The 131,769-nt window shown below is 40.6% G+C and overlaps 1 protein-coding gene across 1 annotated transcript; it reads right to left on the bottom strand.

Annotated features, from left to right (window-relative positions):
• Positions 1-12,797: 12,797 nt before the first annotated feature.
• Positions 12,798-123,384, bottom strand: lnx2.L (ligand of numb-protein X 2 L homeolog). Its single transcript, XM_018247711.2, has 10 exons — positions 123,222-123,384; positions 55,229-55,680; positions 47,109-47,350; positions 29,711-29,910; positions 28,093-28,461; positions 26,856-26,993; positions 23,613-23,790; positions 22,168-22,396; positions 19,020-19,178; positions 12,798-13,974 (listed from the first exon to the last, which is right to left on the bottom strand). Exons 2-10 carry the CDS (start codon positions 55,627-55,629, stop codon positions 13,839-13,841), a joined length of 2,052 nt encoding a protein of 683 aa, XP_018103200.1. The 5' UTR covers positions 55,630-55,680; positions 123,222-123,384; the 3' UTR covers positions 12,798-13,838.
• Positions 123,385-131,769: the final 8,385 nt, after the last annotated feature.

The following is a 131,769-nucleotide window of genomic DNA, read 5'->3' as shown; positions in this document are numbered from 1 at the left end:
AGTGGTTTTTAAACTGTTTTGTTTCAAGTGCCTGTTTTATTTCCAACATTTGGGCAGGAAGTCTTTTACCCAATAACAAAGTTCCAAGTAGTGATGCACCGAATCCAGGATTCGGTTCGGGTTCCGGCCAGGATTCTGCCTTTTTCAGCAGGATTTGATTCGGCCAAATCCTTCTGCCCGGCCGAACCGAATCCTAATTTGCATATGCAAATTAGGGGCAGGGAGGGAAATTGCGTAACTTTTCGTCACAAAACATGGAAGTTAAAAATGTTTTTCCCTTCCCACCCCTAATTTGCATATGCAAATTAGGATTTGGTTCGGTATTCGGCCAAATATTTTCGCGAAGGATTCAGGGGTTCGGCCTTGGAACATTCCTAGTCCAAGAACATCTAAAACAGCAATTAAAAGTTTACCCCAAATCTGACCTTCAAACTGGGCTTCCAGGACTATCTAATAGAGCCAATAGGCAATCTCCCCAAAGCTCTCCCAAACAGGCTTCTGTTTTGTCCCCAGAGTCCCTGCTCTGACCAGTGATAGTGTGGGTCGGACCCCGTGCAAAGAACCCTTTGAATCTTTTTTTACACTGCTGCCATCCCATGCAAAACAGCTTCAGACAAAGCACCCCATAAAGGAGAAGGAAATGCTGACTTTAATTGGGGGTGCCAAATGTTAGGCACCCCCCCAAGTGATCGCATTTACTTACCTGAAACCCTGGGCCAGTGCTCCTATCAGCAGAAAACTGCACCAGTCTGGGGGTTATACCATTGAGCACCAGGGGGTGATCCTCTTCCTGCTTCTTCTTTCTTTAAATTTCCCGGGCAGTAGAATGAAATAGGCGACTTCTTCATTAAAGTTCGGCTTTTCACATTACTGCTCATGGGCAGTAGTTTGAAGAAAGAAGAAGCCGGAAGAGGATCACTCCATGATGCTCACTGGAAGAACCCCAGGCCGGTGCAGTTTTCTCCTAATAGGAGCACCGGCCCTGGGTATCACAAAAGTAGATACAATCACTTGGGGGTGACTAACTTTTTGCACCCCCAAGTAAAGTCAGTCTTTCCTTCTCCTATAAGGCAGTGACCTTGGCAACAAAATCTTTGATTAATCCATGTCTTTTGCCCACCAGTGACCACAGGGGTTCTCGACTCCGACAAGATACTCTGCACTCTACACGGGTGGATTAATGCACAGGCTCCCCTAGGCTACAGTCTAGGGGCTCAGTGTGATAAGGGGCCCATCTAGCTTTTTTCAATTATTATTTCTAGTTTCTTTCTTTTAATATTTATTTTTATTTGTTCTGCTGGGACCAGTTGAACGCACCTGTTGGGAGAAGAACGCAGGCTGGGTGCATGTGCTTATATGTGTGCAGATCCAGTGACATCACTGGCGTGCGCTGAACTCGACCCGAAGTAGAGAGTTGGGTGCCTGGATCTGCATGCGGCCGGACCCAGCAGTAGCCCAAAAGGAGGCCCTGTGTCAATGTAGCCTAGGGGCCCCACATGTCATTAATACACCACTGATATTACCAGGCCCGGATTTGTGGAGAGGCCACCCAGGCCTAGGGCAGCATAAATTATGGGCTTCAGAAATACTGAGGATGCGAAGAAGATACAATAGTTTTTAAAATTTCCTGTGCACCAATCCCCATTGTTGTGGTCTCAATGATGAAAATGTGTGGGAATATAGAGGATGGGATGGGGGGCAGCGGGCCTAGGGGTACCTGCTATGTATATCCAGCCCAGGATACTACACACTTTTGGCTTAAAGCTAGGGTTGCCACCTGGCCGGTAAAAATGATGGCTGATCCCAATGTTATTAATAGGGAAAAAAGTCAAATATATAGGAAGGCCGGTATTTTTTTCCAGAAAAGGTGGCAACCCTACTTATAGCAGCTTTAGGAAAAGGTGATGTCACATTATTACTCAAACATATTTTTTTCCTCCAACTTTTGTACTACCAGCTGCAGAACGCTTGATAAAACCTTCATTATCTTAAATCTTTGAATCTCCACAGTCCCCAGTTGAGATGAGGTCCAGACCCAATCCTGCCATCATAGGCCCACACATTTGTGACCTTCGGCCTGAGCCAAGTCACCAGTCACCAAGCCCAACATCACTCCTGAGACAGATATGGGGGAAGTCCTGTGGGATCTGACAAAGATATTTACCAGGGGAAGCTAAGCTGCCAAGGCTGGGGCCGGTATTACAAATCTACTGCAAAGTTGGCTGCTGGTTGGGTCAGATGCAGGCTAAGAAGGATGCAAAGTGTCAGCATCTGGGTTAGGTTTGCCACCTTTTATGCAACTAAATTCCAGACTGTTTTGATAGGGGCTGAGCTATGACATATAGGGGCGGTACACTGGGCTAAATCAAGCAGAAGTTAGGTGAGTAGGGTGCTGGAAGAGAGGGGCAGGAGAGAACAGGGCTAGAACTATGGATTTGGGAAGGAACGTTGGGTAATTACAAATTTGATGGAATTTATTGCAGATTTATTTGTAAAAAGCCTTGATCTCAGTTTGTATTTTACTGACTACACCAATGAAATACCTGCAAGTGCATGCAATGGCAGAGGGTAGAGTGAGGTGTGAGAGACAGAGATGGGGTCTATGAGACTAGGGGCACCCCCACAATCCAATCCAGGGTCCTGCTTGAGCCTATCTATTGCTGTCCTACCACTCCAAAGCCAGATAACTAATTTTACATTCAATTTTGAAATCTGACATGGGGCTAGACATTTTGTCAATTTCCCAGCTGCCCCTGGTCATGTGACTTGTGCCTGCACTTTAGGAGAGAAATGCTTTCTGGCAGGCTGCTGTTTTTCCTTCTCAATGTAACTGAATGTGTCTCAGTGAGACATGGGTTTTTACTATTGAGTGTTGTTCTTAGATCTACCAGGCAGCTGTTATCTTGTGTTAGGGAGCTGTTATCTGGTTACCTTCCCATTGTTCTTTTGTTTGGCTGCTGGGGGCAAAAAGGGAGGGGGGTGATATCACTCCAACTTGCAGTACAGCAGTAAAGAGTGATTGAAGTTTATCAGAGCACAAGTCACATGACATGGGGCAGCTGGGAAATTGACAATATGTCTAGCCCCATGTCAGATTTCAAAATTGAATATAAAAAAATCTGTTTGCTCTTTTGAGAAATGGATTTCAGTGCAGAATTCTGCTCGGGTAGCACTATTAACTGTTTTCCAATGACAGTATCCCTTTAACAACTATGAGCTGGAGGCAGGAGAACTATGAGTCTGTGCAAGTATGCCACAAGGAGCAGATTCATATATGAGCCATCCAGCTGCAGCTCAAGTACAATGTCCAACAACACTGTAGTCCGACCTGTGAATGTCCAATAACACAGTAGTCCGACCCATGCCCTTATAACAGAATTAGAGGAACAGAACACCTTTGTTAAGGATCAGGGAATTCTTCCAGTGTATCAACACCCTGTTGGCAAGTAATGCTAAGTTGCACATAATGTATGTGTTGGCTGCATTCCCGGCTTGTGCTTCTGATATTTACCTTCTGCTTCTGTCTTCAGCTGGGACACTGAGTCTCCTACACTTCCTGGACTAATGGCTTAATCATGGTTTCTGAGAAACATAATTAAACTGACTTTTGACAAGATTGTTTTACACCATGTAATGTTGCTAATAACCAACCAAGGCTTATGAGCAAAGTGATCAGGGGTGTAGCTGTTGTGGTTAAGCCTTTCCTTATTGGGTATAATGAGTTTTTGGGTTATGCAGAAGTCTTGTCTTAGCTGGCAATGGCTTGTGGGACTTGACTGGTTACGTGTGGGCTAATGTTCCTCTGGTAATTGCTGCTGTAGCAGTTTGTAGAGGGGGACTCTGAAGGCCAGGTAGGGTGAGCTTTGGAGAGAATGGCCATTTGCTCTCTTAAGCTGGCCATAGACACAAAGATCTGATCATACGAATCGAGGATTCGTACGATTTTCGAACCGTGTGTGGAGAGTCCCGACATTTTTCGTCCGGTGGAGATCGGTTGTTTGGTCGATCGGACAGGTTAGAAAATTTCTGTCGGCTGCCGATAATATCTCTGCGTGTATTGCCGATCGTACGATTTTCAGTGGGAGACTGTCACTAGCTTTGGTTGGACATAAATATCGTACGATTGCTGTCAGGGGCAGAACATTGCTGATCTGTTCTTTTACTAATCTGACTGGTAAGACTTTGATCTGAATGGTTAGTGGCGGGTAGGGAGATGGGAAAGTCCGATCGTACGATGATTCGTACGATCGGATCTTTGCATCTATGGCCAGCTTTAGATAAACCTGAAAGCCCAGCTTGAAGCTCAGTTAGGGTAAGATTAAGGGGGAATATGTATTTGTGTCCTAGATAATCTGGAGACTATGGGGCAAATTTACCAAAGGGCAAAATGGCCATCGCTAGCAAAAATTCGCCAGAAATTCAATCCACAGGGACATCGCTAAGGACAATTCGCTAGTAAAAGAATACATCCCTAATGACGTTTTGTGCCCCATCGCCACTGCAAATTTTCCATTCTGTTACCCCTTTCATCATTTTCCTTTTCCAGCTTAGACCTGGCAAGCTGATAGGATGAAGCTACACCCTCCTCAGTCTTATGTCAGTGACATCATATTCTGTATGCTGGAAAGTTATAACATATACTTTAAAGTGGGATTATGTTTAAAAGTTGTAACTGTTAAATCTTTTTGTTTTAATATTTTTTTAACCATGACACATTTGTTTCAGGGTGGGCTCATGTCTAGGGCATTAGAGGATCTCTTTTGTCTTTATTTTGCTTACTTGGACATTTGTTATAATAAATGGCCACTTTAAGCATTTGCCCCAACATCTCTGAGACATATCTATGACCTATATGTACCCTCCCTATTCAAAATGACCTAAGCGTAAGAGAACTAACGAAGTTTCACTAGGCAGAAACTAACGATAGCGGAAGTTCGCTATGAAATGCTGGTGCTGGCAAACTAATGCTAGCGAAACTTCAACAGCGATCAACTGCCGAGATATAACTTTGCATTTTGATGAATTCGTGTATGCGCTGCGAATTAACGTCTGACAAAGTGGCACCACAAATTCGCCCTTTCGTGAATTTGCCCCTATGAGTGAATGACTGATACACCAATATCTTCCTATATCTGAAGACTGAAGAGGGTAATATATGAGTTAGTCCTTAAGTTGGCCTTGATATTTTTGGATATTTTCGTGGCCAGTGTTAGAATTACTTACATACACTTAAAGGGCATGTAAAGTCTAAAATAGAATAAGGCTAGAAATGCTGTATTTTGTATACTAAATATAAACATGAACTTGCTGCACCACAAGCCTAATCAAACAAATAATTTATGCTTTCAAAGTTGGCCACAGGGGGTCACCATCTTGTAACTTTATTAAACATCTTTGCAAGACTAAGACTGTGCACATGCTCAGTGTGGTCTGGGCTGCTTAGGGATCGTCATAAACAAAGCTGCTTGAGTTCTGCATGGCTGGGAAGTAAGGCGGGGGCTCCCCCTGCTGTTCATAAGTATGATTGTTTCCCTGCTCAGCAGTTAGGGACCATCTGACAATTCTTATCCACAGCAGTAAATGAAGGGAGAATTTCACTGCATACAGTCAGGTTTCTTATAAAAACGGTACATATTTTTTAAATAATATATTAGTATTATATATTTATTAGTATTATATATATAATATAGTAGTATATTGGAGATAGCTTTCTTTTTCATTAAAATGGGATTTTATTTTTTTTGCCTTTACATGCCCTTTAATTAGAACTTTGGCCAAAAGAAGGTATAAAAAGAATCAGAAGAAGGTAAATCATTCAAAAAACTATAGAAAATAAATAATGCAGACCAATTGAAAAGTTGCTTAGAATTGGCCATTCTACAACTTAACATAAAGGTGAATCACCCCTTTAATATCTAAAGATGGCCATACATGGGCAGATTTAAGCTGATGATTCAAGTTCTTTAGACTGAGGGGCAGATTTACTAACCGGAGAAAAGTAGCCAGCACCACTTCGCACCCATCGCAACACTTTGCCAGGCAGAAATTCGCTCAGACAACGCTAATTCACTAAAATGCAGAGTTTTGTCATGGGCACCGAACACTGGCGACTTTTCTCTAGCGTTCATTCGGCAATGCGAGCAATTCAAATCGAAGATGCGCTAGCGTTCATTTCTGTCTAGTGCAAATTCGCTAGAGGTCTTGCGCTCAGGTTAATTTGCATAAGACGGGAAATTTAAAGTTGGATGAACGTCTTTATGTTCTATGTTGCAGCAAATACATTACATTTCCACTGTTAATTACACAAGTCCAGGGAACCTTTATAAAGACAATAGAGTTATTATAATGCCCTACACATGAGTCCACTGTATAATTAATGTTCCGTATGTTAGAAAATGTACGGGGGAAACCGGTTACCCAAAAAATTTTTTTTTTAGGACTTTTGCTGGCTATCACTCAAGGAAAAGACGACAGCATTTTTTGAACTCACAAAATATCATGTAAGTGACAGAAGATTGAGGAAGATCTACGTACTCCAGTGCACTTCGTCTGGTCTGAGCTGGGGAAGGCAAGTCTGGTGAAAGAGGAAACGTTCAGTAAAATCCGCATCTTAGTGAATGTGCAGAGTAACGTCCATTTGCCAGAGGGAAAAGTCTCCTGGCAATAGAGTGCGAATGGCTGCTAGCGCCAGTTTCTTTTGCTAAGAATTGGCGCCTGCTCCCGTTAGTAAATCGCAATGTCCATGCGGGTGGCAACGCTGGCTAAAAGTCCCTAGTGTTAGCCACTTCGCCCGTTAGTAAATCTACCCCTGAGTCGGCAACTAATCTGCCTGTGTAGGGGCCTACTGATGGCCAAAAATCAGCAGATGTGGATCGGGCAGGTTTGATTTTCAGGTTGGATCAAGGACCTCATTGGCTCGTTGATGCCCGAAAGCCCCTATTCCGATTGTTGCATGATTGGATTATCCCACTATTGCCCAGCTTGGAGGGTATAGCGAGGGGAAAGATCTGCTCGTTTTGTAACCTTGCCAAATATGCAGATCTCGTAATGCATGGTCACTTTTAAGTAGGGATGCACCGAATGCAGGATTCGGCCTTTTTGAGCAGGATTGGGCTGGCCGAACCGAATCCGAATTTGCATATGTATATTAGGGGCGAGTAGGGAAATCACGTGACTTCTCGTCACAAAAGAAGATTTTTTTCCACTTTTTCCCTTTTCTGCCCCTAATTTGCATATGCAAATTAGGATTCGGCTTCGGTTCGGTATTCGGCCAAATCTTTCACTAAGGATTCGGCCGAATCCAAAATAGTGGATTCGGTGCATCCCTACTTTTAAGAGGCCAAATCCTCAGCGGTATTTGAAAACAGAGACCCTGGTATGTAGAAAAGGGAAAGCTTGGTTGTCTCATAAACATAAATGTATCACAGTTGACTTTTAAACTGCACAAGTCTTGGCTTTTGAAACACATTGTTCTCAGTGGTAAAGAAATGTAAGCTCCGTGTACCCCCTGACACAGGGAAGGAAGATTAGAACGCCTGCCAAGAATGGGGAGTTTAAACTCATTAAGGTTATAGGGCAGGTACAATTACAGCCTTCATTACTGGAGCAAGAGAATGCTACTGTCACTGTATTTTATAGAAGGAGCTGCGCTAATATTCCAGTGCTATTACCCAGGAAAAGAAACCAATTTAATATCTCGATAAAAGCTGGCAGCATAGAACACTATCAATGTGAAATTGCTTCTGAGAGAGTATGTTTCAGCTAATAATGTCATTATTTTTCTATTGCACCAACATTCAAACAACCATTCACTGCGTAAGTACAGAGACTACTAAATTATGGGTAATGAGGCTGCTGGAGTCGTCAGAAACAACCAGAAAGCTACGCAGTCGTCTGGAGATCTTATCCTTGTACTGAGAGAACTTAAATAGCAACTTGTCTGGGGATGATGGGAATTGTAGTCAAAACAGGATATGGTAGAGGGCAGCATAGGATCATTTAAAGGGCATGTAAAGGCAAAATAATAAAATCCCATTTTTACTTTCTTTAATGAAAAAGAAACCTACAATATACTTTAATTAAAAAATTTGTACCGTTTTTATAAGAAACCTGACTGTATGCAGTGAAATTCTCCCTTCATTTACTGCTGTGGATAGGAATTGTCAGACGGTCCCTAACTGCTGAGCAGGGAAACAATCATACTTATGAACAGCAGGGGGAGCCCCCGCCTTACTTCCCAGCAAAAGTTACAAGATGGTGACCCTCTGTAGCCAACTTTGAAAGCATAAATTATTTGTTTGATTAGGCTTGTGGTGCAGTAAGTTCATGTTTACCGTATGTTTAGTATACGAAATACAGAATTTCTAGCCTTATTCTATTTTAGACTTTAAATGCCCTTTAAAAGACAAGGAAAGTTAAACTAAAGAAGTAGCTAGAAATGTTGTACATTATGTTTTGTGCTTCTGTACCAGCCCAAGGCAACCACAGCCCTTTAGCAGTAAAGATCTGTGTCTCCAAAGATGCCCCAGTAGCTCCCCATCTTCTTTTCTGCTGATTCACTGCACATGCTCTGTGCTGATGTCACTTAGGGACCCACTCACAATATACAGTACACATAGAATATAAATGTCACAATATAAGGCTGATTAGTAATTAATACAGATAATTACTAAATAGCAGCACAGAAACCAGTGCAATTAGCATCAGAATTTAATAATCAGCCCTGTAGCATCAGCTTATATTACAGGCCAACCTCATTTTCTGCTGGATAATTAGTGACGAGCCCTAAGCTTAGCTTCTCAACAGCTGCTCAGAGCCCACTGAGCATGTGAGTGTCACAGACACTTTCCAAGATGGTGACCCCCTGTGACAAGTTTGAAGTCCTGGATCATTGCTGCTATTGACAAGCTGACACTTTAGGCTGGTGCAATAATATGGTATTTTTAGCCCAATTCATTTTTAGGGTTAAGTTCTCATTTAAAGGTCCAACTTGTTGCCAGGGCACTCCTTGAAGGTTCAATTTTAAGTCAGCTCCCCTGTTAGAGCTTGGAATCAGTACAGAAATAGAGGTTTATCAGTCATTAAGTAAAGAATATCCAGGGCAGCAAATACATATTCACCCCAAATCTCACTGTAACTGACCTTCAAGTTGGGCTTTCACGTGCATAACGGCCATTCTCTCCAGTTCTAACCCTAACTGGCCTTCAAGCTTATCAACCCTGTTACTGCCCAAGCACCCCTCCCCCCCAGGAGACCAGCCTGTTTGGGAACCACTGGCTTAGAGAGTCATTCATACAGTGGAAAGAGTCAGGAATTCAGTGGGCAGAACATGTACATAATACTATACTTGGCCAACCTGCAGCTGCACATAGAGCTCCATACTATGGTCTCACTCTTCAAAATATTAGGGATGCACTGAATCCAGGATTCGGTTCGGGATTCAGACTTTTCCCGAATTTGCATATGTATGAAGTAATAAAAGTTTTCCCCTTCTCACCCCTAATTTGCATATGCAAATTAGGATTTGGTTTTGTATTCGGGCAAATCTTTCGCAACGGATTCAGGGGTTCAGCCGAATCCAAAATAGTGGATTCAGTGCATCCCAAAAAATATGCCCTGTTATTTCACTTTTTTCAGTTCAGTTGTTTTCAGGTTGTTCCCAGATTGTTCCAACTGACAGCTGCAGACCTGTAGGTTAAACCCCCTTGATGAATATACATAGTTTAACTATTAACTCTTTGTACTTCTCTCCTTCCCCACTGGGATTCCCCGTACTGTAAATCTGACCCTGTTCTTTTATCAGGTCCGAATTAGAGGTTAACGGAAAAAAAAGCTAGATTTTTCTAATAACCACTTTATTTAAAACACAATCTTCCATTTGTCATCACAATAAATATCCATGCTTAAAGGACCAGTAACATCAAATTTTTAAAAAAAAATACATTGAAAAAAAAAACCACCAAGAAAAATTAAACTTTAAAATCGCAAAGTCTTTATTAAGAAATAACTTACCGAAACTCCTCAGAAAAGGCGACAGGGCGACAATCCATCGTGCGGCACTCGATTTCTCCTCCCTGGCTATCTCCTATAAGGAAGGCAGGGAGGAGAAATTGAGTGCCGCACGATGGATCGTGATCCCTTTTCTGAAGAGGAGCGCAAGCGGAGTTTCGTTAAGTTATTTCTTAATAAAGACTTCGCGATTTTAACATTTAAAGTGGACCTGTCACCCAGACACAAAAATCTGTATAATAAAAGTCCTTTTCAAATTAAACATGAAATCCAATTTCTATTTTTTATTAAAGCATTCATCGCTGTTGTAAACTCATTTAAACATCTCAGCTGTCAATCAAATATTGTCTGCCCCTCCTCTATGCCTTAGGTATAGAGGCGGGGCAAACAATTACTTTAACTTTCCATTCAGCACTTCCTACATTTCACTGCTCTCCCCACATTCCCCCATTCTCTTCACCGTTTAATTGAGTAGCCAGTACATGGGGATGGACATCAGGTCCCCCATTCTGGTGCACAAACAAGATTCTGAGTTGATGCAAGGCTTGTCTTAATAACAGTGTCCACAAAATGGCTCCTGCCTGCTTGTTATAATTATGAATTTCCAGACTGAGAGAAACAAGATTCAAATAATTTATATAGTGTAATTAAAGCTCATTTTGCTTGACTAATGTGATAAAATATAATTTTTAATATTTTTTTTGGGGGGCGACGGGTCCCCTTTAATTTGTCTTGGTGTTTTTTTAATGTATACTAACAAATTTTTATTAAAAAAAAATTTGGTGTTACTTGTCCTTTAAATAAACGACCCACAAGTATTCGGAGAATAAATATGACATTTCTTTTTTTTCTTTAATACTCAAAATAAAAGTTCAGTTCTCATACGTATTGCAAAGCCGGTCTGGAGTTGATTGTTGGACATTCAGGTTAAGAGAAGAAACGCGTCGGGCATGAGGCCCCTTTCATTTCATGCACATGGCGAGCATCATGAGCGTCGCATCGGAGAAGGAAATGACTTCACGAATCACCCAGCCAAGCACTTCCACCACCTGCTCAGTAAGAAAGGTCACAAGCACGTAGCACAATTTCATAGAAATATCGCCTTAAAAATATCAAAAGTTTTTCATACAAACAAAACATTCATCAGGAAGATAAACCCCCGCAAAAGCGCAGGTGGCACATTCCTCATCTTGGTACAATCCGCACGGAGTAGGAAATTATTTTCTGACCAACCAAGAAAAAAAAAGAAGCAATTATTGCACAGTACAAAACCCATTTGTTAAGAGTTGGCTTTGGACCCAGGTATAATGCTGAGATTGCTGAGCTACACAAGCAGATGGTTTGATGTTATTTCTAAGGACATCTGTTACTGGCAAAGTTCCTGCGAGGTAAACCAATAACCGTCCAGTAGCAGCACAATATTCAGACGCACGGAGCCAAGAAGAGGTTCAGATTTACAATGTAGAAAGCTGAAAAAAACAAAAAAAAAGTCTTCATACTAGTTCTGAAAAAAAAGAAATTCAGGGGCCAGCGGACAACCTTCAGCATTGGCACATTATACAGAAATATGGCTTTAAAGACTATGAACGGCAGGACTAATTGCTAAAGGAGCAATTTACGAACAATGTTTTGCAGTGGAGATAAAACAAGAGACAAAACGATCATTAGGTTCAAAGCTCAAAAATGTTCATTAGCCCTAAAGTTGTCTAGGAGTATGAAGAAAGGGTAACTAGGTCCAAAGTTAACAAAGAATATGAAATTGGTGACTAAGCCCAGCATTAAGTACTGGTATTCCAGGTATCTAAGAAAAAGGGTGGCTAGGTCCAAATTTGTGATGTTCAGGCCAGGAAACATTCAACCTGCACCCGACTCTAACCCGTAAAATCTTAACCCACATCCAACCCAACGCAAAACGTTGCCATTGTAGAACCCAATCAATACCAACATCTTCTCCCTCTATTCACTACTTCTGTGCGTGCATCTGGGTCCAAGGCAGGGAATCGTTGGGAGCAGTGGAAGAGTGTATGTCCCCAGTCTGACCCACACCCAACCCTAGTGTAACTAGCAATGGTTGGTCACATTTCAACCTGAATCTGCCCAATCGGTGGTCAACCCACGGGTCAACCCATAAATCACTAATCCAGATTAGAGCAAGATAAATTATGACTAGGCCCAAAGTAACATGAAGCCTAAATGGTAATTAGGCCTAATATAATCAAGGAGAAGGAAAAGGATGGCTAGGTCTTAAGTTAACAAATAGCCAGCAAAATGGTAACTAGTTGAACTAGTCCAAAGTAAGCAAAGTGGTGACTAGACCCAGAGTTACCAAAGAGCAAGCAAAAAAGGGTCAATGGGACCAAAGTTAAAGGGGACTATAGTGAAAATGAAAATTTAATATAAACTTCATCACACTGACTTAATACAACCAATTTAAAATTCTGCATAGTTTTTGAAATAATCAAGTTTATAGTCACTATCCCTCTCTCAATTGGGTCAGATAATCATTGACAGTTAGATCCATTATATCTTATAGGGGGGCTCCCTTTCCTAGCAGATGTATTAGCACTCACTCAAATAACTGATTCCAGTACAAACAAAATCTAACAAAATAACTGCCTTTGCACAAATTCTGCATGTAGAGAGACATGATGTCTGGTGATTTTAATAGAGTGAGCTGTAATACATCTTCTAATCAAAAGGAGCCCCCTATAAGATATATTGGATCATTCATCTGACACCCAACTCCTGAATGAAGACAGAATGAAGAGAAACAGATGCTGAGAGAGGAATAGTGAATATAAACTTGGTTATTTCAGAAACAGTACAGAATATTTAATTGATTATATTCAGAAAACTCCTTATTTCAGTGTGCTGAAGCTTATATTACATTTTCATTATATCAAGGAAAACGGTAACTAGTTAAACTTGTCCAAAGTAAACAAAGTGGCAACTAGACCCAGAGTTAACAAAGAGTAAGAAAAAAAAGGGTCAATAGGACCAAAGTTAAGAACGAATATGAAAATGGTGACCAGCCCCAAATTTAACAAAGTGCATGTAAAAATAGTGTTTAGGCTTAAAGGTATCTAGAAAAAAGGGATGGCCACGTCTAGATTTAACAAAGACCAAGCAAAATTATGACTAGGCCCAAAGTTAACAAGGAACCAGCAAATCAGGCCTAATGTAGTTTAGCCTGCCAGCAAAGTGGTGATGAGACCCAAAGCTAATAAAGAATGGAAATGATGACTATGCCCAAAAGTAACGAAAATCAAGCAAAGTGGTGACTAGGCCTAAAGTGAATGGAGCAATGAAATGTTGACTAGACCCAACGTTAAGAAAGAGCGAGCAAGTATGGTCACTGGGATCCGGCTTAACAAAAAGCAATAAAATGGAGGTTAGGCTTAAATATTAGAGCTAAGAAATGGTGACTATGCCCAGAATTACCAAAGAGCAATCAAAATAGTGACCAGACCCACAGTTAAAAAAAGAGCAAGAAAAATGGTGATTCCGCCCAAAGTTGTCAAAGAACAAGCGAAATGGTGACTGAGTCCAAAGTTGAGGTGAGTACGCCCCAAGTTAACAGAAATCAGGCTGAAGTCGTTACTAAGATGAAGAAACAGCTTCATGGGCTTGAGGCATTGCAGCAGGCCCTCCGGCTTGAGACGTTTCACGTAGCTCATTCATAGGGAAAATCTGTTTTACCAGCTCAGAATAAGTCAATCAATCAAGGACAAACGATCAAGTAATCATTCAAACGATTGTGGAGGAGATTTGGCCCAGCTTTTAACCAGCTATCACATGAGCATGAGACTTGGCTCATAAAATCTGAAGGTTCAAACGAGACTTCCAGGCCAAGAGATAACGCTGAGAGTCACTTTGCTCCGCTGCTCCTTCAACATCGGCACCAGGGCGGAATGGCTCATTCCAACAGTTGAGAGCCCATTTACGGCAACGATCATATCCCCACACCTGTAAAGGAAATCAAATGCAGCATTAAGAGATGTCACAATGGGTGGCTTGGAAATCATCTATTATAACTGCCCCATTTTAAAGGGGAACTATCACAAAAATGAAATTTAATATAAGCTTCAACAAACTGGAATAAGAAACTTGCGCCTGGGGGCCTGGGTCAGAGGGGGGTTGCAGTTGGGGCTGGGGCCAGGGACGTGTGTTGGCCCCTGAGGTGGCAGCCCTGGTGGGTCTCAGACCCCCCAGTCTGACACTGATCGAGGGCAACTGGATGAATTCAAGTGGCTTTTTCACGCAAACACCTCTTTTTACACATATACATGAAGTTCACATCTATTTAAAGGTGTGTCATTTTATAGAGTCATATAAAATGTTTGGAAACCCCTCTCTGCATAATAATTTACTCCACTTTCAACAAAAAAAGATAATCGTGGTATGTCGTTCATTTCCCAGGAACATCTGAGTACTGGGGTGTTTTCTGAACAAAGATTTTTAGTGAAGCAGTATTCAGTTGTATGAAATTAAATCAAATGTGAAAAACTGGCTGTGCAAAAATTTGGGTACCCGTGAATGCATGTAACTACTCAATGCTGATTACTGGCAACACCAATTTGGTTGGATTAGCTCGTTAAGCCTTGAACTTCATAGGCAGGTGTGTTCAAGGTGGCCAATTGTAAGTTGTGCTTCTGTTTGACTCTCCTCTGAAGAGTGACAGCATGGGATCCTCAAAGCAACTCTCAAAAGATCTGAAAACAAAGATTCTGTAAAAGCCAGGTCTGGCAGGCCAAGAAAAATACAGGAGCGGCATATGCGGAGGATTGTGAGAATGGTTAGACAAAAATCAATATAGAGAGCAGTAGGAGCCAGATTCAATTGAGAACGAGTTGGGGTACTCCCGCAGGTTTGAAAAAAGCATACAGCAAAAAAGGAATTGAAAATATCCGGAACACCCCGCGAGTGGGAGATCTCTATAGGATCTATACCTTGAACAGCAAGTCCCCGAATGGGTTAAATGAAGGTTTTACTTTCGCCCCCTTTCTCTAATAGTCAGGGCCCCCCCCCCTTTTTTCTGGTCTTCAGCTCTGTTTGTCTATATATATAGTATTTTGGCCATTATCTTTATATTTAAAATATGAGTGACCCCCATCCAGATTTTGGTAGGTGGTGTGGCACTCGTCCAAGTAACTTACCTAATAATTGCTATTGATTTTGTTGTAACTTAGTGAATCTACAATATATCCAGGCTAGGGTTAAATGCCTATATAATTATTAGAAATACCTAGAGCTTTAATGCTCATTGGCTCTCTGTTCAAACACGCCAGTGCAGTTTAAACATCACAACTTCCTGGCGTTTATTCATTTGGGGGCCTGTATAAGTTGTCTTTTCGCGCAGGCGTAAAAACGCCAACGCTCATTAAACTAATATAAGCGATTTCGCCCAGGTGCAAAAACGCCCAGGCGTGAGTACTTGCCAATACATACATCTACTTCCGGAATTGGTTACACACATTATTTGGCGACCGGAAGTGACGTAATTCATGTGCGCCACCAGAAGGGACGCCAATGAAAGGCTATTTAATGCCTGAAGTAACGCAGCATCACCACTTATGCCCCTGAGGAAGCCATCGTTTTGGCGAAACGCGTAGGGCAGGTGGCATAGGTGGATGGTGGGGGACTAGCTCCCATTTGCTGCTCACGTAGACAGGTAGAAACTTGTGTTTTGTGGGGCATTACTTGGAAGGGAGGGCTCTGGGGTCCATCTCTAACCTTAACTATGTGTGGTCAGGTGGTGACCCTCTAACTGCATAGACCAACTGTTTTTAAAAACTACCATTGGTCCACCTATGCTTTGGCATTTTATTCTATGTTTTTTAGGGACACTGGTCCCACACATCCTCCTGATATAGGGAGGAGTGAGTTTGTTGGTGTGCTGTGTGGGCACTTGCCCAGTGTGTTTTTTGATTCTAGTCTTTTTAATGGTTCTATTAAAAGTTATTTTTTAATATTGATTTGCAACTGACTCTTAGTGTGTACTGGTGAGTTGGAACCTGAACTGGTTTGCTGGTGGGAGGGGGATTGCTGTCCGACCACTGTGGAACTGCAACTCCCCACATCACAATAGTTACAGACAACCCAAAGATCACCTCCAAAGACCAGCAAGAACATCTTGCTGCAGATGGAGTATCTCTACATTGTTCTACAATTCAGCGCAATTTGCACAAAGAACATCTGTATGGCAGGGTGATGAGAAAGAAGCCCTTTCTGCCACAAGCAGAGTCTCTTGTTGTATGTAAAAGCTCATTTAGACAAGACACAGTCATTTTGGAACAAAGTGCTTTGGACTGATGAGACAAAAATGTAGTTATTTGGTCATAATAAAAAGCTCTTTGCATGGCGGAAGAAGAACACGGCATTCCAAGAAAAACACCTGCTACCTACTGTCAAATTTGGTGGAGGTCCCATCATGCTGTGGGGCTGTGTGACTAGTTCAGGGAATGGGGCCCTTGTTAAAGTCGAGGGTCGGATGAATTCAACCCAATATCAACAAATTGTTCAGGATAATGTTCACACATCAGTCACAAAGTTGAAGTTACGCAGGAGTTGGATATTCCAACAAGACAATGACCCTAAACACACTTGGAAATCTACAAAGACATTTATGCAGAGGGAGAAGTACAATATTCGGGAATGGCCGTCACAGTCCCATGACTTGAATATCATGGAAAATCTATGGGATGATTTGAAGCAGACTGTCCATGCTCAGCAGCCATCACATTTAACTGAACTGGAGAGATTTTGTGTAGACGAATGGTCAAAAATACCGCCATCCAGAATCCAGAGATTCATCAAAGGCTATAGAGGCGTCTAGAGGCCGTTACATTTGCAAAAGGCTCAACTAAGTATTGATGTAATATCTCTGTTCGGGTGCCCTAATTGATGCACCTGTATCATTTTGTTATGATGCATATTACATATTTTCTGTTAATCCAATAAACTTTATGTCACTGCTGAAATACTACAGTTTCCATAAGGCATGTTATATATTAAAAGGAAGTTGCTACTTTGAAAGCTCTGCCAATGATAAAAAAAACTCCAAAAAATGAAGAGGGGTTCCCAAACTTTTTCATATGACTATATATTGTGTATTTCAATGCTGCTTGTCACACACCTTTATAAATATTCCCCTGTGTGATGTCCCACCAACACTGCAGTGCACAATATGTCACCTACTAATCATTATTTCTGTCCTTGAAGAGCCAATCACATGGAACAAAGAGAAAGATGCCAGTGTGTCTATTAATAAACCAGGCCCAGCAGCTGAACATCACAGGGAATATATCAAATTGGACTTGGCCCTGCGTTACCCTCAATTGTCCCTCTGATGATTAGGACTCAGGGCAAAGGCCATTTCTGCCGTTCCCTAAAAGCAGCCCTGGTTGGCAGTTTTCTCTTACATATGTTAATATTCCAATGCTTTCAATGGGGACCAGGCCCGGACTGGCAATCTGTGGGTTCTGGCAAATGCCAGAGGGGCTGCTATAAGGTCCCATAGAAAGTCAGTATTTAGTGGGCTGGTGGGGGCTGTTTGGGCCTCTATGTGGGCTGAATGGGCCTCTATGTACCTGAAATGCCAGGGCCTATTTTAATTCTCAGTCCGGGCCTGATGGGGACATTGATCTAATGTAATAACACAATAATATACAGGTATGGGATCCGTTAACCTGGAAACCCTTCATCCAGACAGCTCCTAATTACAGGAAGGCCATCTCCCATAGACTCAATTTAAAGGAAATAATTAAATTTTTTAGACATAATTCCCTTTTTCTCTGTATTAACAGAACAGTGTTTTGTACTTGATCCCAACTAAAATATAACTAATCCTTATTGTAGGCAAAACCAGCCACTTGGGTTTATTTAATGTTTACATGATTTTTTTTGGCAGACTTAGGGGCCCGCTTACTTAGCTAGAGTGAAGGAATAGAAGAAAAAATACTTTGGATTTCGAATGGTCGAATATGGCTACTTCGACCATCGAATTGGCTACTTCGACCTTCGACTACTACTACGACTTCGAATCGAACGATTCGAAGTAAAAATCGTTCTACCATTCGATAGTCGAAGTACTGTCTCTTTAAAAAATTCTTTGACCCCCTAGTTCGCCACCTAAAACCTACCGAGGCCAATGTTAGCCTATGGGGAAGGTCCCCATAGGCTTCCTAACAATTTTCTGATCGAAGGAATATCCTTCGATCGACCGATAGCGCTTAATCCTTCGACTTCGATGTCGAAGGATTTCAATGCGGCAGTCGAATATCAAGGGTTAATTAGCCCTCGATATTCGACCCTAGGTAAATCTGCCCCTTAGGGCACACGCTCAGATTTTTGGAGATTTGTCGCTGGGCGGCTAATCTCCACTAATCTTCTTCGGGGCAACAAATCTCCCCGAACTGCCTCCCACTGGCTAGAATGTAAATTGCCCGCGGGATGGCACTCGGAGCGCTTCGTTTTCCCAAGTTGCCCGAAGTTTCCTCGTGAGGCAAAATGAAGCGCTCCGAGTGCCATCCCGCCGGGCGATTTTCATTCTAGCCGATGGGAAGGCAGTTCAAGGAGATTAGTCGCCCCGAAGAAGAGAAGATTTGTCTCCGGGCGAATAATCTCCCCGAATCTGAGGTATGAAGATCCAAATCATGAAAAGACCCCTTATCTGGAATACCCCATGTTTTGAGCATTCTGTATAACAGCTCCCATACCTCTAATGATTAATCACATGACAGAAATGGCATCATTGAGCAAGGATGATAAGTGATGTCATTAATAAGCACAGTTTATAAGGATATCATTGATATTCCCAGCTCTTGTGTATTACATATAGTGAATAAAGTATCCCCCATTGTAAAATATAAATTAAAAGGTCATAAAACTCCAAGGTGACTTCTATTATCCTCTTATTTGATAACAGGGGGGCGAGTCATGTGACAGGTATGACATCACTGAGCACCATTTATAATGATATATATATATAAAAACATTGCCGCCCGACATACTTGAGTCGACCATCATAGTAAGCCGGAGTCCCGAGCACAATAGTCTTGATGAAGAAAGGTTGGTTTGTGTGATTCTCCTCATAACCCCCCACAATACTGAAGCCCCAGCTCCCCAGGTTGCTCCTCCGCAGAACAACATCATGGCAGCTATGAAGGCAACTGCAAAGAAACAGAGACCATTACATTTTATATATGACAGCAGTGATGTTTAATGAATAACACAAGTGGAGTAAGAAGGAGCGGAACAGAAGCATAATGTGTCTTTTTGCTACTCCCACTCTGTCCCCCCCGTGTGTCATACTTGATATATGTTTTTTATGGATTTCATGCAATAAAGATTTAATACATTAACTGACAGTTCAGATGCCCCCTGGCACAAAATCCCTTATCCAGAAACCTATTATCCAGAAAGCTCTAAATTACAGGAAGACAACCTTCCGACGGAGTCCATTTTATCTAAATAATGACATTTTTTTTAATGATTTCCATTTTCTCTGTACAGGTATGGGATCCATTATCCATAAAATCCGTTGTCCTGAAAGTTCTGAATTACGGATGTCTCCCATAGACTCCATTTTAATCAAATAATTCAAATTTGTAAAAATGATTTCCTTTTCCTCTGTAATAATTTAGCAGTACCTTGGATTTATTTATTGATTATATTATTTTTTAGCAGACTAATGGGGTTATTTTTCCAAGGTGTTTTTCACAAATAATTCAAGTTTTTCAAGGTTAGTTTCAGTAAAAACTTGAATTTTTGGGGATAAAAAAAACTTGAATGTTTCGAGATTTATTATCCTCTGAAGCTGCAAAAAGATGGAATCTGAAAATACACCATCGTAAACCTGTAGAAGTTAATGGCAGATCTCCCTTGAACCATTTAAACATGTTTTTAGCTTTCATGATTTTCGGTGGTTTACGCTCAAAAACTTGATCAATTAGAGCTATTCGAGCTTTATTTCGCCAATAACTTGATCAATACGAGTTTTTCCGACTGATTGCATTCACTGAGTTTTTTGCATCTGGGTTTTTTCATAAATTAGAAAACACTCGAGTGGTGAGTTTATTCGAGGTAGAAAAAACCTCACAAACTCGACCTTTGCTAAATAACCCCCTTAAATTATGGAAATCCAAATTACAGAAAGATCCCTTACCCGGAAAACCCCGGATCCCAAGCATTCTGGATAACAGGTCCTGCAATAATAAACTGATCCCTGTTCTATTTGGAAGTTATCGTGGTCTGAAATGAGTTTAGCCCAAAAATCCAATCATCAAAACCCCAAAAAATTGTAGGATTTGGGGAAAAAAGGCTGAAAAAATCGTACAATGCGTTTTTTTCTACACTTTTTTTTGGGTTTTCCCCAAACTGATTAATTTGAGCTTTTTAAATAATAAATAAGGACAAATCAGGTATGGGAGTAAAATCCTGTTTTTTTAATTAAAATAATGAGATAAAATTGGTATTTTGGTAAATAACCCCCTTAAAGTATGGAGACCCCTTAAAGTATGGATAGGGAAAGATCCCTTATCCAGAAACCCCCAGGTACCAAGAATTCTGGAAAATAGATCCTATATCTGTACATTAAATCTAAAAGAAGGTAAATAACCAGTATAAGGTAGAAAAATACCTTTTACTTTGTTGTGATTTTGACCCTTGAATCTGCTTTTAACCCTTTACAGGCCACAGAATGCAGAATCTATGGTGCCAATACAAAAATTCAATTGCACTAACACCCGTCCCACGTTTCTTTTTAATCTATGCTGTGCTGTTTATTTAATGGCAACACGTGAGGCAGCAAGATTAGGGGGCAGATGTATGAAGGGTCAAATATCGAGGGTTAATTAACCCTCGATATTCGACTAGGAACTAAAATCGTTCCACTTCGAATATCGAAGTCGAACGATTTAGCGCAAATCCTGCGATCGAACGATTAAATCCTTCGAATCGAACGATTCGAAGGATTTTAATACAACGATCGAAGGAATATCCTTCGATCAAAAAATCTCAGGCAAGCCTATGGGGACCTTCCCCATAGGCTAACATTGACTTCGGTAGCTTTTAGCTGCCGAAGTAGGGGGTAGAAGTTTTTCTTAAAGAGACAGTACTTCGACTATCGAATGGTCGAATAGTCGAACGATTTTTAGTTCGAATCGTTCAATTCGAAGTCGAAGTAGTAGTCGAAGGTCGAAGTAGCCCATTCGATGGTCGAAGTAGCCCAAAAAACACTTCGAAATTCAAAGTTTTTTTACTTCGAATCCTTCACTCGAGCTTAGTAAATGTGCCCCTAGATGTACCCTGTCATTGAAAGGGTTAAAGAGCAAGACATATTTTGGACATTATTTGCATTACAGTGATTGCGAGGCGGATGCAGCTTCCATGCACCAAATGAGGTCGAGGGCTGAGGGAACTCTTCACGCAAGAGCGAGGGAGTATGAAGAAAGATAATTGAGGTTCTGGGAGAAATACACCGCTTATGTTGCCTTTAAAAAAAGATGCCTTGTGCCAGAGTCCATGCAAGGACAATGAACAGTTACACAGAAACTGAAATTTACGGATGTTCATTTCAAGGATAAATATTTGAAAGGGGAACTACAGGTATGGGATCCATTATCCGGAAACCCGTTATCCAGAAAGCTCCGAATTACGGAAAGGCCGTCTCCCATAGACTCTATTTTATCCAAATAATCCAAATTTTTATAAATGATTTCCTTTTTCTGTGTAATAATAAAACAGTAGCTTGTACTTGATCCCAACTAAAATATGATTAATCCTTATTGGGGGCAAAACCAGCCTATTGGGTTTATTTAGTGTTTACATGATTTTCTAGTAGACTTAAGGTATAAAGATCCAAATTACAGAAAGATCCGTTATTCGGAAAACCCCAGGTCCAGAGCATTCTGGATAAAAGGTCCCACACCTGTATTAGTCTTTTTTCATACTCCCAGTTGCAATGGCAGTTAACTCAGGAGGTTTTAGCATTTGTTCTGTGGCATCTCCCCATTGGACTGCGGTGCTTCTGTGGCAAACAGGCATTTATGGCTTCTTAAAAGGGGACTGTAACACTACAGGAGGGCTTTGGGTAAATGGTTGCAGAATACAGTGGTGCTTTAGAAATAAAGAGTCATAAATAAACGTATCCAAACAAACCTGGGAAGGCCCAGCCACATGACCCATGATGGAGACCAACTGGCATCGTATTCATTTTCACTGACTGTGCTCATTTCCTCTTTGCCTTGCGTCTGCTCCTCCACCACCTCCACCTCGATTGCTTTCAGAGAGACCACCGAGGAGGTAGCGCTGGCTTTCAGCATGGCCACTGCTTCGCTGTGACTGAGATTGGTCAGATCAATGCCATTGATACTCAGCAGCACATCCCCTTAATAGGAAAGCGGGAGTCAATATTAAAGATAAAAATGCAATAATGCCACACATATGTATAATGTATTCTTTTATTTTATAAATATACTATATTTATTTAAAATATAGCAACATAAATTAATATGTATAGATGCACAGCATGATTTTGTATAAGGGACCTATATTGTTGCCTTAAAGGAGAACTAAGCCCTAAAAATGCCATATTTTATATACTGAACATATTGCACCAGCCTAAAGTTTCAGCTTGTCAATAGCAGCAATGATCCAGGACTTCAAACTTGTCACAGGGGGTCACCATCTTGGAAAGTGTCTGTGACACTCACATGCTCAGTGGGCTCTGAGCAGCTGTTGAGAAGCTAAGCTTAGGGCTCGTCACTAATTATCCAGCAGAAAATGAGGTTGGTCTGTAATATAAGATGATGCTACAGGGCTGATTATTCAATTCTGATGCTAATTGCACTGGTTTCTGTGCTGCCATGTAGTAATTATCTGTATTAATTACTAATCAGCCTTATATTGTGACATTTCTATTCTATGTGTACTGTATATTGTGAGTGGCTCCCTAAGCTCAGTAAGTGACAGCAGCACAGAGCATGTGCAGTGAATCAGCAGAAAAGAAGATGGGGAGCTACTGGGGCATCTTTGGAGACACAGATCTTTACTGCTAAAGGGCTGTGGTTGCCTTGGGCAAGTACAGAAGCACAAAACATAATGTACAACATTTCTAGCTACTTCTTTAGTTAGACTTTAATTCTCCTTTAAAGGGATAGTACAGTGGTACAACAACACTGCTGCAGGGGGTCAAGTAAGTACTAGTGAGCCTCCAATTCTCCCATATGAGCAGGGACGGGGGAGCAGTGGTAATCACAAATGATGTAGTGCCCCTAAACATTTTTTTTTGCTGGTGATCCTGGCGAGCTCATGTTACGTACTTATCCCCATATGTAATAAAAAGCATTACGTTTGCCCATTAGCAGTAATACATAGCAACCAATTAAATGTTTGCTTTTAAACAGGTGACTGGTAAATTCTACCTGCTGATTGGTTGCTGCCCCTGGGCAAACTTAGTACTTTTTATTACATAACCCCCTAAGGGTTTTAAAATCTTTGTTGGAGTTTTAGCACCAATATACTGTGCCGCCAAGCTCTGCCCTGGTCTTGTGGGAGAGTCTCCATTTATTTATCTATAACGGCCAGTGGTGGAGCGCACACACCTCTCTTGATTCTGCTGTCCCTTGCGAGACAGCCGTGAGGTTGGACGCTGGTCACAAAGATTGGCAGCTCTCCGCTTTTACTGCCTCTTCCCCCTGCCACCGTCATGCCCAGTGATTCCTGGGGCTCTTTCTTCACTGTAATCTGCTTTTCTTGGCATTTAACACACTGGGCCAGATCCTTAGGAAAGGAAAAGGGTTTGTGATTAGAATGTTGTTGTCTTATACAGGTCCTGCTGCTGTTTTATTCTATTTGTAGGAATGTTACTGAGCAGTAATACCATTAGGAGCTGACACTTAAAGGGGTGCTTCACCTTGTGATTAACTTTTAGTATGATGTAGAGAATAATAGTCTGAGACAATTTGCAATTCTATAACATACTAAAAGTTAACTTCAAGGGGAACCACCCCTTTAAAATAATCAACAAGAAAAATGAAACTCTAAAGACATGAGGAGACCTCGATCTCCCCTACAAATATAAAGATCTGCCATATATTATAAAGCCAAGTGCAGCAACATTATTGTGAGTACAAGTATGGGACCTGTTATACAGAATGCTCGGGACCAGGGGCTTACCGGATAACGGATCTTTCTGTAATACGTACATACCTTAAGTCTACTAGAAAATCATGTAAACATTAAATAAACCCAATAGGCTGGTTTTGCCTCCAATAAGGATTAATTATATCTTAGTTGGGATCAAGTCAAGCTACTGTTTTATTATTACAGAGAAAATTGTATTATTTGTATTATTGTATTATTTGGAGTCTATGGGAGACAGCCTTTCCGTAATTCAGAGCTTTCTGGATAACAGGTTTCCAGATAACGGATCCCATACCAATGAGTATACATTGGGATGCATGTATAAAATAAAGATGCACCAAAACCCCAAATCCTTCATGAAAGATTCGGCAGAATACAGAAATCCTAATTTGCATATGCAAAATAGGGTCAGGAAGGGAAAAAGTGGAAAAAACATTTTTTTATATCCTTGTTTTGTGACAAAAAGTAAGGTGATTTCCCTCTCAGCCCCTAATTTGCATATGCAAATTCGGACTCGGTTCGGCCAGGCACGAGTATTTGGCTGAATCCTGCTGAAAAAGGCAGAATCCCGAACTGAAACCTGGATTTGGTGCATCCCCAGTATAAAATGACATGATTTCAGTTCCATACAGGAGTTTAGAAGCATGAGGGGGGGGGGAGGGTGCCTATTCTGTACACAGGGAAGAGATCTGGAGGGTGAATATGCACCAACAGGACCCCCATTAGAAATCACAGGGCCCCGTACAACAACATTTTTTGGGCCCCCACCCCAGGTCCCGGCCACTCTACATCACAGTTAAAAGACCACACAGACATCAGCTCTAAAAAAAAGGTAACCCCCCCACACACACAAGTTATAAAAAGCTATTGGTGACCCCCCCTATAAGTTAAAAAAAAACATTGGCACCAGGGCCCCCCTTACAAGTAAAAAAATTGTGGCACCAAAGAATATTTTTTTAAAAAAACATTGGTGCCAGGGCCCCCCTTACAAGTTAAAAAAAATTGGGGCCCCAAACAATAATTTTTAGAAAAAAACATTGGTGGCAGGGGCCTATAGAGTATTAACATAATACATTGGTGGCCAGGGGATTAAAAAAAACACACACATTGGTGTTCAGAGGAATTGAACTCATGGTTTCAGAACTTTTCAGGACAACTTCGCCTCCTTTTGTGACTTTGGGTCTTTTCGCCGCTTCAGGACTTCAATTTCTGCTGATTTTGTGACTTTGGATCTTTTCGCCACTTTGGGACTATTGGGGCTATCGGCTATTTTTCGTGGCTTTGAGTCTTTTCTCCGCTTCAGGACTTCGGCTGTTTTGTGGCTTCAGGTCTTTTCGCTGCTTCGGAACTTTGGCTGTTCGGCTTTTCGGTACTTCCGCATTCGAGACTTCTGCATTTCGGCACTTCCGCATTCAGGACTTCGAAGGAGGCAGCAAGGCTTCGGACTTCGTCGCTGTAAAGGGGGGCCCAACTCTTTCAAAAGTTCAGCACTGCTGGGCCCCCCTTCAGGCCCGAGCCAGGTACACTCGTACCCCCCCCCCTGATGGTGGCCCCGTGCACCAATAATGCACAGGGATGGTTTATAAGGTATGTAAATGCACTAAGCAGTGATTCAATATTTTCACAGTTTTACCATAAGTCGAGCTTCGGTCCTATATATAATATAAAGGCCTGACCACTGCTGGGAGCACAATCACTACACACTGCATGTGTTACTATGGGCCACATTTATTGAGGGTCGAATTGAAAATTAAATTCGAAATTTGAATTTTCAAATTTTTTTATGGTCAACACTGTCAAATTCGACTAGGGAGTTATTCAAATTTAATTCAAGTTTTTTAAAAAAAAATGTAAATTTGATTTTCGAGATCTATCATACTCTGGCCCTTTAAGAATTCGAATTTGACTATTCGCCACCTAAAACCTGCCAAATTGCTGTCTGGGCCAATGGGAGATATCCAGGGATCAATTTGGAGTTGTTTGCAGCCTTCCAGAAATTCGAGTTTTATTCAGAGAAAAAACTCGAATCAAGTTATTTACATTCTAAACGAATTTGATTCAAAATCGATTTTTCAGATCGATTTAATTCAGCCGAGTTTTAAAAATTCTTTTTTTTTTAAATAAATTTAGAATTTATAGAAGTTTTTAAAAACTCGCATGAATTCGAAAATCGACCTTTGATAAATGTGCCTCCCAGTAGAGTCCTGCAGCGGGTTGGGCGCGGGTTACCCGCATAAACCTGCGGTACCCTGCCTGTTGTGGGTAGAAGTTCCGGGTGCAAGTATAGCCGTCGGTCGGCGGTTCTGCGTGTTAGGCCACGGGTCTTCTCAATAGCGATTTTTACTCGGGTAGCGGGTCCAAGGGGGTAAAAATGCGGGTTGTGGGTACGGGTTCCAAAAAATGGACCCACGCAGGATTCTACCTCCCAGTGCCAACTGAAATATAACTACAGAAAGGCCTCAGAGACACCCCAGATTTCTTTGGAAAGCCCCCCCTAAATCCATCCTAACCAGACTTATAAATCCACAAATGCAGATATAAAATACTGGGGCTGTTATGAAGCCCACACCAGAGCAGCTGTACAAGAAAGCAAATGCCCTGTAGATAGGAATAGATTGATGCTGTAAGAATGATGGGAGTTTTAAAGTCACAGTCCCCAGGGACAGATATTTATCAGAATGATGCAGTGGTGTATCCGTTACCTTATGTGCGCTGGGCCTGTGGTGATAAACTTGCGGCGTGTGATTGTGGGGCTGGCTGTTCCCCAGATCTCTTGTTATATTCCCAGGCTGGTGCTTCACGGGTCGAGATACAGTTAAGTTTACACGTTCCCCGCTGCCCTATACACGACACAGAAACCAAGATAAACAAACCGAGTTATAAACAGAAACACCTTTTTCTCGCTATTTCTTCCCCTATTATTCAATATATTATAGTTGATATAATAGTGCAATTTTCTTGTTGCCCATAGCAACCAATCAAATGGTTGCTTTTGTTTTCTAACTCGTAGGTGACTGTTGAAATCAGTGGCGCAGTTTTTATTACTCCTCTTTCTATTCAGACCCTCTCCTATTCAGATTCCAGTCTCTTATTCAAATCAATGCATGGTTGCTAGGGTAATTTAGAACTTAGCAACCAAAGTTCTGAAATGGCAAACCGGAGAGCTGCTGAATAAAGCTAAATAACTCAAAAACCACAAATAATAAAAAATGAAAACCAACTGCAAATTGTCTCCGAATATCACTCTCTGCATCAGACTCAAAGTTAACTTAAAGGAGAACAACCCCTTTAAGCCAAATAAATGATCTTGTCTGTGATCAGGAAGATTATATTCATATAATACACAAAAGCCATGAATATCTTGGAAAATATATAGTGAATAAAGTACCCCCTTTTGTAAAATATAAAAGGTCATGGAACTCCGAGGTAACTTCTAATATCCTCATATTTTACAACTGGGGGTATTTTATTTATTATAATACACAAATTTCAATGAGTCATTTTACAGAAATGACATCAGAACTCACCGTTTATAAGGATATCATTTACAAGATATTCATGGCTTTTGTGTATTATATCTTTATAAATGGTGACTAGTGATGTCATCAGTTATAAACAGTAAGTCATTTTTGCCACATGACTCACTAAAACGTGTGTATTATAATAAATAAAGTACCTCTTGTTGGAAAATATGAGGATATTAGAAGTCACCTCGGAGTTCCATGACCTGTATAAAAGCAAGTGGCCGAAGGTCATGGACTCATGGACTCCTCTGTGATTTATATTTTACAATAGGGGGTACTTTATTCACTATATCCTGCATTTGGCCATTTATAGGTAAGGGGTACCTGTATCTAGGGTTGATGGGAAAAATATCTGCTTGGCATGAATTCATCTTCAGATAATTTCAATTAATCATTAATCCCATATAGGGAATACCTGGATAATCTGAGCAGCCAATTCCGGAGTTCCATGCTTTAAATCAAGGCCGTTTATGGCGAGTACTCTGTCGTTGCTATGCAGCCTCCCGTCCTGCGCCGCCAGCCCACCTTCCAACAGATCCAGGATAAAAACGCCTGACTCATCAGTTCTGCGCACCAGCTTAATGCCCAGCTGTTCATTGGAACCGCGTTTGTTGAGGGTGATATGAAAACTGTCATCTCTCTGCGAGCCGCCGTCCCCGTGCCCTTGTGCTCGACTCCCAAAACGTCTCTCCCGCAGCACCGTGAGATGCAGCACAGAGCAAGGCTGAGACAGGACCCATCGGGCATAGTTATGCGACACATTGCTGATATCAAAGTTATTTACCTGGGGAGTAAAAGCAGATGGATGTAATACTTCCATTCAAATGTCTTCATATTGAATTAAAAGGATCCGGTCATCAGAAAACATGTTTTTTTCAAAACGCATCAGTTAATAGTGCTACTCCAGGGAATTCTGCACTGAAATCCATTTCTCAAAAGAGCAAACAGATTTTTTTATATTCAATTTTGAAATCTGACATGGGGCTAGACATTTTGTCAATTACCCAGCTGCCCCTGGTCATGTGACTTGTGCCTGCACTTTAGGAGAGCAATGCTTTCTGGCAGGCTGCTGTTTTTCCTTCTCAATGTAACTGAATGTGTCTCAGTGGGACATGGGTTTTTTACTATTGAGTGTTGTTCTTAGATCTACCAGGCAGCTGTTATCTTGTGTTAGGGAGCTGCTATCTGGTTACCTTCCCATTGTTCTTTTGTTTGGCTGCTGGGGGGGAAAAGGGAGGGGGTGATATCACTCCAACTTGCAGTACAGCAGTAAAGAGTGATTGAAGTTTATCAGAGCACAAGTCACATGACTTGGGGCAGCTGGGAAATTGACAATATGTCTAGCCCCATGTCAGATTTCAAAATTAAATATAAAAAAATCGGTTTGCTCTTTTAAGAAATGGATTTCAGTGCAGAATTGTGCTGGAGCAGCACTATTAACTGATTCATTTTGAAAAAATGTTTTTTTCCCATGACAGTATCCCTTTAACATTACTGAATAATATTTAAAGGGGTTGTTCACTTTGAGTTTTAGTATGATGTAGAGAGTTATTTTCTAAAACGATTTGCAATTGGGTTTTCATTTTTTATTAATTGTGGTTTTTGAGCTATTTAGCAGCTCTCCAGTTTGCCATTTTAGAACTCTGGTTGTTAGGATCCAAATGACTCTAGCAACCATGCACTGATTTAAATAGGAGACTGGAATATGAATAGCAGAGCAATAATAATAAATGTGTAGTCTTACAGAGCATTTGTTTTTTAGATGGGATCAGTGACCCCAACTGAAAGCTGGAAAGAGTCAGAAGAAGTAGAAAATAATTCAAAAACTATAAAAAAAAAAATGAAGAGCAATTGAAAAGTTGCTTAGAATAAGCCATTCTATAACATACTTAAATTTAACTTAAAGGTGAGCCACCCCTGAATTAATATTTAAAATGAGACCTGCAGTAAACAATGGAGCCTTATATGAAGCTGAAACTGCCAGACAAGTTAGGGAAACCTTTACAGATGGAATATAAAAGAAAGAATCTTACTTGAAGTATCTGGTCGCCGGCAAGAAGCCTCCCGTCCCTGGCAATGACGCCGTCCCGATAAATTTCCTGGATCACAATGTTTATCAGAGGAGTCTCGTTCCCACCCACTATGCTGATTCCCAGCTCAATGTAAGGATTGGAGCGATGGATTTCAATAGTGGTGATTTCCCCTTCGGGCAAGCTGGGAGGCGGATGTGTAGCTGTCAGGCAAATCAGAGAGGGATATCAAGGCCGTGTTTATGGGTCAAAACATTCAGTTGATTCAAGGAGGGGATCAATATTGTTCTACACAGTGAGACAAACATGATTTATTATTTATCAAAGGCAATTCTTAAATAATACATGTAGCCAGTCCGACAATTGTCTAGTTCAAGCCCTTCACTTTGTCTGAATTGCTCCAGATAGAAATCGTTACTTAGGAAAGGAGTGTGAGTATTGAGAAGCCCCCGCCAGGGCCCCAGTCTCTCTTAGGGCCCTGCAAATTAAAGTTGCAACAGCGGAGGTAAAGACGTTGATAGAGTGTGTAATAGAGTGTGTAATGGGGTGGAACTGTATCACAAGCTCTTTATTTACATAAGGGCTATTGTTCTGATACAACTCCCAGCATCCCCTACAGCTTGGGGCTCTGACTGGTTGCTATGGGTTACTAGACCTGCAACTTTAATTATATGACTTTATTATTATTACATTACATTATTGGATCCGTCATGATTGCTGCAAAGGCAGACGTTACACTGGGCTTCATGGACTGCATATTGTGCTGTTTCTGCCAATGTATTACCTAAATCATTTATAAAACACAAAATATAAAAAAACGAAGACCAACTGCAAACTGTCTCAGAATGTTACTGCCATGTTAAAAGTTAATTCATAGCTCAGCTACTCTTCCTACTGTAAGCAAAGCTGCAAGCAACTGTTGAAGTAAAGAGGTTGCTGTGATTGGCTAAAAGAGTAGAGGACCACATTTCATTTATAGTCATATTTTACTCCATGGGTGCTGCTTTCTTCTGCTTATTGCAATAACTATTGGGTGCCTGTGTAGCAGACCATAAGACTTCCCAGGCAATTTTCCTGTGTGCCACTAGCCTGACAAACCACTGACTCCTGGACTTTATCAATTGAAAAAAGTCACAATAAAACTAATTCTAAAATGCAAACAGACCCACGTCTGTTTGACATTTCAGTCATTAATAATTTCCTTGTCCTTTAAAGGGGTTGTTCAACTTCCAACACTTTTTTCAGTTCAGTTGGTTTCAGATATAAAGACTTTTTCTATTTGTGACTGTTTTTCTAAAGCAGCTCTGGGAGGGGGGGTCGCTGACCCTGTAAAAGTACTGTTCTAACTTGATCCATTTCTTATCTTTGTCCTTGCTGAGCTGAATCCCTGGGTTTCATTACAGGCAGCTGTTATAGTTGATACAATAGTTGCTAATACTCCAGAGATGCTGCTGAGAAATGTATCAACTAAATGTTGCAAAATTGTAACAGTTAAGAGTCTGCACCTGAATTACTGAGCTGCCAGACTCAAACACCAGAGACACGAACATTCAAAAAGGGTAAAGAATAAAAAATGGAAAGCAATTGAAAAAAATCTTTATTTCTGGAGAACAATCTGAAAACAACTCAACTAAAAAAGTCTTTGGGAGATGAACGACCCCTTTAAAAGAGAACTAAATCCTAAAAAATGAATATAGCTAAAATGCCATATTTTATATACAGAATTTATTGCACCAGCCTAAAGTTTCAGCTTGTCAATAGCAGCAATGATCCAGGACTTCAAACTTGTCACAGGGGGTCACCATCTTGGAAAGTGTCTGTGACACTCACATGCTCAGTGGGCTCTGAGCAGCTGTTGAGAAGCTAAGCTTAGGGGTCGTCACTAATTATCCAGCAGAAAATGAGGTTGGCCTGTAATATAAGCTGATGCAACAGGGCTGATTTTTAAATTCTGATGCTAATTGCACTGGTTTCTGTGCTGTCATGTAGTAATTATCTGTATTAATTATTAATCAGCCTTATATTGTGACATTTCTATTCTATGTGTTCTGTATATTGTGAGTGGGTCCCTAAGCTCAGTATGGGACAGCAGCACAGAGCATGTGCTGTAATTTAGCAGAAAAGAATACGGGGAGCTACTGGGGCATCTTTGGAGACACAGATCTTTACTGCTAAAGGGCTGTGGATGCCTTGGGCTGGTACAGAAGCACAAAACATCATGTAAAACATTTCTAGCTTCTTTAGTTAAGCTTTAGTTCTCCTTTAAGGAAAAAAAAAGTGTATTACTTAAGAGTATTAATGAGACTCATCTGTTCTGCAGTGTGCCCAGGTAGGTGTGTTTGTGCAGTGAGTGGGCAGTGATGACTCTGTACTGATCTCTTAATGGGGGGGCCGTGTCCGGTGCCAGACCTGCTATTTACTCTGCTGAGCTAATATGAGACTACTGTGTTGTACTGCTGTCATACACTGCAACGCTCCTCTCTTTCCTGCTGGAGAAGAAACTGCTACGGCACATTCTGCTGAGCCCTTATCATGTATATTTAACATGTACGGATAAAATAAAGAGATTCCCTAAGGCAGACACGGATAAAGGGAAGATGTGCATGCACCCCCTGTTTCCTCTCTTTATGCCTGCATCTCGCCCCGGGATATGCTACCAGCCAAACAATATATTTCCTTTGCTTGAGAATGGAGGCAATGATACAAAGAATGGACATTTCTTGGAAAGTATTCTCATTTGTGTGTTGCATTATGGGCAAGGAGCAAGCTAAATGCCTTGGGGTGACATAAATACAATAAAATATATCTTGTGAGAAATGGACGTGCCAGCAATATATATGACTATTTACTATCCCACCACCAAAGAGCGTGAGCTTGCTGCGGCAATCTTTATTTACTGCCTGCACACCACATAGACTTTCCCCTGTTCTGCGCTGTCCCTGCAAAATCCTAGACGGAGGGAGGTCGATATATATTTGAGGCAGCCTGGAAGGCAGAACGAATAATAAAGATAAGCAGTCAAAAAAAAAATAAGATTTACAAGACCCTGACAACCAGATTGTATGTTCAAAAGTAGGCTGGAAAAAGGCAGATTAGGAAGGATAACAATTCCAACACCATACCAAACAAAGATTAAAGACCAACTGAAAAGCTGCTTAGGATAGGTTCATCTGTGGCATACTAAAAGTTGATTTGACAATGAGGTTTCCCTTTAATGCTTGTCACACAAGGTCACCCATTCCGGTTAGAAGAAAAGAGGATCGGCCTAAATATTCGGAAGGGGTTTGTTACAGTGAGAGCTGTGAAGATGTGGAATTCTCTCCCTGAATCAGTGGTACAGGCTGATACATTAGATAGCTTTAAGAAGGGGTTGGATGGTGTTTAGCAAGTGAGGGAATACAGGGTTATGGGAAATAGCTCATAGTACAAGTTGATCCAGGGACTGGTCCGATTGCCATTTTGGAGTCAGGAAGGAAATTTTCCCCCTCTGAGGCAAATTGGAGAGGCTTCAGATGTTTTTTTTTGCCTTCCTCTGCATCAACTGGCAGATAGGTAGTTAAAAAAAAAACTAAAAGGTTGAACTTGATGGACATGTGTCTTTTTTCAACCTTACTTACTATGTTACTATGTATGTTACTCCCTATTAAAGGAAAACTATAACCCCGAACAATGTAGGTCTCTATAAAAAGATATGGCATAAAACAGCTCATTTGTAAAACCCTGCTTCATGTAAATTAAACATTTTCCTAATAATATACTTTTTTATTAGTATGTGCCATCAGGTTATCCAAAATGAAAAATTGACATTTTTAAAAAGTAAGGACCGCCCCCTGGGATCATAGGATTCACAGTGCACACAAACAAACCATACATGTTAGGTCACAGACAGACCTGGGGCATTTTTAGTAACATTGGAGATAAATATCTGGAGAGATTTCTGGAGATGTCGCCCGTGGCAACCAATCAGCAATTAGATTTAAACAGCCACCTATAAGTTAAGGTGGCCATACACTATAAGATCCGCTCGTTTGGCAAGATCGCAAATGAGTGGATCTTAACCCGATATGCCCATTAACGGCTGGGGGTAAAGTTTTCCTTTAAACAAATGGGACAATGCCAAAGTGAGCGCCCACAATAGGCAGAGCTTCGACCCTTGACCCCTATGGGAAATTGTCAGCGGGAAACGTCTTACTGCTCTCTTCCTTGTTAGATCTCACAGGCTGCACTTGAGAGTGACTCTTGAGTGAAAAGACTTTAATCGCATTTTGTGGAGCACATGTAAGAGCTTTATCAGCATCCTGGTGGAACAAGCCAACATCAATTATCTCCATCGATCCCATTTGGCACAGCACAATGCAAACCTTACAAGCACGCTGCTCTTAAAAGATATATCATGTTAATGATCCCCGGCCTCTATAGGGGCAGTTGTACTTGAGCAGGAGGCTGTTATATATGAGAGAGGCTGCGGCAGGGCAAGGTATGGGGAAAAGCCACAACGTATCCAAGTCCCAGAGCAGAAAAACTGTCAGTTTGGAATGTATTTGTGTTTAAGTTATAGTTGATCAGCTGGAGACAGCAGCAATTGCATTTGCTGTACATTGGCCACATACCGTAATGCCCCCAGACCCACCTCCATAGAAGTCCTATTAGACCCCCATCAGCTCCAATGAAACCAGAGCAAACCAGAGAAAGCAGGAGACTGGGTAGAGAGTCATTTGATCATCACTGCTCTACAGTTTCTCCCCAAGAATAGAAAACCTGACCCACCAATTACCCAAGTCATCAGCCTGTTTGACTGTTTTTAAAGGAACAGTAACACTGAAAGTGTTTTAAAGTAATGAAAATATAATAAACTGTTGCCCTGCACTGGTAAATCTGGTGTGTTTGCTTCAGAAACTCTACAACAGTTTATATAAACAGGCTGCTGTGTAACCATGGGGGCAGCCATTGAAAGCTGAAAAAGGAGAAAAGGCACAATATACACAGCTGATAATAGATACACTCTGTAGTATACAATGGGATTCTTCAGAACTTATCTGTTATCTACTGTGTATCCTGCGCTTAAATGGCTGCCCCCATGGCTACACAGCAGCTTGTTTATATAAACTATAGTAGTACTTATCTATTATCTACTGTGTATCCTGTGCTAGAATGGCTGCCCCCATGGCTACACAGCAGCTTGTTTATATAAACTATAGTAGTACTTATCTGTTATCTACTGTGTATCCTGTGCTTAAATGGCTGCCCCCATGGCTACACAGCAGCTTGTTTATATGAACTATAGTAGAGTTTCTGAAGCAAACACACCAGTTTTATCAGTGCAGGACAAAAGTACATTATATTGTCATGACGAAAATGTTAAAACGAAATAAGCCTTATCAGAAAGGTCCACCTGAATATACCAATAAACCCTCAAATTAATGCTGCTCTGAGTCCTCTGTCAGCTGCTATCCTAAACAAACATTCTACAGAATAAATATAGCATTCTAGCTTGCACTATTGCAGCTAATCAATTGGCAATAAAATGTAGGGATGCACCGAATCCACTATTTTGGATTCGGCCGAACCCCCGGATCCTTCGCGAAAGATTCGGCCAAATACCGAACCAAATCCTCATTTGCATATGCAAATTAGTGATGGGAAGGGGAAAATTATTTTCCTTCCTTGTTTTGTGACAAAAAGTCACGTGATTTCCCCCCGGCCTTCATTTGCATATGTAAATTAGGATTCGGATCGGCCCGGGAGAAGGATTTGGCCGAATCCTGGATTCTGTGCATCCCTTTCCCACAGACCCCAATGACGGACATTAAGGTCCGAGGGTCTAACAATCAGATCAGCCCAATATCGCCCTCCTCCCGAAAGCACTGCTTGTTGGGTGACCTTGTCGATCAATCAAATCTTTATAAGCATGACAACATAATTATTATTTGGACTTTGAAAATAAAAACACGATGGCAGGGCTGTACTCCGGGAAAAAACCCAGGGGGTATATTTATCAAAGAGTGAAGTTAGAGATCACCACAGTCTTCTAGAGTGAAATTCCACCATCCTCCATTCATTTACTGTATATGGGCTTTTTAAAGGCATATCTATCAATGGATGAACTTTCACTTTCACCTATTGATAAATACTCTTTTAAAAAGCCCATAGAAATGAATGGAGAGTGGCGGAATTTCACTCTAGAGGACTGTGGTGATCTCTAACTACACTCTTTGATAAATATACCCCCCCGTGCCCTGCTGGCCAGACCTGCATATAGAGATATTGAGGTGGAGCAAGGACCACTGGGGGTAGTAGAGGGGGTTGCAGTGAGGCAGGGGGTTGTGAGTGGGCCCCTGATGCAGCACCCCCCAGTCTGACACTGCATGATGGCTGATTTACTTATCACACCGCAGGGGCAAAGCTATAGAGAGTTACCCTGGCACTACCGCCTGGTTCAGAAGTGGCAGTTGCTCTAGGGTTCCTACAATGGGCTCTGCCAATAGGCACAAGTGGGCTCAATTTGGAAAAGGAGGCAGGCAGCACAATATGGAAGTTCAAGGAGCACATGGTGACCCCTACACTATTATTTCATACAACAAGATGTTGCGTGTAGTTACTGCCAGAGATGCAAAGCCTTGGGAACTGTAGGATTTTATTTAAAGGAGAACTAAAGCTTAACTAAAGAAGTAGCTAGAAATGTTGTACATTATGTTTTGTGCTTCTGTACCAGCCCAAGGCAACCACAGCCCTTTAGCAGTAAAGATCTGTGTCTCCAAAGATGCCCCAGTAGCTCCCCATCTTCTTTTCTGCTGATTTACTGCACATGCTCTGTGCTGCTGTCCCTTACTGCGCTTAGGGACTCACTCACAATATACAGTATACATAGAATATAAATGTCATAATATAAGGCTGATTAGTAATTAATACAGATAATTACTACACGGCAGCACAGAAACCAGTGCAATTAGCATCAGAATTTAATAATCAGCCCTGTAGCATCAGCTTATTTTATAGACAAACCTCATTTTCTGATTGATAATTTACAACGACCCCTAAGCTTAGCTTCTCAACAGCTGCTCAGAGCCCACTGAGCATGTGAGTGTCACAAACACTTTCTAAGATGGTGACCCCCTGTGACAAGTTTAAAGTTTAAAGACACTTTAGGCTGATGCAATAAGGGCATTATAACAAATATGGCATTTGTAGCCACATTAATTTTTAGGGTTTAGTTCTCCTTTAAAGGTATAAATATTCTCCCTCCTTTGTATTTCGTCAACCGACAACTATCACTGTTTCCACTTCTCTTATAGATTCATTCTACTTTTTGCAGAGTCAAATCATAACACAGCGCTGGCAGTTTTCTAATTCACATAATCCATCTGTCAATTGATCACCGGAGCTGGAGGATCTCACCGCATTTGTACATTCCCAGACACAACTTTGCTGTTAATGAGGCGCATATACAATAATATGTCAATAATACATCTCTATATAGCCCAGGCTCTGAGTCCTTTGGGGCACATAAACCTGTTCAGAGTATATGAAGTGATGCCTCCTCGTGACATGGGGAATAAACAGGCAAATTCTACTCGGCAGATTATTATGCTGACTGCATCGGAGGTTGTGATCTCTGCAAACACAATGTCAGAGCGCTCACAGGCAGTGCCATGTTTCTGGGGGGCAGTAATCATTACTAATAACACTGTGAAGCATCATTAAATATTACAAGCTGAGTCGGTGCAGGAGTTGGAGGAACCTCGGGCAGACTGCAGCTGATTACTCCAGATTGGCAAATGCAGAACTACAAGAGCTTAAGGTGGCCATACACGGGCAGATAAAGCTGCCGATATCAGTCGTTTGAACCAAACTGACAGCTTATCTGCCCGTGTATGGAGGCTTCTGATGGGTCTTCCCGATCGATATCTGGCCACGATATTGATCGGGAAGGTTGGATTTTTAACCGACCGACCCGTCGGAAGCCCCTTGGCGCATCGTAATTCGATCGTTCATCCCTACGGCCGAACGTTTGAATTACCCCCGATATAGCCATGCCGTTAGTGGCATATCGGGGAAAGATCTGCTCGTTTGGCGATGACGCCAAACGAGCGAATCTTTGAGTCTATGGCCAGCTTTACCCTGAACTACACCACCCCCACAACAGCCCAAGGGAGGGTGGGTCAACAACAGTCCCATGTATACAAATTGTAAATGAATATATAATAATATACAAAACACGGGGTTACTTTATGCCATCTCTGGCCAGGTGCCTCTTTTTTTGGGGGGGGGGCTGCAAATTCTGGGGGGAAAAAACGCATAAGGCTTTTTTTATAAGTCTATTTTTATGTGGTTTGTAGATCAGACTATTCAGTCCCTCCCCTATTCATATTCCAGTCTCTTCTTCAAATCAAAGAATCTCAGAATATCACTCTCTACATCATACTAAAAGTTAATTTAAAGGTGAACAACCCCTTTAAAAAGCCAATACACTCCATATTTTCATGCAGAATTGTGTTTAGTAAAGGGGACATAGGTATATAGTATCTTATTGTAGAGGCTGTGAGAAAACCTAGGGTGTTTTCCCTACTATGTAGACTTACATTTATGGTAATGTTTGGCCAATCGTACTCTCAGTTATGTCATACAACACCCCCTAACTGCCTGGCCAATGACCCCTTCTGGACTGGGGGCTAAGGACAAAGATAAGGAAGGTTCAAGATATCCAGTCTTCATCCCTCTTCAAGGTTGTAACTTGCAAAGTCTGAGTTCACTAATATTTATGAAACAACACAAAATAGACACATGGCACTGTTTTTTGCAGATTGCCTGCGTAAAACTGGTGTTTCCTATAGAAACTCTACTATAGTTTATATAAACAAACTGCTGTGTAGCCATGGGGGCAGCCATTGAAAGCTGAAAAAGGAGAAAAGGCTCAGGATACACAGCAGATAACATACAAGCTCTCTAGTATACAATGGGATTCTACAGACCCTATCTGTTATCTAATGTGTATCCTGTGCTTGAATGGCTGCCCCATGGCTACACAGCAGCTTGTTTATATAAACTATAGTAGTACTTATCTGTTATCTACTGTGTATCCTGTGCTTGAATGGCTGCCCCCATGGCTACACAGCAGCTTGTTTATATGAACTATAGTGGATTTTTAGAAACAAACACACCAGTTTTAACAGTGCAGCACAACAGTACATTATATTTTCATTACTTTAATACACTTTCATTTTTTGGTGTTAATGTTCCTTTAAATCATGTGTAATTTATTTAAGCAGGCACAATCCAATATGCAGAGCATGCACAGTACAATGTGAGACACATGAAATATCTATCAGAGAGAAGTGGAGTCTAGCGAGGAGCGTTACAGATGTGCCGCGTTTATAAAGGCCGTCACACCACAGGTGCCAGATTCTATTAAGGATGAAAATACGCCGAGCTGAGGAGAGTGCTCTGACTTTGTTCCGACCTTACCTCCTGCAGGAATGTGCCATTTTCCAGTGAAAAGGAATGTAACAGCAGTGCCTAGAGGCTAAACCTTTGGTTTTAAAGCTTGTGAAGAAATACAGGTACTAAATGAAACCCACCACCCTAAGGTTTAAAAAGAATTATTTTATAATAACAGAACTAGTGGAATTTGAATTTACAATGTCTGCCATTATCTGTGTCTTTGGGCACAGCACAAAAATGTTACCAAAAAACTCTCCATCAGAATAAGGTGCAGACCCCATCTCCAATATCATCTCCTCAAAGAACATGTCTGCTGACCTCTGCACTTCATGGGCAGCCAATGACTCTCTTGGAAACTATAGAAATCCAGTTGATCTCCTCTGATCACTTTTACTAGTCAAGGTAAACAAATGCTCTTTTTCAGGCCCATAAATTATACCTTCAACCCCATATGCAGCCCGATCTGGCCAATCCTGTTTTCCTTCTAGGTCTATATGATAAGGCCGGTGTTGGACTGGGATGCCAGGGACCCTCCAGAAAACCTTAGACCATAGACCCACTCTCCAAACTATTTTTTCTCTTCTCCTCACTCAACCTCTTTGTTCTCCTAATCTCAGTTAATTCCATTCTAAAATCTATTTTTTCATCTACAGTAGTGATGTGCCGGCTGGGCCAACAATCGGGGGTTGGACAGATTCGTCCCAACATCCACACAACTTGTGCTGACCATGGGCGGGCTGAACTATTCCTTGCACCCATCCCATCTGTGACCCAACTGTGCCCCTCTTTGCTTCAAGCCTTTGCCTTTTAAAGGAGAATTAGATCCTAAAAATGGATGTGGCTAAAAATGCCATATTTTATATACTGAACATATACATATTTTTATATCAGCAATGATCCAGGACTTCAAACTTGTCACAGGGGGTCACCATCTTGGAAAGTGTCTGTGACACTCACATGCTCAGTGGGCTCTGAGCAGCTGTTGAGAAGCTAAGCTTAGGGCTCGTCACTAATTATCCAGCAGAAAATGAGGTTTGTCTGTAATTTAAGATGATGCTACAGGGCTGATTATTAAATTCTGATGCTAATTGCACTGGATTCTGTGCTGCAATGTAGTAATTATCTGTATTAACTATTAATCAGCCTTAGGGCAGAGATAAACGCTGCTATTTTGGGAGATTAGTCACCCAGCGACAAATCGCTTCTTCTTCAGGTGACTAATCTCCCCGCACCAAATTCCTGGACAGCGCACTCTTCGGAACACATCAAGGAATCCCTTGCTCATCAAATCATTGGTAAAAAAGCTTCATTTTATTTAAATATTAAACATATTAACAAACTGTTAAACCTTGCGCCATGAGGTCTGACGCGTTTCGTGTCACTGCACTTCATCAAAGACCTCACTTCCTACTGGCAAATCCCTCTTTTAAACCCACTTAACCCCTCCCATTCATTTTCAGGGTTAACCCTTTAGTAACATAGTGTTAAAAATACAATTCAGGAATACTCTTAAACTAATCTCCCCGAACTGTCTTCCCGCCGGGTAGAATGTAAATCACCGGTAGGATGGCATTTGGAATGCTTCTTTTTCCGAAGATGCCTCACGAGGAAACTTGGGGCAACATCGGAAAGCAGAAGCGATCTGAGTGCCATTCCGCTGGCAACTTACATTCTAGCCGGCGGGAAGGAAGTTCGGAGAGATTAGTCTCCAGAAGAAGAAGCGATTTGACGCTGGGCGACTAATCTCTTAAAATAGTAGCTTGTGTCTCTGCTCTTATTTTGTGACATTTATATTCTATATGTGTATGTATATGTGAACTGTATATTGTGAGTGGGTCCCTAAGCTCAGTAAGTGACTGCAGCACAGAGCATGTGCAGTGAATCAGCAGAAAAGAAGATGGGGAGCTACTGGGGCATCTTTGGAGATACAGATCTTTACTGCTAAAGGGCTGTGATTGCCCCCCTCTAGTTACGGCACTGGTAAAATGGATGTGGTATTTAGGGGGTGTGGCCATAAAATGGGTGTGGGCGAGGGATCTTTTTGTCCCTCTTTCTATTTCAAACATTGGGAAGTATGTGAGCCGTTGCTGGAAAGATGGTTTGAAAAGAGCAAACTATAGCAGCTGTGGTTTAATAGGGTCATGGACCTCCTTGGTGACTTCTAATATCCTTATATTTCTCAATAGGGGGTACATTATTCACTATATAATTTGCAATAGGGGATTAATTATTTACTATGTATTTTACAATAGGCAGTAAATGATTCACTATATAATGTACCCCGTGTTGCAAAGTATGAGGATATTAGAAGTCATCAAGGAGTTCTACCACCCTATAAAAACACAGAAGGCCATGTGAATTTATACAGGTCATGGAACACCGAGATGACTAAAAAACTTCAATTACAGGAAAAGGTAAAATAATCTGGAGGAAGTAAATTAACATAAGAAAATGTCTGTTCCTTTGTTAAATACAAACGCACTCACATCCGCATCTTAATATCCCAACTAAAAAAAGACAGAAAGAAATAATAGCGTGGATCTGAAACTGAGACTCGTACAACATTCTGATTTGACGGCAAGGGAAGAATGATTACAATAGCAGTTGCTACGGCTTTCTCTTATTTTGAAGATATAAACCTAGTACACAAAGGGATTTCTGGAAGAAAAAAAAAAAACCCACGGTACTAAAATGAACTATAAAAAGAATGGGAAGAGGAAGAAGCACTTTCCGCTGGTTACTGAGAGGTTCCCTTTTATTAAGGTTCCAGTAAGAGGAGACTTTAATTGTTTATGCGGCATCATTAAACCTGAGAGCTACTCGGGCGCATTTTGTGAAAAGAAACCACAGGGTAAAACCATTAATGTATTCTTGGAACGGGATTGTTCTGAAGATCGAGCAGCCACGTAGTACAGCTTGGGAGAAGGGAGCCAGATGCATTCTGGGAGCACTGGTTTGAACCTGTGGCTACAACAGCCATGAACAATGGATGAGTAACACCAACCACACCCAAGACCAGCTTAGCTATCCCCACCGTCATAAAATAGCCATTTTCTACAGAAGTCAGGGGTCACTAAGCCCATGCCCTTAGGGTACAAAACGCGTAGGGCCTATGGAGATGTGCAATTTTTCATTCCTACTTATAAACATAGTTATTTACTATATTTATCCAAACCAATAACAATATCTGCATATGGGAGGAGTAACATAGTAGTTATGCCAGATTGTAGCCCAAGAAGCTTAGGTTCACTTCCCTCAACATGTCTGTGTCATTAAGTGGTACAAGCAAAGCTTACTACTCCATGTCTAGTAGCCCATAACAAACCATCACCAGGTCCCGTTTACTAGTCTACTGCAACTAGAATAATGAAAGAAATGCACTTGTTGGTCTGAAACCCATGAGACCTATGGGTTTACCTACAGCTAAAATGGATTTGGGCTGACCCATTGCCCGCAGAGTTGCCTTTCCTTGACCTCTAGGTGCTGTTCAAACCCCACTACTGATGGGGTGGCACCTGTTTATACACAGGTATGGGACCTGTAATCCAGAATGCTTGGGACCTGGGGTTTTTTGGATAATTGATCTTTCTGTAATTTGGATCTTCATACTTTTAGTCTACTCGAAAATAATTTAAACATTATAAAAAACCAATAGGCTGGTGTTGCCTCCAATAAGGATTAATTATATCTTATTTTGGATCAAGTACAAGGTAATGTTTTATTATCACAGAGAACAAGGAAATAATTTTTAAATATTTGGATTATTTGGATAAAATTGAGTCTATTGGAGATAGATTTTCCGTAATTCTGAGCTTTCTGGATAACAGGTTTCCAGATAACGGATCCCATACCTGTACTGGGAGCAGGACTAGGTCTATAAACCCTGCCATGGGACGGATCCAAGGGACATAATTAGGGATGCACTGAATCCAGGATTCGGTTCGGGATTCAGCCTTTTTCATCCTTCTGCCCAGGCAAAGCTAATCCTAATTTGCATATGCAAATTAGGGGCAGGGAGGGAAATCATGTGACTTTTTGTCAAAAAACAAGGAAGTAAAAAATGTTTTTCCCTTCCCACTCCTAATTTGCATATGCGAATTAGGATTCAGATTTGGTTTTCGGCCAAATCTTTTGCGAAGGATTCGGGGGTTCGGACAAATCCAAAATTCGGTGCATCCCTAGACAGAATATGCTCCTGGCCCAGTATGCCTAGAGATATACAGGTCAAATATTTTTCTACCCTAATCTAACTAGGGTTTCTGCCTTTTGGGAATTTCTATACTGGCTGGGGCTGGGGGCAGCAGGTCTATAAGGAGGTAGATAGTGACATCAATGGGCGTGATGTCAAAATGGCGGGGCTGTGACATCTAGAGCTGTGGAAACGGGAGTAATTTTGGAGTAAGAGTCGCCAACAATGTACCGACAATAACTTTAAATACAAGCACTAAAAATAATCAAATCAGATTTAAGACCCTCTATGAAGGAGGACCTGGCAGTAGCAATTCTGTTTCTAAGAAGAATACTTTAGTTAATTTTGGAATGTATGTTGCAACTATTCTACAGCTATATGGCAAGTTCAATTAATATATAAGGTCTTTTAGGTTTTCCAATTGTTTTTGGGTCATGTAGTTTAAAGGGATACTGTCATGGGAAAAATGTTTTTTTTTTTTCAAAATGAATCAGTTAATAGTGCTGCTCCAGCAGAACTCTGCACTGAAATCCATTTCTCAAAAGAGCAAAAAGATTTTTTTATATTCAATTTTGAAATCTGACATGGGGCTAGACATTTTGTCAATTTCCCAGCTGCCCCAAGTCATGTTACTTGTGCTCTGATAAACTTCATAAACTGCTGTACTGCAAGTTGGAGTGATATCACCCCCCCCCCTTTCCCCCCCCCCAGCAGCCAAACAAAAGAACAATGGGAAGGTAACCAGATAGCAGCTCCCTAACACAAGATAACAGCTGCCTGGTAGATCTAAGAACAACACTCAATAGTAAAAATCCATGTCCCACTGAGACACATTCAGTTACATTGAGAAGGAAAAACAGCAGCCTGCCAGAAAGCATTTCTCTCCTAAAGTGCAGGCACAAGTCACATGACTGGGGACAGCTGGGAAATTGACAAAATGTCTAGCCCCATGTCGGATTTCAAAATTAAATATTAACAATTCTGTTTGCTCTTTTGAGAAATGGATTTCAGTGCAGAATTCTGCTGGAGTAGCTCTATTAACTGATGTGTTTGGAAAAAAACATGTTTTCCCATGACAGGATACCTTTAACCTTGACTTTGGTTCAGAATTACCAAAGGATGTGGTTTATGTTTTTGAACTTTGGCAGTGATAAAATTCTTTGTATGTTGTGTACTTAACATGGAAAATACAAGGAGTTGGATGTACCATAAAATGAGGAGTCAGAGTATTTACAGTATGTACCGACTTCACATCCCTGGTAACAATGAGTGGGTGGGATCAGGGCTGGGGATTTGGTGAATACAGTATATGTACTAGGAAGCGATTTACCAGCAAATACATTTCTGGAAAATTTGTAATACTGGCCTTGGCTTTTGCTGGTATTTTACCAACTAGGATGGTGAAATACTGGGCAGGTGGCACTCAGGCCAGGTTCTGTCTCTTTGATTATCCCTTTCTGTGCCAGAAATGTAGAATCATGAGTAAAAAAAAAAAAAGCAGGGCTCTCAGTAAACAAAATTAAACAAAAAAGATGTATTTACATAATACCCAACGCATTTCAAACCCCCAACATAATGGAGGTCTTTGTAAAGGAAACATTAAAATGCAGACCCCAACATAAATATTTTTCCTTAATTTATTGAGGCGTGCACCACCAATTAATACACTATAACAATGTAGAATCAACATCACTGGAATGATTCCTTATAACACAGATTCTACATTTGCAGCTCCCACAAAAATGAATGTGAATGGTCCACGGACATTGGCAGGGAAAGGGCTGCTCTCCCGGTAAAGGCACCGATATTAAAGGGCAGTGCTGATTAAATGTAGTTTGAAAGCAGCAATATAAAATATGTCATATAATAGGCTTAGATAGAGGTTCAATGACAATGAGAGATCACAAGGAAAACTATTGTACAGTGGATGTTTGATCTCTTGTCAGGTCCAAAATAACGTTTTCCCGCAGGCAGCCGCTGCACAAGTCTGTATTCTAGAAGCACACTCACTAAAAGGCACTGCATGGAGCATTGTCCTGCTGGCAAAGTGTGTTTTTAATCTATGTGGGTTTCCTTGGAAGGAGAGAGGTGATCAACATACACCCTGTCCCCCTCTATTTCAGTTACTGGTAAATAAAGGAATGGAGACATTTATTGTTGTACATATCATTTGGTGGTATGGTATTCCTTTAAGCCTCCAGATGTTGTTGAATTACAAATCCCTGCATCCCATTGGCAACAGTATGCCAATAGTTTGGGATTGCTGGGAATAGTAGCTTGATATCATCTGTAAGGTCCAGCGCTGTTTAGCCACCCCCCACCCCTGCTACCCACCTGCCTGCTTGCGTCCCCTGCTTCCTATCCATTCTCAGGCAGCTGGCGAGGGGGGATTTATATACAACTTTAGAGGAAGCAGACCTCCCCCCCCCCCGACTGTGGGTTCTGCTTCCTCCCTAGTTACACCACTGGAAGACTAGGGATAGGTGTAGCAGATCTGAGCAGAGAATCCACTCCTTCACTGTTCCATGTACCTGCACCCAGATACATTTTCTCTACTTGGTTGCAGGCAGATTTTTGGCGCAAAATCTCATATTTTGGTGGCGAAATCCACCACATCTGCCTGCACCCGAACTGAGGCAAAGTTCTGTGGTGCAGGCACATGGAACAGTGGAGAAGCAGCGGAGGAGCGGCCTGCCCCCGGATACTTTTATGTGCCTGCACCCAGATACTTCCATGTGCCTGCACCCAGATACTTCCATGTGCCTGCACCCAGATACTTCCATGTGCCTGCACCCAGATACTTCCATGTGCCTGCACCCAGATACTTCCATGTGCCTGCACCCGAATACTTCCATGTGCCTGCACCCGGATACTTCCATGTGCCTGCACCCAGATACTTCCATGTGCCTGCACCCAGATACTTCCATGTGCCTGCACCCAGATACTTCCATGTGCCTGCACCCAGATATTCCCCTGTGCCTGCACCCAGATATTCCCCTGTGCCTGCACCCGAATACTTCCATGTGCCTGCACCCGGATACTTCCATGTGCCTGCACCCGGATACTTCCATGTGCCTGCACCCTGATACTTCCATGTGCCTGCACCCAGATACTTCCATGTGCCTGCACCCAGATACTTCCCTGTGCCTGCACCCGAATACTTCCATGTGCCTGCACCCGGATACTTCCATGTGCCTGCACCCGGATACTCTGTTTGGGTGTAGGCAGATGGGGCCCGATTTTATCACGAATCGCAAGATTTTGGACCAAAATCCACCACATCTGCCTGCACCCAAGTAGAGGTAACGTATCTGGGTGCAGGTACATAGAACATCGGAGTGGAGTCTGCTCAGATTCGGTGGATGCGGTGGATTTCGGTACAAAACGTGAGTTTTGGTGAGATTTTTCTGCCTGCAACCAATTAAAGGCAATGTATCCAGGTGCAGGTACATGGAATAGCTGAGGAGTGGATTCTCGGCTCAGATCTGTTACATCTGTTCCTAGCCTTGAGGTGGGCGATATTGGGCTGATCCGATTGTGGGCCCTAGGGCCCAATGATCCGATCACAACGAGAAGAATACCGGCAGTCGGTCGGGCTGCATTAATGAACCAATGTGGTCCTCGAATCAACGGGATCTTTAAACCTGCCTGATAGGCATCTGTCCAACTTTCAGCAGGGAAGTTCGTCATAGTGCCCCATACACTACCCAATAGGCTGCAGACTTAATCTGTCACATGAAAAGGGGGACAAACCCAAATGCAAAAAGAACATACCGTCAGCTGCTGTGCTCTCCTCAAAGGCTGGGTTATCAAAGCCGTGCTCCTCCATCCACCCGGGCATCACAGATGGTGTCACGTTCCTCTCCGTTAGCGCCGATCCACTCGTAGTTTTGTCCGATTCTGGCGATCCATGATGATCGATCAGTACCGATCCGTTTTCGCCTTCGATTTCGATCTGCAGTTTGCTGGCCCTGTGCTGGTTTAGTAGCTCCCTCCGGTGAGAGGCCCCTGGACACCTTAAAAGAACAGATCCATAGATTTATCATCTCATGGTGGCGTTTTGTGTCAAACTGTGCAATGCCGCAGATTAATTACTAACCGACACATAAACAAATACAATCCACTCTAAAGCAAAGAAATTGTAATCACTTTCTGTTCTCTATACAAATAACCAATTTATATTCGGCTGTTCAATTATACACAGTGAATTAATAGGCTGGGGTCATACAGTGATTACTAATCAGAGCAAGAAGATGTCCTGCGTGATTAGCCAATTCAGTGCTAGCGTTCCCCATCCTGCATTTAACTGTCAGATTGAGACTGACAGGAGTAAGGAGATCCTTATGTACTGCTCATCATTGGGTCGGGATTTATATTATGGTATAATGGAAAGGTTTCTCCTGTGGAAAGTGAGATACCAATGTCTTGTGTCTATTAAAGGGGTAGGTCACCTTTAATATAACTTTTAGTATGTTATAGAATGGCCTATTCTTAGTAACTTTTCAATTGGTCTTCATTTTTTTTTTTTATAGTTTCTAAATAAGTTGCCTTCCTTTTTTCCGTTCTTAAAGGGGCAGTATACACCCAAAAAACACCTTTGCTAAAAAATGGGAAAAATAAATTAAATTCTGCTTATCGTATTAATTTAAAAGAATCCATATTTTCCTTTTTTTTGCCATTCTAAGACTAATGCCAGACGTTAGGCATGGGCACAGGCACAAGGAAAGGATTTCAGCAGCAAAATGTATACTTGCGCATTTCTGCTCCATCCAGACAGATGCAATGGGTCCAGGCACAGGGAAAGGCTGGTGCCAGTGTAGGAGCTAATTCTCGACTTGCATTTATCTGCTGATGAGAATCAGCTACATCTCGCATTAGCCTTAAGTACTCATTTGAAACCATTTGAAACAAGGCAATATGTTCAGACCTCACCATCTATTTTTAAACAAGCAAAAGTCTTCCTTATCTAAGCAGCAGCCTTTGAGCGCCTCATTATCAGGGGCTTTTCGATGGACTGGTAATTTATTTTATCAGATCCTCTGATGTTCTGTGGGATCAGGAGGTGACAGGAAATACTAAAGTAAAACTGGCTTCATAATCATTATTCAGGGACGGATTTACATATTGGGTGCCCCTTGGCCTGCTGCCATTCATCACCCCCGTCCCCTCCCCTTTATTTGTGCAGATATGCCAATGGATCCATTCCCTAAACACAAGTATATGCTGAAATGGGAAGAGAATCTTTCTCACGAAATATCATTAGAAACTTGGGAAGATATATGGGAGAACGCTAGGAGAAATGTCTCATGTATTAGGCAGCAGGAAACGATGTATAAAACAATGTTTTTCTGGTACCATACTCCAAGCAAATTGCATAGCTGGTTCCCTGCAGTCTCTCAACAATGCTGGAGAGCTTGTGGGATGGTTGGAACAATGCCTCATATAATGTGGCACTGCCCTGTGTTAGCCCCATTTTGGAGATCTGTAGAAAATCTTCTGGGTAAAATATTCTACTCAGAAATCATATTAGACCCCCTTACTACGTTAGTTGGAAGACCATTGGAATACATCGAAGTCAAAGTTTTTTTACATCGAATCTGGCCATTTGCGGTCGAAGTAAAATCGTTTCGAAGGATTTCATCCATTGATTGAACGATTTTTCTTCGACTTCAAAAAACTTGCTCTAGAAGGCCCCTATAGGCTAACATAGCACTTCGGCGGGTTTAATTTGGCGAAGTATTGAAGTCGAAGTTTTTTAAAGAGACAGTACTTCGATTATCGAATTGTCAAAGTATTCTATACTTCGAATCAAATTTGAAGTCGTAGTAGCCTATTCGATGGTCGAAGTATCCAAAAAATTACTTTGAATTTCGAATTTTTTTACTTCGAAAATTCACTTCGACCCTTGATAAATCTGCCCCTAAGTGTCAAGAGATAATCCATAATACCCGGGAAACCCAGTTAATGATTTTGAATGTTTGGTTTGACAAATTGTGTTATCAATTTTGTGAAACATGCGATATATGCCTTCATATGCTCCAATTGAATTGGACCTGTGTTAATCATTGGCTCTAAATGCATATCATGTAATTTACGTTCTTTTTCTTTTCTGTTATAAAGATGTGAAAAACTCAATAAAAAATTAAGTTACAAAAAAAAAAACCCTTCCCAGCTCATGGCCACATACTTGTTTAAATCCGGCAATAGAGGTGAGGGGTAAGGCACATGTGCAGTACTGCAGGCCCTGTCTGTAGTATGAGGGGGCAGAGCTGAAGTGCCTGTCTGGTTGCTAAAGTAAATTAGACCCTAGCAACTAGATAGTTGCTGACATAGGCACCACTATCCCTTGTTTCCAATAACAAATCCACCCCCCAACTCCAGCCCACATATAAACATATACTTTAATACCTGTTTAATACCTGTTCTACAAAATGCATTAGATAACGCAAACTTTAGTGAAAGCTGCAGCCCTCCAGCACTAAACTCCCAATATTTACCAAATAGCCTTTATAAAAGGGGTTGTTCACCTTTAAATTCACTTTTAGTATGATGTAGTGATACATAATTTTTTTATAATTTGTGGGAGTTATTTAGCTTTTTTATTCAGTTAGTTTTTAGTATCTCTCCATCTTACAATTTCAGCATTCTGGTTGCAAGGGCCCACATTACCCTAGCAACCATAAATTAGAGACTGGAATATGAATAGTAAAGGGCCTGAATAAAAAGTAATAATAACAAGCATTTGTTTTTGGGTGGGGTCATTTCAAAATTGGAAAGAGTCAGAAGAAAAAGGCAAATAATTAAAAAAACTATAAAACATAATAAATGAAGGGCAACTTAAAAGTTGCTTAGAATTAGCCATTCTATAATATACTAATAGCTAACTTAAAGGTGAACTTCTCCTTCAAAGGGGTTGTTCAACTTCCAACACTTTATTCAATTCAGTTGTTCTGAAAGTTCATGAGAAATAAAGACTTTTTACAGTTACTTTCCTTTTTGTGAGCAGTTTTCTATTTTTGACGTTAAAGTTAAATTTTTTACCTTTCTGTGTATTTTTGAAGCAGCTCTGGGAGGTGTTGGGGGGGGCAGGTCGCCGACTCTGTAAACCAGGGGTCCCCAACCACCGGGCCGCGGCCCGTGGACACTCCCGCACTGGGCCGCCTAAACCTAACCCAGTGCTCAAAAACGAAAAAACGCCAAAATTAGACGCGTCCAAATTTGCTGCCGGAGACAGGAACAACACACAGAGGTGGAATTTTAGAGTTTTTTTATACCTCGATTGAACTCACAACTCAAATGGTTTCTTATTTAAGAAAACTCAAATGGATAAAACTTGAATCAGGGAGTTCGGTTAACGACCCAAAAACTCGAATCGCTCAAATTGATCTAGTTTTCGGGGGAAAACTCTCTGAAAAAGACTTGAACATCATGAAGGCTATTAACATCTTCAAATGGTTCAAAGGACCTCTGCTATTGACTCCTACATGACCTCGACAGGTTTTAGTTTTAGGTTTAGGAGTATTTTCAGATTCAAGCTATTTCCAGGGTCGGGTATAATAAATCTCGAAAAACATTGAGTTTTTTTTTACCCGAAATATGTATTTTTGACCAAAAAAATGAGCTTGAAAACTTGAATTTTCATGGAAAACACAATTTGATCCTTAATAAATCTTCCCCTAAACAATTCTGGAAAAACGGTAAATCAATGTAAAAAAAAAAAAGTCTTTCTGGTGAACAATCTGAAAACAACTCAACTGAAAAAAGTGTTTGGAAGTTGAACAAGCCCTTTAGGGTCAGTCCACACAAGCAGATTTGGGGAGATTAGTCGCCCCAGTGACAAACCGCCTCTCCTTCGGGGCGACAATCTCCCCGAACTGCCTTCCCCCTCTGCCCTCCACCGGCTAAAATTAAACTTCGGAAAACGAAGCACCGCGTGTGCATTGCCGCAAGGCGATTTTCATTTTAGCCGGCAGAGGGCAGGCAGTTCGGGGAGATTGTCACCCCGAAGAAGAGCCGATTTGTCGATGGGGCAACTAATCTCTCCGAATCTGCTCGTGTGGCCTGACCCTTAATGGAGGATGCTGGTAATTCTCCAACGGCCAGACTACACATGTGCTTGGGGTTTAAGGACATGCTTTAATTTAGGGTCAGATTATCTCACCACCTATTTTCCCCCCTATTATTCCTCCTGTGCCTCTCGCTATTGCACAATCAGTTAGGTTCTCCTGAAAGGCCTTCCTTCCGCATTTGCATCCCTAGAGCAGACACCAGAGAATAGTGATAGGTGGGAGAATGCTCACAGTCTGGCTTTTCCTAGTGATGGAAGATCCACTGTTGCTCAGCATGCATCTTATTATTCCACCTAGGTGGTAACCCCTAGTATTTATCTCTACAATAGCACTGAGACAAATAATGGCAAGGTCACAGCGTGAGACTCAGACTTGTAAGGTTACAATATAGAATGCTGTGTATCCAGAAGGCAAATAGGTTAGCAGGCAGTTAGTGTAGGGCTTACAGGCCCAAGAGCCGGCAATTTAAAGCAGTTAGTATTCTCTGAGTGTCCTTCTATAAAGAATGGAGCGCTGGAGAGGAGCAGTCAGGGAGACAGATCGGATAAGGGGGCTGTGCAGGGAGCGAATCAGAACGTGCCGCAGACATTATGCACAATAAAAATGTTTTTCACGTTTTGCAACATCAGTAATGTTCCGTAATTTGCTAAACTGTGTAAGTTTTCCATTCTCCAGGGGTTCTGGGCTTTCAGCTGTTGTCTTGGCAGGCGATGGATGAAGCAGAGTCTATCATGATTTATAATTATATATATCTCTAGGTAAACACAACTGTACTGTTTAGCCAGAGAGAAAAATTGCAGCTATTAATTTTAAAATGACACGACATGCACTTTATCTGTGGCCCCTGTGACAGCACTTTATCTGTGGCCCCTGTGACAGCACTTTATCTGTGGCCCCTGTGACAGCACTTTATCTGTGGCCCCTGTGACAGTGACCTTATATTGTGTAGAGGAAAAGCGCACAGCATGGACCCGCAGTAGTTAAAGGGGTTGTTCACCTTTGAGTTAACTTTCAGTATGATGTGTAGAGAGTAATTTTCTGAGACAATTTGCAATTGGTTTTCATTCTTTATTATTTGTGTTTTTTGAGTTATTCAGCTTTTTATTCAGCAGCTCTCTCTAGTTGATAGCTGGAAAGAGTCAGAAGAAGTACCATATAATTCAAAAACTATAAGGGCAGAGACACACTGTCAGATTAGGGGAGATTAGTCGCCCGGCGACAAATCTCCACTTCTTTGGGGCGACTAATCTCCCCGAACTGCCTTCCCCCTGCCTTTTGCTGGCTAGAATGAAAATCGCCGGCAGGGTGGCACTCTGAGCTCTTTGTCTTCCGAAGCCGCCCGAAGTTGCCTCACGAGGAAACTTTGGGCGACTTCGAAAATCAAAACGCTTCGAGTGCCATCTCACCAGCGATTTTCATTTCAGTTCGGGAAGATCAGTTGCCCTGAAGAAGATGAGATTTGACGTCGGGCGACTAAACCCCCCAAATCTGACAGTGTGTCTCTGCCCTAAAAAATTACGGGCAACTGAAAAGTTGCTTAGAATTTGCCATTATATAACATACTAAAAGTTAACGTAACCCTTTTAAGGGTGGCCCTTGTCGGCAATGATAGGCAGGTTCGAATACCAGCACAATGGCAACAGCTTCTGCTCCTTTTTTTCAGCTTTGGGCTAATCTTGACTTGTTGGCATGGTGGAATCTTATGATGATGCTGTAGAACTATTTCCAGTAGAACTGAACTGTATTGAGTTAATGTCTGTAGAGGCAATATTTATATATATATATATAGATATATATAATGAGAAAAGGCTCAGGTTACACAGCAGATAGACTCTGTTGAATATAATGGTGTTCTAGAGAGCTTTGTCTGTTTTCTGCTATTTAACCTGTGCTATTTAGTCCTATTTCAATTGCCTCCATTGCTACTCAGCAGCTTGTTTATACAAACTATAGTAGTGTTTTTGAAGCAGATCAGTTTCCCCACTCCCAATTGACAGCACTTCTATTAATGAACGTGTAGAATAAGTGTGACATCTTTCCTACACACATATACTATACAATTTACAATCTCATTGACAGTTATTTTTTTTTCTATTTAGTTACATCCTGTTACACTGTATCAATTATGCCCATCGTTACAGAGCTAAATTAATTATAAATCCTCACCTAAACACAGTGTTTACTGTATTGTAAGCTGCAACATCCCATCCCCCTACACATAGGATATGCTAGCATCTTAAAGGGGAAGCCAAATAAGAACATGGCTGGTAGATGACTAGCTTGTTATAACCAGTGACATTTTTTTAATCAGTTACCAGGAAGTGTAAATAAGGAAAATACAGGTTTAGACACCACATGGGCAAAGTCCAAGACTCTGAACTAGATTCCAGCAGTGAAGTTTGAGACTGCAAGTCTGACCTGGTACGAAGGATGCCTGTTGAGATGTGGGATGATAAAAACTACTTCAGACCTGTGTGATTTTTAAAAAAGAGGAGTGCTGGACTGGGGTATCAGAAATTAAGGTCACCGGAGGGCATCAAACAAACAGAGCTTTACTTGTCCTTTAATATTTAGCTTCATATTATGGAAAAACCTATGAACTACATTTATCTGTTTTCTATATCAATCATCAGTTATTTAGCAAGCATGCCAAGAATACGTAATACTACATATTATTCCCACCCTTCCTGATCTCACTTGAATTGACCTTTAAGCTGAGCTTTCGGGCCTCAGACTGTGCCCACCCCACCATTGCTCAAATGCCCCCTGGATGGCCAGCCCCACAGTTTGGCTGCAAGTGCCTTATCCACATAAAATAACTATATATACAGGTATGGGATCAGTTATCCAGAAACCCGTTATCCAGAAAGCTCCGAATTACGGAAAGGCCATCTCCCATTAACTCTATTTTATTGAAATAATCCAGATATTTAAAAATTATTTCCTTTTTATCTGTAATAACACAAAACAGTACTCAACTAAGATATAATTATTCCTTATTGGAGGCAAAATCAGCCTATTTGGTTTACATGATTTTCTAGTAGACTAAGGGTCTGGCCACACGGGCAGATTCGGGGAGATTAGTCGCCAGACGACAAATCTCCTCTTCTTCGCGGCGACTAATCTCCCCGATCTGCCTTCCCCAGCTTTCCGCTGGCTAAAATGAAAATCGCCTGAGGGCTGGCACTCGGAGCGTTTTGTTTCCGAAGTCGCCCGTTATTGCCTCACGAGGAAACTTTGGGCGACGGCGGAAAATGAAGCGCTCCGAGTGCCTGTCCCCAGGCGATTTTCATTTAAGCCGGCGGAAGGCTGGGGAAGGCAGATCGGGGAGATTAGTTGTCGCGAAGAAGAGAAGATTTGTCGCCTGGCGACTAATCTCCCCTCTCTGTGGCCAGACCCTTAAGGTGGCTGTACACAGAGAGATCTGCTTGTTTGGCAATGTCACCAAACAAGCGGATCTCTCCTCGATATGCCCACCTTGAAAGGTCGGCGATATTGGGCTGATCTGATCGTGGGCCCTAGGGCCCAAAGATCGGATTATAATGGGGATCTTAATGGGCAGTCGCGCGGGTCCGCATTCACGAACAGATGCGGTCCGCGATCCGGATTTTTACCCCTGCCCGATCTAGTACATCTGCACGACTCTCGGGCAGATATCGATTGGGGAAGCCCGTCGAAGGGCCCCACACACTCGCCAATTATCGGCCTGTGTATGGCCACCTTTAAGGTATAAAGATCCAAATAATGGAATGATTCATTATCCAGAAAACCCTAGGTCCTAAGCATTCTGGATAACAGGTCCCATACCTGGTATTTATATTTTACCTGTTTTTAAGATGAGCTTCCATATCGCACCGTTGCATGGTTTCTTTGCAAGTGGAAGAGTACGGACAAGAAACCACAAGTTTATCCAGCAGTTTATGAACGAGGATACTGGATTTCTTGCACAACTTAAAGTGCAGTCTTTTTCGGTCCAGCGGGCAAAAGTCCTTCTCTTGTAAGAAATTTCTGAGGCACTTGAAGCAGAAGGTGTGGCCGCAAGGGGTATCCAGCGGCTGCAGTAGAGGCTGAAGGCAAATGTGGCAAACCAGGTCATCGTCCACTTCATTCTGATAGTTGTACAGGTGGTTCTCTCTTGTCCAGTGCTGCTGACCACACTCGAAACACAGGGGGTTCAACGAAGCATCGTCCTCCATTAACACTAGCTCCTCGGTGGTAGCCGTCATGGTGAATTGTTCAGCAACTAGGCCTCAGTTTGGATCATAGCCTTCTTTTGTCTGTCAAAGGCAAAAAGAATCATCTTAAGTTGGTAAATATTGACTCCATGACCAATAATGACTCCACTCACCCCTGTATTCTCCCATGACTCCAAATCCACAGGACTTGCCGTACACAAACCCCAGTTTGTGTTCTCCAACCCAATAACCCGCACACCTTTGCACATATTAATTTTTCAACCCACAATCCACCCAACAGAACTGGACTCCATAACTGCATTTTTACAAGCACCCATGGGAACCCAACCTGCTGCAGAACTCTGGCCTCTGCTACATCCCCCTCTTTCTTACTCGTTCTGTTCCTAAAAAGATGTAAAATAACCAATTCAAGTGCAAAGTAAAAAAAAAACAAATCTCAGAAACATCACCTTATTCACACCAGCAAAGGCAAAATAATATATTCCTCCTTGTAACAATTACACAGTAAATTACAAATGACAAGCGAAGGTTTGAGACTTCAGCATATGTTAATCACACATTCCTTGCTACTCACAGTCTCGCTGCATGTGAAATAATGGCTGCTGAGTTATAAATGGAGCCCAGGAAAAAAACAAAAAACTAGCAGTTCTGTCAGTAGAATTGATCTGTTTATGCATCATTTGGAGGAAAACAGAAAATCGCATATAAGCAGAGTTATGAATATTCCCACCAAGGGGTAGCATTCTTCCTTTACCATTATACAGCAGATCCAGGCCATTAGTATGCTAATTAGAACTGCGGTGTCAGTGTAGGAAACAGGCAGACAGGGGTGTAGCTAGGAGCCCACAGGACTAGTGCAAAGTTTAGAGGGTCACCTCCATAGCACCCGTTACAGTTTATTTTTTAAGGCAACCCCCCCAGTGATTATATCTTTCCTTCTCCTTTAATGCCTCATCGTTGTTTTTGAAACTTTCTACTAGGGATGCACCAAATCCACTTTTTTGATTCAGCCAAACCCCCGAATCGAAAGATTCAGGCAAATATCGAATCCTAATTTGCATATGCAAATTAGTGGTAGGAAGGGGAAAACTTTTTTTTACTTCCTTGTTTTGTGACAAAAAGTCACTTGACTTCCCTCCCCACTAGTGATGTGCGGGCCGACCCGAACGCTTCTCCTGCTCTCCCCACCCGCGCCCTAGTACTGCCGGCTTCCAGCGCCGGAATTTATAGACTTCCGCCTGCCCCACCCCTTTTGTGGTGTCACTGCGGGGCGGGCACGGGTCTATAAATATAGGGGAGCAATGGGCCCAGGTCGGATGTGGGTAGGGAGCGGGTTGGTTAGGGTCGGATGCGGGTCGAGAAATTCTCGACACGCACATCACTACTCTCCACCCCTAATTTGCATATAGGGTTGCCATCTGATGGGTGATCCCAATGTTATTAAAAGATAAATATATAGGAAAGCCGGTATTTTTTTCCAGAAAAGGTGGCAATCCTATTTTCATATGCAAACTAGGATTCGGTCCGGCTGGACAGAAGGATTCGGCCGAATCCCAATCCTGCTGAAAAAGACCAAATCCTGGTCGAATCCCGAACTGAATCCTGGATTCGGTGCATCCCTACTTTCTAGCCACTGCCAATCTCTGCATGCAGCAACATGGTAGAGGAGTATAATCAAATTTTTGCTACAGTAATGTATTTGGAATATTACGTGTGTGTGTGGGGGGGGGGGTGAACATCCCCTTTGCAACTGGTGTTCAATCACCTGAACTTGCTCCATGTACCATTACTCTTAAAGGGGTTGTTCACTTTTGAATTACCTTTTAGTATGATGTTGAGAGGGATATTCCAAGACAATTTGCAATTGGTTTTCATTTTTAATTATTTGTGGTTTTTGAGTTATTTAGCTTTTTATTCAGCAGCTCTCCCTTTTGCAATCTGGTTGCTAGGGTCCAAATTACCATAGAAACCATGCACTCATTTGAATAAGAGGCTGGGAAATTAACAGGAGAGGGTCAACAGAAAGACAAGCAATAAAAAGCAGCAATAACAATAAATTTGTAGCCTTACAGAACATTTGTTTTTTTAGATGGGGTCAGTGACCCCCATTTGAAAGCTGGAAAGTCACAAGTCACAAGAAGAAGGCCAATAATTCAAAAACTATAAAAAAAAAAAACATTGAAGGCCAAGTTGCTTAGCATTAGCCTTTCTATAACATACTAAAAGTTCAGTTAAAGGTGAACCACTCATTTAAAAAGATCTGCAGTGGAAAGAAAACAGACTTTAAAAATTTTTATGCGCCTAGAACAGTGATTGCCAGACTTTTTGGAGCTCCAACCTTTAGTTATGGACCCCCTTTGCTAATAAGAAGGTTAGAGATATAGGAAAACAGTCGTGTATCAATGATTTAGCCATAGTTCCAAGAATATCAAGGGCAGCAAATACGTTTTTACACCCAAATCTCACCTTAATTGAGGAGAGCAAATAGATACGCTCCCCAAATCTCACCCTAACTGGCTTTCATGCTGTTCCAAGTACCCCTAAGGGACCAGCGCCTCAGCACAGATATCACTGCTCTAGGACTTGGGCCCACCCATGGGTCCTCTGGTTAGTGTCTGGGTGGGTTCAATTTCTGAAATCCAGACCCAGCACCTGCTTTTTTATTCTTTGAACCCACTGGTCACCGTGAAACCAGAAGTGCTGTTTCTACAAAGTGGCAATATCAGAAGTCAAGGGAGGAGGGCAAAGAAAAACAGAAAAAAAGATTTAAGGTATAAAATTTGCTTATGCAGGTATGGGATCCGTTATCCGGAAACCCGTTCTACAGAAAGCTCAGAATTACGGAAAGGCCATCTCCCATAGACTCCATTTTATCCAAATAATCCAAATGTTTAAAACTGATTGCCTTTGCTCTGTAATAATAAAACGGTAGCTTGTACTTGATCCCAACTAAAATATAATTAATCCTTATTGGAGGCAAAACCCCAGGTCCCGAGCATTCTGCATAACAGGTCCCATACCTGTACAGGGAATCATAGCCTGACCCGCAGACCCACTGACCAGCACATATACCCGCATTCACAAGTCCTTTACTAAGTACCTGACCCAACGCAGGCCCCTGCGGTACCTTTTTTCTCAACTGAGACATTCTGGGGGTCATTTATCAACACTGGGCAACTTTGCCCATGGGCAGTAACCCATGGCAACCAATCAAATTGCTGCATTCATTGCTCTACTTGCAGTTGGCTTTAAAAAGCTATTCACTGATTGGTTGCTATGGGTAACTGCCCATGGGCAAATTTGCCCAGTTTTGATAAATGAGCCCCACTGAGATACCCATTGGGGCATATTTACAATTACTGGGCAAATTTGCATCTGGGCAGTAACCTACGGCAACCAACTAAATTTGTGCTTTCACTGTTGTATATGCAGCCGGCTGGAAAAAAAAATACTTATTGGTTGCTATAAATTGCTGCTCAGGTGCAAATGTGCTAAGTAAGCCCCAGCGGAAATAAATATTTCATCCTCCCATGAAGGTTATGTCCCTAGGTAACAAGGTAACTTTGTCTAAAACTGACTGTATTTTATTTTGAAACAATGTACCTCTAAATCAGATCGATAAAGTTTGTCATTTACGACTCAGAACAACAATATATATAGCAAAGCAATATAGCGGATGTAAATCTATTAAAACACGGTGGAAAATGAACGTTTTATTTGCCGCTGTATAAATTGCTGCCACATAAAGTACAATTGCTTTGCAAGCTACAAATTGTATAAAAAAAAACGGAGAAATGATCTTACATATTTATTCAAACATTAGGAGATAATTTATGTGTTGCCATTACACATCCTCTAATATTATGCTGAAATAAAATCAAGCCGATTTGTTTGTCAATACCTTTGTGTTTAAGCCATTTCCATTGATGGCAGAACAAAAGGCAATACACAATATGTGCATTCAGCATATTTTCATCTTAGTTCTCAGGATTCCAGCTTGTAGAAAGTAAATGAAAAAGGAGTCCTCTACATTCTAATATTTATGCCTTTAAGTGCTGGCCTTGGCAGCTGTGACTGGCACCACCAACTTCTCGACAGTGAGTCTTCCCTTTAGAGTTACATGTAACTGCAGTAGTGGCACTGAAACTGACAGTCAGTAGGGGATGGCAGAAAGTTCCATAGGAGATGATAGGGGTGACATATGGGCAGTTGATCACATCAAATGGGTGGGATGATAACAAAAGTGTGCTGGGTCATGATGTCATGATGATGAGGATCGAGTCATAGGAAAGTGTAAGCTTCGGGGGTGGACCAGGGGCTGAACTTAAATTAATACAAATTTAACGGCTACTACAGTTAGGGGCCGACTCACTAACTTCGAGTGAAGGATTTGAAGTAAAAAAACTTCGAATTTCGAAGTGTTTTTTGGGCTATTTCGACCATCGAATGGGCTACTTCGACCTTCGACTACGACTTCGAATCGAAGGATTCGAACTAAAAATCGTTCGACTATTCGACCATTCGATAGTCGAAGTACTGTCTCTTTTTTTTTTTTTTTTTAAAGGTTGATTTTTATTGCATTTTACAACAGAACAAAAAAAGAAAAAAAATTAGAAGAAAAGAAAGCTAGGTAGAAAAGAAGGGAAAAAGAAAGGAGAGGGGAAAAGAGATGTGGCTGAAATCAGTGGTCGGTCGAGGTGGCTGGTGACTCAAGCCATGGGTTCCAAATATTCTCGAATTTCTTAGGACATCCACGTGCTAAGTATGTGAGCTTATACAGTTCCAATTGCGAATTAATCAGTCCAATCCATCTATTCAGAGTCGGTGGCGAAGGGCCCATCCAGTGATGGGCAACAACTTTTTTTGCGTAAAAGAAAAGCAACCGCATCAGACATCTAGTGCTTACCCTAGGAACCACGGAGTCAAGAAGACCCAAAAGACAGGTAGCCGGGTTAAGTATCTGGGGAAGCTCCAGTTCGGTAGCCATGAAGTTCACGATTGCCCTCCAGTATCTAAGTATCACGGGGCAATCGCACAGTAGATGTATAAAAGTAGCAACAGGAGCTCCACATCTTGGGCAGCTAGGCGAGGCTACTCTTCCCATTGTAAATAGTTTCTGGGGGGTGAGGTAAGTTTGATGTATAATCCTAAACTGTATAAGCCTATCCCTCACACTCACCAACGGCAGATATAAATTGTCTATGATTTCTTCCCAATCATCCGGGTCAACACGAACCCCACTACTCTCCCACTTAAATTTCACCCTGGGTCTGGGATCATATCTATTGGAAATTAAGTGCTTATAGGTATTAGATAAGAGCTTGATCTTAGTGGGCTGAGCTATCAATTGTTCTATCCCTGTACATTGTAGAAGCGGGGGGGGGGGGAGGGTTGGGAACTGCGCTGAGCAAAGATGGCTAATCTGGTTGTATCGGAATTCGGACAGGTCGGGCAGAGAGAGGATCTGGCGCAATTGAGGGAGCGTGTGAAGAGTCACATCTGTGTATACTTGCGATAGCCGCTTCAGACCAAATTTAGTCCACGTCCCCACTTCCGAGAAGGCGGCTAGGTGTGAATAGTTACTATTACCCCATAAAGGCGAGTCCGGAGACAGAGAGGTATCAGCTTTTGTGATTTGCACACTTGCATCCCAGGCTCTCTTAGCGGCATCCATTACAGGCAATAAAGGGCCAAGATCCTTTCGTGTTCTATATAAAGCATTATGCAAACTTTCCACAGAGGTAAGATACAACCCCTCAATTATGGATGCCTGGTTATCAGCGTCAAACACTTTCCAACCAGCTGCATGCGAGGCCTGGGAGGCAAGATAGTATAGTTCATAATTGGGAGAGGTCAGTCCTAGCTGATCCTGTGGAGCATTAAGGGTGGCTCTGGACAGTGTGGGCGTTTTGTTCCCCCAAATAAATTCAGATTGTGTGCGATCTATATCAAGTAACGCTTTCTTGGGTATGTGGCAGGGGGTGAAGTACTGTCTCTTTAAGAAAAAACTTCGACCCCCTAGTTCGCCATCTAAAAGCTACTGAAGTCAATGTTAGCCTATGGGGAGGGTCCCCATAGGCTTTCCTAAGTTTTTTTGATCGAAGGATATTCCTTCGATCGTTGGATTAAAATCCTTCGAATCGTTCGATTCGAAGGATTTTATCGTTCGATCGAAGGAATAATCCTTCGATCATTCGATCGCACTATTTGCGCTAAAATCCTTTGACTTCGAATATCGAAGTCGAAGGATTTTAATTCCCAGTCGAATATCGAGGGTTAATTAACCCTCGATATTCGACCCTTTGTGAATCGGCCCCTAAATGTGTAATACTGGCCTTTGTTAGGTTATAATACTGGTTATACTGGTTAATACTGGTTATACCGGCCAAAAATTAACCGAGTGGCAACTCTAGGGGGGTAATTCACTAAACCTCGAGTTTATCTGGTCAGGCTTTTTGGGGGCAAAAACTGAAATTTTTTGTGAAAAAAAAAAAATTGAATTTTTCAAGATTTGTTATACCCCTATGTTGCAAAAAGACAGAATCCGAAAGTCTGCCATCTCAGACCTGTTGAAGTCCTGTATAAGTCAATGGGAGATATTATGGTTGAAGTCCTGTATAAGTCAATTTGAAGATATCGTGCTTTGTATTGAGTTTAGCCTGAAAATCCAAAAAATTTGGGGTTTTCGGGCAAAAACCTGAAAAAATGGAGTGATTCAGGAGAAAAGTCTGAAAGAAATTGGACATTTCAGGGTTTTTACTCAAGTGCTGTTGCTAGAAACTGAAAAGTTTTTTTGCTTGATTATATCAGGTTTTTTCCCGAACTGATTAATTCCAGTTTTTTATTAATAAATAAGGTCAAATTGAGCATTGGAGTTTGGTCATGTTTTTTTAAATAAAATATTAGATAAATTCAGCGTTTAGTAAATAAACCCCTAGATGATTGGAGGATGCAAGTAGCAAATGTTGCCCCAGGCCCATGGGTTATTTCATCTACTGGGTCCCTGCAACTGGGGATCATGTGATATAGCCATAGAAAGCAATGCCTGTCAACAGCTGCAAGGGCAAACAAGGTTTTGAGCTGTATTAAAAGAGGTATAGATCAGTGGGAAAAGAGGGTCATTTTCCCCTTTACAGAACGCTGGTAAGACCCCCACCTAGAATATGCTGTGCAGTTTTGGTCTCCATTGCTCAAACTGGATATTATTGAATTAGAGAGTCCCAAGAAGGGGGACTCAGCTGGTAAAGGATTTTAGTTTTGGGGAAAGACTAGCCAAGTTGGGGTTGTTTATGCTTGAGAAGAGAAGGGAACCATATAATAAACTCCCTTTTGCTTGATTCACCAATAGGTCCTTCCAGCAGACATGAGGGCACCCATTCAGACCAGAAGAAAGGTGGCTCCAACTTCAAAAAGAGGTTTGTTACAGTGAGGGCTGAGAAATTGTGGAATTCTCTCACTTAAGTGGTTGTACTGGTAGATACATTGCTTCTGCTGGCCCAGCTCGGTCCATACTAATTTCCCACTTCTCTTGCCGGCTTGGCTTGCTCCCTCTCGATATGTGCCCACTAACTGCACCCTAGGCACACGCCTTCCCTAGCTACCCCTGTTTCTCGCCCTGATGAGGCACAAGGAAATTTATATTCTTACACTACATTGTTAATTAAATAATAAGGTTTCAAGTGACATCACTAAGCACTAATTATAACCGGTGACATGACTTAGCACAATCATTTTTGTGTGTATTTCTAATTTTAAATATACTTCTTTCAGCCGGGATTTGAAAATAAACACACAAGAAAAGAAGATTCTCTATTGTGTACGTATCATAACAACAAACAAATCTCTGTTACAGAAAATGGCTCCAGGACATAAACTGATGTATCACAAGGCACAATAAGGAATCTTTTGTCAGCTCTCAGAACATAATGAACAGCTTGAAAGTTGACCCAGAGGAACTGGACAGAGTAGAAGGAAAAAAAGAAAGAATGAGTATTTCTATATGAATTAACAATACAAAACCCTTGGCAAATGTAATGAAAAGAAAAATAAATAGACGTCAGACATACTAAGCCTCCCATATAGTATAACATTGGTGTCATGTACAGAGGACTTTAAGTACCTTGTTAATGAATACCTTACAACATTTGAAAGATAAAAAGAGGCACAAAAAGATCTGACCATGCCCATTTTATGGCCAAACGCCCTAAATACCACATCCATTTTACAAAATTTGGCAGGCTATGGAAAGTTTGAACACATTTCTGGGGGATTTAGGGTCAGGTTTTATGTGTTATTTAAGTTTTGCTAATGAAGGTGAATTGCCCTTTAAGTCTAATTTCTCCCAAGAGACCTGCTTATCGTAAATAGTTACAAGTGTATCTTTGCTTATCTTAAATTGTTACAAATGCATCCAAGTGCAGCTGCCGAGTATTCTGGGCTCTCTGCCAAACGTCTCTTTTTTGAAACTTGGGACATTTCAGTAACAATCGGGGACTGCAGGTTGAGCTGTCAAAATCGGGACTATCCCACGAAAAACGGACAGTTGGGTATTTTGCCATTGTGGTAGTTTCTTTGTTTGATGCCCATTACCTGACTGTGTTTAGGGAGTGGAAGGGGTTCTCCAGGACTGACGATAATGAAAAACACAAAATTTTTCATGTAGTAGTTAAAGGAGGTATAAAAGTTAAGATTTGCCTGTTTATTGAGGTCACAGATCTCTGCCTTCTTTTGCCCAGGCACAACTATCAGAACATAATCAATCTCCCGACTTGGATGGATTCTGTTCTCAAGCTAGTCTTGGTCACTTGTACCCTGGCCTTAAGGGCAGAGCCACCTGCTAAGCTGTAAGAACAGTTCTTTGTTTTTCTGTGTTGTGGAGTGATATCTCTATGCTCTACCACAATTAAAGCTCCCCATAGACGCAAAGATTTCTCTTGCTGAACGACCGATTTTAGGGAAGCCCAACCAATCCTTCTAAATTATCGTGTGGTTAGTGGGATTCGAACGATCGTACATCTTACGATTTTTCAGCCGACATCTGGCAGGAAATTGATTGGCCAGGTCAAAAAAACGTTGTCAGTCCCAGTGCAATCTATATATGTTTGCAGGGCCAAGCAGGCAGCTCCCCTTTGTTTTCCTGGCAAATTGGTCTTTTTAGTTGATGGTAAATTCGTACGATCATTCCGAGAAGATCGTGGTATCACGATCAGGTTCTGATCTTTTAAAAATCTCAACATCTATGGCCAGCTTAACTCCCTTTTTACAAATCTATAAAAACTCTGTGATTCCTTTGTTCAGGGTTGTGATTCTTTGTGAGTTCATAATCCATGGAAATTGTGTCAAATAAACTTACCATCAGCATGAACCTAAGCAAACAGACAAGGGATAGGGCTAAACCATGAACATGTACCTATTCATATTATTCAGAGTTCCGAAACCCATACCAACCACTTTCCCCAGTCCTGTGCTCACACCTAAAGATGTGCCTATCCCATATAGTACCTCAGCACGTCATTAAAGGAGAACTAAACCCTAAAAATAAATAGGGATAAAAATGCCATGTTTTATATACTGAACTTATTACACCAGCCTAAAGTTTCAGCTTGTCAATAGCAGCAATGATCCAGGACTTCAAACTTGTCACAGGGGGTCACCATCTTGGAAAGTGTCTGTGACACTCACATGCTCAGTGGGCTCTGAGCAGCTGTTGAGAAGCTAAGCTTAGGGGTCATCACTAATTATCAAGCAGAAACTTAGGTTGGCCTTTCATATAAGCTGATGCTACAGGGCTGATTATTAAATTCTGATAATAGTTGCGTTGGTTTCTTTGCTGCCATGTAGTAATTATCCATATTAATTACTAATCAGCCTTATATTGTGACATTTTTATTCTATGTGTACTGTATATTTTGAGTTAGTCCCTAAGCTCAGTAAGTGACAGTAGCAAAGAACATGTGCAGTGAATAAGCAGAAAAGAAGATGGGGAGCTACTGGGGCATCTTTGGAGACACAGATAAAATGTAAGCCAACTTGTTTCACTTAATGCTTAACTTTAATGGGCGTTTTTATCAGAGCCAATATAGGTTACCTTTTAAAATATGTTTTGTGACTACACTTTACTGAACAGATATATCATAGCCAGCCAATCACTGCAAACCTATACATCATAGAGTATCTCAGTTCATACAACCAACCTATAATTGACAAGCTCGCCAAGCCAACTTGCAACTGTCTTTTTAGCTTGCCATGTGACATATCTGCCATAAAGTATAACCTTTAGAAATCATGGGTGACTAGGTTTGACGCCAAGCCAGTAAAAATAATAACTGGTGCATTTGCTCATAACAGGAACGAAAGATAACAAAGAGAGGCCAGAGAAAATGCCAACCCGATTTCTGACAACTTATTTTTATTTTCCTATGACAGTTCTTGGAAACCTGGTCTAGCAGTTTCATAGAAAGACTGGTGCAATATTGTATTAGAGAAGTTCCTATGACCTTGAGTGGTTATAAGTGTCAAAATATCGAAATGATTTCAAGCCGAGTCAAAATAACTGCAGTTTACTAGTAAATCACGGGTGGCAAGAACACCTTCTTGGGTCAACTGCTCTCCTTAGTCAGTCTGTTATGTCATGAGAGATACTGAAATTAGATATAAACCTACTTAAATGTCGTCAACGTCTCTGTGGAATGTGTCTAAAGCAGCTTTTATTTGGGCAAAAGCATGTTGCTATGGTGATGGGTGAGACCACACATTAATAACAGGCTTCATTTGCATTTCAAGGTCACATGTTGAATATCATGTCCTGATAACCGCTGTGCAAGAAGGCAAAGTAAATGAATAATGACTCTTTTCCCTTTCTCAGTGGCAAGGTCACTGGTTTGAAAGTTACAGTTATCAAGAACACATAGAAGTACTGAATAGTCTCAAGGGCTTATTTATATTCCATGAGCACCCTGTTGTCAGCGTCTCCCAGACACCTCAATATCACCCTGTGAGTAGACAGCCTAATCAAAGGATTCTGGTAGTGGCTAACAAGGTACAATCCATTAAATGCAGTGACTTATCCTCAAGGATTCTCACATGAAAAAAACAGGCATGGACCTTCATGTGGCATTGCAGCAACCCTTTGTCAAGGAGAGCTGACATGTCTTATAATGCATACTAATGGAAAAATATAGCCTTTTAATACACAGGGTTGACTTTCAATCCATACAGCAAAGCTGCATAGAGTAAGAGAGCACAGGCTATTTTGTACTAATAACATTCCTTCTCAGCATAGTCAATGGGAGACACAATGCTGCTTGGCATAGAGATAACTGGCAGTGAACAGCATATAGATAGATAATACTGATTTACAGCTGCCCTAATATAATGTAGCTTCAGTTCAAATACTTTTTAGAACTCAATCTTGGTGTAAGGCCTTTCTATTTATATTGTTGATGTCTGTTGAGTTAACATGGTTTCCCTATTGTTGAAGCGGTCTAGGATCCTGAGAGTTTCTCATTGGGGTCAGTTTATATCTTGATATAGCAGCATTCTCCCTTATATTACAAGAGGTTTTCCAATTTACATCTTCCCATAGAACTCAATCCTGGTGTAAGGTCTTTCTATTTATATTGTTGAAGCCTGTTGAGTTGACATGGTTTCCCTAGTATGGGTGATGTCCAGGATCCTGAGAGTTTCTCATTGGGGTCAGTTTATATGTTGATATTGCATTCACAGTTATATCACAAGAGGCAACATTTACTGATTTACTCAATCCTGGTGTAAGGTCTTTCTATTTATTTTTTTGAAGCCTGTTGAGTTGACATGGTTTCCCTAGCATCAGTGAGGTCCGGGATCCTGAGAGTTTCTTATTGGGGTCAGTTTATATCTTGATATAGCTGAATTTGCCCTTATATTACAGGCAACAAAATTTAGTAATTTACTTCAGATTTTCCAATTTTCTTCCTCCCTTAGGCAAAATGTCTTATGGGTGGGTTTGTCTTTGAGCACTGCCATACCATCAACAATGACCATGAATGTTTAAAATTGTGTAGGCCGGTATCTCAGTGCTCCCTAGCCAATGCAACCTAGGCCTCCTTTAGAGATTTAGCCACATTCTATTGTCCATTTGGTATAAAGGTCTGAATTATTGAATCTGACAGTAAATAAGGAGGATCTCCTCTCACTTCCAAATCTCCCACTGCCACATGTACCTGCTGACCTAGTCAGCAGGTGACATTCTCAATAATAAACAACTGTTTATAGTGCCCCTACCCCAAAGTGCCCTGAATGCCCTTTAACATTATAACCACTGGGCTGCTTCAACCTCTAAGTCTAGTCATTCCTTGGGTGGGTTATATCAAAGACAAGTATCTTGAGCGTAGCTACTGTATACTGTATATATAAAGAACATATCTTGAGTTCTATCATTGTATGGAAATGTTTACATAAATACTCAATCCAAGTGTTTTGCTGAAATTATTGTGGCCATGAACGAGCAAGAACTTGTTCACATAAGAGACAAGTATGCTGAACGCAGAGAAAAATACGCCATTGTACATAATGTAGCCTGAAATGCCCACATCACAAGTACAGAACGGATCACACACACATATATCAATGGCAAATAAAGTAGATTTTTTGATCCAAGGTCAATGCAATGAATTAATAATGTGCTGTTTTCAATCACTTGTGTCCTTATGTGTTGCTCACAAAGCTGAAAAGAAAATTGAGTATTGGATGAGAGGATGTGCAGGTTTGGGACACAACAGTAAAAGCGACATTCCGCTAATCTACTATTTATCTGCAGTGTTGAATGTTTCTCTAGAATGACTGGTGACCCAGGGAAGAGATAGAGGCCATTCTGAAATGCATGCTTTTACTGTGCAACCGAGATTGCTATCAACTACACATACAAAGAAAAAAGAATGGCAAGTTATATAGAATTCATATAAGGTTAGAAAGATTAACAAACACAGGAAAAGTAGTTCCGCATTGGAAAAGAATGAAAAAGGAATGAGAACTATTCCAGTGTGTCAAGGCTTTACAAATGTGAATCAGTCCTATATCACACAAGCCTGGACATAGTAAAGTATTGTACAGATTCACCAAATCTATCATTTGACCAAATCTGAAATTTTAATTCTAATGTGTCCTCATCTATGACCAATTCAGCTCTTTTAATCCACCTGATATTAAAAAGTTCTTATCAGGTTTGGTTTAACACTTGACTGGGAATAGGACACGATTTAAGGTGGCCATACATGGGTCGAGAAAAACTACCGACAGACAAATTTAGCAGCTTATCGGAGAGTATATCAGTCAGATGTCGATCAGGCAGGCTTAAATTTTCCATTGGAACAAGGACTGCATCGCTTTGTTAATGTGGCCCTCAATCTCAACACCTGCATTTCTGGCCTTGTGATCAATATTGTCCACTCAAGGTTGGCATATCAGTGCAAGAGCTGCTTGTTTGGAAACTTCTCCAAACTAGTGGATCTGCCCATGTATGGCCACCTTTAGTTGGATATTGCAAAAGTTCTTGAATTCTGCAGAATTGGGAACCTGACCTGGATTCTGTGCATCATATTTCTTTATCAGTTTTTTTTCTTTATATTGGTGTACAGAAGGTCTGCAGGTATAACATCCCTGAACTACATGCCTGTACTGAAAATATCTATTTTCTGTGATATAAAATATTCTTAGTCCCCTTCAGAGGAACCTTTGGCACATGCCCTTTCTACCCGGCCACTAACCTGGTCCCATACAGGGTCGAATCTACCATATAGGCACCCATGGGCCGTGCTTAGGATGGCTGCTTTAAGGGGGTGGCCCATGCAATTTATATGGTAAACAGAAAAATTGCTATAAAAAAATCCCCCCAGCCTAGTACTGGATACTTGGTGCCAAATCTGACAGCCAAGCTAAGAGGAAGAGTTATTTGCTTCTCCAGTTAGTGGAGCATGCACAGGACAGAAGGGCATGCTCCAGCTGGCAGGAGAGGGGAGCAGGTTGGGGACCAGTTCCTTGGGTAGTACCTGACTTAGGGATGCCACCTTTCCTCATGAGTAATACTGGGTCATAGGAAAAAGGGGCTGGATAATGATAAATGGGGGCGGGGGCTGTGATGTAAAATGGGGCAGAGTTGGCACAGATTAGGTGAACAGCAGGCAGGTTTATAGAGTTGTAGGTGGGATAGATGAGATGTGAGGAGAGGTGACCTGGGAAAGTTGGAGGTAGAATGTGTTGGGATTACTATTTACTGGCCCTGACTAGTATTTTACCAGCTAGACAAATGGGATAAAACAATGGGCAGGTGGCAACCCTAGTGGCATCTGCAAACTGGTTTCATATATTCCTCACCATTTTCTTTGGTTGGCTATCCCATTCTAAATAGGCTCCAATATAGCATATACAACTGAGTGACCTACAATTGTACACAGTTAAGCTTTGCTGATGGAATCATCTTCATGCAAGGTGCCAATATGTCTGAGATTATTAAACAACCATAAACAAGAACATTTGTATACTTTACTGAAATGTAAAAAACTTGTGGATGCATGGCTAAATTAAATTTATCATTAAAATTCTGCCAATAGATTTCTGATATTCCTGCTTTATTATTATACCTACTGCCTGGCGAAAACCAGGACATTCCATCTAAAAAATTTTATCAGGAAGCCTCTTGCATAGAGACGGAAAACTTGGCCACATTATAATTTTTTTCATTTACTGGAGAGCAGCTTGGATTTCAGCATAACAAGCTTTGAAGAGAAATGCTGCCATTTTCGACAATCGCAATCACTGCTCTCCTTTGGTCAGACGACATTGTAAGAATTCAATTTTCTAAAACCACGTTCAAAGTGTTACTCATCTCGGCCTCACTCAGGAAATGAAATGAACAGGAACAGAATGTTCTCAAAATAAGACGCAAGGTTGCGAACGCCAATGGCCATCACAGGAGTCGTAAGAAGAGGGTTATATAAGAGAAAATTGGACAGACATGTCTGCCGGGAAATCTTGATCTAGACCAAAAGTAAAAACTTTGCTTTGATTGACGTCAAGGAGATTATTATATAAATGTGAAACAGAAGTACGCTGATTAAAAGCTTTGGAATCAAAGGGTTGGATTATACTGTATGCTGCAAGAAGTCATGCCGAACTGAACAGAAGAATGGAGCTCAGCAGGGCTTCTTATGATACCAAAACAATTTAAGGGTAAGTAGTAATTGTGCACCGTATGTTATCCACAAACACAGGCAAGCTTTGCTCTACACAAGGCTTTTACTCATAACCACCAAAATTATTAAATATTATTGTGGGTCTAGAGATGCAGAGGTACCTGTTGGTAACTGACCCTTCTTGTTAATTAAGATTTAAGACAAGCTGTTCAATTCTAATCTGCTAGTATATTGGCATCCATCATTGAGTTTAGTGAGCTTAGGACAAATACATACTCCAGCATATTGGGACGCATAAGGGGTCCTATACTTACCAGAAGGCAGTAAAAAAAAAAGGAAGCAATTGGGAATTTTTTTGCACTTTGCACACTGCCTTCTTCTCTATTTGCATTGCGGCACTTCTCTGCATGTTTTGGGGAACAGAGAACTGCCACTACCCCTACAGATATTGTGTCAGCGCTGTATTGTTGAGAAACAGGGTACAGGGCACACAGGCGACCCACTCCCGCCCCTACCCACCCTTCACACAAATACACACACGGCCTGTGGCCTCTGCCCCTGAAGCTGCACCCTGCATCTTCTACTGGATTTAGGGTTGCCACCTATCCAGTTTTGACCTGGGCAATATTATTTTTGAAGGAGCTATCCTGTTCAAAACCTCCTGCCCAGCTTGTACATTCTGCAAATCAAAACAAAACACCATAGCCAACCCCAAACATCACTGACTGGCCCCCTGAAATCATGGGTCTGCCTTTTTGTCCAAATTTGGTTGCCAACAAAGGTGCAGTAGTTGCGGCCGCATTCTTGGCAAGCTGGGCCAGTTCAGGGGGCAGCATGGACCTTAGACGGGTGCGGGCCCAGTCTGACTCTGCAAAGGTGGCAACCCAAACTGAATTTTCAATGTGGTGCCAGGTGGAGAGGGCAGCATTCTATACACAATGCTGCTTCTACAGAGTAGATGCATTAAAAGGGAAGATTCATTTCAAAAACTATGAAATCCTACAAAGGGGAGGTTAATCCCACGTGGCAGAATTCTGCAGTGAATCTCTTTTTCTTAAATGTGATAGTTTTAATCTCATCAATGGAGGATTCTACTTGTAATTCCTGTATATATCCATCTGTCCTTTACATTTCCGCTCATGCTATAGAATATCCTTGCTGATTCCTATGCTCTAGGCACACATTACCATAGCATTAAAGCCGCTAAACTCTCCAATGTAATCTTAAATGTATCTGCAGCCAGATGTTAAGGCCACTGGCCCCCAGTCGGTTGCATAAGACAAAATCACTTTTATACAAGTTACATCACAGGAAATTACATCCCTAAATGCTCCAGTAAGCCTTGTCCCACAGCGCAGATTTGTTTATTAAAGCTACACAAGTGCTAGTAATTGAATTCCTGGATTAGCAGCAAACTATCTCATCTACTCTCTGCAATGTAAATTAACCGCTTAGAGCCAGCCCTGTAACTGGTCATAAGGCAACAGATACTGTTGTAAGAACATACCATCTCCTGAAAGGTACGCACATATATACATAGTTTTATATAGAGGCAGAGATAGAGATATATATAGTCCATCATGTACGGGACCTATTATCCAGAATGATCTTTCCATAATTTAGATCTTGATACCTTAAATCTACTAAAAAATAATGTAAACATGAAATAAACCCAATAGGCTAGTTTTGCCTCAAATAAGGATTAATTATTTCTTGGTTTGGATCAAGTACAAGCAACTGTTTTATTATTACAGAGAAAAAGGAAATCATTTAAAAAAATATGGATTATTTGGATAGAATTGAGTCTATGGGAGACAGCCCTTCCGTAATTCAGAGCTTTCTGGATAATGGCTTTTCGGATAACGGATCCCATACCTATATCAGGGGCATTACACTCTACTATATACTGTAGGTCAGCTGATGAGGTAAGATCAAACAAGAGGATATTACAACGTTTCTGAAAACATTGGCAGTAATTGCAATACCGAAACTGGGTAAAAAACGGGTGGACCTCGCAGACCCAGACCCAGACTCGTCTATGACCCATGCTGCCCTCTGATCTCACCCCTCCCTCGGGCCCCGATTGTGGCCGCAAATCCAGGACAGGGAAGTGGAGGGGAAGTAAGGGGGTTGTGGCAGAGGGGATGGGGGCCTCAGTGGTGGTAGCCCAGGTTGGCCTACGACCCCCCAATCCAACACTGATGGCAACCCTATATCAAGACCTAGTCAATCATTGTCAACCACGATAATAATTACAAAATATTTTTCTATCAGTGTATGTAAGTGCCCTCTTAAATTGTAAGCTCTACAGGGCAAGGACATTTCCTCCTCCTGTGTCCCCTAACATCAGAACTATATATATATATATATATATATATATATATATATATATATATATATATATATATATATATATATATATATATATATATATAGATATATAGATATATAGATAGATATATAGATATATAGATATATATAGATACAGTATATATAGTTCTGATTTTAGGGGACACAGGAGGAGGGGAAAAAAACAAAAAAAAAACAACAAATATATATATATGTGACCTTCTTTTGGGCTATACATAAACATTATATACATACACGAGAGCATGGGATTTATTATCTGGAATTCTTGGAATTCCTTATAGATAGGATGTAAAATATTTTTAAAATTCATTCTGAAAAGGTATTTTGCAAAATTTGCGGTTCATTAAAGGTTTCAAGCTTCCTGTGTATATGACAATGAAAGTCGAATTCCCATTAAAAACAAGAAATATCTGAGTGACAACGTTGCCTGGTCTCCTAGGAGATGTGAATATACCATAAGTAATTGCTTAACACTCATAATAAGTCTCATCATTCATTTGCCCGAAAGATACCTCTCTGCCTACGTCAAGCAGATAAATGAGGATGAACAATCAGGCAAAAGCAATTGCTCAGATGAAGAGAAGGTTGGGAATGTAACCTGCTGCAGAAGCAGGTGGGAAATAAAAGTTGCATTATCTCCTAGCCAGTCTAAATTGATTGTATACTGATTTATGCAATAAAAAGCAATGCACCCCAGGGTGCTGTACCTGAGCTAAACATAGCTTAGATGTTAGCAGAAAGTGACGATTCATCATTCATCAGTTAAATAGATATAATATTTAACCCGCAATTTGCTTGATCAAGTATAGACAACACCATTGGAGATTTGGAGACAGGACCTTCTGCTCATTCATATGCCAGAAAAGCATGCAATAACCCGGGGAACCAAATTTTTCTCGTAATATTTTAGTGCTAGTTTTAAGTAGTCAATTCCCATGCTTTAATCATTTTTAGATTTTTTTTTTTTTTTTCAGATCCAATCTCAGTTGGGTTAACATCAACAGAGTTGGTCTGGTCTACCTGGGGCCACAAGAAAAGTGCACCTTGCAGTGCCCACCATGCCAGTTACCTCTGCCAACCCCCACCACCTACCTGGGGAGACACAAAAAAAGCATGTTTTAGGACAGCGAGGATTTAGTTGATTTAGTACTATCTATTGTCTATCAAGTTTATATGCAGCCACATGTAAAGGGAATTCCTGATGAAACTAATGGGCAAATTCATTAAAATATAAGATTGTGTTTTTCTGCAGTATAAGATGACCATGACAAAAAAAACTAAATCTCAAATTTTTTCAAATTCATGTTTTTGGATCTCCCATTTTCAAGATGTAGCAAATGAAAAAATGTAAAAAAAAATGTATATTATAAAGATTGGCATTAAAAACAGGAGAGCTTCTATAGAAATCAATGGGAGCTGCATTTTTTTAACATTCAAACTTATTTTGGGGGGAATTTTTACATTTATAAAAATGGATGTTTTAGAGATTGAGTTTCATAAAGACTTGTATTCGAAAACTTAGGGCATTTTGCCAGGGGTAAGCATAGGCAGGTAAATTTTCATCTCAAATACTGTATCTTGTAACCTGTGGGGCAACAGGCAAAGTACAAAAAAACCGAGATCTCTGCATGTTGCCCCAAGCCTCATAAATGAGACCTATTTTCTCTTGTACATAATTATAATATACGAGACCTGTTTTCTATTGCACATAATTATAGTATAATACACAAGAGCTATGAATATCCTGTAAATGATATCCTTATAAACGGTGCTTAGTGATGTCATTGGTTTTAATCACAGTTTAGTGATGTCATTTCTGTCACATGACTCACTGAAACTTGTCTATTATAATAAATAAAGTACCTGTATATACTCGAGTATAAGCCGACCCGAGTATAAGCGATGGTACCTAATTTTAACTACAAAAACTTGTAAAACTTATTGACTCGAGTATAAGCCTAGAGGTGAGAAATGCATTTTAGGAGATCTTCAGCAGAACACACGCTCCTGCATGCACTCTGCTAGGGAAGAACTCGCCTAGGGTAATTTAGACTCTAACAACCAGACTGCTGAAATCGCAAACTGCTGAATAAAAAGCGAAATAACTCAAAAAAACACAATAATAAAAACCAATTGCAAGTTGTCTCAGAATCTCACTCTATACATCCTACTAAAAGTTAATTTAAAGATAGACAAACCCTTTAAGGGAAGACAGAGGTTACAAATTATCGAACCAGCTGTTGGTGAGACAGTGGGAGGTGTAGTCCAACAACAGCTGGATTGCTGCAAGCTTAACATTCCTGATCAGTATAATAAATATATCTAACATCTATTTTACATGGATTGTAAATAATATTGAGGATCCAGGGTTACTGGAGGCCTAGTGCAAAAGCTTCTCTGCCCTCCCGTGAAACTGACCCTGCTCAGTAGACTATTACCATAAATCTAGCCGGCAATCGCCCTCTCTCCTCACCGGTGGGAACTGAGCTACAGGGAGTTTCCCGATCAGACGCAAACCGCTATAATCTTCTCCCTCCATAGCAGGCAAACTAGCACAGGTCACATGACTTCAGTCATGCCACTTCCTATTTCCTCAACCAATCTGCGGCGCGAACATTGGCTTTCCTGCCAATAAACGCTGGAGGAAGACCTAGCTTCGGGTCATGTGACACAAGAGTCAGCGTCGTGTCAGCAGCACGCTGTGCTTGGGAAATGAGTTGTGTCAGAAGATAGACACGAGGCACTGCAGGACTGCAGTGGTGGGGAGGCTGCAGTAGGAGGAACTACTCTGATGACGTCACGTGAGCAAGAGGTGCTGGGGAGATGCAGGCCGGGTAGGAAGTGAATGGCGTGCGCATGCAGTGTGTTCTGCTGAAGTGCAGCCATTGACTCGAGTATAAGCCGAGGTAGACTTTTTCAGCACATTTTGGGTGCTGAAAAACTCGCCTTATATTCGAGTATATACGGTAACCCTGTTGCAAAATATGAAGATATTAGAAGTCACCTTGGGAGTTCCGTAACCTGTATAAAAACACTCGGCCTTCGGCCTTATGCTTTTATATGGCTATGAAACTCCTGGGTAACTTATAATATCCTTATATTTTACAAGAGGGGATACTTTATTCACTATATACAGGGCAGCTCGGACAACCTCCCCAAAAATATCTAAACAGACCACTTTCCAACAAAATATAAAGTTAACACACAAGACACACAGGCCGGTGTCCAAGGATTCACAACTGCTGGAGATTCCATTAGAAGTGAATGAAAAGGAAGTATTAATAATGGAGGATTATGTATGCTATTTATGGGGCATTGTTTTTTGAGCCACAATGTGCACTTCCTGTTATGTCTGTGTGTTTATAAGAAATATCATGGGGTCGTAGGCCAGCAGACAACAATGAGCTGTGTTACATGCAAGTCAGAGTCCCACTTGTATAGGTGGGATGCCAATGTATTGAACTCCAGCTTTTCCTTTGGAGCAGTCAGACATTGGGATAGCTATGAAGTTCCTTGAAAGGTCACATCCAGCTCTGCAGCCTCCAGTCATGTCCGTAAATAAATTGGTATTGATTTGAGTCTCGGAGCCTGAAGGCAAATTGAAAGAAAAATCTGGTTTTAACAAATGTATGTGTAATGCGTGGGCTTTACTGAGAGCAGGAGGAAAAGTGAGGGAAAGGGGAGTAGCGATGTTTGCCAAAATCTTTAAAGCTTGCTCCATCTGTATGAGATGTTTAATGCATAGGTACATTTATATGGTTCTACTGACTGGCCACCTCAAGGCACCACCATGTCACCTGACTGCAAGGGGCTATGATTGTATGATTTTTTGGGGGGTCAGCACATTTTGCTCTTTATGATAAATCAATGAAAGACCCTAATCTTTATGATTAGGGTCTTTCTTCCTGGCTAAAAATGTCTACAGCAATATTACACACAATATAAGAGTGCTCAACCTAGTGCAAAATCCTTGAGGACCAAGTGCTCAGCAGTAATTAACCTAACCTGCCACGGGTCAAGAGAATTTGATACAAAGTCCAATGACTGCAGCACACTGTTAGTTGTAGTTCACTTTCAACGTTGTGGTTTTATTAGCTCATGTGCAGGTAGACAAAAAAAAGGGGCAACGTTTGAGAAAGGGCCCTGTGAGGCCCAAAATGTTACAGCAATATTAAAAACACTGGGGGTCATTTATAAAGTCTGCGCAGTGCATATTTATTCGCAAATGGTTGTACTGATCGTGTTTTTCCCTGAGCCCTGAAATATTGCACTGCCGTGTCTGTCTTTCCGTTATTTGCGAACTTGCACTGCGCAGAAAATATTCACAAATGACATGGGTGTTTGCGATTGTGCAAGGTCGTTGTTCACGAAAATAGAGTTGACAGTAATTATAATTCGCAATTTACGTATATTTTCTCCACCACCAAAGTTCTGGCACAACTCAAACGCAGATTGTGTTGCATAAATATTCGCAATTTGCGATTATACCATATTTAAAAAGCCCCTATGAACAATTGCAGTGCGAATAAAAATTTGCAATTCTGTTTGCACATTAAATACACCACTCTTATCCCGGTTTATAAATATAACCATGCGCAGGGAAAATATTTTTACCGTGCGATGTGCGAAATTTATAAATGAGCCCCACTGTGTTACTACTTTCATGACATCTTGGCATGGGCCTCAAAATACAGAGGTGGGAAATATTTTGGGGCATGATAATCTGGAACTGATCATTACTAGAAATTATGCACTTTAGATAATGTCAATGGACTTGCCTGAACTGAGTTTTTCTCTTGGTGCAAAAAGGCCCTTGGGCATTTTTTAAAGCTGCCTATACATGGACTGATAAAAGCTGCCTACGTGTGTATGGGGCGCATGGGACAGCCTGTCTGACCAATATCTGGCCCAAAATTAGGCAGACATCTATCTAAGAATAACATAAGAAGATTATGCGCTCAGGTCCCTGTACTTCCACTGTATGATCCAATCATTGGATTGGAGCCAACTAAATTTGGCCCACTGTACATTTGACCATTTTGGGCAGAGATCCACATGTATGGCCAACTTTATTCCATGAAAAGATGACAAATGCTAGAAATCACTCATATCTAAAGTCATTGGGAAATGCCACCCATTGCTGAAACAGACTTACTGGGGTGTATTGTGGAAAAATGCAACAATGTGATTTTTTAAACAAAGCATGATTGTCACTAGGATCCATTGATGTAGAATGTGGATGATTTTTACTGATTTGTTACTACCACACCCCTCTAGTGGCGCAAGAAAAGGCTTGGGGTACTAAACAGTTGCCCCATCTGCCATTACCCCATGAACCAGTGTACAATGAGCAACCACAGGGCCACCAACAATAGAAGAAAGATGTAGAGCACACTTAGGGGGTTATTTACTAAACTCCAAATGCAAAAATCACAAAAAAATTATGATTTTTTTTTAATAAAATTAGATTTTTTTAAAAAAAATAACGAATTTTTCAGAATTTATTAAACCCCGAGGATGGAAAAGTCTGAATCTGAAAATCCGGCATCTCAGACCTGTCGAGGTTGCATATAAGTCAATGGGAGAAGTCAAAATGATTTTTTGTTGTGCGCTGGGTTTTCTGTGAAAATTCTGAAAAATCGTGAAAATCTAATGAAAATATCCAAAAAAAAACCAGATTTTATTTTTTACCGCAAAGCAAATTTTCAGGAAAATGTAATAATAAATTAGCATAGAAAACCCGAGTGGATTTAATCTTAGTTTGTAGCAGAAAATATTGCGATAAATTCGGACTTTGATAAATAACCCTTTTATAGAAGAGCACACTTAAAGGGGTTGTTCACCTTTGTATGAACTTTTTGTATGATATAGAGAGTGATATTCTGAGACAATTTACAATTGGCATTCATTTTTTTTATTATTTATGGTGAGTCATTTAGCTTTTTATTCAGCAGGTCTCCAGTTTGCAGTTTCAGCACTCTGATTGCTAGGCTCATAGGGGTCCGTTTACTAAAGTGCGTTAAAAATATTCGCACAATATATAGACAGAATTGTCGCCAAATATGTTATCGCCAGTTTACTAACCTGCGGTAAATATAAATTTGCGAATTTTCTTGCGCAAGAATAATTGTTCGCCAGTTATCGCATTCGCTGAAAATAACGCTACGTACACATTAACGCATGGTTTACTAAACAGCGAAATGTGCTAAAGACAAAATTAACGCCAGAATATTCGCGAACTTTTACCGCCACCTATGTAGTGGCGTAAAAGTATTTTTTTCGCCAGAAAATTCTCAAGGGGCAGGAAATATCCCATAATACTTATTTTTTTTACCCATCATTCTTTGCTGACAGGAGAGAGATCTGTAGCTATTGCTGACAGGATGTTTTGGCTTCTGCTTCTATCTGGTGCAACAGCAGCAGTTTCAGCTCAGAGTCGTATTATTGGCAGCGGCATCACAGTCCAAGGATTCATCAGCCTCTACACTTTTTTGGTTTCATTGTGATTGGCTACATTAAACTGTGCATTTCTATGAAGCAAAGAGATTGACTGGTATCATTTCTTGTTCCTATGATTCTATTGGCAGAAGGGTTTATATGATGCAGACATGTTTGATTTATGTTACTCTGGTAATGTTGTTGGATGGTATTATCATTAGTCAATAAAGTTTATGAGTTTTGAAGATGCATTTCTGGCCATAAATGTCACAGTAAAAATTGCCATAATAACCGCCATAAAACAAGACTATTTTATAGCATAAATATTCGCAAAAACTTAATTTTTCGCCAGAATATTCGCAACTCGCTAAAATTACCGCTAACGTAAGATGGTTCCTTAACGTAGTTACCGCAAGTGATCGCAATGACTTCTGAGCGTATCGCTGCTTAGTAAACTTAGTCGCTGCGAATATTCTGGCGTAAAAATATTCTCAGCGATAACATGCGGAAACTTAAAGTCAGATTTACCGCACTTTAGTAAACGGACCCCTAAATTACCCCTAGCAACCATGCCTTGATTTGAATAAGAGACTGGAATATGAATAGGAGAGGCCTCCAATAAAAAAAAGAGCAATGAAAATTAGCAATAACAATACATTTGTAACTTTACAGCGCATTTGTTTTTTTAGACAGGGTCCGTGACTCCTATTTGAGACCTGGGAAGAGACAGAAGAAGGTAAATAATTTAAAAACTATAAAAAAGAAAAAAATGAAGGCCGATTGAAAAGTTGCTTAAGGTGGCCATAGAAGCATGGACAATATTGTACTAAATATATTTAAGTACGATATTGGGTGCGTGTATAGTGGGAGACGAACCGGCTCATCAATCGGGCTGGCCGGAAATTTTGATTGGGCACCGTTGAAGGCACCCGAACATCGGCCATTGTTAGTGCTGAATCATCAGATACAGGTAGAATTCTATTGTTTATACCTGTATATCTGACAATTCAGCTCTACACGTGTGTAAAGATTGTAATTGTAACGTCTTTGGCCACCTTTAGAATTAGCCATAGTACAAGTTGATCCAGGGACTTGTCCGATTGCCATTTTGGAGTCAGGAAGGAATTTTTTCCCCCTCTCAGGCAAATTGGAGAGGCTTTAGATGGGTTTTTTTGCCTTCCTCTGGATCAACTGGCATTTAGGCAGGTTAAAAAAAAAGTAAAAAGGTTGAACTTGATGGACGTGTGTCTTTTTTCAACCTAACTTACTATGTTACTATATAGCCATTCTATACGATGAACTACCCCTTTAACGATCAGCTTCCTAGTTTGGAGTCACTTATGTCCCCTATAAAACAGCTGCTGCACCCTCAGACCCCAATATCTTGAAATATTTTCTCTGTGGGTTGTCCTTGAGAATCCAGTTATTCCTACTCCAGACAGTCTGTGATAGCAGCAGCAGATCAAAAGCCCGAGGGACGGCGTGACCAGAGCACAAAAGTGCAGTCTAAACTCATCACCTTGGCAACTTCATTTTATAGTAATACCCAGGTATCAGCTGGTATTGATTCCTTCTATATACAACTGCAAAAGGCTTTCTTACAAAAACATGTAGCAAGCCGTGTTTTCTGTGCACCATTTTGATTTCACAAGTTTTCCCAATCTAACATATTTTTTTTAAATTTGAGTCGCACGTTTTCAAAATGTGAGAGAAACGCAGCGTTGACAGATATCACTTGAGCTCTGCTACCGTATTTGTTACATTAGATTTAACCATTTACTTCACTCCAACACTGTGCCTGCACATTTATATTAAAGGGGCGGTTCACCTATACGTTAACGTTTAGTATGTTATAAAATGGCTAATTATAAGCAACTTTTCAATTGCATTCTTCTACTGACTCTTTCCAGCTTTCAAAAGGGGGTCAGTGACCCCATCTAAAAACAAATGCTCTGTAAAGCTACAAATTTATTGTTATTGCTTCGTTTTATTACTTGTGTTTCTATTCAGGCCTCTCCTATTCATATTCCAGTCTCTTATTCAACTCAATGCATGGTTGCTAGGGTATTTGGACCCTAGCAACCAGATTGCTGAAATTGCAAAAATGGAGAGCTGCTGAATAAAAAGTTCAATAAAAAAACGAATTGCAAATTATCTCAGAATATCACTCTCTGCTTTTTACTAGTAGAACCCCATTTTATGTTTTTCAGGGGACCAGAAAAAAAAGATGTAAAATCCAGGAACATGTAAAATCAGGGAAATGTATTATTCATAATATATAGGTGGGACCACAAACAGCAATGTGAAATGAGGGAAAACATAAAAACAGGGGATGTAAAATGGGGGTTCTACTGTAGTTAATTGAAAGGCGAACGACCCCTTTTATAGTGCAACTTTCACTACTTCAAAAACCAAGATGGAATCTCTGTAGCCATTTAGTTTTTATGCTTTAGCCAGGCTCCCAAAAAGAGGAGTATAAATTATAAGAAGAGGCAGAGGCTGTTAAAATGCAACACTCACTATGCAGAAGCTAAAAGAACCCATTTAGAGGCAAGGACCCCTTAAAGGGGTGGTTCACCTTTAAGTGAACTTTTAGTATGCTATAGAATGGCCAATTCCAAGCAACTTTTAAATTGGCCTTCGTTATTTATGTTTTATAGTTTTTGAATTATTTGCCTTCTTCTTCTGACTCTTTCCAGCTTTTAAATGGGGGTCAGTGACCCCATCAAAAAAGCAAATGCTCTGTAAGGCTATAAATGTATTTTTATTGCTACTTTTTTATTACTTATCTTTCTATTCAGGCTTCTCCTATTCATACACCAGTCTCTTATTCAAATCAGTGCATGGTTGCTAGGGTAAAATGTTCCCTAGCAACCAAATGGCTGACATAGCAAACTGGAGAGCTGCTAAATAAAAAGCTAAATAACTCAAAAACCACAAATAATAAAAAATGAAATCCAATTGCAAAATGTCTCAGAATATCACTCTCTACATCATACTAAAATTGAATTTAAAGGTGAACAACCCCTTTAACATGTTTAGGGACATGTTTATGAACATTGAAGATAAGTATCCCCAGAGATGTTGCCCATGGCAACCAATCAACAATTAGATTTAATGACACCTACAAGTTAGAAAACAAAAGCAAAGATCTGATTGGTTGCTATGGGCATCTCTCCGGAGAACTCAGCATTTCACCAACGTTGGTCATTATTTAGCGATTTAGATATTTATCTCCAATGTTGGTAAACATGACTTATACTGTGGAGAAAATACAGACTCTGGATGATACTGCCCTGGGGTAGATTTTCAACCCAAAAACACACATTTGAATGTTGTGAAAATTGTGCAGAGTCAGACAGCTATCACTCCTGTCACTTACTACACACGCAGGACAATATCAAGCAGTTCACTCCTCTGCTATATTTCTCACTGGAGGAGAAACCAACTGATGTGCCATTTGATTAGGCATAAAAAAACAGTAAAAAAACCCTCCATGTCAAATATTGATAAATAACAGGAATTGTGGGGAAAGAGTGAACAAAAAAATGCTCAAAAGCATTTTTCTAAAAACAACTGTTCCTAAACATGAAAAGTTGGGAGGAAACACCCATTTTAATGAGAAATAATACAATAAATACTATTCATATGTTAGTCAATAGGTCCTTTCATGTTTTTTTGGTTATTTGGTTTACGGTTGTTTTGGAACCCCCTTTAGTTATACAGATATGGGATCCATTATCCAGAAAGCTCCAATTACCAGGCAGTCATCTCCCACTATTTTAATCAAATAATGACAATTTTAATTAATGGTTTTCTTTTTCTCTGTAACAATAAATCAGTGTCTTGTAACTGATCCAAACTAAGATATAATTAATCCTTATTTGAGACAAATCAATCTTCATGGGGTTAATTAATGTTTACATTTTCTTAGAAGACTGCTATGGCAGAGACACACGGTCGATTCGGGGAGCTTAGTCGGCCGGTGACAAATCTCCTCTACTTCGGGGTGACTAATCTCCCCCAACTGCATTCCCAACGGCTAGAATTGAAATCACCGGCAGGATGGCACTCAAAATGCTTCGTTTTCCGAAGTTGCCCAAAGTTTCCTTGTGAGGCAAATTCGGAAAAAACGAATCGCTCCGAGTGCCATCCCGCCGGCTAGAATGTAAATTGCCGACGGGATGGCACTTGGAGTACTTCCTTTTCCGAAGGCAGGGGAAGGTAGTTCGAGGAGATTAGTTGCCCCGAAGAAGAGGAGATTTGTCGCCCTGAATCTGAACGTGTGTCTCTGCTCTTAGTATAGGGATCCAAATTACAGAAAGACCTCTCATCCTGAAAACCCCAGGTCCCAAACCTTCTGGATAATAGGTACTCATGAAGCCTAAGGGCAGAGACATGGTCAGATTCGGGGAGATTAGTCGCATGGCAACAAATTTCCTCTTCTTCGGGCGACTAAACTCCCCAAACTGCCTTCCCGCTGGCTAGAATGTAAATTGCCAGTGGGATGGCACTCGGATTGCTTCATTTTCCGAAGTCGCCCAAAGTTTCCTCGTGAGGCAACTTCGGAAATGTAGCGCTCTGAAATCCCGCTGGTGATTTTCATTCTAGGCGTCGGGAAGGCAGATTAGTCTCCCTGATGAAGAGGAGATTTTTTGCCGGGCAATTAATCTCCCCGAATCTGACCGTGTGTCTCTGCCCTTAATGTAGTTATCAGCTCTCCAAGTGAATGAAAGTCATCCAGATCCAATTTTACATCAAAGCACCAACACGTTTTCTGATGATAAAGGAGTGTGTGAGGCGAAAGACTCATGGCGTTTGCCATTGTGGTTGACTGGAATTGACCTGCAATTATTTATTAGTCCTAGTTTTTCCAAGAAAAGCAGCAGTGGCCAAACCCCCATGTGTATATAACATCAGAGATATCAAGTTAAAACCATTATTAATATTGAAAGTGTTTAATCATATATAATGTAAATAGCCTTTTGTTACAGCAAGGGATAATTATATAGAAAATGTAATCACTTTGTAAACATCACAAAACTCATTTAGCTGAGAATCGCTAAATACCGACCAACATCGGTGAGATGCTGAGCAAATTATGCGTTTCTTCTCTAAACCACAAAAATCCAGTAATTGGAAATCTAATAAAATATTTAAGGAAGCACTTTCTTTCCTTGTAAACTACACAATCAATACTGGTGAATGGAAGGCAGTGGATATTATATTTTGCACAGCTGAGTACATTCTAATACTACAGTGCTTTACATGTCTACTGATTGTGCTGAATCCTATCTGTTCAAAATCTTACTGATATGGAACTACTCAAAAAAATACACTGTTCCAGATGTATCCAGTGCATTCTGTAAATAAAAATGCATTTTGTAAATGCATTTTGTAAATGCATTTTGTAAATGCATTTTGTAAATGCATTTTGTAAATGCATTTTGTAAATGCATTTTCTAAATGCATTTTCTAAATGCATTTTCTAAATGCATTTTCTAAATGCATTTTGTAAATGAAAGAAAATATGGTCACAATTTAAATTTAGTCCGCACAAATTTAATTCTTTGAACACAAAAAAAAAACAATTCTATAGTACCCAAATATTTTTTGCCAGAATAAAATTTACTCCATAAACTATTCTATAGTCCAAAAATGTTGTCAGGATAATATTAATTTCTATGGACACCACGATTCTATAGCCAACAAATACATTTGGTCAGCACAAAATTAATTCTGTGAATACAAAAACAAAAAAGGGAAACAGTTATTTCACAAAATAACTTTTGTCAGCACAAAATAAATCTTGACAGACCTTTGTATTTTTCCTTAAAACACATGTATATTTCTTTTTGAATGTTCCTTTTTGTGAAATATTTTGCATTTTCCTGTATTTCAAGGGGCAGATTAATCAAGGGTCTAATTTCGAAGTTGCAGTTTTATTTTAATCGAATTTGGCCATTTGCGGTCGAAGTAAAATCGTTCGATCGAACGATTAAATACTTCAAATCGAACAATACGAAGGATTTCCGCGATCGATCAAGCGATTTTTCTTCGACTTCAAAAACTGCCCTAGAAGGTCCCCATAGGCTAACATAGCACTTCGGCAGGTTTAATTTGGTATTGAAGTTGAAGTTTTTTTAAAGAGACAGTACTTTGATTATCGAATGGTCGAATATTCGAACTATTTTACTTTGAAGTCGAAGTCATAGTATCCCATTTGATGGTCGAAGTACCGAAAAAAATTACTTTAAATTTCGAATTTATTTACTTTGAAAGTTCCGTCGAATTCACTTCGACCCTTGATAAATCTGCTCCCAAGTAATTTTTTTTTTCCCCTGGCTATGGAAGAACAAAGCAGGTGAAAGAGCAGGTATGCTGGCTAGGCTGGAGCTTGGTACACATTACACGAATAAACAGCTGTATTTATAATCACTGCTGGGACCAGACCAGTGACTTTAGCAGAGGATTAAGACACATCTTCTATTCAGGAGGAGCCCTGATGCTTTGGAGTAATTTATTTAAAATGCTCTCCAAGACCTTCTCATAACAGTAATTGCCATGGACCTTCCTCTCGTTATGGCTGTTTAGTCTCTCTGTGCGCTCAGCCCGCTCAGCGGCATGTATAAAGCAGCTATTAAGATATGGAGAAGGACTGGAATTATTATTATTATTTCATATAAGCACTACTGACCAAATGAAACTCTGTAGACACAATTTTAAGACATCGAAAGATTGCTAAGGAACCAGTTTTAGCAGCATTTTTATTTTTTACTCACCATGCCTTTGTATACATTTTCGAGGGAGTGTTTTAGCAAAGATAACGCCAAGTATTGTCTATAGCAGGGTGTTTTGTGGAGGTTTGTAGTTCAGACAACACGTGGACTATGATTTGGGCACGAAATGCAAAATCTCATGTTTCAGCACCAAAATCCGCCATGTCTGTCTGCACCAGAGTGGAGGTTATGTTTTCGGGTGCATGTGCACTGGGAAGAAGGGCAGCAGCGGAGGAGCGGAATTTCAGCCTGCATTTCTCCGCAGGCTGAAATCCAACTCTTCTGGACCTAGCCTTAGATTGCTGTCATGGCCAGAATATAGTCTGATTTGTTCCTAAACTACTATATTTAATCTGAATGGTTAGTTGCAGGTCGGAACATTTGCCGTAAGATATTAGGCTCAAATCTGCACATCTATGGCCAGCTTTACTGAGGAGATTTGTCAAAATCACTGGGTGGTGCCAAAGTTTTAGATACCACGCAGTGACTACTTGCTGAACTCCTGTCCTGGGCCTGTTCTGAACATTAAGGGGGCACAGATTTCTATGCTTTGCACCCCTCAGACAGCATCCTCACCTAGTCGGCTACTCGCAACCTGTGCTAGGGAAGTCATTGGACTCTTCCACTGACAGAGGCTGCCTTCTGTCTATCATCATTGTCCAAAATCAGTATGCATACCTCCCAACTGTCCCTTTTTCGGAGGGACAGTCCCTCTTTTGACAGCTCAACCTGCAGAGTCCCTCATTTGTACTGGAAAGTCCCTATTTTCTCTGCCCTGAACAGCCATAAAAAGAAACAAAGTCTCTAACTTAATTGGCTTTTAGCAGAGACCACAGAACAGTTAACAGGTGCAAATAAGATACTTCTAACAATTTTGAGACACCAAAAAAACAGTTTAGAAAAGGAGAATTATTTTCAAACTTTCATAACCTGCCAAATTTTGTAAAATGAACATGGTAATTAGGGGGTGGGGCCACAGAAAGGGGTGTGGTCAAAAATTCACTGTGCTACGTGCAGAAAATTTTTTTGTCCCTCTTTTTACTTCCAAAATGTTGGGAGGTATGTCAGTATGCTGTCCATAAAAATTTGCAACCCAACAAATCAATGCCCGGTTAGGAGCAGTAGCCAGAAGGGCAGGGGCACTTTGTCCACCACTTTTCCCCGATGCTGTGCCATGAGCCGTAGAGTTACAATTGCCGTGCCACCGCATGCTGTCCCTTTATTCAGGCTCACATCTGTAATGGACTCGCAGTGCCTACACTCACGTCTCAAGATCAATTTGCCTCGGCACAGAAAAGAACAACATCTCAATATACACGCAGCCCATCCAGCTCTGTATCCTTTCTTCTTTGCTCTCCAACAGACTCATTCAAAACACTCATCTGTACCTGACAGAGCGTATGAATAATTTAAGAAGAAGCTGAATGAATCAGGCATAGTCGCCTGCGCTGAAAATCGTGACTAGACAAAAGGCATATATATATCACAGAAAGTGAGAACCCAAACACTGGGTATGTTTCAAGTAGAGCAACAAAGTAGCACCTTTACCATTAACATTGCCCAGAATGCTTGGGACCTGGAGTTGTCTAGATGATACTTTAAAGCAGTGGTCCCCAACCAGTAGCTCGTGAGCAACATGTTGCTCTCCAGCCCCTTGGATGTTGCTCCCAGTGGCCTCAAAGCAGGTACTAATTTTTGAGTTCCTAGCTTGGAGGCAAGTTTTGGTTGTATAAAAAACAGATGTATTGCCAAACAGAACCTCAATGTAGGGTGACAATCCACATAGGGGCTACTAAATGGCCAATCACACCACTTATTTGGCACCCCAAGAACATTTTTCATGCTAGTGTTGCTCCCCAACTCCTTTTACTTCTGAATGTTGCTCACGGGTTCAAAAGGTTGGGGATCCCTGCTTTAAAGTATAAGTAAAACCAAACAAAGAAGTAGAGTAGGAATCCAGCACATTATGTTTCGGGCTTCTGAACCAGCCCAAGGCAACAACAGCCCTTGAGCAGTGAAGATCTGTTTTTTTCCAAATAGGCCCCACTAGCTCCCCAACTTCATTTCTGCTGATTCCCATGCTACCAGTTACCTGAGCTTAGGGGCGGATTCACACTATACAGTATATATAGAATATTAACATCACAATACAAGGCTGATTAGTAATACATTCAGATTCTCATTACATGGCAGCTCTAAAACCAGCATTATAATTAAATTATCAGCCTTGTAGCATCAACGTATATGACAGATGAACCTAATTTTCTCCTCGATAATTTGATACATAAATCCTTAGACACCGACTCCTCATTTTATGATACCTCCTACACTTCTGTTTTTAAAGGAACAGTAACTCCAACAACTGAAAGTGTATCAAAGTAATTAAAATATAATGTAATGTTGCCCTGCACTGGTAAATCTGCTGGGTTTGTTCAGAAAGACTAGTATTACAAACAGGCTGCTGGGTAGCCATGGGGGCAGCCATTCAGAAAAAAGGAGAAAAGGCACAGGTTAAATAGCGCATACCGTAATAAATAAGCCCTGTCCAAGAGAATGTTGTTTTATCTGTTATTTGATAGGTAATCTGTGCAAGCACACCGCTTTTACTAGTGCATGCTAACTACTTTCAAATGCTTTCATTTTTTTATTGTGCCTTTAATATACGATTGTATTTTCCATGTTGATTTGAAAGAGTTTAGTACACAACATACAAGGCATTATGCCAAAGCCTAAAAATAGAAACCACATCCTTTGGGATTCTAAACCAAAATCAAAGTTAAATTACAAACACCAAAAAAACTATTGGAAATCCATCCTAAAACAATTTATATATTAACTGTAGGGATGCACCGAATCCAGGATTCGGACTTTTTCAGCAGGATTCGGATTTGGCCGAATACTTCTGCTCTGCCGAACCAAATACTTATTTGCATTTGCAAATTAGGGATGTAAAAAACAAGGGAGTAAAAAAAAATTCCCCTTCCCACCCCTAATTTGCATATGCAAATTTGAATTCGATTCGGTATTCGGCCAAATCTTTCGCGAAGGATTCGTGGGTTCAGCCGAATCCAAGATAGTGGATTCTGTGCATCCCAAATTAACTGAACATGATAGGTATAGAATAGCTGCTACATACAATCCAAAATTAACTAAAGTATTGTTCTTAGAAACAGAATTGCTCCTGCCATATCCTCCTCCATAGAAGCTCTTAAATCTGATTTGATTATTTTCAGTGCCTGTTTTTAAAGTTATTGGGTATAGGAACATTTTTGCCGACTCCGACTCCAATTACCCAAAATTGCTTCCGACTCCACAGCTCCCTAAACGTAGCTTCTCAACAGGCGTCCAGACCAGACTGAGCATGTGCAGAGCCACTGACACTCCTAACAAAATCCAAGATGGTGAGTTTGAATGCCTTGTTAATTACTGTTATAAAAATGCTGAACCTTAAGGTTGGTGCATTATATTTAGTATATAAAATACAGCATTTCTAACCATATTCATTAAAGGGGCTGTTCACCTTTAGATTAACTTTTAGTTACAGAGTGATATAGTCTTAATTTTTTATGGTTATTAGTTACTTAGGGTTTTATTCAGCAGCTCTCCAGTTTACAATTTCTGCACTCTGGTTTCAAGGGTCCAAATTACCATAGCAACCATGCCTTGAAGTACCGTATATAAATGACTGGAATATGAATAAAAGAGGACCAGAATATAAAGGTTTGTATATAACAGATCACATACCTGCAATGTGCTTTTTTGAGTTACTGGCTCCCATAAAGCACTTAAGCAGCAGCCGCCCCGAGCCAATGAGTTGTATTTGTCTCACACTAAATCCTGAATTCCTTCTAAACTAAACTCCTGAATTCCTTCTCCCATGCGGGAAACACACAGCAGATGAAATTTGAGTTCAGCACAACAGATACTGACCTAGTGGGTGAGAACAGCAAATAAGGGAGGTGTGATAAGACTTATTTACAGGTGGATATCGACTGAGCACTGTGCCCCCCCAGTAGATACAGTACATTCAGAATAGAGAAATTAAAGATATTGCATCAAGAGCTGATAAGGAAAATGGCAAAGGAGCTAATAGAGGGGTTTCGTTCTCACCTTGACTCACACTCTGCTAGTGACACCCTTTATAAATAATACCCAAGTGCTATCTACTTGCTTAAGAAAAAGTTAACATGACTCATTTGGATTACACTGATTTGGGACGTCAAACATGGGTCCACCCTAATAATACCATCAGGGCTGCCATTAAAAATCACAGGGCCCCGTACAGCAACATTTTCTGGGCCCCTTGGTCCCGGCCCACCCCAGCCTGGCCCCCAAGCCTCACCCTAGATCCCGCCCACACCACAGTAAAAAAATCAGGAACCCCCTATAAGTTAAAAAATAAAACATTGGTGCCAGGGCCCCCCAAAAAAGTTAAAAAAACAAAACATTGGTAGGCAGGGCCCCTGACAAGTTAAAAAAAATAATTGGTCAGGGCCCTCCTATAAATTGAGAAAAAAACATTGGTGGCCAGGATCACCCATAAAAGTTTTTAAAAAAAACATTAGTGGTCAGGGGCCCCATAGAATAATTTAAAAACAACATTGGTGGCCAGGGGTTTAATAAAATGAAAAAAAAAAAAAACATTGGTGTTCAATGGAACTTACCGTAGGTTCTTCTTCAGCTTCTTTGGCTCCTTTCGTGGCTTATGGTCTTTTTGCGGCTTCGGCTCTTTTCGTGGCTCGGGGTCTTTTCACAGCTTCATTTGTTCAACTTCAGATCTTTTCAGGCTTCGGGTCTTTCAGTGGCTTCGGGTCTTTCAATGGCTTTGGGTCTTTTTTGTTGCTTTGGGTCTTTTTTGTGGCTTCGGGTCTTTTTTGTGGCTTTGGGTTTTTCCATGGCTTTGGGTATTCAGCTTCGGCTCCATTCGTGTATTGGGTCTTTTTGCGGCTTCAGGAGTTCAACTTCGGGGCTTTTCAGGGTTTCGGGTCTTTTTCGCAACTTTGGGTCTTCGGCGATTTGATTCTTCAGTTCTTCTGGTCTTTGGCGGCGCATCACTTAAGGGGGGCCTGGCTAATTCGAAAACTGCAGCACAGCTGGGCTCCCCTTCAGGCCCGGGCCCAGCACAGTTGTACCCCCTGTGCCCCCCTGATGGCGGGCATGAATACCATACAGCACAGGCCACAGATTGGCATTATAGAGAAGTATACATTATATCCAGAGTATTTAGTCAAGATGCTGTATTTGCAGCTATAATCGGGTGCATATATAGCAAACCCAAATGTCCTGTTTTTCAGAGGACTGTCTCGATTTTGACAGCGCAACCCGCAGTCCAGGATTGTTACTGAAATGTCCCGATACTTCACTTCACCAAACTCTAAAAATCTCTAATTATTTTTTATGTTTCTTAAGCAGTTGGCAAAAAGCCAAATATAACAGATTTCCATTGCAAAAATGTAAAGAATTTATAGTCACATGAGACTGCCGTATGAAGAGACTCGGTAATTAATTCTGTTCATCGAATTAAGAGCCTCCTACAGGAATGATGTTCAATTAAGACTATCCATATCTGCCATCAAGAGTTAAAGGTGATACATAACGAGGGCACAGAAATTAATAAGAATATGGTTTGGCTATTTTTATAGTTTATATTTCTTTATACAGGTATGGGACCAGTTATCCAGAATGCTCTGGACCTGGGGTTTTCTGGATAACAGATCTTTCCATAATTTGGATCTTCATACCTTAAGTCTACTAGAAAATCATATAAACATGAAATAAACCCAATAGGCTGGTTTTGCTTCCAATAAGGATTAATTATTTCTTAGTTTGGATCAAGTACAAGCTACTGTTTTATTATTACAGAGAAAAAGGAAATTTAAAAAAAAATCTAGATCATTTGGATAAAATAAAGTCTATGGGAGATGGCCTCTCCGTTTTCTGGATAACGGATCCCATACCTGTAGTAAAAGTTATTACAGCTGACCTGGGGTTTTCAGGATAAGGGATCTATTCATAATATGGATCATAAAATGAATACTACAGTCTACTAAAAAAATCTTAATGAAAAAACCCAATAGGACTGTTTTGCCTCCAATAAGGATTCATTTTATCTTAGCTGGGATCAGAGTTAACTGTTAGTATTATGAGTGATAGTCTGAGACAATTTGCAATTGGCTTTTATTTTTTAATATTTGTCATTTCTTAGCTTTTTATTCAACAGCTCTCCAGTTTGCAATTTTGTTGCTAGGGTCCAAATTACCCTAGCAACCTTGCATAGATTTGTATAAGGGACTGGAATATGAACAGGAGAGGCGCTATATAGAAAGATGAAAAATCTGGAAAGAGTTAGAAGAAGGAGGCAAATTGTACAAAAATCATTATAAAAAAATAAATAATGAAGACCATTATTGCTTAGAAAGTGAACCACCGCCCCTTTAATACAGAGGAAAAGAGAAATCAATTTAAACATTTAAATTATTTGATATCAATGAAATTTATCATGAAACATATCTTGGCTTATTGTTTTCATGAATAAAACTAGGGGTGCACCGAATCCACTATTTTGGATATTTTCGGAACCCCGAATCCTTCGCGAAAGATTCGTCTGAATACCGAACTAATCCTAATTTTCTTATGCAAATTAGGGGTGGGAAGGGGAAAACATTTTTTACTGCCTTGTTTTGTGACAAAAAGTCACGCGATCATCCTCCCCGCCCCTAATTTGCATATGCAAATTAGGATTCCGATTCGGTCCGGCTAGGGAGAAGGATTGGGCTGAGTCCGAATCCTGGTAAAAAAAAAAGCCGAATCCCTAAATAAAACATAAGGCTTTTTGTAAATGGAGCAAGGTATGATTTTTACACATTGCAGGTATGGGATCCATTATCCAGAAACCCGTTAGCCAGAAAGCCCCGAATTACAGAAAGGCCATTTCCCGTACACTCCATTTTATCCAAATAAGCCAAATTTTTTAAATCTCTGTAATAATAAAACAGTAGCTTGTACTTGGTCCCAACTAAAATAAAATTAATCCTTAATGGAAGCAAAACCTATTGGGTTTATTTAATGTTTAAATGAGTTTATAGTAGACTTAAGATATGAAGATCCAAATTACAGAAAAATCCATTCTCCGGAAAATCCTATGTCCCGGGCATTCTGGATAACAGGTGCCATATCTGTACTGCTCCCACGCCAAACCCCCCCCCCCCACTGGAATTGGTGTCTATTAAAGCTGAGCAAAATCGTGGTTATAACGTGGCTGCTACAGGGAATAGGGCTGGTGTACCGCTTTCCCCCTAAGAGGGTTAGAAACAACTGAAAGTTCTACATGAAAAGGAAGATCTGTTATAAGCCAAGCTTCCTTCTACTCAGAGGATCTTTATTACAGTAGGATTCATGTTGGGTAAAAATGGCTTGCAATTCCAGCAATAAATATTCCCCTGTAAATAAAGTATTTTTTCACAATATGATCTATTTTTGGCATTTAAAGAATGGCCGCTGCTATATGTCGGCAATTTCATTGTACTGCAAAGCAATATTTTTAAATGCTTTAATGTTATAGACAGGCCGTGCCTGCCATACTAAACTGCTTCCCATTACCATGCTCTGTCCCTATAACCCCTGCTGCTAAAACAGGTCAAGGCTGTTGTTATATAAAGTGTGACATTTAATTGACATAATATTATTTAATTCAACGTGTCAGCAGAAGTAATGGTGGTGCTATAAAGCGGGAACGATGCTGCATCACATAGCAGGAGTGAGACTCTATTTTATGCTCTAAAAATTATTCATTTTGCTCCAAACGCCGCTATTTATAAATATTTTAACAGAAAACATAATTTTTACTCGAATTTGCCAATAAAGATATCTTTGAAATTCAGTAAATTGGCCCCAAAGTGTATAGACCATTTACTGCTACAGTAGTGAGCCTGTCGGAGCTTTTGGGGCGGTAATGGGATGTTTTTAGGATTTTCTCTGAGCTCAATGAGGATGAATGATAAGGCTTTCATGTTGCCATGGTCCTCGACAGGGTCATAGACCTATATAAAGCATCACAAATAATCAATATATAATAAGCGGATTATTGCCTGCTGCAGCTCATTTGTAAATCTCAATGCGGCTGAAAAGGTCAGGCCGGGAGACATGCATGAAATATACCTGAGAATCATTAGAATCCCCATAGTCAGGTTGTGGGTCATAGATTGTGGGCAGCTTTCACTATGTACAGTAACTGGTCTGCGGGAGCAAGCAGTGGCAAGAGAAGGGCGATCAAATTCAAGTACAGGTATAGGATCCATTATCCGGTAACCTGTTATCCAGAAAGCTCAGAGTTACGGGGTGGCTGTCTCCCTCTCAATTTTATCAAAATAATCCAAATTTTTAAAAACCCTTTTTCTCTGTAATAATAAAACAGTAGCTTGTACTTGATCCCAACTAAGATATAATTAATCCTTATTGGAAGCAAAACCAGCCTATTGGATTTATTTAATGTTTACATGATTTTCTAGTAGACTTAAGGTATGAAGATCCAAGTTATGGAAAGATCCATTATCCGGAAAACCCAGGTCCCGAGTATTCTAGATAGCAGGTCCCGTACCTGTATTTCGCATCCTTAAAGGAGGCCTTAAGTAAAAATGTAACAGGGTTCTCTGTACTGGCCCAATTCATCACCTCTACCCAGTAGCATCGAAAAATAACCTTGACTTGTAAGGACTTCTAGTCAGTGCTTCAATATGAGTGAAAAAAGTGGAGGGATTATACGTGTGCTGTGTGTTCTAAAATAAGCCCTTCCCACTTTTGTAGGCCCAACCCACTGTTACAATAAGCTTCACCCACCAAAAATTTCTGGTTTCACCCACTTTAAAGCAAAGCCATTTTGCCATTTTGGTATTTCCTTCTAATGAACAATGTGTGTGTGTGTGTGGGGGGGGGTTATTTACTAAACCATGGATTTATCTGGTTGGGCTTTTTGGGTCAGAAACTCAAATTTTTCGATATTTATTATACCCCGATGCTACAAAAAGCCTGAATCCAAAAATCTCAGACCTGTGGAGGTCATATATATACGTCAATGGTTGATGGTTTGAGTTGGGTTTAGCCTGATAATCTGATTTTTTTCGGGGTTTTCGGGTAAAAACCGAAACAAATCATGTGAAAAAGTCAGTAAAAAGCGCTGATTCGGGTTTGCGGCTTGATTTTATTGGATTTTTTTCGAATCCTATTTATTCAAGTTAATTTATTAATAAATAAGGCAAAATCAGGGATGGGAGTTTGGTCAAGCTTTTTTTATTTAAATTTGAATTCGGATTTTACTAAATAACCCTGTGATGTGCAGTATGCATAGATTTAAGTATGTGGCTTCTAGGGACCCCAAAATGAAAATTTGGCTGCCTGTTCACAGGGCTATACTTATAAACAGGCACCCAAGGACCTTTGCTTAGGCCGGAAACTTTACTGGGGCACCCTTGGGTGCCTATATGAAAATTGTAACTTTTTAAAGAATCAAAAGCCGCTGCCGGAGACCTTGCTATCTAAATCCAAAAGTGAAACTGGGAGGGTGAGGTGAAGTTCTTCGGGGGCACAGGGAAGTTTGCTAGCAGGGTGGCGCTGGTATGTCCGGTGAATAGGGTGCAAACACAGAGAGTGTGCTAGCACTCTATATAAGCGATGCAGCCCCCTTGACCTGCTCCAGCGCCAAAGATGTAAGCATGGGGGGTGCCAGTAACCACAAGAAATGGCACTGAACAGGTGGACTTCAGGATGCTTGCCATTTAATACAATCAGGAGCTGATGTCACACACTGACATATTGATCTCAACTAGTTTTCGCCAGATAGGACCCAGATTTAGGGCAAGGCCAGACGTGGCGTTTTTACGTTGCGTTTTTAAAAAAGCTCTGTCAGCCGTAAATACGCATAAACTGCACTATCACCGAAACTAATGGAAAACGCACTATGGCAATTCTCACAGGGCGTTTGCAAGCCAAAATCCGCCACGGGACGCCAGTATTGGCGTATTTAAGCAGAAACGCCAATACATCAAGGAACTACCAAATCAATGGACTCTATGGGATCTGCATGTTTGAAACCACACTTTACGTAAATACGCAGCGTATTTTAAATATGGCGCCCAAATTCTAGCGAGATAAATGACGCATATACGTTTTTTACGGCATTTTAGGGAGGTGACATAATTACGCTACCTATTGACGATCGTTCCTGCTCCATTTTGCATGTAAAAGTTTTTCTATTTCTAAATCGCTTCTCTATTTCTAGCCAGAGAAATTATGGGGAACGAGAACAATGAGAAGTGCATGTTGGGAAAAGAAACCTAAGTGCTGAAAAATGCATGAAAAATGAATGTTGACGGTCGTGTGTGGTTTCAGTGGCGTATTTACGCCCGACTGAGCTTTTTTAAAAACACAACTTAAAACCGCCACGCCTGGCCTTGCCCTAAGCCAGGAATTCTGTTTTGTAAACCATTACATTAAATATTCTTCATATAGAAAACAGCAGCAACCCCTTTAGCAGGCAACTAGCTTAATCAGCCAGAAATGTAAAGAAAACATATCTTGAGTCTCATGCGCAGTTGCAGAGTTTTCAGCAAAGTCTTGTACAGAACGTTCTATATAGAAAGACCAATTTAAATTAGAATCTTGTAAGGCATCATTATATATGCGCCTGAGGGAATTCCAGCACAGACCTACTACATGGCACATTTCCCACAAGTGTATTTAAATAAAGGAGAATGTTAGGAGGAATACAACTCACGCAGGGCTAATGGGATTTTAACACTGCCAACCACTGCAAATTTCATATGAACATACATACATGAAGGTACACATTGTAAGTAATACATCTTCTGCAGGGCTGCACGATTTAGCAGAGGCCTGCACAATAATTGCACCAACATAAAAACAACAGGGTTATTTATTAAGCAAGGTCAAGGTGCAAAGTGCAGAAAAAGGGAAAAATATCTATAGATTTTGCACATAGTGCCTGTAGGTCCAACTCTTTGGGGCAGATTTACTAAAGTGGCCGTCACTAGCGAAAATTCACCAGAATCAAAACCTCAGGGACATTGCCAATTTACTAACAGACATAGAGGACAATTCACTAGCGAAATACACAGTCGCTAGCGTAGTTTTGCGCCCCATCGCTAGGCAAATTTTTGTTCAGGCAAACTATACAGAGAGGCAACTTTGCACTTAAGTGATTTAGTGTAGTAGTAGCGAATTTGTGCCTGGTGAAGTGGCACGAATTGTGAAGGAACCTTCGCTGGCGAAAATTTGCCCTTTAGTGAATTTGCCCCTTTGTGCACCCACAATGGAACCTCTCTCTGTACATAGTTCTGCATTTGGCAACACTTCATACAGGAGTAGAAGGAAATGTCTGGCACATGGACCTCCCTACTACCTACTAAGGGGTATATTTATCAGAGTGAAGTTAATAGTGAAGTTCCGCCACTAGTGAAATTCAGCCACTCTCCATTCATTTCTATGGGATTTTTATAGGCGTATTTATCAAAGGGTGAACTTTCACTTTCACCCATTGATAAATATGCCTTTCAAAATCCCATAGAAATGAATTGAGAGCTGCAGAATTTCACTCTAGTGGCGGAACTTCACTCTGATAAATTTACCCCATAGCCTCTAGCTTGTGTGCAAAATGCGTAAGCCATGGACAGAAGGAGATAAACAGAGACAGGGTTCAATTGCATTTGCTCCTGACAGCAATGCTGCAGTGCAGCAGTGAGAGGAGAGCAAGTGGTAGGTGAATGGGCTCTTGAGGGTGCTCTACCACTTGCACCCCAGCTCAGCATAAAAGAGCCGACATTTTGGAAGGAACAAACCTGTGGGGCTGCAAAGATTTGAGAACCATGTATGGTAAATTTACAAAAAAAAAAAAAAAACCTCTATAATGGGAAAAGGTGAAAGTTAAAGGGATTCTGTATTTTTTTTCAAAATGCATCAGTTAATAGTGCTGCGCCAACACAATTCTGCACTGAAATCCTGTTTCAAAAGAGGAAAGATTTTTTATATTTAATTTTGAAATCTGACATAGGGCTAGACATGTTGTCAGTTTCTCAGGTGCCTTTAGTCATGTGACTTGTGCTCTGATAAACTTCATTCACTCTCAATCACTCTGCAAGTTGGAGTGATGTCACCCACCTTTCTTTCCCCCCAGCAACCTCAACAGAACAATGTGAAGGTAACAATACAACAGCTCCCTGACATAATATAACAGCTCCCTGGCAGATAAAAGAATGGAATTCAATAGTAAAAACCCAAGTCCCACTGTGACTCCTTCCATTACATTGAGTTGGAGAAACAATAGCTTATCTGAAAGTAGTTCCATTGTGAAGTGCTGGCACAGGATCAGGCAAAATGAGATGGCTGCCTATACACCAATATTACAGCTAATAAAATACACTTGTTGGTTCAGGAATGAAATGGTATATGGTAGAGTGAATTATTTGCAGTGTAAACAGTGTAATTTAGAAATAAAAATCGACACCATAAAAATAATAACAGAATCCCTTTTAGTAACAAAAGTGGGCTTTGAGTCTTTGGCATAGCCTTACACAGCAAGGGGCATTTTTATAAAGTTTAACAACATTTTATAAAAAGTGTTGAAATACATCAAATCTTCATGTCATGGTACACCATGTAAAACACCACATTTCAGTAAAAGAAATATAATTTAGTGCAAATGTCTAGCTAAATTTAACGTTTTGGCATAAGCCACATAGCAACTGCCAATGCCACTTAACTGAAGTATAAGGAGAAGAGCAAAGGTGTAAATTAGCCATTTATCAAGTTGTACAATTTTTTTTTGGTGTAAAATATTTTACACGCCTTTATTCTGTCAATCCCTTAAATAAGGATTCAAACATTTCAGTTTCCAATGAAGTAGATACTCTAATAAATCAGGGGATCTTCAGCCTTTTGCTCTTGAGCTTCTGATGCCCCACACTCCTCAGTTTTATGTTACCAGCTGAAATCCAACACCAGCTCCAGGGCTACAGGTTGGTGATTCCAGCTTGAATGTGCTACATCAGAAAAAAGGAATAAATGTAATTGTTTGGCTCTTTCCCTCAACTGAACTTTTTCAATTGATAATCCATACAGCTGGCTTTCCAGCTCTGGCACGTTCCCTGCTGAACATGGAATAAACATTAACATCAATAAAGCAAACTGCAGAGCTTAGGCCAGACGCACAAAGTGCCATTAACCCAACGCAGTACTTCACATAAACGCAACAATACAAAATTATGGTTTACCATGAACCCCCTTTCCCTACCCAAAAATACATTTTCTATGTTTATGTTTCTTTTCCAATATTTTTTATTGAGTTTGGACCATGTCATTACAGTAAATACATTACACATTGATTTCAAATCATACTATCAAATATTTGGGAGTGAAATCAATTCATTTTGATCAAGAAATAAACGTTAAGCATAACTTAAAGCAGGTCTTCTTAGTTTAAGTACAACAGGACATATTGCTATCATATCGCATGCAAATAATTTGGCTCTATGACCCAATATGGGAGCCCCCCAACATGTCTGGGCCTACCTATTTTCTAGGTGTATTTCTGAAAACATAGAAGGATGCCATATTAAAAAAGCAAAGCCCTGAAAACCTTTTCAATTACACTACATGACCGGAACGCTTGCCTATCCAGCATCTCATTCCCAAACCAAGGGTAATAATATAAAATGGTACCTCCCTTTGCTACTATAACAGCTTTCACTCTTCTGGGAAGATTTCCACCAGATGTTAGGACATTGTTTGTGGGATTTGCTTCCACTCAGCTGCATGGACATTAGTGTAGTCAGGCACCGATGTTGGGGATCAGGTCTGACTCACAGTTGGGGTTCCAATTCATTCAGGGGGTTCAGTTGGGTTGAGGTCTCTATGCAGGCCACTCAAGTCCTTCCACCCCATCTCAGCAAGCCCATTCTGTACAGATTCTTAGGGACTGCTGCAGTTAATAGTAATTGTTGCTCTTCTAAACAGTGGTTTAGAATAGCCACCTCCAAAATATATATCCTGAAAACAAAAACTTCCACCACAGAGCTGTGTCAGTGCACAGCTCTCCAGTGGAATTTTTTGTTCCCATTCTTTATAGACCTAACTTTATAAATTAGGGACACTTTTGTGCTGAAACAGGAAAGACCCTTCCTCAAACTGCCACAAAATAGGAAGCACAGAATTGTCAAAAATGCCATAGTATATTGTAGCCTTAAGGTTTGATTTGAATAATTATGGGTCTTAGTTAAAACCATGGAAAAGAACCCAAGACCATTACTCCTCTTCCATCAGACTTTACCTTTGGCATTATGCAATCAGTTCTCCTGGCATCTGTCAAATCCAGACATTTCAGTCAGGCTGGCAGATGTGCAAATGCCATTTATCCATCCAGAGAGTGTGTTCCACACAAATGGAAGGTTTAGGACACCCTGGAAACCACATGCAGATCAGACCAACAATTATTTGTTAAAAAAATAGAAAAATGTAAAAAAAATCATCTCAAGCCTCACGCATCTCTGTCTGCCTGACACTTAATCATAAGCTTAAACATGAGCAACACAATACCAGTATTTAAAGAACCAAATCCCAATAGGGAAAAAGGGGGACGAAAAATTGACAATTCTAATCATTAACTTAAAGGTACTGTGTACCCAATAAAAATGGTAAATATACAAACCACAATAAAACAACGTAGATACAACTGTCAAGTTAAAAAAAACAGTCAAGATGTTTAAATATTAAAGAGATCCACTTCTCCAGAGACAAATGGTGGTGACTAATATACCACTCCAGCCCATGCTTGGTATCACACATGGTGATATTAGGTTTCTTTACCTGGTCTCCAATATAAGTCCCACATTCCCTATGAATAGTTCTTGTGCTGACGTTGCCCCAAGAGACAGTACGGAACTCAAAAGCAATTGTTCCAGCCGAGGACATAAAACACAGGAAGGAGTCAGTGTGCCCTTCCCTTTAACGAGTTTTTGATTTGTTTGTTGGTCTGGAGCAGTTTAGGATTGAGGAGCAATAGCATGAAAAATAAATGGTGTGCTGAAGCTTTGTTGTGTTGAACCCGCTAAAGGCATGTTATTTTAGACAAGAGGGATCATTTATAATTGTGCTTTTTTGCACTTTGCAAAGTGGCTTTCTTAAATGTAGAATTGCAGCAGGTCTCTGCTCTCTGTTTCGGAGCATCAAGACTTGCGACTACCCCCATGAACACAATTCTGCCTGCTTAAGGCAATGCTGTATTTATGAGCGACAGGTGGGTGAGACATAGGCACCTCTTTCCACCCCCTACCCGTCATGCAGACGTGCAGGTTTGGAAGAAGCAGACAGCGTCGGACCCGCTCCACACAGTCTGACTTCCTCCGCTCCTGACCTCTGCCAGCTTGCCCCTCCCACTCCACCCACTTGCCACGCCTGCTCCGCCTCATATAGATGAGCATGAAGAAGATACGTGTCACAAGGGGGCGGGAGAGTGCAGAGGGGGGTTTGCTGGGGAGGGAGGTTTGCTATGACTGGGGAGGGGCCCTGATGCTCCCCAGTCCGACCCTGGCAGCAGAAGACACAGGCTACAACAGGGCAGGTAAGGTAAGGTATGGACATAGCTGGTCTGGGCCCCCTGATGCAGCAGCACTAGGGCCACACTTTTGCACCCCATTAGTATAAGTGCACTAAGGGGATGCAAGAGTGTGGCCCTTAGTGCTGCTGCATCAGAGGGCCCAGACCAGCCATGTCTGTACCTTACCGTACCCAGTTGTTGTAAATAACCCCAGAGTGTTAGGATACTTATTTCTAAATATCTGGCCAGATTATTTTGACTATTTAGTACACAGAATGATATACATTTTAATTACTGTTAAGAAGTATTTTTTTAATACATTTTTAAAGTGTTTTTAATTATTTTTGATACTTGTGCGTGCCGTGATGTACAATAATGCTTTGAGTAACACTATAAACATGTTTCAATTACTTACTAGCTAAGAACACTTCCGCAAAAGAAAGCTTCATGGTTTAAATAATGAATCGGTGCTGCGGGAAGCATGAGGACTACATTCAGCACTCAGACTTGCCAAAGTTTTAAATGGTAATGGGATCAGGAAAAATATAATTTCAATGGCCAAAGGGTAAATAATTTACCCTTATTTTGTACAGGTTCAGGTACAGCCAGTTCCTTTCAGCTAGCTAATGTGATGTCAATTAAAAAAAAAGTATTTAGATGAATGAGTAACTCCTACAATATCTAAATACTGGGCTTGGAGTATCCAGTGGATGTACAGGCATAGGATCCGTTATCTGGAAACCCATTATTCAGAAAGCTCAGAATTACAGGAAGGTCATTTCCCAGAGACTTCAATTTAATGATCCCAGCTAAGATATAATTAATCCTTACTGGAGGCAAAACAAACTTGTTGGGTTTATTGAATCATTAAATCCCATGTCCCAAGTATTCTGGATAATAGGTCCCATACCTGTACAAAAAATAAATAAACCAAAACAAGCTGGGGGTTACTTAGACCCTGAAAATCGAAATTCTTTCAATCCCTGAACGGGAATTACCATTGCTTCCAGTTCCCTTGCCACCCATGGTTAAACTAAGCCAGTCACACAACTAATCCTTCATGAAATATTAACAGTTTTAGTGGTTTATGAATGATTCATTGCTGTAGTTATCCATGAAACATTAACAGTTGTTACTACATATTAGCCATCAAGAGGGATTAACATGACAATGAATAGCTCTCGGATAGGGCTGCTAAGTGCCTGCTCTATATGGTCTTTGGTGTGCATCTAAGGGGCCGACTATTGTACCTCATCCAAACTTTTTTGTTTTTTCCTGGTATTCCGAAAACAACACAAACTCAACAATATGTGGGGAAGAACAATCCTTAAATGAAAGGCATTTCTCCCATGGATAATGATGATTTGCCCACAGGTAGTACAGGTATGAGATACGTTATCCAGAATGCTCTGGACCTGGAGTTTTCCAGATAACGGATCTTTCTGTAATTTGGATCTTATACCTTAAAGTCTGCTAGTAAACCATACCTCCCAACAAATTAAAAGAGGGCCAAAAAAGTTGGTGTGCGTAGCGCAATAAAAAAAATTTGGACCATGCCCATTTTTGTGGCCACACCCCCTGATTACCATGTTAAATTTATATAATTTGGCAGGTTATGAAAGTTTGAACATATTTCTGTGTTTTTTTCAGTTATTACAGTTTTGATTACGAAGGTTATTTGCCCTTTAAACTTTGAGTCTAACTTTTCCCAAGGGACCTGTTATCTTATATTGTTACAATTACTTATTTGCTTATCTTGAAATTGTTACAAAAGTATCTTTTCTGAAGCTGTAGCTGTTCTGGCTCTCTGCCAAAAGCCAATTAAGTTAGAAACTTTGTTTTTTTTCTGGCTGTTCAGTGCAGAGAAAAACGGGACTTTCCAGTACAAACGAGGGACTGCGGGTTGAGTTGTCAAAAGAGGGACTGTTTCTCTAAAAACGGGACAGTTGGGAGGTATGAATAAACCAAATAGGCTGATTTTGCTTCCAATAATTTTGCTTCCAATAAGGATTACTAGTTGGGATCAATTAAAGGTATGGGATCTGTTATCCAGAATGCTTGGGAACTGGGGTCTTCCAGATAACGGATCTTTCAGTAATTTGGATCTTCATACCTTAAGCCTATTAGAAAATCCTTTAAACATTAAATAACCCCAATAGGCTGGTTTTGCTTCCAATAAGGATTAATTTATATCTTAGTTTGTAGTGATGTCCGTGGCCGCCCGCATCTGACTTCCGGTTCCTATTATAGACCCGTCCTGCCGATGACATCACAAAAGGGGCGGGGAGAGCAGGCGCTCAGCTATAAAGCCGGAAGCTGGCATTTCGCCACCCACGAAGAGGAGTGTGAGGTTGGCCGACCCGCACATCACTATTAGTTGGGATCAAGTACAAGGTACTGTTTTATTATTACAGAGAAAAAGGAAATCATTTTTTAAAATGTGTATATCCATAATTTGGAGCTTTCTGGATAATGGGTTTTTGAATAACGGATCCCACTGTACAAGGTACTGTTTTACTATTGAGGAAATCATTTTAAAAATCTGGATTATTTGGATAAAATGGAGTCTATGGGAGACGGCGTTTCCGTAATTTGGAGCTTTCTGGGTATCCGGATAACGGATCCCATACCTGTATTAGTATTATTATATTGCTGTTTTTTCCATTGTAGAGAGGAATTTCAGTTTCACAAAGTTCTGCAGTTCAGTATCATGTTTCTTCCACATCTCAAAGAACCAATTTGCACCAAATCAACAAGGGAGCATCTGCCGTCCTCCTACACTGCAGCACAGATGCGCTACTGCCAGCTGCTGCCATACATCTATCCAACTGTCTCCGACTGTCATGCACATCACAGACGTCGGGAGCTGGGCATATTAACTGACATTTACAAATCAGGGCACTGCCTAGGATGTCACCAGTGTGCCTTTTTTAATAGAAAGAATAATGTACATGCTAATGTAAAATAAATGTAAGAATGTAATGTAATAAAGGCTATTAGCAGTCACCGAGGAGTTTCTTGCCCATGTAAAGGCACAAGGCCATATAATACAAGTTATTCTTGTGTTGCTATAGAGAAATAATGGGGATTAAAGGCAGAGACATGCCAAATAATAATACATCTTCTGCTCAGCTGGTCTTCTCATACCACAGTGATATATTTGTAGCTGTTCATTTGGTTTAAGAAGATGTGCTGTGACATACATATATATATATTCCACCCCTCGTTGTGGGCATTACAAATAGGCTGTCAGGTAGCAAAGAACAATTCCTCTTTTAATGACATTCTCCTCACAGCATGCTTTTGATTTTAAATATAGTCGCTGAATATCTGCACTCTGTCACAATGGGATATGTCTTGCAAATGGTCACTTTGATAAAGGGGTTGTGCATCTTTAATATGATGTAGAGAGTGATATTCTGAGATAATAACATGTTTTTATTATTTGTGTTTTTTGAGTAATTTAGCTTTTTATTCAGCAGCTGTCCTGTTTGCAATTTCAGCATTCTGGTTGTTAGGGTGCAAATTACCCTAGCAACCATGCATGATTTGAATAGGAGACTGGAACATGAATAGGAGAGGGTCAGAATAGGAAGGTGAGTAACAAAAAGAAGCTATAACAATAAGGTGTAGCCTTACAGAGCATTTGTTTCTTTAGATGGGGTGAGTGACCCCCATTTGAAAGCTGGAAAGAATCAGAAGGCAAATAATTTAAAAACTATAAAAAAAAAAAGAAAAAATGAAGACCAGTTGAAAAGTGGCTAAGAATTGGTCATTCTATAACATACTAAAAGTAAAAGGTCAACTACCCTTTTAAAAGGATGGCAAACTGCAATTAGGGTTGCCCCCTTTTCTGGAAATGACTGTGCACATGATCAGTCCCAAGTCTCTGGCTAAAGCTATTATGTAGTAGTTGAACCATACCTCCCAACATTTTGGAAATAAAAAGAGAGACAAAAATTTTTTTGCATGTACTGCAGCAATGTTTTTGACCACACCCATTTTGTGGCCGCACCCCCTAATTACCATGTTCATTTTACAAAGTTTGTCAGGTTATAAAAATTTGAAAATATTTCTCCTTATCTAAACTGTTAAAATTACTTATTTTCTTATCTCAAAATTGTTATAAAGCATCTTAGTTGCACCTGTTAGCTGTACTGGCCTTTCTGCCAAAAGCCAATTAAGTTAGAAACTTTGTTTCTTTTTCTGGCTGTTCAGTGCAGAGAAAAGAGGGACTTTCCAGTACAAATGAGGGACTGCAGGTTGAGCTGTCAAAAGAGGGACTGTCCCTCTGAAAAAGGGACAGTTGGGAGGTATGCAAATACCGGCCTTCCTATATATTTTTCTTTTTTCCCTATTAATAACATTGGGATCAACCATCATTTTTACCGGCCAGGCAGGTAAAATACCGGCCAAGTGGCAACCCTACCTGCAATCCTTAGGACGTTTTTGTGAATATTGCCCACCTTGGCTTAGTACCAGTTACATTTGGCTATAGAATGCTTCTTTGTTAGTGCACAGGATGACCCAAAAATGCTAGAGAAAATACTATCACCAGGTAGATGTTCCTCAGACAGCAAGGCAGAAAACATGCATTAGATATTTTCGTATCATTGCCTCTTCTTCTGGACAAGCGGCCAAAACCCCCTATTTGCCATTAGCCCTGCTGTCAAGAGTTAAAGCAAAAGCAGCTGCTTTGCCAGAGCACAGAAGGTAAGTATAAGGAGGATAATGCAGTACAATTTGCACATGAGGTGTTACCATCCAATTATCATCGGGAGACAGGAGCTGCAACACTGGAAAGCTGAATACAGAATATAATTGAGGATTTGCAAACAAACAAACGCTCCATAAATCTGATAAAACCACGGCATTCTATTGCATACAAAGCAAGCAGATTTTCCAGTCATCCAGCAGAGTCCTGCCATGGTGCCGACTGCTCGTCGCACCGTTGTCTCAACGCATGTCTATAGCCCCAAGGGGCAGCCAGAGGGTTAGATCAGATATATTTATACATACTGGGAAAATAACCTGTTTTGTGTCATTTCCAGCAAGTACTGCTACAACCCATGACTACAATAGAAAATATACAGAGCATATATGTAATAAAATACCCCTTAAAGGGGTCGTTCACCTTTAAAATAACTTTTAGTATGTTGTAGAGAGTGATATTCTAATTTGCAATTGGTTTTCATTTTGTATTATTTGTGGTTTTTGAGTTATTTAGCTTTTTATTCAGCAGCTCTCCAGTTTGCAATTTCAGCAGTCTGGTTGCTAGGGTTCCATTTACCCTAGCAACTGTTTACTGATTTGAAAAAGAGAAAGGGACACTAATAGGAGAGGGCCTGAATAGAAAGGTGAGTAATTAAAAGTAGCAATAACAATACATTTGTAGTTTTACAGAGCATTTGTTTTTGGATGGGGACCCCCCGTTTGAAAGCTGGAAAGAGTAAGAAGGCAAATAATGCAAAAACTATATATAACAAAAAATAAAGACCAATTATTAAAGTTGCTTTGATTGACCATTCTATAAAATACTAGTGACCCCCCATTTGTAAGCTGGAAAGAGTAAGAAGAAGGCTGCAAAATAATGCAAAAACTATAAAAAAAATGAAGACCAATTTAAAAGTTGCTTAGAATGGCCATTCTATAAAATACTAAATTTAAAGGTGAACTACTCCTTTAAAGGAGTATAATTTAAGGCACACACGCAGTATGCAAGAGATGGTGGAAGGCACGAGAAACCGCTTGTATATAAAAGCCTTAATATTTACCTATACAGCTCTTGGGTGTATGGTGGTCCTTTAGCTACAATGTTTTTTTCCCATCATTAACATGTGGTACAGGTATCCGTTATCCGGAAACCCGATATCCAGAAATCTCTGAATTATGGTAAGGCTGTCTCTCATAGACTCCATTTTATCCAAATAATCCAAATTTTTAAAAAGTATTTCCTTTTTCTCTGTATTACTAAAACAGTAGCTTGTACTTGATCCCAACTAAGATATAAATTAATCCTTATTGGAAGCCAAACCAGCCTATTGGGTTTATTTAATGTCTATATGATTTTCTAGAAGGTACGAAGATCTAAATTACGCAAAGATCTGTTATCTGGAAAACCCCAGGTCCCGAGCATTCTGGATTACAGGTCCCATAAATGGTTGCCACCGGCCTGGCTGATAAAAATGATGGCTGATCCCAATGTTATTAATAGGGAAAAAAGATAAATCTATAGGAAGGCCGGTATTTTTTCCAGAAAAAGTGGTAACCAAATCAAATTTGCCCCTAGTCGACACTAGTCACGTCCACTGCCAAATTAAATTCAAAGGGGGTTATGTAAAAAAAGGCAATACGTTTGCCCAGGAGCAGTAACCCATAGCAACCAATCAGCAGGCAGTATTTACTGGCCACTTGTTTAAACACAAACATCTTATTGGTTGTTATGGGTTACTGCTCCTGGGCAAACTAAGGGGCAGATTTATCAAAGGTCGAGGTGAAGTTTCGAAGTGAAAAACTTCGAATTTCGAGCTATTTTTTTGTGTACTTCGACTAGGGAATAGTCATACTTCGATTCGAAGTTGAAAAAACTTCTATTCGAATTTCTTTGAAGTACTGTCTCTTTAAAACTTCAACTTCGACCATTCGCCACCTAAAAGCTGCCGAAGCCTATGGGGGACCTCCTAGAACCTGTATGGAGGCAATTGTGTGAGTTTGGGAGATCGAAGGCCGAAGTAAAAAAAACTTTGAATCGAAGTAGGTCGAATTCGGGCCACTTTGACCCCAAAAAACTTCGACCACCATTCGATTGGTCTTTTTGAATTCGAAGTTCTTTTAACTTCGACCTTTGATAAATCTGCCCCTTAGTGCCTTTTATTACATATGGGGGAGAGAATCTAAGGTGAAAATATATCAAGGTCGTGAAACAGTTATCACTATTCTGTAATAAAGTCAAAGCAACAAAGGCTCATAAGATTCCCAGAACTGTTTCGGGGCATTTAAATCCTTTGTAAACAAAAAAAGACACCGTTTTAGTTCTCTATTTTTCTAAATGATCTTTTCTTGTTCTTCAGTTGTGGCCTTGAGGTGTTGATCATTTATGAGACATCTGGTTCCTTCACCCTTGGGCAGCTTGTACACAGATAACCTTGTTATCATCGGGCCTGTTATAGATAGAGCTGTGAAACAATAAGGGACATCATGCTTAACCCAATACATCCAATCCAAGGGGAGAGAACTAACCGTACAGCCCTGTTCATAGCAGTAGCTGAGATTTATCATTTAATATGTAAAAGACATGAACAATAACAGATAAAAAGCAACCACAGTGCTACAATATTGTGATATGGGAATCCATTATCCAGAAAGCTCCAAAGTACAGAAAGGCGGTCTCCCTTAGATTGTAATAATACAAATAATTCTGATTTTTAAAAAAAACTATTTCCTTTTTCTCTTTAATAATAAAACAGTACATTTTACTTGATCCAAACTAAGATATGATTAATCCTTACTGGAGGCAAAAACTGCAAAATGTTGCCATTGTAAGACCCACACCCAACCCTTCTCGCTCTGCATGTTATTTCTGTTCTGGCCTCTGGTTCCAAGACAAGGAATCTTCAGGAGGAGTGTACTTCCCCAGTCTGACTCACACCCAACCCTAATGCCCAACACCCAACAAAGCTTGGCCAAATTTCAACCTGATACAGGTACAACCTATGATAAAGTGCCCACTGGCATGAAACGCGTAAAGCTATGTATTTATCTATTTTGTGGCCTGAATAAAGTTCTCAGTTCTTTTACAATCCTGTTTGTGGGATCTGTAAGTGCCTGCCGTTTTTCTTCTTTGGTTGGATACCTCCACCTCGAGCTGTAGGTCTGGGGCATGAGCACCCAGGCCCCACACATTATTGGTGAGATAATAATTTTTTTAGGTTTTTACATTGGCACTTTCCTTCTAAGGACAGGGTCTGTCTGTGCCCCTCGATACTGTGGGCAGAAATGGGAATAGTAAATGACTCCCTATATTTCCAACAATATCATCAATACTTTATCAGAGTATTTTAGCTAACGTAAGCACAGTACGGTTTAACATCTGCTGTCATTAATAATTAAGCATTCAGGACCCCGCTGATGTCATAAATACTATATATCCAGTGATCTCATTAATAAATAAGCATTGTATGGAAATGTAATTGCGGTGAATGTGTCCCCCAGCACACTGAATCGTAACCGAATATTACTCCTTTGTTGGTATTATACAGCAGTGGGTTAGATGTAGCACAGGTAATCCAAAGATCCCCTTAATTGAATATAGGAATCTATTATATAGCTTGATCAATTTCTTCTTAAGGGGCAATATTCAAAGATATAAAGAAACTAGACGCGCAAATATAGGGCTGAATGAAGCTATTGATTTGGCCCAAGACATTGAAGGGAACTCAACTCCAAGGACAATATAATACGTTTTCAATAATTTTTATTGGAGTTTTTTCTTTTTAAACATATATCTAAGCAGGCATTAAATGGCAAATAAGGACAATATAATACAATGGTGGAACTCACAATGGTTGAAAAATTGAAAAATAAATTGACTTTCTTTCTTTTTTTAAAAAAAAAAAAACTTAAACTTAAAGCCAGTCTTATTAACTGGTATCTAGTGAATTTGTAGATAGATGATTTCCTAATATAAATGAACAGGATTGCCACCAATTTCAAGCTAAATGGCAGTTTTTATGCACTCGAATTAGTAATTCAGCTCCACAGTACAGTGTGTCAATTGTGCACATAATGTAACCAATTACATTTCATCTGCAGCTTGCTGAATTCGGCTAATAAGTTGTTGCTAACGGTTACTGCCCAGGTGAAACTTTTCCCAGGGTTAGTGCATAAGCCTAACAAGTAGGCATTTGTGGCCCTTTTCATAACATCAAGCACAGAAAAGCTGCATTGACAAGCTTCGGAACCTCGCAGGGTAAAAGGGTAAGCAAAACCACAATAAAGAGACTTTTAAATAAAGTGCTCTCATAAACAGCCCTTCTGTTTTCCAATAGTGCAATATGCATCTTGTTCTTGGCAACGTGACCTTTTGGCGGCAGCCATTTGACATTCTTAATATAGAAGCAATAAGAACACGAGGTGTTACCAGGAAAGGGCTCTTAATTGTGTAATAAATAACCTAGAAATGTGTCTCTGAATAATTGACTGGAAAGCCCTGGATACATGAAAGGGTAGTTCCTATTCTTCCAGATCTATGTTCTACATGGGTGCTTAATGTTTATTGAATAACTAGGTTTTTTTTTGATGAAATGGAAGCAGAGGAGCACCATGGGCCATTGCTATAAAGGGAGAGACAGGGAACTGTATTCCGTCTGTACAGTATATTTACAATTCTCATTATTCCTGCCTGCTCCTATATTGCTTGCTCTGCCCATGAGAATTAAAAATCAAAAAAAATAATAAAATGTTGATCTCAAGTTGGCAATTTAAGGGTTTTAAAGGGAATATGTTTCATCCAAGCCGTCCTTTTGGTCTCAGGCTCTCTAAAGTATGATACATAAGTGGTTGGCATTTCTCAGCAGAATCAGTTTCAGCCCTTAAAGGAGAACTAAACCCTTAAAATGAATATGGCTAAAAATGCAATGTTTTATATAATGACCTTATTGCACCAGCCTAAAGTTGCAGCTTCTCAATAGTAGCAATGATCCAGGACTTCAAACTTGTCACAGGGGGTCACCATCTTGAAAAGTGTCTGCGACACTCACATGCTCAGTGGGCTCTGAGCAGCTGTTGAGAAGCTAAGCTTAGGGGTCGTCACTAATTATCCAGCAGAAAATGAGGTTGGTCTGTAATATAAGCTGATGCTACAGGGCTGATTATTAAATTCTGATGCTAATTGCACTGGCTTCAGTGCTGCCATGTAGTAATTATCTGTATTAATTACTTAGCCTTTTAATGTGAGATTTATATTCTATGTGTACTGTATATTGTGAGTGGGTCCCTAAGATCAGTAAGTGACATCAGCACAGAACATGTGCAGTGAATCAGCAGAAAAGAAGATGGGGAGCTACTGGGGCATCTTTGGAGACACAGATCTTTTCTGCTTAAGGGCTTTGGTTGCCTGGGGCTGGTACAGAAGCCCAAAACATAATGTACATCATTTCTAGCTACTTCTTTAGTTTAACTTTCCTTGTCCTTTAACTGAGCATGACTTAAAGGGATGGTTCACCTTTAAGTTAACTTTAAGGGAATTATTTATCAAAGGTCGAATAATTGAGCTTTTTTTATAACTCACAACTCAATTGGTATCTTATTTAAGAAAAAACTCGAATGGAATAAAACTCAAATTAATTGAGTTTTCAATGGGAAAAAACTTGAATCCGAAAACACCCCGAACATCATGCAGGCTATTAACATCTTCAAATGGTTCAAGGGACCTCACTCATTGACTCCTACATGACTTTGATAGGTTTTAGATGGTGAATTTTCAGATTCAAGCTATTTCCAGGGTCAGGGTATAATAAATCTCAAAAAATTTGAGTTTTTTTTTTTAACCCGAAAATGTTTTGACCAAAAAAATAACTTGAAAACTCGAATTTTCAAGGAAAACACAACTCAAATTTTAAACAATTACCCCTTAGTATGTTATAGAAAGGCTAATCCTAAGCAACTTTTACATTGGCCTTCATTTTTTCTTTTTGATTCCTATTCCAATTTCTTATTCAAATCAAGGCATGGTTGCTAAGGTAATGTGGACCCTAGCAACCAAATTGTTGAAATTGCAAACTGGAGAGCTGCTGAATAAAAAGATAAAGAACTCAAAAATCACAAATGATAAAAAATTAAAACCAATTACAAATTGTCTCAGAATATCACTCCCTATTTCATACTAAAAGATAGCTTAAAGGTGAACATGCTCTTTAAAGCTTTGCTAGTAACTAGTATATCAAATTGTAACAGTTGTTCTATAACAGATATAGGCAATAGAGATGTGCAGGTTAACCCTAACCCACCCGCTTCCAACCCGGTGACCAATCCAGTGAGTCATCGGTATTTATAGATAAATACCACCTATTTCTAATGTCATGAAGGGAGCAGAGTGGAAACTGCTTAATCTTACTACAAGTTAGAAAATCCAATGGCAATTCTGGTTGGCATGGCCAGAACTAGGGGTAGGCAGAGTAGGCATGTGCCTAGGGCGCAAAACGTAGGGGGCACCAGGCACGTATCTTTCACTGTTGCCTACCCCAGTTCGGTCTGTAAAGTCCGGCTAGTTGTGTTTGTTTTCGCGTCTGCTAGCAGAGAGGGGGTGATCCTGGCGGTCAGCACGCATGCTCGTGATCACGTACATGCACGCATGCATGTGCGCTCATGTACGTGCGGGCTGAGGAGGGGGCGATGGGGCTGGACGGGATGCCTGGGGCACCCGACCAGCGTGGCCTAGCCCTGCTGGTTGGTTGTTTTGACTGTAAGCCAATCACAATCTGTTTAAGAAACCATAACTGGCCCTAATAGTGTATACTAAGGTGCAAACAATGGTAGCTACTATAACTTTAAAGTAGAAACAAACCCTTTACAAAAAAACCTACCCCCACCCCATGTAGACCCCCCCAGCCTAGCTGCCCCCGGGGAAATGGCCCTAACTTTTTACTTACCCCTCGAGGCAGAGTCACAGCATCAGAGTTCCACGCAGCCATCTTCCGGGTCTTCGCTAGCTGAGACGGAGACCGGCGAAGAGGCACATGCGCAGTTGGAGCAATTTCCCGGTTTGCGACAACTGCTCATGCGCCGAAATGGATGGAAATTGCAGAATGGCCGGAAGAAGACACAAAGACCCAGAAGATGGCTGCCGTGAACGCCGATGCTGTGTCTCTGCTCTGAGGGGTAAGTAAAAAGTAAGGGGCATTTCCCGGGGGGGGGGGGCAGCTGGGCTGGTGGGGAGGAGGGAGGGGGTGTATGTGGGTTGGGGGTAGGGTTTTTTTTTGGTAAAGGGTTTGTTTCTCCTTTAAGGATACGACTGTTGTGTATAGCCCAAACAGTCTGTATGAAATATGTATATCTGCATGAAATATTTGTCTCCGTTGATCTCCTGGGATTCATACATGCAGCAGATTGTGCTTCGACTGGAAATGTATGCGTACCATTCTGACATGTCATGAAAGTGAAGAAGACATGTGGTCATGTTACTCCGACAGATAAAATTCGCAGCGGGCGGCACTTTCTAAGCCAGCAGGTTTTGTACGAGCAGTAGCTGCAGTGCATGTTTGCTTATTTTAAGATTAAATTTGCCATAGTGCAAGGAAGACAATAGAAAGTTCATTCCTGATTGGTTGCTAAGTGTAATCTATCACCAGTTGTTAACAAATAAACCCCATAATTCACTCACACTGATGACTAATCATATACCCACTAGGGATGCACCGAATCCCTATTTTCGAGATTTGGCAGAACTCAGAATCTTTCAGGAAGGATTGTCTGAATCCAGAACCAAAGCGTATAGAAAGTTTGTGATTTTACTTTAATTCTGCTAAAAAACTATTAAGCGAATAGGATCGTTTTGCTTCCAATAAGGATTAATTATATCTTAGTTTGGATCAAGTACAAGGTACGTATTACTAATTACAGAGAAAAAGGAAATATTTTTTAAATTTTGAAATATTTGATTACAATAATCCTGTAATTCAGGGGCTGTTTAGATAATGGGTTCCAGATAACAGATCACATACCTGTACCTCCCTATCGGACTTTGCCTGTCTAGCCAGTTATATATCTTTCGTGTACCTACCTTGCCCATCCTGCCTGTGCACCAGAACATATTCCGCTTCAGTCCTTGCTTTCTAATTTTTAGGACAGAGGCTAATTAGGTATGGTACTAGCGTTGCCACATGGCTGGTATTTTACTGGCCTGGCCGGTAAAAATGATGGTTGATCCCAATGTTATTAATAGGGAAAAAAGATAAATATATAGGAAGGCCGGTATTTTTTCCAGAAAAGGTGGCAACCCTGTATGGTACCCAGCAGGGCCGGAACTAGGGGTAGGCAGAAGAGGCACGTACCTAGGGCACAAATGTGGAGGGGCGCCAGGCACCGTACCTATTTTGCCACCTTACTCCTAGTTCAGACGCTTCTTTCCCCACCTGTGAGAACAATCGGCACTTCCTAGACGTGTGCGCTCTTCTGCGCATGCGCGCACGGAAGCTCGACTTGTTTGCTTCAGCTCCCTAGTGCACGCGCGCCTGTGCGTGCGCGCGTCCTTCAGAAGGGGCAATGTAGTCGGCCGGGTTTCCACGGGCGCCCGTCTGACTTGGCCCGGCACTGGTACCCAGTTGTCCTAGTAGCCTCTTTCTGAGTACAGGTACAATAATGTACCCCCAACTGTAAAGCATAAGGATATCAGAAGTTACCTGAGGGCACACACCCCTAAGGATTATTGCTTGTTGGTCTGTATGATGTGCTGATTTATACCAGTCGTAAAAGCTATTAAAGTGACAGCACATTCTTCTGAGAAATAGATTTCTATCCTCTCAATCCCCCGCAGGCTTCTGTAATCTTTAGTACTTGTACAAGATATAAAAATACAGTTAATGATGCTCTGGGATCCCTGTAGCTTTCTAGTGCCGACGGCAGCAAACTTTAAATCAGCACATTTACGACTGAAAAGCCACAAGCTAAGAGTTTTGTTGGTGGAAAAATCTTATTAGTAAAGCAAGGGTATAAAACAAATAGAATCAACAAGCGTGTCTGGTAAGCTTAAAGCAAAGCTATTAAATGTCCTAATCCTGAGGGCTGTTTAAAAGTGACTGACAATGTAAGCATCTGTTGCAAGAATGAAAATAAAACAAATATCAAGCACAAAATCCAATGAACGGCTACAGATTATCTCCAAAGTATGGAGCCCAAATGATGTTACTTGACTGTTACTGTACTGTAAAGCTCACCTTAAGGGTTAGTTCACACGAGGAGATTCGGGGAGATTTTGTCGCCTGGCAACTAATCGTTTCGTCTTCTGAGCGACAATCGGGGGGGGGCTATGGTATAAAGGCGGGGCTATGGTATAAAAGGGGCGGGTGATTAAAAGGGGCGTTGGCAGTGATGTAGAAGGAGTGACATGAGTTGGGCAGGGGGAGAGAGGCAAACAAAACAAATACATACCTCCCAACATTTTGGAAGTAAAAAGAGGGACAACATTTTTTTTCGCACATAGAACAGAGAAATGTTTTTACCACGCCCCTTTCTGTGGCCGCACCCTCTAATTACCATGTTCATTTTACAAATTTGGCAGGTTATTAAAGTTTGAAAATATTTCTCCTTATCTAAACTGTTTTATTGTGTCTCAAAATAGTTACAAAGTATCTTATTTGCACCTGTTCTGTGCTCTCTGCTAAAAGCCAATTAAGTGAGAAACTTTGTTTTTTTTCTGGCTGTTCAGTGCAGCGAAAATAGGGACTTTCCAGTACAAATGAGGGACTGCCGGTTGACCTGTTAAAAGAGGGGCTGTCCCTCCGAAAAAGGGGGGACAAATGGGGCAATCTGTCACACAAGGGAATCCACAGGGCCAAAAAATTAAAGTAAAAACAATATTTATTTGTAAAATTTACACATCTCCATTGGTCCATGAAGCTAAGGGTCTGGGGCTTGTGCACCTGGACCACTTGTAATACCAGTCTCAGACTTGGCTGGCATTTTACCGCTAGGTCAATAAAATTGCAGCCCGGTTGCCCTGGCAACAAGCAGATTAAAAAACGAGACAAGAATTTTCTGCTGGGTTGCTATGGTAAGCAAGACCATAGCAACCAAATAACAGTTTCAATTCCAAATTTCGGTGCGGCAGAACAAGAAGTAAAATATTTCACACAAAAAATAGATTATAAATTAGAATATCGCTGTCAGCCTTATACTAGAATGAATACAGGGCACTGTCAACTACAAAAACAACAGAAGATAGGCATCTAGAATGACCATCTCAAGATGCAAGCAACGTAGTAAAGCAGTGGAGAAGGAAAGCATTCCAGGCTGGTTTATAGTAATATCAGTAATAGGAAGTAATTGTTATACTGCCTTCACTGGGTAGACCTCACACCTTGAATACTGGGTTTGGTTTTGGGCGCTCAGTCTGCAAAAATATAAAAAGGCCAACTAAATTGATTGTTGATCTAATTAACAAAGCCTTTTAGGAAAGACTTTAAGACTTGTACAGCTTAAAAGAGAAAAGGGGGAGAGTAGATATAGTAAAAACATTAAAGGGATACTGTCATGGGAATTTTTTCCCCAAAATGCATCAAATAGTGCTGCTCCAGCAGAATTCTGCACTGAAATCAGTTTCTCAAAAGAGCAAACAGATTTTTTTATATTTAATTTTGAAATCTGACATGAGGCTAGACATATCGTCAGTTTCCCAGCTGCCCCCAGTCATGTGACTTGTGCTCTGATAAACTTCAGTCACTCTTTACTGCTGTACTGCAAGTTGGAGTGATATCACCCAGCAGCCCAACAACAAAACAATGGGACGGTAACCAGATAGCAGCTCTCTAACACAAGATAACAGCTGCCTAGTAGATCTAAGAACAGCACTCAATAGTAAAATCCAGGTCCCACTGGGTCACATTGAGTTACATTGAGTAAGAGAAACAACAGCCAGCCAGAAAGCAGTTTCATCAAGTGCTGGCTCTTTCTGAAAGCATGTGACCAGGCAAAATGACCTGAGATGGTGCCTACAGACCAATATTATAACTAAAAAAATACACTTGCTGGTTCAGGAATGAAATTTTACATTGTAGAGTGAATTATCTGCAGTGTAAATGGTGTTATTTAGAAACAAAAACTACATCATAAAAATCATGACAGAGTCCCTTTAAAATATATAAAAGGGATGTGAGAGGGATCACTTTTTGACAAGGGTTGTTGGCTACAAGAACAAGACTTTTTTACTCCGGTCATCATGTGGGTCAGCTAGGGTGCTTTCTATTCCATAACAAAATGCAGACGAGGCATTATGCCACTATCTTCTGCAGGATGGCAGCAGTAGTCTCAGCGCTATGTGAGCCAATCCCCTAAAAGCCATTAAAAGACGACCAAAGGAAATTTACATTTCCAGAAAGCACATGAAATAGCCTGATATGATGCAGAATATAATGTGTATGGGATTTGGTGCATGGGATAAATATAAGGGTTTCTCAGCAGCTATTCTGCCTTTTGAGGCCTCCTGCACAAAAAAAAAACAAAGAAAGCAAATGCTTAAAAATATGAGCCAGTTGCCTTGCGTCCAAGACTTAATATTGTGGGTGTCTAGGAAGGGATGTGTAAGAAAGTGCTAATGCACCAATTACAGGGAGCTTGCAGCTGTTCTCTCGCTCTGCCACGCTCTCTCACAGCACCCTCTTTGATATCAGGGCTATGAAGGTGTCTGCATCAACCAGGCGATGTCCCAGATTGCACAAAATGTGGCATTTATGTTAGAAGCGGGAGTCTTTGTTGCTAGGAAAGGAAATGAACGCTGTTCCCAAGTGGATATTACAACACAATGAGCAATGTTATTGAGGCAATACTGCTAAGTGTAATCACAGAATTCATACAAATCTATTTACACAAATGTATGGCCTGGAATAAGGGAGAATCCAAAGCTGATAAAATACTTGAGAGACCTACTTTAAATCTTACCGGCAGTAATGTAAATCGCAGGTGGAAACAGATACATGTCACTTCCTGTTTCCTTGCAAGGAAACTTCCAGCCACTTTGCGCGGCATTTGTCTTCCCAATAGAACACAAACAAATTATTCGGGATACCAATTAGGAACTCAAGATTGTTCTTGTTGTTTAGGCGCCCAAAAACTGCAACAATAGGGCCCATTTTAGTGAACGCCTACCAGAATGCTTTAAATACCCATTGTGACATCAATAAGTGGTGGATTTTAGTAAAAATTGTGCCTGGCTATCCTGAATGAAACTAAAAAGATTGCATTGGTCTGGCATAGGATATCATGCCTGTGCAGGAAGGAAAGTGCAAGCAGACGTGCGCAAGAGGCGAACTTTAAAACCCCACTGATGCCAATGACAGTTGCCTGTTCATAGGTCTTCCATACCTGCCCTGAATAAAGTGTGACCCTTTTTATACCTGTCCTGTATATGCCCCAGTTCCTGCTCCCTCTCCTTAGAATGAAATTGTATAGATTGCAAGCAAAAATCAGGCAAGGAGCAAAGTAGCGCACAAACGGAATAATGATCTTGTGTCACTTGTAAACAGGGATGCACCAAATTCAGGATTCCAGTTTAAAGATTTGGCCCAATTCCAGCAGGATTTGGATTCAGGTTAGCTTATAGGTAACCACAATTTTTTTGTGTATTTATGTGTGTGTGTGTGTGTGTATATATATACCATAACATATAATTTAGAGATTACATTTAGTCTAGCTTTTTAGATTTCAGGTCAAAATATCTGGTAAGTGCAGCAGCTGTGGACTCAGCAGTTTTTCGCTACTTGGAACTTCCATCGCCTGCACTTATATGATCAATAAAAAGAACTAAAGTAGAAATAGAGATGTTTCATTTTAAAGTGCACATATCAGGGCAGGCTCTGTGTGATCATACTTGGAAATTCTCTGGTTATACTCTGGAGATAGAAGGATCTCACAAAATAATTAAATACTAATATAGCAACTGCTGTTACTAAACAGTTACCTGACCAAGCATGTCGGCATTAATTTGCTCCTAAATACCTACAGGCTTCAGATTCCCCAATTTACTCATTTTACAGCATATAATCTTTAGCTATATGGAGATGTCTCATAATTTGCAGGTTACCACAGTTCACAAACTATTGGTTTGAGATATGAAGTCCACTGCTACTATAGGCACATTCTATCCCTACTTTACCTGCTATCCCACAGCCACAGTTCCTTCCCAGAGACTATTATCCCACTGTTACTATAGGTACCACCTTTCTCTACTATGCCTGCTATCCCACACTCACTTCCCAGAGACTATTATCCAACTGCTACTATAGGCACCATCTCTCCCTACTATACCTGCTATCCCACAGCCACAGTTCCTTCCCAGAGACTATTATCCCACTGTTACTATAGGTACCACCTTTCTCTACTATGCCTGCTATCCCACACTCACTTCCCAGAGACTATTATCCAACTGCTACTATAGGCACCATCTCTCCCTACTATACCTGCTATCCCACAGCCACAGTTCCTTCCCAGAGACTATTATGCCACTGTTACTATAGGTACCACCTTTCTCTACTATGCCTGCTATCCCACACTCACTTCCCAGAGACTATTATCCAACTGCTACTATAGGCACCATCTCTCCCTACTATACCTGCTACCCCCCCACAGTCTTTTCCCAGAGACTATTATCCCCATTGCTACTATAGGCACCATCTCTCCCTACTATACATGCTATCCCACAGTCCCTTACCAGAGACTATTATTCTGACTGTTACTATAGGCACCATCTCTCCCTACTATACCTGCTATCCCACAGCCACAGTTCCTTCCCAGAGACTATTATCCCACTGTTACTATAGGTACCATCTTTCCCTACTATACCTGCTATCCCACAACAACAGTTCCTTCCCAGAGACTATTATCCCACTGTTACTATAGGTAACATCTTTCCCTACTATACCTGCAATCCCACAGCCACAGTTCCTTCCTACTATAGGCACATTCTATCCCTACTTTACCTGCTATCCCACAGTCACACTCCCTTCCCAGAGACTATTATCCCCACTGCTACTATAGGCACCATCTCTCCCTACTATCCTGCTATCCCACAGTCACACTCCCTTCCCAGAGATTATTATCCCACTGTTACTATAGGCACCATCTCTCCCTACTATACCTGCTATCCCACAGTCACACTCCCTTCCCAGAGACTATTATCCCACTGTTACTATAGGCACCATCTCTCCCTACTAAAGCTGCTACCACAGCCACACTCCCTTCCCAGGAACTATTATACCCACTGGCACCATTAGTCTGGCACCACTTGCCCAAGGTTTGACACAATATGTATGGACTAATTCCAACAGACACTCAATTGCTGCTGTTGCTGGACTACATCACCCCCTGCTATCCATGTGCATTATGGGAAATGCTGTACAGGAAGTGTTTTACAAAACATAAACATAGGAAAAGGATGGGAGACATTTCAGCAGGCCCCTTTGAGAGAGAGTCACTTAGCAGTGATGTATTTCTCCAGTGAGAGAAACCCATCTGACTTTTACAGAATTCTGCTAAATCAATTTATCAAAGTGCCAGAAGGAAAAGAAAAATCTCTCAGAGAAAACAAAGGAATATGAGCGATGTGCCCCAGTTTGGGATGTGCAAACAGGGAAAGATTTCCCACTGAGAACTGCTGATTTCGAAGTTATTACGCACAAACATACACATGATAAATACAGTGCCCAGTTACTTCAGCGGCGTGAAGTGATCTTTATCCCCTGGCAGCTCTAGCATGTCAGACTTTGGTCACTGGGAATGGGAGGGGGTGGCACACAACCCAATCCCCAAACTGTGACTCACACAAGGGAAACACTATGGAGTCCTGTGGCCCCTGCCAAAAGGTTACAGAATAAACCTGCTTTCAGAACAATGCAGAACACGAGATCCATAGAGCATTGTTTGGTCTCTTGGCACAAGCTCGTATTAGATAATAATAATAATAATAATAAAAAAGTTCATTATTTATACAGGTAGGAAAGGCTCGAGAATCCAGTAAGAAGTAAACTGAGAGGCAGGGCAGCCCCGGGAGCATCTGCCAGTATAAATGTTAATGTTTCCACGAATATGATACAGTCTGCTGGTAGCCAAGCCCTGATCCCAGGCAGTAATCAATGCCGACTGGACTTACACGCTCCCACGGATCAGCAGCTGCCAGGTATCACTTTACAGTACATCTACTACTAGAAGAAAATGGATCCAGGAGATGGGTTTTGCACATGGGGAATAAACAATGAAATTAACCATGATGTTGCCATAGAGTTTCTCTGATAACTATAGACAAACCTAGTTAGAGGAGAGCACTCATAGAAGCATACTGCAAAAAACATTTTATTATTGACTACAAATGTGTGATTTCTAGTCAATAATAAAATGTTTTAGCAGTATCTGCTTCTATGGGTGCTCTCTTCTAACTACTATTTTATGGACTAATATGAGATTGCGGTGACCCTTTATGGAGGATTGAGGCACCGGCAAACTAATTCTAGCATCGGCAGAGCGAAGGAACAATCTCCCTGTTATAGACAAACGTATTCGGTAAGTCTTTGAATGCAAAATATTGCCCATTACATGCAGAATGTACAGAAAAAGCTGAAGAAATCAGGCTAGAAACAGGGTACAGACAGAGTAAGATGCAGCAATGCATTGCACCTACCTGTATCATAAAGAGAGGGTTGTCTGTATCACCTCCCCACCACAAAAAAATAATTCAACAAACCGCTACTGAATTCCCATTCGCTGGAAACCCCTCGACCAGTCCTGTCGTGGTATCAATGAAAGGTCTTTCCATATAGAAAGCACAATGAATGACCCACTATTCAGGGGCAGGTTCCTGATCTAAAAGCCACAAGGCATTAGTATATATATATATATATATATATATATATATATATATATATATATATATATATATATATATTTAACCAAATTAATTTCATGTTTTTAATGTCATTCATTAATGTTTAATCTTTACTTCAAGCAATACTTTATTTGTGTCTCCCTTGGACATGAACGACATAGCTCAAAGGACTCAGTTGCAGAACGTTATTCCCCAAACGATACGCAACTTTTCCTTTGCTGAGAACCTGAAGCCCCCGTTGCCCATAATGACTAGTCCATGCATGCCCTGTTGGCACATTATGGGTAAATACCCCTTGCACACACCAAGACTGAAAGTTCCTGTTACCTAGTTGTCTAAGTCAATATTGGCAGAAGCTATTTTACTGGAGATATCATCAGAGCCGCACAGTGTTATTACCAAAAGGTAAAACCACAAAAGACACTGTGGCCAATCCAGTTGTTGAAGAACTACAGTTACCAGCATCTCCCCCAGCTGGGGATTGTGGGATTTGTAGTTCTGCAAGAGCCTTTATGTTAAAGGTCATTTACATGTGCTACTGAGTGTAGAAGCCAGGCAGTGTCCCTGTAATGTTGAGTCCTGCCCTGCCCAATGCCAGGGAGAACACAATGCACACCCCCCGCACATCTCACTCCCCCCCCAGCTCTTCTCCCACCCCCAAAATAGCAGCAAAGTTATCTCACCCCTGGCTGGGCTCTTCTTCCCCTGCAGCGGCCGGGCTCTGTGCAATCAAAGGAGACGCATGTGTGAGCGGTACAGCACTGTCCTGATCTCCCAATATGCCTGAGTGGGAGAGGTGCCGGGCTCACTCCCCCTCCCTCCTCCTCCTAGTGCTGCTGCTACTGACATACTCCTGCCAAAGCTCCGCTGCAGCGCAACCCAGACTCTGGTTGCCGAGGAAACCCCTACACCCGCCTATAACGCTATACATGGCAGGGCCTGCGCATGATTGACAGCGTTATCCGCCTATGGCCCATGCGGGACCTTAACCTCTTCATGCTGTTGCCATAGCCTGTTGGCAGGTTGCACTGTTAATTGGGTATTGCTTGTGTTTGTGTAACCTTGTGTTCAGGTAACTGAGCCACTGTGAGATGCGAGGAGCGGTTAGTTTAGCTGCAACATGCTTACTTACTAATCTATGGCCTGGCGGCGCAATCGTTAGCGCTGCTATACATGCCATCGCTGGGTATTTTATTTTAGCCAGGAGTTTGTATGATCATCTCCCACACTCCTGCAATATACAGGCAGGTTACTTGGCTCCTGATACAACTGACCCTAATGTGATAGATGGAGCCTATCTTGCATTGAGATGAAATACATTATTCTCTGCAATTGGTCAGTTTTAACAATACAGAGCTCCAAACATTTGCGACCATTTTTGTGGACACGCCCCCCCATTACCATGTTCAGTTTACAAAACTTGGCAGGTTATGAACGTTTAAAGACATTTCTGTGGTTTTTATGTGTTGTTACAGTTTTGCTAATGAAAGTGAATTGCCCTTTAAGGGCACACACTGCTATTTCCGGAGATTAATGGGCCAGCGACAAATCGCTTATTCTTAGGGCAACTAAACACCCCCAAACTGCCTTCCCACCGGCTAGAATCGAAATCGCCGGCGGGATGGCACTCGGATCACTTTGTTTTCCGAAGTTGCCTGACAAGGAAACTTTTGGCGACTTCGGAAAGCCCAATCGATCGACTGCCATCCCACCGGCGATTTACATTCTAGCCGGCGGGAAGGCAGTTCAGGTAGATTAGTCACCCGAAGAAGAAGCAATTTGTCACTGGGCGACTAATCTCCCAAAATAGCAGTGTGTGCCCTGGCCCTAAACGGCAAGTCACCGTTTCCCCAAGAGACCTGCTTATCTTAAATTGATACAATTGTAATTTTGCTTATCTTAAATAGTTACAAATGTATCTAAGTGCACCTGTTAACGGTACCCATTAAGTGGACAATTGAAAAAATCCCTTCTTATTAATATGTCTTGACACTTTTTAATGGGTTATGTGCTAATATTTGGTACTTAGGATTGAGTTGTCCACTTAGTGTGTATGTGGTGTTTTAACACTGGTTCCCTTCCTGTCTATAACACACTTAAGGTGGCCATAGACGGGCCGATAAAAGCTGCCGACAGACCGAGTCGGCAGCTTATTGGCCCGTGTATGGGGCCCCCCGAGGGGCTTCCCTGATCGAGATGTGGCTGAAAGTCGATGCTGGACCATGGGGCCCCTTGTCATGTTGAAGCAGTGTCAGACTGGAATGACTGGGGCCTTCCAGAAAACATTAGACCAAAGGCCCACCATCCACATTATTTTTCTTTTATCCTCACTCAGCATCCTTATTCCTCTATACTTTATCATACTGATCTATATTATCATCTAACCTTCATTACAATACAGGTACATTACCTGTTATCCAGAATGCTCTGGACCTGGGGTTTTCTGGTTAACAGATCTTTCCAAAATTTGGATCTTCATATCTTAAGTCTACTAGAAAATCATGTAAACATTAAATAAATCCAACAGGCTGGTTTTGCTTCCAGTAAGGATTAATTATATCTTAGTTGGGATCAAGTACAAGGTACTGTTTTATTATTACAGAGAAAAAGGAAATCAGTTTTAAAAATGTATAATATGTAGGTAAAATAGAGGCCATGGGAAACAGCCTTTTTGTAATTTGGAGCTTTCTGGGTTTCTGGATAACGGATCCCATACCTGTACCATTCTTTGTTCTCATACCGAAAAGAGGAATAAGCAAAATATAGGCATACAGAGTACAATGGAGCAGGAGGGCCTGCTGACACTTGGGCCCATCTGGCGTTTTCCTGATCTCCTGGTGAGCCAGTCCAACACTGCCTTAAAGGACCAGGAACAATATTTCGAAAGTGAGTTACCATTAAAGGTGATTTTAAATCCCTTACAGACAATATATGTCAACATAAATATCAGTGCATGTGCTTAAAGTACCCCTGTTGCAAAATATAAGGATTTTTTTACAATTTGAGAAAAACCGAATTGGAAAAACATGAGTACAAATATACTTGAGAATATTATTTGTACCCTCGACTAGTTACCATTTATTAAAGAATAGTTGTAAAAAAGTTGCCTGAAAAAACTCGGCAAGTAAAAGCTGGCAAGGTTGTATAGAAGTAAATGGGAATTTTCACTGACAACTTTATATATTTATTTATTTTCCCAGTTCATTAAAACTTTCAAGATTTTCAGCTGCATTGAAAATGAATAGGACAATTAAATTATCACTGGCATGCAACTGTTTTCTGAGAAAAAACACACGCTGGAATATTTTGTTGCATTTCTTTCTTAAATAAGCTAGCATTCGAGAAAAAAGTCGCACAAGTTTTGTCTCTGTTTTTCCCTCAACCACAAAAAAATATCCCATAGCTCAAAATCCATAAAAATCCAGTTTTATTCAATTCACATAAGTGAAATTTTTTACATACTGACCTCTTGACAGTCCACCTTACGCGTTTCTTACCTATGATTAAAGGGGTTGTTCACCTTTGAGATAACTTTTAGTATAATGTAGAGAGTGATATTCTGAGACAATTTGCATTTTGTTTTAATTTTGTTATTATTGAAGGTTTTTGAGTTATTTAGCTTTTTTTTTTTTTTTTCAACTTTCTGTTTATTGAAGTTAACACAAGATCGACAAAATGCAATTAACTTTTCCTGTTTACATACACAGCAATAAAAAATTTTCTAAGACGCAATCTTTGTCTATCGCATTATTACACACTCATAAACCTATGTATGTGTTAACAAATTTACAACAAATCCTTATAAAAAAAAAAAAAGGAAAAGGGAGTTATTTAGCTTTTTATTCTTCAATTTACATTTTACGTAATCTGGTAACTAGGGTCCAAATTACCCTAGCAACCATGCATTGATTTCAATATTAGACTGGAATATGAATAGGAGACGCCTGAATAGAAGGATTAATGATAAAAAGTAACAATAACAATACATGTGTAGTCTTACAGAGCATTTGTTTTTTAGAAGGAAGTCCGTGACGCCCATTTGAATGCTGCAAAGAGTCAGAACATAAAAGCAAATAACTAAAAAATAAATAATGAAAACCAATTGAAAAGTCGCTTAGAATTGGCAACATGATAAAAGTTACCTTAAAAGTGAACCACCCCTTTAAGTACCTGGGGGTAAACATTTTTTATTATGTGAATTGAATAAAACTGGATTTTTATGGATTTTGAGCTACGGGATATTTTTTTTGTGAAGTATATATAAGTGGTGCCTTCGGGACTGGGGAAATATCCCAGTAGTATATTGCCCAATATAGACTGGCAATTGTATTTTCCCAATAATTTTTGAATGTATTTGACCATGGAGTTCTATGACCTGTATAAAAACACTAGGCCTTTGCCTTGGTAACTATATATTATATCACAATTATTGTATTGGTTCTTAATACTGTACTATTAATAAAATACTATACTCTTTAATTATAATGAAACTAAAGGCATCCTCCCTAAAATCAGATGTGTTTTTTTAATAATAAGTATTTGTACAAGGAGGCATTTTGTAGCTCCGCGTGCATTGCACCTGATCCCACTTAAAATAGAACACATTTTTCTCTTTGGCACACAAGTGTTCACATACGCACTTGGCTCGCACTATGCTGCTTGATCTATTTGCTGTGCTGTGTTGCACTTTATTGTATTGCTATAAAGGCATCACAGAGGAATGATTGAATGCACATTGTTTTCAGTGATTGAATATACATTTATGATAACTTATTTTAAAAATATACGGCAATCATTTGTACAGGCACCCATTATAGCTTTTATCAGTTTAAAGGAATGGGTTACCATTAAATTAACTTTTAATATGATGTAGAGAGTGATATTCTGAGACAATTTGCAGGTGGTTTGTATTTTATATTATTTGTGGTTTTTGAGTTATTTAGCTTTTTATTCAGCAGCTCTCCAGTTTACAGTTTCAACAATCTGTGCTAGGGTACAAATTCCCATAGCAACCATGCATTGGTCTTAGGAATGCACTGAATCCACTATTTTGGATTCGGCCGAACCCCCGAATCCTTCTCGAAAGATTTGGCCTAGTACCGAACCGAATCCTAATTTGCTTATGTAAATTAGGGATGGGAAAGGGAAAACATTTTTTACTTCCTTGTTTTGTGACAAAAAGTCACGCGATTTCCCTCCCCGCCTCTAATTTGCATATGCAAACTAGGATTCGGATTCGGCCAGGCAGAAGGATTCAGCTGAATCCGAATCCTGCTGAAAAAGGCGGAATTCTGAACCAAATCCTGGATTCTGTGCATCCCTAATTGATCTTGATTAAGAGACTGGAATATGAATAGGAGAATTGGCAACATAATAAAAGTTACCTTAAAAGTGAACCACCCCTTTAAGTACCTGGGGGTAAACATTTTTTATTATGTGAATTGAATAAAACTGGATTTTTATGGATTTTGAGCTACAGGATATTTTTTTTTGAGAAGTATATATAAGTGGTGCCTTGGGGACTGGGGAAATATCCCAGTAGTATATTGCCCAATATAGACTGGCATATGCAAGCTAGGATTCGGATTCGGCCAGGCAGAAGGATTCAGCCGAATCCGAATCCTGCTGAAAAAGGCGGAATTCTGAACCAAATCCTGGATTCGGTGCATCCCTAATTGGTCTTGATTAAGAGACTGGAATATGAATAGGAGAGGCCTGAATAAAAATATGAACAAAACAAAGTAGCAATAACAATACATGTGTAACCTAACAAAGCATTTGTTTTTTAGATGGGGTCAGTGACTCCCATTTGAAAGCTAGAAAGAGTCAGATGAAGAAGGCAAATAATTAAAAAAACTATAAAAAAAAGTAATAACGAAGGCCTATTGAAAAGTTGCTTAGAATTAGCCATTCTATAACATACTAAAAGTTAACCAAAAGATCAACCACCCCTTTAATATATTTGGAATCACAAGTAACTATTTTGGATTATGTGATTGGTTATTCTCCTAGGTAAGGTGGGCATATTCTTACAGGTCTGCTCCCTTGGCCAGGTACCCAAATGTGCAGATCTTCGCCTGATTTAGTCACCTTCACACTGGGTCAAATTGGGTTAGTCCGATTGTTTACCCAGAAATCAAATCATAATGTGGGCCAATGCAAACCCAATGAGAGAGGACCACATTAACTGCCTAATGTGATCCTTACCAAAGGTTGCCGATAATCTGCCAGACAGATATCTGCCTGATTTTCACCAGCTGCTTACTTGGTCTGAACGCACAATTAGCATCTTATATTGACCTTGTGTATGGCCAGGTTTAGAGTAACATTAATTAATATATATATTTTTAAATATATTTTATTTATTATGAGCACCAGTGCACCATGAATGTTTTTAAGGGTGCTTCTTCAGGGTTATCAGACTCAGCAACTGTCATTTAATATATTTCTTTGCGTAGTTATTGCTCAGTGGAGAAGTCCACTGTGGATGCCTGCTCCATCTCTGGATGAGAAGTTAACTTGATTAGACCTTAAATCTGTATTTAAACACTCAAAACTGGTCAATGACTTTCACAGAGATCGTTAGAAACATACAGTATAATCACTTTCAGTTAAATTCACATAGAAAAACTGTTGCGGAAGTAAAGTAATGAATCACTTAGAGGTTGGGAAAATTTGATGTTTGTTGTTAATAGTGTTATACAATTTAATTTTCTTTTTATATGAAGTGATTGACATACAAATAATGTGTAAGGCAAATACTTGCTATCATCTATGTAAGTCCACTGCTCTGCCTGGTCTACCATTAACTCCTATCATTCAAAAATATATTTCCAGTCAATTCTCAAAGTTAAAAAATCACTCTTTAGTTATCATAAATATTAAAAAGTAAGCATACAGACCAATTGATGCTCCGCCTTACGCGTTTCGCACCCACAGGCACTTATTCATAGGCATTACTGTTGTTACTTTTGGTCACAAAATTTATACCCCAGGAAATCCCTCCCCAAACGTTAAAACCAATCACGTGTTGCCACCTCACGTTTCTTTTCTTAAAGCAACATACATATCAAATTGGTCCTATTAGCATTGTTTTTCTGCCTATACTCTATTTTTTTATCACAACCATTTTATTAGGATGTCCACATTTAAGCAAATATTTAGATGGCAATTACTGCCCCATTAGCATTATATTTTCACTCCTAATATTATTACCAGTATATATCACATTTTCTTATCTGCCCCATACACTTCTATATATCCACCTCGTTATAAGCATAACCAATTACATTATAATTTACGTAAAGCATGTTACATCAAACTCGTAGTTCAAACCAAGTGGTAACCGAGTATGCAAGTAAAAAATCCAAAAAAGTTCTCTTTTTGCTAGCAGCCCTGCCAATCTGTGACCAAATGTAACAACAGTAATGCCTATGAATAAGTGCCTGTGGGTGCGAAACGCGTAAGGTGGAGCATCAATTGGTCTGTATGCTTACTTTTTAATATTTATGATAAATAAAGAGTGTTTTTTTAACTTTGAGAATAGACTGGAAATATATTTTTGAATTTTTGATTTGAGTGCCCTTTGGAGTTGGGGGCTATATTCCAGCATTTTGGCCCTTTTTTGACAGGCCTGTATAGACTGCAGCAGTTGAGTAGTAAAAATTTTTTACCATTAACTCCTGTCAAGTCAATGTTTAAGCATTGCTGTTTTATGTTTATTGGGTGAAAATCAAAACTCAATTAAAAACAATTTTGTAATCGAGGCCCTACATATTAACAACTTTTGGCATATGTTCAATGGGGTCCCTTCTTCTTAGACCCATTTCCCCTGTCAGAAGGCATGAGACAAGGGAGCAGACTATCTCCTTTTTTGTTTATCTTGGTTCTTGAGCCTATGGCTGCACTAATTCGGAAGAACATAAACTTTATGGGCTTGGCTCATGTTAAAGCCTGGGAAGGAGATCTCGGTCGATCTCTAGAAGAAAAAGATTGACTCAGAATTTGGGACTCAGTTTTGATATAAGGTTTTGATGTGGTGGCACTTAGTTCTATCCAGGCTACACAAAATAAATGACCACTTTGTATTATGTATTAGGGGCTGTGGAGGCAAGGACATGGCTTACCACATCTGGTGGCAATATCCCAGAGTACAAAAATTCTGGACCAGAGTATACAAAATGGTATTTTCAGTAACCGGAATAACTTTGAGAAAGTGACCAGATTTGCTTAAACTGGGCTCCATGGGAGACGTAATTGGGAGCTTTCTGGATAACAGGTTTCTAGATAAGGGATCCCATACCTGTAGTATATTCCATTTGCACTTACCTTTCACAAAGTGAGAAAGTATAGTGACGAAAGGGAAGTCAGTTGGGTAATGGGGGGGAGGGGGAAAGGGGTAGTAGTAAGGTTATAGCAGCTATTAGCACACAACAAAAAGTGGAATACACAGGCAGTGTTGTATGCATAAAGCTAAATCAGTAACTGCATGGACTCCCCACTGCTAGGGTTGCCACCTGGCCTGGCCTGTAAAAATGATGGTTGATCCCAATGTTATTAATAGGGAAAAAAAGATAAATATAGGAAGGCCGGTATTTTTTTGGCAACCCTACCCACTGCTCCTTACACAAAGGTAAATTGTTGCTCACATGACCATGAAAAGATATGTTAGCCCTGGTCTGCTTTTATTTTTTTACTTCGGAAATAAAATTAAAGCAATCATAACATTTTGGTTAGCTCATCTATAAAAGCTGGTGTTGTAACCAGGGCTGGATTTACAAAGCGGGCAGCCCTAGGCCCGCTGCTGTTCGTCAATCGTCTAGGGATGCACCAAATCCACTATTTTGAACCGTAATTTGCATATGTAAATTATTGGTGGGAAGGGGAAAACATTTTTTACTTCCTTGTTTTGTGACAAAAAGTCACGTGATTTCCCTCCCCACCCTAATTTGCATATGTAAATTAGGGTTCGGATTCGGTTCAGCCTGGCAGAAGGATTCGGCCGAATCCTGCTGAAAAAGGCCGAATCCTGGCCGAATCCCGAAGCGAATCCTGGATTCAGTGCATCCCTACATCACATGAACAGCCGCAGAGCTTCCGAACCAATGCCGGTGTGGTTGGGCTTCATGTCGCCCCTTAAAATCCTGCCGCCCTAGGCCCGGCCATTTGTGGCCTTTCCACATATCTGGGCCTGGTTGTAACATTCACAAATACACATGCCGAACCTTACTG

Source organism: Xenopus laevis, chromosome 2L (genome assembly GCF_017654675.1).
Source record: "Xenopus laevis strain J_2021 chromosome 2L, Xenopus_laevis_v10.1, whole genome shotgun sequence".
Taxonomy (NCBI): domain Eukaryota; kingdom Metazoa; phylum Chordata; class Amphibia; order Anura; family Pipidae; genus Xenopus; species Xenopus laevis.
Note: the sequence above shows the minus strand (reverse complement) of the source record. Positions and strands in the feature narration are given on the sequence as shown.

Excerpts from the sequence above, each read along its gene's own strand:
- lnx2.L (XM_018247711.2), bottom strand. The coding sequence starts at position 55,629 with ATGACGGCTACCACCGAGGAGCTAGTGTTAATGGAGGACGATGCTTCG. Across the intron at positions 47,351-55,228 it reads GAAGCTCATCTTAAAAACAG|GTGTCCAGGGGCCTCTCACC; the intron begins GTAAAATATAAA and ends TGTTCTTTTAAG. Across the intron at positions 28,462-29,710 it reads CCGGCGACCAGATACTTCAA|GTAAATAACTTTGATATCAG; the intron begins GTAAGATTCTTT and ends TTTACTCCCCAG.